This window comes from Gordionus sp. m RMFG-2023, chromosome 4 (assembly GCF_954871325.1).
Source record: "Gordionus sp. m RMFG-2023 chromosome 4, tfGorSpeb1-WG-v2, whole genome shotgun sequence".
Classification (NCBI taxonomy): domain Eukaryota; kingdom Metazoa; phylum Nematomorpha; class Gordioida; order Chordodea; family Parachordodidae; genus Gordionus; species Gordionus sp. m RMFG-2023.
Window position 1 is genome coordinate 8716285 of NC_088778.1, and position 144179 is coordinate 8860463.

The 144179-nt window shown below is 25.7% G+C and overlaps 6 protein-coding genes and 1 long non-coding RNA gene across 11 annotated transcripts; 5 read left to right on the plus strand and 2 right to left on the minus strand.

The window, feature by feature from the left end:
* Positions 1–331: 331 nt before the first annotated feature.
* Positions 332–13897, plus strand: LOC135928135 (trypsin 3A1-like). Its single transcript, XM_065464498.1, has 5 exons — positions 332–402; positions 4830–5049; positions 5479–5762; positions 12933–13078; positions 13549–13897. Exons 1-5 carry the CDS (start codon positions 360–362, stop codon positions 13708–13710), a joined length of 855 nt encoding a protein of 284 aa, XP_065320570.1. The 5' UTR covers positions 332–359; the 3' UTR covers positions 13711–13897.
* A 3585-nt stretch (positions 13898–17482) lies between these two features.
* LOC135927810 (trafficking protein particle complex subunit 12-like) lies at positions 17483–24620 on the plus strand. The gene is made up of 7 exons (XM_065464003.1): positions 17483–17662; positions 17705–17849; positions 17890–18018; positions 20257–20435; positions 20599–20841; positions 21387–21572; positions 24189–24620. Exons 1-7 carry the CDS (start codon positions 17558–17560, stop codon positions 24429–24431), a joined length of 1230 nt encoding a protein of 409 aa, XP_065320075.1. The 5' UTR covers positions 17483–17557; the 3' UTR covers positions 24432–24620.
* A 3404-nt stretch (positions 24621–28024) lies between these two features.
* LOC135928098 (protein trachealess-like) lies at positions 28025–78709 on the minus strand. 3 transcript variants are annotated; one of them, XM_065464447.1, is made up of 11 exons: positions 78587–78709; positions 35025–35416; positions 34805–34890; positions 34380–34469; positions 34051–34315; positions 32658–32761; positions 30546–30769; positions 30187–30293; positions 29768–29924; positions 29210–29295; positions 28025–28936 (listed from the first exon to the last, which is right to left on the minus strand). In XM_065464447.1, exons 1-11 carry the CDS (start codon positions 78589–78591, stop codon positions 28134–28136), a joined length of 2319 nt encoding a protein of 772 aa, XP_065320519.1. In that variant the 5' UTR covers positions 78592–78709; the 3' UTR covers positions 28025–28133. The 3 variants fall into 3 exon arrangements, with proteins under 3 accessions (XP_065320519.1, XP_065320517.1, XP_065320518.1); XM_065464445.1 differs by lacking the exon at positions 78587–78709 and adding an exon at positions 41516–41638; XM_065464446.1 differs by lacking the exon at positions 78587–78709 and adding an exon at positions 37344–37411.
* LOC135928099 (uncharacterized) lies at positions 38801–49964 on the plus strand. The gene is made up of 4 exons (XR_010572240.1): positions 38801–38908; positions 42728–42835; positions 43019–43093; positions 49842–49964. It is a non-coding gene; the product is annotated as an uncharacterized LOC135928099 (long non-coding RNA).
* Positions 78710–78836: 127 nt separating the features above from the next.
* Positions 78837–111531, plus strand: LOC135928191 (uncharacterized). Of its 3 annotated transcripts, none has more exons than XM_065464575.1 (11): positions 78837–78960; positions 99026–99761; positions 100364–100471; positions 101452–101582; positions 102313–102379; positions 102470–102552; positions 102907–102970; positions 103032–103117; positions 107452–107533; positions 110596–110694; positions 111201–111530. In XM_065464575.1, the coding sequence occupies exons 2-11, from the start codon at positions 99089–99091 to the stop codon at positions 111383–111385; spliced, it is 1578 nt and encodes a 525-aa protein (XP_065320647.1). In that variant the 5' UTR covers positions 78837–78960; positions 99026–99088; the 3' UTR covers positions 111386–111530. The 3 variants fall into 3 exon arrangements, with proteins under 3 accessions (XP_065320647.1, XP_065320645.1, XP_065320646.1); XM_065464573.1 differs by lacking the exon at positions 78837–78960 and adding an exon at positions 95701–95828 and having other exon boundaries at positions 111201–111531; XM_065464574.1 differs by lacking the exon at positions 78837–78960 and adding an exon at positions 95701–95828 and having other exon boundaries at positions 102313–102373.
* Positions 111532–122977: 11446 nt separating this feature from the next.
* Positions 122978–125846, plus strand: LOC135928595 (carbohydrate sulfotransferase 11-like). The gene is made up of 2 exons (XM_065465051.1): positions 122978–123570; positions 125395–125846. Exons 1-2 carry the CDS (start codon positions 122978–122980, stop codon positions 125789–125791), a joined length of 990 nt encoding a protein of 329 aa, XP_065321123.1. The 3' UTR covers positions 125792–125846.
* A 1449-nt stretch (positions 125847–127295) lies between these two features.
* Positions 127296–138156, minus strand: LOC135928031 (putative phosphatidate phosphatase). Its single transcript, XM_065464353.1, has 7 exons — positions 138036–138156; positions 133947–134021; positions 132921–133072; positions 131632–131788; positions 131166–131310; positions 128435–128669; positions 127296–128004 (listed from the first exon to the last, which is right to left on the minus strand). The coding sequence occupies exons 1-7, from the start codon at positions 138061–138063 to the stop codon at positions 127897–127899; spliced, it is 900 nt and encodes a 299-aa protein (XP_065320425.1). The 5' UTR covers positions 138064–138156; the 3' UTR covers positions 127296–127896.
* Between the last annotated feature and the right edge of the window lie 6023 nt (positions 138157–144179).

Consider the following 144179-nt stretch of genomic DNA (forward strand, 5'->3'; position numbering starts at 1 on the left):
AATTTAAAATTTTTAAAAAAAATTACTTTCTTTATATGTAAAAAATCTTATCTTCCATATTTTATATTTTATGTTTTGCGCTTTCTAAACCTTTGCAAATATTATAATTAATAATAAAATTTGTCTCAAATTTGTTTAACATCCGCCTTTACCCAATATAAAGATTTTATGAAGAAGATCTAAGAATTAATTGTAGAATTTTTAAAAGAAAATTAGGATAACAATGCATTTTTATTCTATATTTTTGAAGGCTAAATTATTAAAATTAAAAAACTATTTATATATTATTATGCATTATAATATTTCATTAAAATATGAATAATAATGAAAAAGTAATTCTTGTGCCAAAATTTATTAGAATGTATTATCAATTTCAAAATTCTGGATTGCTACTATGTTTAAGTAAGTTTAATTTATTTGTTAATATTATTTTCAATCATAAATCTAGATAATTATAAAAAAAATATTGCTAATCATTACAAAGAAATATCAGATCCGGAGAGAATAATATTTTTTTTTTTAAAGTTGAGAAAGGACGTTTAAATAAGCTTTCAGGCAATTTATGCTGAAAACAAATAATTCGTGATTTTCTATTTTATTGTTAGGAAATATTATATAAAACTCTTAAAGACAATTACAAATATATGACAAAATGAATAAAGATACCCTACATTTTTAATTGATAGATATTAAATTATTCCATCTATATTTAAAAAGTTTTAACTGCTGATTTTTAAATAGCATCATATTTATAAGTAAATCATGTTTAAAGTTTTTTTTCATATATAAGCATAATAATGGAAAATCGCTCCAATTGAGCCGATCTATTAAAAAGTTCGAAATTTTGTTGATGAATTTCCAAACCTTTGTGCCATCTATGAACAAAATATCCTGATTTCGTAATATTTATCTGGATAAAATATTGAGTTGGCTGTTTTTAAAAATCTGCCCAAAGAGCCGTTTAACAATATACAGGCAAATTATATTATAATATTAATGTTTATTTTATTTTTGAATGGCAGCAAGTTACATAAAAATGTAATTTTTCTTAATGTTTATTTAAGAAGTTTTAGTATATATCCAATAATCATTACATAAATTAAAATGAAAAGTAAAAAAAATCAAACAAACATATTTAAATAAAGGAGTTAACAATTTTACAATTAAAATAAAGAATTTTTATATCATAAATATTATATAAATCATGACATTTTTTAAGCAAAAATATATGATTTATTAATTCAAAACCTAGCAAATAATTAATTTCTTTGAAAAAAAAGAATATCAAAATGATTATTTAACATAACCACTTATTTTAATATATTTGAGTGGAAATGCTCGAATTAGAACAAATTAAAATATAATCTTAACCAACAACATAGGAAAATAACGACGCTATTTAATGATATCTCGTCTTCTGGTAAAAAAAAACTACCCATAATCTATGGTAAACATAATACTTTAGTTAAACTTTACCAAATATTTTCCGAGACAAAAATATGCTGCATTATACCAGATACGAATAATGAATTATTAGATTCGTACTAATATCAATATCACTTCGAATCAAATACGAAAGGATTTTTTGATTCGTTTTTTTTGTAGACTTATGTCAGAGTTAGGAACCAGCTTTAAAACTTTCTATAAATGATTTCTAAGCATACATCCATTAAATTCCTATTATTTGCAAAATTTATTAAAAATTTTGACCTAATTTCTAATATTTGCAAAAAAATATTATAATTTGCAATGTTTATATTCATACTCTGAGAAAATAATCCTGAACAAAGATCTCCAGACATAATTGTTCCAGTCAAAAATTTCCCAAATTATTTAAAATAAACAAAACAAAATTCTTCAAAATCTTAATAGCCATTTTTTTTAAATAAGTTTATGTATAAATTAAATTATCATATTACAAGAAGTGACAAAATAGTGCTACAGCAGACTCCAATGTATGGGCACTTTTAAACACATTTAATAAATGAATCGCCTAGTAGTATATATTCATCATTGGGTGTATGAAGCTATTCCCACCCGAGTTCAATTTCTTCAACTTATTTTTCATAAAACCATTTTCTTGGACGATTTAAGGCTAAAAAAGTGAGAAAGATATATGAGGTCAGGTCAATGTATGTATTTAAAAAATGGTTTATATCGTTGCTTTTATATACCCTTTTATTCAATTAGGACAAATTATGAGGATTTTTTTCCAGTTTTTTTATTTCTTGGGAATAAAAGGATTGTTTTTCTTATTTTCTCTTCAATTTTATAACCATTTATATTTATTTTATTTTTTTATAGTTAAATTATAAAATCTTGCCAACTTTTTCCAAATAATGTTAAAAAAAATAAAATTAAATTTTATCTTTTCAATATTATTAAGTAGTTTTAATTTTATTGACATTTGAAGAATAAATAAGGGTATAAAATTAAATATTATCTATTCAATATTATTAAGTAGTTTTAATTGATATTTGCGTTTTAGGGATCCATGCTCCCCGGTCTTCCCTTCTTAGAAGAATATATCAGAGTAAGAAGCGTTTTGAGACTTTCATATATTTTCTGAGTGATTCATTTTAATCTGAGCGTTTTAGTATTATATCTCAACAATTGGTATTTTTTGGGCGATTAAGTTTTTTATTTGAGCATTGAGAAATAATTCGAAGCATTAAGTATTTATTCTGAGCGTTTAAGAATTTATTTTTCTAAATATTTCAGTTTTAATTTTGTAGGCGAGGAGCCATTATCAAATTACATTTGTCTTATTTTATATTTTGGCTATTTTTTTATTAGAAAAATTTATATCTAATATATATAATCTCCTTAATCAAAACATGATCGTTTTCGTGTCTTTATGTATTTAAAATTTAAGGAGACTATATAGTGTAATGTTATTTTTTTGGTTCTATACGAGAGTCGAACCACAAACCTCCCGTTAAAGGCGTATGTTTTAAGCATGCGCCAACTTGAATATAATTAAATTTAAAATATTAATTATATATATATAAATTAATAACTGATATTTTTAAAATTTTGCCGTTTTGGGAAAAAATAACAAAATTATTATGGGTTGGCCAGGTTAAGAAAAAAAAATTCCAGGCCAATGTCTGGCCCATATTTAAAATTAAAAATTTTCAAGCATATCTATTTTAAATTTTACCCAATATGATTTCTATCACAAATTTAAATTTTAAATATAAAATTAAATTTAAGATATTATTATTAAATTACAATAGAAATAAATGGCAAAATTTTATGAAAGTTGCATGGGACTTGGTTTTTTGATCAGGCCTGGTTATGTCTGCAAAAAATTTTCAGGCTAATGTCTACACAATATTTAAAATTAAAAAATTTCCAAGCATCTCTATTTTAAATTTTATTCAATATATTTTCTATCACAAATTTAAATTTTATTCTAAATATAAAATTAAATTTAAGACATTATTATTAAATTACAATAGAAACAAATGGAAACATTTGGGGAAAGTTGCATGGGACGTGGTTTTTTGATAAGGCCTGTCTGTGTCTGCAAAACAAAATTTTGAGACCAATTTCAAGCCCATATTTAAAATTCAAAAATTTTGAAGCATCTCTATTTTTAATTTTACCCAATATGATTCTTATCACAAATTTAAATTTTGATATTTCTAATACCCTTAATTCTCACAGGTTACATTGCAACATTTCATCTCTTTTTCTCCTAAATTATAATATAAAGCATATTTAGTTCCATATACACAAACTAATACCCCTCAACCTTGTCATTCTTGACGGGTCATTTACTAGTAATGATATATTCATACATAATCTAATTATAATTTATCGAAATCGTAAAAATATTATTTATTAATAAATAATTTACCAAAATAAGTATTAAGGAACCTTAAGAAAAACATTGTACCTAAAAAAATTGCCCTAAATTATTTTAGTATTGAATTGAAACTAATTTTTAACTTTTCTTTATATAAATGAACACTTTTGTCATTCATAATATTGAAATGCAAATAAATTTTAAAAATAAGTGTGAATATATTATTATATACTTCCTAGGCATTATAAATTCAATGAGCTCTTACATGTTTTTAGGGTAAATAATAGACAATATTAAAAAAATTTTTACTTCATAAAATGTCTGGTAAAAAAAATTATAGATCCCTTTGTAAATATTGTTATTATAATTAATGATCTGCATCAGGCCTTGCCCAAAATTTTTACAAAAAAATAATTTCGCTCAACCCGATTCTGAACAAATTTTTTTTTATTTGTGAAGAAAGCCCGACCTAAAATGTAGATAAAAATTAATTGTCCTTGGCCCGGCCCTAATTGGTTTAAATAGAGTTAAATATAACCATATAAAAATATTGGTGCCTTATTTCTTGCAGGAATTTTAAAAGATATCAATTTATTTCCCAAAATTAAATGATATCATATTTAAAAATTTAGTCCTAAACCAGGCATGAATTTTTTTAAAAAATATTAAGCCCGAACCTAAATTATTTTTTTAAATAGTCTAGATCGGAGAGAGTAAGGGAGGACCGGGATTTGTAGTATAATTTTTATTATATTCCCCAAATTTAAAGCATAAACATTTTGCTTCTGAGGGTACGATATTTGGCTATTCAAAAAAATAATGCTTTACTTTAAAAAATTATGAAGGAAGTTACTTTTCCCCACAAAAAAGATTCTCTTATATTAATAATGTTAGTAACGGCCTCATATTTCAGCACTATTTAAAGAATAATTAATCCCATAAAAACTTTTTCTACAATTAAAATAATATTTCACTCTACGATTTATAGAATATTTTCTTTTCTATCTATTTACAGTTTACTTAAATGCCCATCTTTATGACACAGTATCAAATAAAGACTATGGTAAAGGTACTACGCAAAATGAGATAAAGTTAATGATTGTAGGAGGCATTCCCACTCAAATCACCGAATACCCTTTTATGGTTTCTTTGAGAGTGAATAGCAGGTATGTCTGCGCCGGCATCATCCTTGATTCTAACAAAATCTTAACCGTGGCCCATTGTTTTAGACCGAGGCATTTAAAATTTTATAATATATATTTGTAATTCACAAAAATATTTTATTTACATATTATCATATCTAAAATTTCTTATATCATGCAAAGTTGTTAAAGTATCTAGATACAAATATCTAATATATAGATATAAAAATGTTGTATCTATATCCAGATCCATTTGAAAAGTATCTTTTAACAATTCTGACACCATTTTTTCACATAAACTACTGATTTATGCTATAGTTTCTTTTTAGAAGCACTTTAAGAGAAAAATTTAGAATTTTAAGAATCTTTCTAAGCAAAGATTATTATTAGAAAATAACTAAAGTTCCACTTTAAAAATCTGTCATTCTGATATAGTCATAAGCAATGATCTACCATTTTTTAAAGATATGCATAAATTAATAAATATCAATCTATGTATATATAATATATATATTATTTAAGTATACCTCACTCCTTATATTCGATTCATTGTGGTAAATCTAAGAAATATGGGAACGAACCCAACGAAAAACTTCTGTCCATAAAATCGGTTATCATTCATGAAGGATTTGTTAGGGAAGATGGCCTGAGGGATGCATTTAAATATGATAATGATATTGCTATAGTTAAGCTAAATGAATCATTAAAGTTTACCGAAAATATTACTAATGCTGTACTTCCCAAATACAACGAAAATTTAACCCCTGGCACCTATTGCTGTGTGGCAGGATGGGGTGACACAAATGGTTATAAAAAAATATAATTTTATAAGGATATATTATAATTCCCTTCCCTTCTCTTTATTTATTTAGATGGCTCTAATAATTAAATCTTTAGTACACAGTCCAAATAATTGCCAATTTAGATAACTTAATAAAATAATTTTATAAATATATATTTTTAATCTCCTACAATTTATTTATCTTTTACAAAAATTGACATCTAAGTAGATTGATATAAGAAATTATTTTCATTTTTTAATTTTATATAATTATGTTAAACATCCTCAATGTCATAGTTGGCCAAAAAAATCTTCAAGTAAATATTTCAAAATATAAATATGTATGCTAAAATTTCATTTAATATTTTTGTCATACTTAGTATAAAAATGATAATAACAAATCTTTTTAAAATATTAATAATAAATATGAAATATAGATAGTAGAAGAATAATTTATACTTATTAGCACATTTGTTAAAGTATCCTGATACTGTAATCTAGATACACTTTATAAAATGTATCTATGCCAAGATACTATATAGAGGTATCTATATCTATCTTTAGATACTTTCGATATATTTTCATATATTATAATAGTAATATTTGAATTAAATTCATTCAATAATATGTCCGAGTTTATTTCATTACAAAAGCAAACCTGATAAATTTTATTTTAAGAAGTGATTGACGACAACTTAATAAATTTTATATTATAATTTATTTTATTTATATTAATTTAAAAAATATATATCACAATATTTAGATCAATATTTCCAGACAATCTCTTTAAAAAAATCAAATAATTTAATATTTGATTTTTTGGGCACCTTTCAGACGATATAAGTATTAATAAGTTTTGAAATTCATCAAATTGTGTATAATTTTTTTTAAATGAGACGTCGGGATTTTAATATATATAATGATTAAACCATTGTAATGTTCCTATTCATTAGGTATAAAAACCACTCCACAGTCAAGTATTCCGAAAGTAAGAGCATTGTATGGATAAAATTGTCTTTAGAGATAAACGAGGGTACTTAGAATGAATCATCCATAAGATCCAACAAATTGGTTTAATTTCTGATAAATATATTTTTCATTTAAAATTTTATTCGATGAAAAACAATCACGGAACAAATTCCAAGATTTTCACGATTATTATTATGAATAAAATTTATATATTTTAAATAAGAAAGCATTACAGGACTTTTAACATGTTAAGTGCCCTTATTTTCAAATAAAAATCACAAAATAATTCAAGTGTGAGTTTCGCATATGATATAATATTTAAAAAATTAATTAATAGGTTTATTCTGGGCATTGATTGTCAGCATGATTGTTTCTTAATTGCTTGTTAAACATCTTAGTAAGCAATGTTGTACACGTTAATTTAGACCAATTATTTCTTAAAAGCCTACACATATATAAGTATTATTTGAGTTTGACATTATCGCCCATATAGGCAATGGCTTGATTTAACGTCATCGTTCCTAAATATAAACATTTGCCCATACGTTGGTTTATTTATTAAGTCTGGATACGATTTTCCCGATTTTATTATTATTGTTCTTTCTAAAGGACAGTCAGATTTAGTGTTTGGAAAGGTCCGTTCCTGTCCGGTCTGGTCCTTTTTTTCTAAAATGAGACAGGGCCGATGGACCGTTAAGTCACCTGTTAGTCTGGTCTAGTCTAATAAATGTTTTTTGCTAAGTAAAAGTTTTATTCTGCATGAAATTTATTAAAAATAAAATGTGTTAATTTACCAATATTTTATATATATCATCAAAAAATTTTTATTATATTATTTATACAAAAAGATTAAACCAATACAAATTTATTGAATTTAATTTAAATAAATTTGATTAGCATATTTAATTAGTTTCTGTTTTTGAATGTGATAGATAATTGGTTATAAAATAAAACTGATTTATAATTAATATTCTAATTATCTTCTAAAAAATCAAAAATTATTCCATTTTTCTATCCAATGCCATTACATACAATATTTTGTTAATCTTGGGTTTTTATTGTTTCCATCCCTAATTATAACTATAGGTAGGTTTATTTGATGAAGTTTTTATTCATTCATTTAAAATTTTGAGCTATCAATTTGATATATATGGATAATTTACTTGTATTTGAAGAATTAGAAATATCTGAAGACATATTTTACATATTTTCCCAGAATTATCCTTTCAAAAAATTTATATAATTCTTTAACATATTTTCAAATTATTTGTTTTATTTTCTACTAATACCAGAGACCTGTAGAGGTACCATTTGTACGGCCCGGTCCAGATTAAAATTTTTTTTAGGCCCCACTCGGAATTTTTTAAAATTATATTCGACCTGGTATATTCAAAAAATTGAATATTTCATATTTTAACATATTTTTCGGCGAGTATTATCATTTAATAAGCAAGTATATTAGCTAATGTTGCTGGCTCATTTTAAGCTGATTTTTAAAAAAGCCACGAAATTTCGATACTATATGTCTAGACCTTTGCTCCTTCTATGAGCAAAATTTTAATTGCATAATATTTTTCTGGATAAAAACTGAGTTAGCTGTTTTTAAAAATCGGCTCAAAACGAGCCGTTTAACAACACTATTTTTTTTTAATCTAAACAAATATTTAGTATATTACAAATTGATACTATAAAAAATTTGTGTAAATAATATTTTGAGAATATACTATGTATTTATAAAAAAAATAAAAATGATATTTTAATTAATAAAAAATATAACATATATTAATTATATATTATATAATAATGTATTTATTCTTGTGCGTATTTATTCCATGGCAGGAAAACTATAATTTTATTATTTAATAGATACTATGAGTGTTAGCTAGTGTTAACTTTCACCAAACATTATACTAATCATAACTATATATAATCATTATAACCATAATTGACGAATACGATAATTCATGTTGTATGAATTTTTTAAAAAAATACGGCCCGGCGCTGCTTGGGTATTTTTAAAAAAAAATTTTTAGGCCCGGCCCGGCCCAGGTATATTTAAAAATTAAAAATAAAACCCCTCCCTGATACCCGGGATTAGGGCCGGGTCTGCAGGTCTCTGACTAATACTATATTCTAAATCAATAGTTATTCTTTGGCTGAGGGTGGTCAATAATATAATCATCTTCTATGATTTTAATTTCAATTTTTAATAAATTAAATTACTTGACGAATGAATGAAACGGAAGAATAAAAAAAGTAAACAATGAATTAGACATTATAAAGTGTTAGACATTAAATAATCATGTTTTATGTGTTCATGAACAAGTACATTAACTAAAATGTAATTCATAGTAAACTTTATCTTATTAATCGGTCTTCGGTGGAGCAGGACCGAACCACGTTTTGTCGGACCGGACCGTCCCGTCGGACCCAACAGTCAGATGAGACCAAATTAGACCTGACCACTGTAAACACTAGCCAGATTTATACTTTCTATGTTTTCAATTTTTTTTTCTGAATTCTTATTTGTGTCACCAGATATAAAATATATTGAAATTTATATACCACATGATTATGATAATTTTCACTCTTCCATGGTTCATCTTCACTGAAATTTCATTAACATGTTTATAATATCTATTTTATCTATTTGCTCTAAAAAAATTTAAGAAAATTTAAAAATAACTATTAATTCAATTGTATCTTTATATGGTTCACTTTAATGAGACCTTAATTCAACATGTTTACAATTTATATTTTTACCCATTTGCGTCAGATAAATTTAAAACAAAAAAACGAATATGATAATTGACATTTAGGGTACATCTTCATTGAAATTTTATTCTGAATTTAGGGCTGGAAGAATATAAAGTTGTATTGTTTGTTAGATTCATCAACTCGTTTCTTTATTTTATCATCATTTTATTATAATGTATAATCAAATTCTATTTTTAGAATCAATTAACGAACCAGATTAATTTATTTATGCATGTTTTATTCCATATCAAATCAACTGAAGATTCAACCCGATCCCCTTCGATTTTTTTTAAAATTTGTATGATGGTAATATATTCATTAACAAAAATATAAAATTTTAACACCTCAGCTTACTTCCTGAGATACGGCTATCTTTAGAAGCGAGAAAATTCCAAAATTTTTTATATTAAATTTTAAATATCTTAAAATCTAATTATGCTAAAGCCATAATTTAAATTTTATTAAATAGATTTGTTCAAAATCCTCTAGAAAAAACTCTGGTCCAAGAGTTTTTGCACATATATTGGTCTTGTATGGCTATAATCTTATTTTAGATATCTAAAATAATAGATTGGTGGACATTTAGGATCACAGATGGGATTAGTATTTATTTAAAAAAATCAAATAGGACTGTGGGCCTTAAATTTTGAAATGAAATAAATATATTTTAAAATTTTTGCAAGAAACAAATAGCCAATATTTTAAATTGTAGAAAGATCATGAACTCAATTTGTTGAGTGTATTGCAAAACTCTATTAGAAAAAAAATAATTTCTTATATCTAGATAAATTAGGGCTTATGATAAATAATTTTTATGCTTTTCGGAATAAATAAAATCTGGGATAGAGCTATATTCTCAAAACATTTCTCATGTTGAAGAGGTTTATAAAGTTTTTTTTGCTTTTATACTGGGTAGCAACAACATCATCACAAAAATATGAATTATTGAATTTTTCCCGACAAAAACTACAAGTTTTTAAATTAATTGATATGCTTAAATAATTTATATCATCCATGGAATATCTAAGTCATAATATATTAAGTGATATTAATCGAAAAGGGATACATCACATTACTGGAATTGGAATTACATTTTTTCTCTTTGTAGATCAAATAATTATTTTGCTGATATAATAAAAAATGCTTATTATAAAATTATGACACGTTGTTAAAATTAATAAATAAATTGGATAATTAATCTAAAATTTCACATAAAAATGGTGTAAAATTTATCAATAAAAATAACGATTGTTTCTATTAAAATTAATTTTTAAAATCATTTTATGTCAAATATAATTATTTAAAAATTTTAAGAAGATTAAATTTTGACAGTGGCCCCTACACTTTCTGAGCGAATGAAGCAGAATACCCCCCCTGAAAAGTACCCCCCCCCCTCGAAAAAATGATAATTATTTTATGACACCCATTAATTTTAAAATAATTTTTATTGCATCAATTTTTAATATATTATATAAATAAAATGCAAAAAATATATACTTTATAAATATTATTTTTAAATTAATAATTTAGATAAATTAGGGGAAGAGAAAGCCAAAGAATTTATAATTTCATCAATATTTAATTGTTTAAATAAATTTTTCCCCATTGATAATATGGTTAAATTATTGAGAAATGAATCTTTCATGGTATTACGAAGTCTTGTTTTAATTAATTTAATTTTACTCCTAACTCTTTCGGCAGTCCATGAGGTTGTAGGAATAGTTAATAAATATTTATATAAAGTTCTTAAATTAGGGAAAGTAGAAAAATTTTAAAGTAGACAATAAGGTAAAATAAATGAATAGTTTTTCCAATCTTAATCGTAAGTCCCTGAATTATCATCATCATCAGAAGAAGCTAAATAATGTATTGGTAAAAAAATTTTAATTAAATAAATTTACAATTCTCAGAATCTGATAAATCTTTAGATTCTTGAACCTCTAGGTCATGAGTAATAATTATATTCCCCATTTTGGCCATCTTATAAATATTTCTAAACTTCAGCATTTCTTCGAAAATTTGACTTGAATTTAAATTGTAAAATTAACAGTTTAATTGATTTTTCTGCCATTCCCTTTGGCGTAAAAAATGATGTTTGATGTAAAAATTTCATCGAATCAATCATTAAATCTTTCGTTAAACTGCATATGTTGTATTCATTAAAATTTTATAAAGCTAAATTAATATTTATTAAAAGTAGAGAGATAATAGGAATTTCTTGTTCTACTTTATCAAATCTCTGCTCTGTGTCTGCCTATAAAAAAATATAGCAGGATAAAAAAAATAAGAGTATTTAAATGACCTCAGGTTCACTAATTTCATGATTATCAGAATCATCAGATACTATATTTTCTTCTAACACATTCTTTATTAATAGGACACTTTTATAATTATATTAATTAAAAATATTTATTATACCAACAGCATTGAATTCCCAATTCTTACTTCTTTTTTCTTAAATTGCGATTTAATACCCTTTATAATAAGATAAGTATAAATAATAATTAAATATTTAATAAAAAAATTACTTTGCTATTTGTCCAATTTTAAGTAACATTCTTAAAAGCTACTATTTCAAAGTTTTTCTTTATATCGTTAAAATTAAGCCCACCATGTCTTTTTCTAAATATTATGCGATTCGCAATTTTTAATTAGGCATTTGTATTTTTTTTGGTTAATATTTTTAGGCATATTTTAAAATTGGAAAAATAATTTATGACAAGAAATCTCGGATAACAACCTAATTTACTAAACATCGACCAAAAAATATTAAGTTGGGGGGGGGGATTGTTTTATTATTATATTCAACCAGAAATCACTTGATCATGATGGATGTGACAAAACAGTAAAAGAATTAAATAATAAAGAAAATTTTTAAAAAAAAATTTTAAAAAAAGAAAGAAGTACCACTCAAATTTACTGCAGCAGTTGCTTCGGACCCCCCACCCCCCGTTGTAGGGACCACTGAATTTTGAGCGATTTGTTTTGACAAATTTGGAATTTATTAAACGAAACGAAAAAATTTTTAAATAATATTTCCAATATATATTTATATCTGAACGATCATTACGATTTTATTATCAGGCAATGAGAAATAAACTATATCGTAGATCCATTAGAAGCGTTTTTAATAACTCTGCTTATTAGAAAACAATGTAATTCTTATTTTTTTATTAAATGGCGATTTGAGAATCAACAAATTAATGTTTGTATTGAATAATAAATATTCAAATGTTTGTTATATATATTTACATTTGTTAAAAGCTTATTATATATTCCTAAAATTGAATAAACTTTCTAATTAACTTATTCTTCATTTTGTAAAATTTGATGCGGCAAAGTTTTTTTTGGCCAACTATTATGATATTAGAGGTTAGCATACACATGGAAAATACATTTTAAATACATTAAGAATATGTAACAGAAAATTCATATATTATGATTTCACGATAATAATAATTATATAAAGATGGTGGTGATCAAAACAACCTAAATGAGATTTGTATACCTACTTGGAATAGGATAAAATGCAATATGAAGCAATTTCACAATAGTAAAATTTCACCAAATATGATCTGCGCGGGAGAAGAAGCTGGAGGGGTAGATGCCTGTCAAGTAAATAAATTTTATTGAAAGAAAGAAAGAAATAGGGAAAGAATATCACTTTAAAAACATTAAATTTAAGCTTAGGCTAGAGTACATTTATGGAACCATTTAAATGTTAAAATTTATAAATTATTGATTATCAATTTATATTATACACAAATTATATCTAATTAATATTTGAAACAAGATATTAATTTTATATAGCTTGCATAATTTTTATAAAAAAAGATAAATTCTTATGATTCAACTATAAAATTGGTTAAAATAACCATAATAAAATAGTGGTATAATCAATGCAACATTGCTCTTTATATTTTTAAAAAAAATTACTGTTTCCTGGAATGGACGGGAGAAGTGATATACATGTGATATCAAAAATTTTTTGGAATATATTCGAATTTCTTAATTATTATTTTAAAACAAAAATTTTATTATTATTTCTACAAAATAATAATCCTATATTAACTATCATATCAAAGGGTGACTCTGGTGGAGCCTTGTTCTGCACAACTACATCTGGGAAAAAAGTTTCGGGTTTAGTGTCTTGGGGAAAAGGCTGTGCCGAATCCGACAAACCTGGAGTTTATGTTGATCTATCTAAATATATAAAATGGATTGAGAGAAATTCGAAGAAATTATAAACTGGATAAATATGAAATTATTTTTTAAAAGTTTGATGATAACGATACCTGTATATTATTCATTTCATATATTATTTATAAGACTTTTCACCAGCTTTTTATTAGATATATTTATGTACCTTCTATTTTGTTATCCTTGCAATTCAATTTAATACCTATTTACGAAAATGTGACAAAAACAAAAATATAGTTGTCAAAATATATCTAAAATAAATTGATGAAAAGTTTTCATTTTCCATAACATACGAACTAGCATATAAGTTTAAAAATTAAAATATAATATCAAATAATAAATGTAAATAAAGTGTATGTATTTTACTACAAATATTAATATCAAAACCCATTTTAATTAGATAGCGCTAACAATATATTGAAAATATAAGTGAATTAATCAATAAATAGTCTCTAACCTACCATTACAAAAATGAGAATAAATGATTCGATTTAAAAGCAGAATGTGTATTCTTTTTTTTAGTGGTTAGGGATTTCATATTATAAGAGAACTAATGAGTCCGATAATATAAATTTAATTTGATCAGTTAAATACTATTTAAGAAGGCAAAAATGCCTAAGCTAAAAATGATAGTTATAGCCTAACCTATACTCATTGTGAAATACTCTAAGTTCTTGAAAAAATAACATATTGCTAATATGAGAATTGGAGTTTCATAAAATCATCTGAGTAAAAAGGGAAGCAAGATTGGAGGTAGAAAATAGGCCCTTGCTTTTAGACAAACAAAATCTTTACTTTTAATGTAATATTTTTGATGAAAATTTTAAAAAATAGATTTTTCATAATACTAAATCAGTTAAAAGTAAATATATTCTCTATATAAAAATATATACGTGTATTAAAAAAAATTAATTTTTATATAAGAAATAACATTTGTACTTCTAGAATTATACAACTAAAATGATTTCTGCTTATTTTATCACTTTTTTATTCATGTTTAAATAGTAATATAATAAATTTTAAATATTATTTTTATTAATTCAAACTATATGAAAGATTGGAATATTTTTTTATTTACATAACAATGTTTTTTAAATTTCATGCAAATATTAATATTTTTAAAATATTTTGAGATATTTTTAAAAAATGTAAAAATAAGATCTTTTTTCGAGTTCAAATGAAACTTATATAGTTGTCCTGAAAAAAATTATTTGTGGCTGATTGTATAAATATAATAGAGTCAATAAAAAGATTTAAACTTAAAATCTTAAAAAATGGTAGCCTTGTTGACTGCTTCGCAATTATATCCTTATTAAAACCCTTGTGGATATAGTCAAATGCCTATTCCTACGGCTTTATTATTACTTAAAATCGAAATCAAATATATGGGTGAAATATGTCAAATAGCGAAATAAAGACATTGGCTTAGCTAAAAATTTTCCTTAGAGGAGGTCCATACATATATAAGCCTGGGGGCTTCGCCCCCAGACCCACCTTTAACGGGCCTTCGGCCGGCTTTTTTTTATAATATAAATGTCCTAGAATTATATATAATAAATATTTTTTTTAAATGCATATATGTTATCTTAATTTAGTAGATTATTCTCAATGACTTTTAAATAATACTATCCAGAATAATTTCAATAGTAATATAATATCCTTCCACAAATATCAAAACCAGAAAAATATAAATATTCATGGTATTTATTTGATATAAAGTCACTTTTGAGTCTTTTAAACGTATAATCTAAAAAAAATTTCTCTGGGGTGGGGGGGGGGGGAAGGGCGTATCTACCCCACAGGATAAAGACAATAATTATAGGTAATCGGTAATATGTAAATATTTATATGAATAAATATTAAAGGGGGATCTTTAAGTAGAAATAACTGAAAATCTGGCCAATTGTTTTAATCTGATCAGGGTTAGATTAGACAGGAAACCAATGAGAAAGATCAATTATTATCAGGTTATGTAATTAAGCTATATAACTAGTTTATCCTTAAAAATATAATAGTTACTATTTTAAACAGTTACTCCACTAGGGGGCTTGAACCCCCTGAATAACTTGATTTGAATTTTTTTTTATATATCAAATGTAATTTTGAGGATAATGCAGCATCTACATGACAGGATTTTCACTGGAAACCGTTTCTCTTTATTATTATTTTCACCTTTATAATTATATTGATACTCTTTTAAGAGAATTTATAAGGATAACTTAAATTAATCTATCTCTACTACCAACTATCGTTATTTTGTGATTATAAAGAATTTATTTTGTAGATAATAAATTCAATTAAAACCTCCATTAGTTACAATGAATTAATTATTATGGCATTATGAGCTTGCTGATATATCTAAACCTTTTAAATTACATTTAAAAGGATAGGAGAAAGTTTTATTTGGAAAACAATGTGTATGATTGTTTGCAATATATAGATTTGGTCGATAATTGTATTATAATAATTCTATAATAAAATTATTAATTTTTTCAGCAATAAATTTTGTTCTATTCCATCTCAAAATTTAATAGATAACCCCTCCAAAAATTTATCCTACCCCCATTTAAGCAGCTTACCCTCTACCCCCTCAAAAAAATAGGATGCAAACTGTTCCTACCCCTCCCTCTCATGACGCTTGGATAATGTTAGCCTAAGTAAAAGAAAAGTTTTGAGCCACCTGAGATTGTAAAGTTTAGTGACGTCCCAGCTATTAGATTATTTAATAAAGTTTAGTGACGTCCCAGCTATTAGATTATTTAATAAAGTTTTTGACACCTATATATCCTTTTTTTTCTCCATATTTGATGACAACAATTTTTCTAAAATTTATATAATAAATTAAATATCGTTAAAATAATTAACCGTAGAATCTGATTAACCAGGTTAAAACTTAGAGCTTTTCGTTTAAAGTTAGCTTCTTCACCGACTAATAAATTGATCAAGGATAATTATCTTCTTCCATTCTAAAAAAGATTATACAATAATTTTTGTTTATTTACTTTACTTTCTTTTGATTATATTTTGCCAAACATTTTAGGCTGGGCATATTGAAGCCTAAAAATACAATTCAATTGACTTTAAATGTAAATACCTTTAATACAAATTTTGGAAAACGCAGAATGTCCAAAATTAATTTCTGAGTCGTAGTCAATTTACCACACCAGTCATTCTACAGCTCTACACAAAAGGATTGCCAAATTCATTTAAATATTGCTTATTTTCATGAAATACAATGAACTAAATATTTGGATTTGGGCTTGGGAAATATTTTTGAAATTTATTATGAGTTTGCATTGGGCTTGGGATTTTTTTTAAATATTGTATATAGGCTGGACCGGGTTTGGGTCTAAGAATTTTTATGCAGATCTGGCCCGGACCTGATCAAATAATTGTGGTGGATCTGAAAATACAATTATATATTATATTATAATAATAAAAAAATGCTAAATACAACTAATGTTTTATATGCATGAATGTATAAAAATTACATGAATTGTTAAAATTCAACGAAGATAAGATCCAAGATTTTTTGGAGGAAAAATTAGTTGATTCTAAGGCGAATATCGATAAAAACAGGGGAAAACGGCAGTGAGGTTTGAATGCGAAATTAACTTGTGGATATGGATTAGATATCCAATAGATTTTTATATAATGTTCACAGGAGAAAATCTTGGTTGATAAATATATAATATTAAAATATTAAGCAGCTGTTCTCATAGCTTATTTTATATTTATGGTGGTTATTTGTAATAACGCTTTTAATTATTTAAACTGCATAAAAAAATGCCAGTCATTTTAAGCTGTTCGGATATTTTTACTCGTAGATTTTTCATATGGTTGCAATAGTTTCGTACCGAATTTCAACCACCAATCTTATGATGAGTTAGAGCTATGTCCTATAGAGAGAATCATGATAATCCGTACATTGACATTTGGCTTTCATCTAATATAATTAATAAATCATTTCCAGCTCTACAATTAGATTTAAAATCATCGGTTATATAGATATTACATAATGTTTATAAATATTTAAAATAGGGCGATATTCTCTTAAATTTAGTTCGTTATGAATTAGGGGAGACTGAAGCAAAGAATCGAGCTAATTTTATTAATGAAATTAATCAGCAAGATTTTGAATCACTTATCATTAATGGTCATTTTAACTTGGCTTTAAATAAAATTAGTTTATAATTTTAAATGTGTTTATTATTATTGTTTATAAGATGAAAAAATATCAACTTACCCCAACAAGCTTGCCTGCCTACCATTATGGATTTTGAGAATTATACTTTGTTTACGCCTGAAATCAATAAATGTTGTTGAAGAAGAAATAGAAAATTTTTCAAATTTTGGTATATTTATATTATTTTAAATTAATACCCTTGTTTAATTAAAAAAAAATTTTTTTAATTTATACAATATATGGTATTATTTACTTACTTTATTATCTAAATTTTATGCAAATATAATATATATTTATAAATCATAGGATATATTTTTTTTAATACCTAATGAAATTTAGCAAATTAAATTTTTTAGTTAATTTTATATAGCCCATTACCAATAATTTATGTTATTTCATTTCATTTAAATATTATTTCCAAAAAAATTAAAAACTATAATAAATCTTGACCCAGCCCAACCTATTTAAACTTAAAGATATTTTTATACTTTTAATATATAAATTTTCCTCATCAATATTACAACTAAAACTAAAAATATTTTGATTAACCAAGAGTAAACTCCACTTAAAAAGGCAATAACAAAATATAAAATCAAAGTGTAAGTTTCCCTGATTGCCAATTTTAACAAATTTAATTTGAGTTTAAAGTTTAACAAAAAAGTCTATATATAGTGGCACCTGCACAGACTATTACAATGTGGTTTGACTAAAACAGACATTCTCTTGAACTTGTGATTCCTGAATATTGGCTGCATCATCTATGAAATATTGTCCCAGCCTATGGTTAAAAAATATTCCTCATAAATTAAGAAGATTTAAGAAATCTCTCATTTTGAGAATTTTTTAAAGAATTAAATATAAGTAAAGATGGAATTTTTTAAAATTTATTGCTACAATACTAATATTATATTTTCACAATCATTTAAATAACATTATAAAATACAATAAATTTAATAATACAAATAATAGACAATCATTCATGAACATTCTTTCTTTAATATATAAATTTTAAGCAAAATTTACATTCTTCATAAATTCCAATTTTTTTTTCTCTGCCCATATAAAGTTGATTGTGGCATATTTTAATTTAAAGAGTAAAAAAAAAATTAAGAAATTTAATATTAAATAACTGATATATTATTTTTTAAAAAAATTAATAAAATTTTGGTTATAAAAATTACTAATTTTTAAAAATAATTTGAACATTCTCACCCAATTCTTCCTTACTTAAATATCTTATGATATTTTGCATTAATACAGGCCTGGCCCTAAGCCCAGGTACCCGGACTGGACCGTATTTTAATTTTTTAAATCTACCATGGTTGGGCCTGAAATATTTAAAAAATTATATCCAGACCGGGCTGTATATTTTAAAACCAAATATTTGAAATTGCCATTATTAGCTGTAAAAATCAAAAATAAATAAAATATCTTTTAAAAAATTTGGGCTGGGCCTGACTGGCCAGGCTGGAAAAAATTTTTGAAAAACAAATCCGGGCCAGGCCAGAAAAATTTTTAAAAAAAAATCCAGGCCAGGACATACAAATAGTACCTCTGCATTTGTAATATTTAAATAATAACTAGATATCAAATAATTTTCTATTGTTTCCTCAATGTTAATGGCATTGTTTATTCCTTTTTTTATATATTTTTTCTAATATTTTCTGTTGTTAAAATTTGTTTGTGGAAAAGGTATGTTTTTGTAAATTTTATATTTTTTCTATCCTACCATTTAAGTATTACCCTACCTTGCTTCTATAAATATTCTCAATTTTAATGATTTCAAACTTTTATCAGCATGCACCTCTAGAGGGAGCCAAATTTATTGATGAGAGTTCAAAAAAACGTTTATTTCATTATCTAGTTACCATTTTTGTGGATAAAAAATAGCCTCAATGTGCTATCTCATTTTGTTGAAATATGTATTGATCTTGGTAAACAACTCCAAGCTTGATGGATAATTGTTTATTTTATTTAAATGAATATTCAAATTCTTAATCTTATGGCAAATGGTTTTTGACATTTATCTTAAGAAGCAAATATCACTCACTGTGATGTCTATGATTTTCATTCTTTATTTTTCAAAAACACAATTTTTTTTTAGATTCTCCCTTAATTTAACTAAAAAATTGTGTTAAAATGATTGTATTCTTGTGGTGGTTGATTTTTGAATTTTTAGTTCTTTGGCTATTTTTTATTTGCAATATCCTGGATCACTTTAAAATAAAATAAATAAAGTACATTTAGCAAATATTTTAACTCTAATTACTAACAAAAAGATCTGCGGCCATGAAAATTAGCTCTATAATTTTTATCAACACAAATGAGTCTCTGTAGGTATATTCCAATAATTTTTCCTTATTAAATATTCTTGAATGTTTTTTTGACGTTTATTAAAATTGTGAAGAATATCCAGAATTTTATTCCGATACTCCCACGCAATTACCAGATATCCAACACAATAATCTAGTTGGTACCATAGTTCCATTTTCTTTCCGCATCCTATACGCTTTGTTTCCCGCATATAAACAAGACTACGAGAAAGCCATAAAGCGTTTGACGGGCCTATTACAAGAGATATTACAAGTTTATTACATTATATTTTAAAAATTAACAATTTATATAAAAAAAAATTGATTAAAATTGCATCGTGAATAGAATAGAAGAGTGATATATGATATCGGAATCTTCTAGAGCTTTATAAGTATTTTTTATTTTAATTTGACTATTAATCATATCCATTCTCAAGATTCTGAGCAAATTGAAAACAATCTGCGACGATAAAAACGATATCTACTACCTGAATGGAATTGAATTATGGGAGGAGAGGCAGAGAAGGGTTCAGTATTGCCTGGTAGCCTGCTTCGTTTCTAATAACGACTACTCGACGGCTTTCGAAGTATTGACGGATTTGATCGAAAAATCTGGATTCGCAAGAAACTTTGAGGCCAAAATGCAATTCTCTTTATATCTCATCCGAATATTGATTCAAGTTTTTAATTGTATTAAGATATTTTGTATATAAATAATTAAAAATTCTTTTAGAATGTTACAATAAATTACTCTAATTTATATAAATAAGTCTTGTTTTAAAAGTATTATTTTCTTTGACATAAATTGATATGGGAGTTGGTCTTGATATATTTTTAATGAAAGGGAAAAAATTGATAGTCGAGCTGGTATTTCATTGTTATCCCTGTTATTGTAGATTTGGAAAAATAGCAGTGTCTTTGCCAAAATTTCAGTTTCGATGACTTCTTTCTTACTATTGGAATATATTTATTGAAATTCTTTCAAAGTTTGTTTCTTTACAATTAAAATTAACAAGACAAATTTTATTTTACACAATATTTTTTTTGATTAAAAATAAAATATACATATCTAAAAATTATATATCATATCTATAAAATGTATGATCAAAAAAATCTCAGATAAAAAATATTTAAGATTTAATAATTAATTTCCATATACACCCCCTTAAAAGATTTGCACCTGGGAAGACTGAACAAATATATTTACTTTTACACATATATATAGTTAGGAAACTTAGCCTTAGCTCAGAAGTATTTGGAAACGTTGCAAGAATTATCCACGACTTTCCCCCAAAATGCGGGTTATATAGTCTTGCACCAGGGGTTATTGTATATGGCTCACAATGATTTTGATCGTGCTAACACATCTTTTTCCGAAGCTATATCTCTCTGTCCTCATCTGAAGCCTATTGTAAAAAACTTAACATGATTTATATCTGGATCTAGGGTAATTTATATGACTAATCCAAGATCGTTAAAGTCAAATATATGTCTAATAATATTTATTTATTTTTAAATTATGTTTTGTTATTAAAATATTGACAATTGGTATCTCATCTTTTTTTTCTATAAATTTACTTTGTGAATATTTTAACCAAACCATTCATAGACTTGATAAATAATATTTATAATTATATAATGTTTCAACTAGAGTCAGCCAAATTCGGGTCAGTTGAACCTGGAAGAATTAATTATTTTGTTTTTAAGAATAATGTCTATTTTTTTAAAATTTTACCCACATGCTTATTGTTTTTTTAAATTGATAGTTGTAAAAAATTTATATTAAAAATAACTAATAAACCAATACTAATAGGCTGCCTACAGCAATGCGCTTATAATTTTTTTTTTCTCTTTTGTTGAAATATCGTACATTTTCAAGTGAAATATAAAAAGCTGAACTTACTTTCTATTTCTAAAATAAAATTTATATCGAATCTATATAATAATAATCGGATTAGATCGGTCTGACAACTTTTTTTTAAAAAAATTTTTTTTGTAAAAATGTTATTTTTATTTATTAAATTATAAAATATATATTAAAAATTAGCATAATATATAAAACTTTATTAAAATAGTGGGAAAAAACATGTAAACAATTTAAAACATTCAAAAAATATTTGTCTATGCCCTACTATTTGTGATTTAAAATAACTTAAAAATAGGAGTGTACCGATACAACTTTTTGGAGGCCGATCCGATAGTATTTTAAATTTTTTAAATATACCCAGACCGGGCCTGAAAAATTTTTTTTAAAAATACCCAAGCAGCGCCGGGCCGTATTTTTTTAAAAAATTCATACAACATGAATTATCGTATTCGTCAATTATGGTTATAATGATTATATATAGTTATGATTAGTATAATGTTTGGTGAAAGTTAACACTAGCTTACACTCATAGTATCTATTACATAATAAAATTATAGTTTTCCAGCCTTGGAATAAATACGCAAAGGATTAAATACATTATTATATAATATATATGTTATATTTTTAATTAAAAATATCATTTTTATTTTTTTATAAATACATAGTATTTGTAATATACTAAATATCTGTTTAGAATAAAAAAATAAAATAAATATACTTGCTTATTAAATGATAATACTCGCCGAAAAATAGATAAAATACGAAATAATGAATTTTTTGAATATACCAGGTCGAATATAATTTTTTAAAATTCCGAGCCAGGCCTAAAAAAAAAATTTTTTTAATCTAGGCCGGGCCGGGCCCTAAAAATTTTTTTTTTAAATATTCGGGCCGGGCCTTAAATTTTTAAACCCGGGCCAGGCCGTAAAAAATTTAGGCCAGGCTGGGCCAAAATTTTTTTTATCTGGGCCAGGCCTGGCCGTACAAATGGTACCTCTGCAGGTCTCTGATTTAAATACAATAATATGTCATTCAAATTTATTATAATGATCAGTTATAGTTTATATTCAATTCAATTGCAATTCTAAAAGTATAAAAAATATTTTTATTGATAAGTAATAAACAAATATATAATAAAATTTGAAATAAATATTTCAAATTAATATATGGAAGATTTCTTTTTACCAATTTATCAGAGGTCAGTCTGCTGTGATGGGGGCTATATCACTAGCTTCACTAAAAACAGATTCTGAAGAGATTATTGCACAATTTTATAAACAGAATGCAAAAAAATTAACAATATGGCATAATGATTATTAACTAATTGTTACTATTAAAAAAATTAAACATAAAATTGGATTTCGATTTTATTTATAAAAATAAATGGTTTTTAGATATAACTTTTTTTTTAAATTTTATAATATTTTATTTTTGTTAAAAACGCCATTTTGCATCGGATCGGATCGTAAAATTTTATATTATTTACCGATAACCGATATTTTAAAATATATGAAATATCGGCCCGATCCGATATAAATCGTTACATCCTTACTTAAAAATTATGAATTACCTTATGAAGCGGTGTTAAACGGTTCGATTTAAGCGGAATAAAACGGCTAACTCAATATTTTAACCAGAAAAATATTATGCAAAGCTAAAGATTTTTTTTCATAGATTTTATAAAGGTTTGAATGAAATTTCGAGGCTTACTCAATATTTTAGTAGCCGTTTTTAAAAATAGACTCAAATCGAGTCGTTTAACAATAACCTATATATTACATCATATCAGAGACTTCAGAAGTACCATTTACACGGCCCGGCCCAGATTTTTTAAATATATTTTTTGGCCCGGCCTTGCTCGAGTTTTACATTTTTAGGCCCTAACTGGATTTTTTTTTAAAATTATTTTTTATATTTATCATTTTTATAGTTAATAATGACCATTTAAAATATACGGCCCCCGACTCGGGTATTTTAAATAAAGTTTAGGTCTGACCCAGGTATATTTAAAATACGGCCCAGCGCGGGCACTCAAGCCGAGGCAGGTCAGCATTATTTGTTTAAAAAAATGGAAGATTTAATGAATACAAAGATTGTAAGTGAAAATTATTACAGTTTTAAAGGTAGAATAAATTATTATATCTACAAATTATTTTTTAGGCAAAGAACAATATTTCCTTGTCCATGCTATACATCGGAAAGTTAAAGGAGGCCATATCATTGTTAGAAACAGAGCTTGAAGCGGATCCCCATGTTATGATGCACGAATGTATCATTTTCAACCTTTGCTCAATGTACGAATTGCAGTCCAGTAACAATATATATTACAAAAGACTCTTACTTCAAAAAGTTAGCAGGATCAAGGGAGATGGCTTTAGCCCTGAATGCTTTAAATTATCCTAAACTACTTATAAATTTATTATAATTTATATGTTTTATTATTGTAATTTAATATTATAGAATAGCTTATAATATAAAATACAGTATATTAATTCATTTCAGTTTAAATATGTAAATTTTCGCGGATAATTAAATAGTTTTTTTTTCCGGTCATGGGTTACTTTATTTGAATATTTACTGATATGATATGATGTCAAAATGTATTAGCAAATAATTAATTTTTTAAAAAGGTAAAATATAAAGGAAAATTGTAGAAATAGAATTTACGGGAAAGGATAGGGGATAAAAAAAAGGAAGCTTGGAAAATGGAAGGTTATTCAATGGAAGAAATGAAGCTTAGATAGTTAGAACGAATGATGGCGGTAGCAAGTCTTTGGCGTAAGAAAAGGGATTCCTTAGGCTGGTCGGTTTTTTCGCGGATCCGTTTGCCTAAATCTTTGAAAAAACTTTGAGCTTTGCTACCGAAGGTGGTGAGAATGGTGCAGGCGATGGGTATGAATAAGAAAGAAAGGTCTAAGGAACTGTACTTTATGGTTTTGCGGGATTCAGCGAGGGCGAGGGCATCGACGTTATGGTTAGAAGGTGCATTTAGGTTAATGCAGGTGAAGTCCCAAACCAGGAGCTGACCCCTTGACCAGGGGATCAAGGACATTCCGTCAGGACGTTTTCCGTCGGTTCTGAAAATTCCGGTTGGTTCTAGTCTAGAGGGCGCGTAAAATGATGTCATTGCATTTGGTGTGCCGTGAAAAGCGGCCACGACAAAAGCGACAATGGAGGCAGTGCCTACCCTTGCTGTCAACTCTGGTTTCGCAATGTTTGCATTGGTACGGAAGAACAATTTCGCAATTGAGCCGTAGTCCAATAGCAAATCTTAGCTCGTCAGCAGTGAGCAACAAATCGAGGTTGTTGGAGGGTATGGTTTCCAGAAACTCGTGACCAGATCCTTGGTTCAATTGGTGAAAAACTGTGAGATCGTCGTCGTGAAGGCTCGATTTTAGGTAAGCGACGGAGCCTTCGTTGAGTGGAATATCCCAGTCTCTCTTTCTTTAAAAAAACTTATTTTATTAAAAAATATGATCTTGATATTGAAAAAAATAATTTTTTCTTTAAGGATTATAGTAGTAATCAATTTTAGGTTTTAAAGGCAGCAAATAACAACATTTGTGAAAAAATATAATATACTCTAAATTTTATCTTATTGTCCTTATGTCTATTAGATTCCCATTTTCAACTATTTAAGCAATCTTAAAAATCAGGTAGATTTTAGCCCTCCCCTCCCCCTCATCACCTCTTTTTGAAAAATTTATATTTACATTCCGCATTTTTTTTTATCAGCCATAATAAACGAAATTTAGTTATTTGGTAAATTGAGATGCAATTTAATAAAATAAAATAGAAGTTAAACATATATAGTGTTTTTTTATTAAGATTTAATGAGGTCATACCATGCAGACCTATGATATCTAAAATTATAAAAACAAAAAACTACTTAGAATATTACGGTCAGAATACTGTAATTGATCACTCGAGTAAATAATTCTTTGTAATTAATTATATTTTTAAATTCATAAAATTAATGATTTCTTTAATAAGAAATCGCAACAGTTTGTTTTTTTTCATTCTTTAGATATTGACTAATAATGATACATCATAAATTAAATATAAAATAATACTTTATTGAGGGATTGCAAAAACTTTATTAAATAATTATGTGTTATGTGAGGTAGAAATTTTAAGAATAAACATTATTTAATTGTTTTTATAACGTCTGAAATATTGATATTCATGTTGATATATCAAGAAACTATTATTTTTAATAAATTGGAGTCTGTTCTGCTCATTTCGCCTGAAAAATATTAAAAATTCACTCGCCCACCCGTCCAATGTTGAAAATAATTTTTAAAAAATCGACCATGCTAATTCTAAGTGTGGGCGGGCGGAAAACGCCCAATGCAGATCTCTAACTTACATTAATGGTAGAAATAAATAAATTATTTAAATGCTAATTAAATTTTGTCACCTAAATGAAAAATATTTTTTCATTGGATGGGTTATTATAATATGATATGAGACATCTTTATATATAATTTATAAATATAATATGAGATTGTTACCAGGAATTTTTTTTTTTATTAGATGAGAGATTATAAAAGTTTTAAATATGCTTTGGGACATTTTGTAAGGTAATGATTAAAATCCAGAGATAGTTACATTTAAATAAGTTAAGGTTTTACAAGTTTATTATGACTATCGCATATTTGATTTGATTTGTTTTCGTTTCTAAATCGAATAATTAAAAAATAATACATTTACTGATAATAAATTTTAATTATAAGTTTCTGGGACAATATTGATTTTTTTTTATTTTGATAGACATTTTTTATTTTAAATTTTCTTAAAGCCAAATTAAAATAAATATTTATGAATTTAGAGCGAAAGAGGATATAGTAAGGATCTTCAGCAACTTGTGAGCATTATTTTATAGGCGCAAATACCAAAATCACATGTCTATAAAAGTAAAACAATTAAGAAAACTGTATGTCTTATTATAATTGTTTTTAGTATTAATTATTATTATAATTTTGCCTTACGCACGATTACCATTTATGCAATGAAATGTTTTTACTAAATTAAATATCTTAAAAAGTTTTTATTTGAAAAAAAAATCATAATTATTCGATTCTTAGAATTCGAATTTTTAATTATTTGATTCAATTTTCTGGATTCGCATTGTTTATCTTATTTTTATAAATGTATTTCGTCAGCAACTAGACAAGATATTTATATTAAAGTAAAATGTCCCTGTGTTTATTAGAAAACAATTTCTCTTATTTCTGCTTTAGCTTATTGTAAAGTCGTATATAATAAACTTGATTATTATTTTTTTGCAAAAATTAATGTAAATAATATATTTAAGTAACTATTATCAAGTCAGGTAACTATGCTATGCAATTAGTTCTGTCTTGGACAAAGTACCTTACTATCTAACTAGTTCATACAGCCAATATTTTACTAAAGGGGTGAATTATTAGGTGGAGCTTTTTAAAAAATTTTTAGCCATTTTAAAATATTTTTAGTTTGGCACCTTTTTTTAAAAAAATTAATATGCTCTTTTCTGGAAATTTTGAATTAGTCATTATTTTAAAAATTATTAACTTCAATATATTTTTATTTTAAATTATTGATAGTGATAATTTTGGTACAATTTTGGGAATAAGGAGTGATTTTGATTAACTTAAGATGATATTTACGATAATAGGCATGCGCCTTTTAACTAGTTATTTTTGAAAAGTAACTTATGAACAACACTTACTATTATTTATTTATTAATTATTGATATTTACAAAAAATATCTTTATCACATTCACATAACTATTACTAATTTAATGTAATGTTGATTTATTTACTAAATTTTTACTGGATACTAATATTGAAATCACTATAATATAGGAATTTATTTTAACAATATAGTAAATATTATGATGTAAAATTATTTATAAAATAGATTTTTTTCCCCATATATTATAAAAAATTATATAATAAAATTAATATTCGATTAATTGTTAATTTTCATTTACAAATTTGAAGTAATGACAATGCGACTATTCATTTGGCTGATTTTTGGAAGATATTATTTTTGGTTTGCATTTTGAGAATTAATAGTTTATAAAAAGAAATATAATAAACTTAATACATTAGGTATATTTAATACTGTATATTTTTATATAAAATGGACTGATCATCCGTCGTGAGAATTTTATCATCCTCCACCAAATAACCATCCAATGAATTACACATACCATATTCCCCCCTCTCCAAATACTGTTTGTTCTCTTGGTCTATATGAAGGTAATCCTTGTCGTTCTGAATATGCATGTAATCATTATCATGAGAGTTAGTGAGAACACGATTAGACCACTTTAGTTCAGCTATAAGACTCCTTGAGCTGTCTACATAGCTGTTACTCCCGAATTTAGCAGGGTTTTGTGCTAAAGCGAAATAGGCGTTACCGTTATAATTCGCCATATCACAGTCATTATTTGTAAACGGGGAATCGTTCATGATCGATTTAATAACGGATTCACGATTGAGAGTTTCAGAATGGCCAGTATAAGATAAAGATTGATAATTTGCTGAGGAGTAGTAATTATTTGAGGCGGAATAGGAAATAATATTTGAAATTTTATTATTGCCTTTGTTGATCAAATGTTTATGAGCACACAATATTTTGTTTTTATTGTCCTTTTTACTTTTGATGATGAGTCCTTTGTACTTATTGACCTTCTTCAGGCTTCTGTAGTTCGATTTGTGCGATTTCTTTATTTTAATATACTTATCAATCTTTTCGTTTAGCGACGAAGATTTCCGAATTTTTTTACCGCTTCTTTTTGCGTGCCTTTGATTATTAATTTTAGTTTGTTTAGAGGATTTAATTGCTGTCAATTTTTTTTCGGAGTAACATAAATCTGATATATTGGTGCTGGTTACTAACTGATCAATAGTATTTCCTAATTTTTTACATTTCATTTAGAATATTATATATTTTATAAATAATACTTGTTTTAGACATTATATAGAGTCGGTGTAATATTAATGGCATTCCATAATTTATTGTATAAGTTATTATACATTTTTAAAAATAAAAATTAGTTTCTTCTCGGCTTTAAAATCATATTGAATAGGGCATCTTTGTAAAAGACATTATGCGATTAAAATATAGCGAAATATTTTTTTATCAGAAACTGAACTTTTTATTAAGATAGAACTCTAAATTAAATTACCTTTATTAGGGCTGGACGAATAATTTGTAAATCGATTCGTAATGTTTTGCAATGTCGAATAATGATATTCAGGGTTTTCTTTGTTGCTGTATTATAAAATTAAATTTATAAATAATTATTATCATACTTTTATAAGAATATCGATGAAATATTTTTTAAAATAAATATTTTTTGGGTTAGAATTTTTAGCTTGATTTTATTTAACTATTTTAAAATAATTAAAATAATTTGAAATAATATTTAATTTTTTTCTAAATAATGTTATTTCTAATTTTTAAAATTTGAATTTATTTGTAGGAAGAACATTCTGATTTAGATAGTTATGGATTTATTTTCAAACAACAAACTATTAAATTTATTTTAATGTTTAATATAAAGAATAACTTAAGATTTTCGCCAAAGTAATTTTATGCAAGCCTCGAGATATTTTCAAAAGATGTCTAAACCTATATATCACCCGTGAGCCAAATCATCAGGGTTTCATAAATTGTATGACTTAAATATTGGGTTAGCCATTTTTAAAAATCTAGTAGTTTAACAACACTAAAGAATATAAACCTAATGATATAATTTATGAATATTATGTTTTCGTCGTCTTCGGCTGCATTTTTAGAGGTATTAAGAACAACAGTAGCGCACGTTTGCATCCATATATAACCCCCAGATTTTGACATGAAGCGATAATAATCTGTTATGATTTGACCCTTTTTGATGACTAAAAACAATAAGAAAAAAATTATATATAAAAGATTTGTAACAAGATTTAATGCCACCGATTTAATCTTTTAAATTTGAAAAGGTTTTAAAAGCAAAATTCATGTTGGGCTTAATCATTATCAATCAACATGTTTAATAGTTTAATCTTATGTCTAAGTTTATTACAAAAACTATATCCAAATTTAATAATTGGTGATATAATGCCTTGTCAGCTAATATTATAAAATATGTCTATAAAATCAAAGTCAGGAGTGATTTACGATCAATATGCTGTCTCCTTAATTTCGGAAGGTCGTAGACGTGGCAATAGTTGTAAAATGACTGTTTCATTAAATCTTCTATCTTAATCCCAGTGTATTGAGTTATCCTAAGAAAACAAGATTTAATCAATAAAATGGTAGCAATTATTTAAAATAGCACACTCAATCGTTTATATCAAAACTCGAACCTATAGAAAAAATTAGCCGGCCTAAGTTGCTCGGGTTTAGATTAATAACAAAATTATATTCGATTATGCTCATAGATTTTAAACCTGGGTTTGATTAAAGTTTAGAAGAAAGAAATAAATGTATATAATATTATATATTTTTTCTTTCTAAAAAAATCAAATTAAATAAACTTGGGTTCGCAGCTGGAAACGGTAAAATCGAGATTTAATCTCATGACAAACATCTCATTATCAATTTTGATTTCATGAAGGGCTGGTGGAGGGGGAGCTATAGCTATTCCAACAAGACCAATCAGTCTATCAGTGCTTCCCTCGAGATTCATATCTTTTTTACTTTTAGTATCCAATGAAGATTCAATTATTTGAGGCCGAAATCTGATCAGTATTTGCAAAACCTGAACATTTATTTTTCAAAAAAAGAAATTTACAATATCTAATTAATATGTTCAAAATGTCATGTAAATGTTAGCGGCAATGTGTTATTTTTTCAACTTTAAATCATTTTTTGAGTGTTTTAAAATTTAGGAATCTGATTTTACTAGTAATGTATTCCATCATGTTTAAAATTGAGATTCATTTTTTAATGATATGAACAAGTTATAAAAATTAAATTATTACATATATTCAATAATAAAAAATCTTATATAAATATATATTAAAAAAATTAAATGATCAATAATATACAATCCGCACATTGATGTTTATTGTTTTTTAAATACCTTTACCTTATCTAAATATATAAAATTATTATTATCAATTGTCATAATATTCAACAAAAAACCTTTTTAATTTAGTTAAAATAATCAAGAATAAATATTTTGAGCATGTTTGTAGCCGGTTATAGTGAAACAAAGATGTTATCATAATATTAATTCCCATTATTTTTAATTTGGGTTAATTATATTTTTGACAAACACTTAATCTTCTTTGTTGATATAGTATCATATAAGTTAAAATATTTAGATGTAATCTGCATGGAGTTCAGCTAGAAAGATACAACATCAATATCGGGGTAAAGCGATTGATAGAGTAACAATGTTAACGCAAATAATTTTAAACTTTTGAGCATAAAAACATTAAATTTAGTGTGTAAATGTATTTTTATATCTAACTTACCTATGTTCACCTTTTGGAAAAGCTAGTTTGACATATTTTGCTAAAATACCGTTTTTTTACTCAAAAATTATAAAAATTACCCTCTATTTTATTTTGTTTTTAGAAAAATATAGTAAGGCTAATAATTTAAGATTTTTTCTAGATGTTCCATAAAGTCATCGCTAGAGAATAAAATTTTTCAGAAGTATAAAGCTTTACTAGAAGTCACGCAATAACGATTTGTAAAATATAGTAAAGCTGTTATGGGAAACGGTTAAAATGTTCCGATCTGTTTAAAGTTGGAAAAAAATAATTTTTAAATATTAACATCTACTACACCATATAAAAATATATTTTTTAAGCAATAAATAGTTTATGTGTTATTTTTTTTTTCATATTTTTATATGAATTATAAATGACTCAAAGGTTAAGAGCAAAATTATCTACAATTCATAAAACTAAACATGCCGGAATACATTTCCGGTAAAAGAAAATTTTAAAATTTTAAAACGCTCAAAAAATGATTTAAAGTTCAAATAATAACACTTTAGAAACACATTGAAGCTAACATAATATGCATTAAGTATAAGTGTAATAATAAAGGATGCAAAAAAAGTTATAAAAACAAAAAAAAACAACGAAAGAAACAACATAAAAAATATGCTTCTAAAAAATGTATTTAATGATATTTAAAAAATTTATATTTATGTAAAGCAGATTTTTAAAAACGGCTAATTCAGTATTTTATCCAGATAAATATTACGCAAGTCTTACCAGCCTCGCTCTCAACCGCTGGTTTAATCACGCCCGCTGCTGCCTTTCTCATAGATGGCCCGAAGGTCTAAAATTATTAATCGAGAAATCTCGAGGCTTAGGCAATTTTTCTGGCTAAAATATTAAGTTAGCAGTTGTTAAAAATCTGATCAAAACGAGCCATTTAACAACACTAGTAACAAACTTAAATTAACAGAATGAGCCAATTATAATTATTTTGATAAAGAAAAAAAATTTGTAACATAATATAAGCTTTAGCTGTATACAATTTCCATAAGGATTGTATTAGTAGTGATAAAATAAAAATTGAGTTTTTGTGTTAGTTAAAAAGCAAGTAGCAACAATATTTAATGATAATATTAAAGGCGCAAATTAAAGATTCTCTAACTGGCAATTTATGTAAATAATATTCACCCGATATCCAGATTGTCTCACATGGTTGCCTCGTTTACTCAGAGTAGATTTCATTCGAACACAGAACACTTTGTTAAATTTTTCCTTGCATTTCATCGTTCCAACTGATTGAAAAAAAAAATTGATATAGATACCAACATCCATCTATTAATATAAAAATAAATAGAAGAATCGGAGATCAGGGCGAGTCTCTAAACGCAATATACTTGATAATTTTTAAAGAAAATAATATTTTATACTTCTTTATACTTTTACATTTATTATTTTAAAAAAGTTTTCCTCACAATATTTCAGAAAAAAAAATATGTCTTAAATGGTTTTTATTATTTTTTATTTAAAAAAGAAATTGCTGCATGAAAAGTTACTCTTAAAGGTAGAAATCCCAAGTCAAACCATTAATCTTTTCCCATTGTTTTAGTGTGAAATTATTATAGCAAAAATATTAAAGAAATCGGAAATGCATTTCCGCGAAGACATTATTGGAATGAAATCAAATGTATTATTAAGAAATTATCAGAAATACTTGATTTATTAAAGTACAATATTACTGCGAATGCATTCCAAAACTAAGGCCTTTACTAGGGTTAGCATATATATTCGATATTTGGTTGGATTATCGATTAAAGGCTTTGAATTTCCATGTTCAGGATTAAGGCCTGTAGTCTGGACCACTGTAAGATCATATTCTAGGTCTATCTCACTCAGCACTAGAATATCTGTTTTATTACTGATTGACACAAAGCTTTATATGGACGATTTATAAATATAAATGTTTTGCTTAATTTTACTAAAACTGCATCTTGAAAATGCATTGGCAATAATGTTTTTACTATAATAAATTCGCGAAAATAACTTCATGGTAAAATATTCACCGAAATCGGGCTCTTTGAAGAAGTTTTTTGATATTTAGAGGTTTTTGCGAGCCCTAGTTTTCAATCACAATTAATTTTTTATTATCCATTTTATATCTTCAAAAAATTTTTATTACTAAAGATTTTTTTTGAGAATGATCAAGCAGGATTTTTGATTAATATTATATCTAAAATTCAAAATCAAAAAAATCTTTTGTAAGTAAATCTTTTATGATTTTTATGCGTAAAAAATGTTCCATGATGAAATCACAATTTTTTTAAAAAAATATATATATATATTATATATTGATCTTGTGAAAAATATATTTTTGTGATCTTCAAAGATATTACTTTTGAGCGAAAGAAATCTTCAAAAAATCTTTGAATATTTTTTTTTTAAATACACTATTTTTTTTTTCGTCTCTCGTGTAAAAAGAAAGAAGAGGAGTTAGTTAGCTGGTTTAGCAGCAAGACTGACCACTATATAAGAGAAGCAATGTAAGTTTCGATAAATGAAAAAAAAATAAAAAATATTTTCAAACTCGTTTCACTGAAGGCTATCTCAGGGAATAAATTGTTTTGATCGTCGGAGAATTGAATAGGCGATGGTATTATTTTATTGTATTTGTAAGAGTTTTGAGAGGAGGTCGTATTAATTGAAAACTTTTGATCATTCTCATCGGATTTGTAAGAGCATTTCGGAGACGTAGAGCAAATCCATCTTAAATCTAATCCCATTTTTTTGGCCATCTCTCTCTGATCCTTTATGTGAACGTAATCAAATATGCTACTACCGGTCATTTCCACCTTTCGTTTTATATAAAAGAATAAATTATGATATTTTTAAAAAGTTTAAATCAATTTTTAAAACTTGGGATAATCCTAGGTATATGGAAACAGTCTCTGATATGTACAAGATACGTCCATCGTTGTAAAGGGCGAAAGCAAAGCCATCCAATGCCTTGAAATTTTTTTTTTCATTTAAATTTTCTAAATTTTTTTAAACTGTAATTTTAAATAATTATTAATAGGCTGTTGAAAAAGTAGGGTATTTTCAATGAAAAAGGAAAATTTAAAACATGTTGTAAAGAATATTTAGGAAAAATAATACACATTAGGGAAAACAAAATGATTTAAAATTTCGCCGATCAAATTAAACTTTTAAAATTAAAATTTGATCCGACCCAGTCAAAGATAATGTCTTTCCTAGTCTGATCGTATTAAATTCAAATAGGTTCATCTATCGGCTATATATTGATAAATAAGATTTATCTCACAATCATATTTATATTTTACCTGTAATATATTATTTCCATGGTTATTTTCAATATGGTGGATATCTTCTTTAACATAGAGAGGCATCGATTTCCATTTTTGATCACCTTACAAAGAAAAAAAAATCTTTATAATAGTTATTATTATTATTTTTGATAAAAGTATGTTTTATAAAATTTTAATCAATTTTCTTTCTTGGTCTTTAAAAGATTCATGATATGCCTTAAAAATATTTTTATACCTTCCCCACTTCTAGAAGCAATACATCCATTCGTATATTCTGAGGTGCCCATATTGTAATCGGCACTGCATCTTTGAATTCTTTGAATATCTTCCAATTTTTTACTATTATTATTAAAACTTTTTGGGCATTTAAAGTCGGATATTTTACAACCCAAAGTTCTGTTATTAACATTTGGATAATTTTTGGTCCACGATGGCTGTCCAAAATAGGAGAAAAACTTAATTTTTAAAAAGGCAGTAGTTAGCCTTATAATCGAAGCCTTATCCAATTGCATGGTTATTGCGTGTGGCAAAGGTAACATTTTAGCTAATTGATTGAACTCGTGATTTTCTTTACCTCTTCGACTACGGGCGGCATCTCTTGACCTTTCTTTCCTTAACTCTAACACACTTTTATAAAAGAAAATATATCTATTAATTAAGTATGGTGTTGTTAAACGGCTCGATTTAGCGGAAATAATATTGCGCAATCCTCGAAATTTCGTTAATAGATGCCGAAACTTCTCTGCCATCTATAAGCGATCTCCAGACTTGAATATTTTAAAAAATAATTTAAGTTCGGGCTGGGTCGGACCATATATTTGTTAAGAAAATTCGGGCTGGGCTGACTAGGGCTTTTTTTAAATATGATATTACATTTTGCCAAATAAATTGATACATTTTAAAATTCATGCAAGAAACAAGGCTAATATTTTTTTTACAATCAAAAATACAAATTAAAATTTTCTCATATTTAAATAAATTAAGGCCGAACCGGACAACAAATAATTTTATTTCTGGTCGGGCTGGGACAAATCATAAAAAAATTTGTTGGGATCGGGTCCAGGGCCGATTTGGAAAATTGGCCCGATGCAGATCACTAATTAGACTTGCCGTATTTAAAAATCTCGCGTTTAACAACACGAATTAAATAGTATTTTTTTTTCTAAGGGAATAAACTATTTTATTATTATTATGATAATAAACTAAATCAATTTTTGAATTTTATCTTGGGAAATGATATTTAGGAAACTCTACAAATGGGAGGGGATCCTCTCTTAGCTATAACCATACCCATACTTATGAGCTAAAATAAATATAGAAAAAAAATGTCAAATTTGTAATATTTACAATCTCCAAAATTGCTAAATTTTGTATATTATTGTCAATTTAATCATTTTAAATTTTCATAAATGTGTAAAATAAATAAAATTTTTGTAATGTTTAAAATTAAAACTTGTCCCAATTTCGAAGACTTAAACAAAACCGAAACTTTATTATGAACATATATGGGGAAATATTAATTAATAGAATAAACTTCAATGATGTAACGGAAAGCCTCAATTTTTTTTCTTATATGAAATACAGTGGCCCAGAGGCATCCCTTTGTTACATCTTTATATGTTATTACATTAGATATATTGATATTATGCAAATATCGATTTTAAGAATTATTTAAAAATATACGAAAGAATAGGATTAATTAAAAAATATATATTATTCATGTTTTTATTGACGATATAAAATAAATGTACATAAAAACTTCTTTAACATTTATGTTTACATAGCAAAATTTGCAATTAAAATTTTTTTAATATTCCATTCAAGTATTATACTTAACTTATATTAGATATAATTCATGCAAAATCAATTATAATATATAACCCTTCTGATTAATTTAATTTTTACTTCATTGATATCTTAGAATTATGCATAATTGTCTTAATATTTTGATGACATAAAATAATTCACACTTTTAGGGTGTTTTAATGTACTTCACAGTAAAATCTACATAATGAGAAAACAAGCGGATGTTCCTTCTAATTATCAATTTATTTAATGCTACAGATAGATTGCACAAGTCTTCTATTCTTTTTTTTAGGCGTATGCGAAGTTTTACTGAATCTCTGCCCTCCCCATATGTTGTTAAAAACAGATAATTAGTACGAATATGTAATTTGAAGAATAAGCAACGTATTTGGTTATTTTTAAATTTTGAATATAAATCAAAATAATGTATATACATTCTATAGCTTTTTTAGACGCATATTGTCTTTTTTCATTCATGTTTCTAATTAGATTTAAAGAAAAACACTAAGTTTCAAAGAGTTCTATGTTATTTAAAAAATATATAATATTTTGTTCTAGCGTTTCACCAAATTATTTACGACTTCTCTCATCGAATTAGAGGAATTCGTATTATCACTATATATTTACCCAAGATACCTTACTAAAATTAATAATAACCAGTTCTCATTATAAGAATTATATAAGCGCAATGTTTTTTATTTATGGTCTGAAAATTTTATTAATATACCCTATAGCATTATTAGCATACTTTAGCAAACGAATTCTTTTATAAAAATTCATAACTAAGTTGGCAAAGCTAGAACAGAAAACGAGATATCAAAAATAAAATCGAATATAGTTATCTGTCAATCAGGCGACTCTGCCTATCATTTTATGAAATATTAATTTTTTTTAAAAAACAGGTTAAAAATAATAATTTATCTGTAAAAATATTTTGTTGATAATTCAATTGGTATATATTTTCTTTCAAATTTTTTTAGGTAAGATATTTTTTTAAAAAATTTGCAAATTTCATTTATTAGAAATTAAGATAAGGCAATAATTTGATGTATGTTTTTATATTTTTAAATCATATAAGAGCATCTGATTTTGCCGGAGTGCGTCACTAGGGGAGGAGGGGGCGAGGGGCTCAAGCTCCTTGAAAAATATGAAGAGCCCCCTGAAAATTTTGAATTTTTCTTATATCAAATGTAATTTTGAAAAAGTTAGCTAAAAAATAAGTTTGAAAATAATTTTAAAAAATGTAAATTTGAAAATAATTTAAATATATTTTTTACTGCAAGATTGTAAAGGCTAGTGAAGCCCCTGTTTGCCGGGAATGTATTCCAATATGTGTAGAATACCTTCCCTATAAATTCGGACAGTTTCTTGATAAATATTTGAGGAAATTTTAATTTTTTAGAAATTTCGTATATATTGTACAAAATTGTTTGAAATTCCTATGTACATAGATATCGCCAAGAAGAGGGGCAAAGGGAAATATCCCTTTCCGAAAGCCTATTCTAGTAAATATCTTTATAGGTTAATAAAAATTTGACCCCTATACACCCCCTCCCCACCCTTTCCTCCTCTCCCCCCCCCCCAAAAAAAAATAAATAAATAAAAATGTATAAACATGTTTAAAAAAATTAGTATAAGTATATATCATTTTTTTAAATAACGATGAGATATTTGCTAATGACAAATTACTCAAGCCCTGTCCGGCCTGGTAAAAATCTTTTGCCCGATCCTGCCGGCCGGTTTCAATTTTTTGCTAAGGTTGCCCAGTTCGATTTTCTAAATACAAGGCCTACCTGGTGGATATTTTATTAATGAATTAAAATTATACACGCTTTAAATTCATATTCATTTTTAGATGTTTCAAAAGAGTTTTCCATAACTAGAAAACTTTTGCTAAACGGTACTTTGGAGGAGGAAGGAGGGTCGCAAATATATTTACATATTTCATCTGAATTTAATTTAAAAATATATAAAATAGCTGTATAAAAATTTAAATATATTGCGAGAAAAAGCATTACAATGATAATTGCATCATAATATGACGACTTTTAGAGTGGATAGAAGATTAATTTACTTTACATGTCAAGTATAAATTTTATTTCGTTATTTAAATATTTCAAAATTATAATTATAACAAAATGAAATTGGTTCTAGTTGGAGGTTAAAATTTTAAATTTTGTTTCTAAATATTTTAAATAAAATTTTAGATGTTAAAAATTAAAATCGAAGAACTACAAATACGGGCTCAAGAATAAAATAAATTTCCAAGAACCCCCGGCAAATCTGGGCCTAATAGTAAAAGAAATTACCCGAGTAATTCTGTAAAATAAATTCGAATTATATATCAAATTAAACAGTTGGAAAATAGTATAATGGATTAATTAATTCTCATTTGCTTTTGATATTTTTAATCCCCCCCCCCTCCTCCTCATTTGAAATAATTTATACTATATTGGATTTTTTAGGTTCTGATGAAGGCTGAGATTAGTCTACCAAATATTTTTCCATCAATTGAAAGCAAACTAATAAGGTGTCCTACTTAGTATATAAATAAAAAGGCAATCACAACTTATAATTTTAAAAAAATTTATTTTATACAATATTCTTTTATGGTAGTTAGACAGTAATTCTTTAAACTACAAATATATATACTTTATTCGTGTTTAAATTTAGTATATATTTGAAGTGCGTTTTAAAAATTATTTTTTTATAAAATATTAAGATGATATGGATTATTAATATACTATTGCTCTACATCTTCGTCAGTGTATTGTTTCGCCAATACTACGTGGAAGGCTTATTTCGTAAATTTTTTGGATGAAAAAAACTTGAATTTGATAAAATTGATTTTTTAAGTGATAATTAATAAAACTCGACAATCTCACGTGTTACTAATGAAGTTCCTTCTTTTGATACAAATCTAAACTTAAATTTAGGGATATCCTCCTACAACTCTAAAAGGTTTATTTCTAGTTACAAAGCGCTCAACCTTGGGAAAGTCTATTTCTAAATGCTCATAAACCTCCAACTATTTCTATATTGCCCAAGCAATAAATAAAAGTTTTAATAGATTTATAAATATTTAATTTTGTTCAACTATAAATTATATTATTAAATTTATAATTAAATATTTTTTAAATAAAAGATTTCGGGGGTTATGAAAAAGGTGGTTTCAACCTTAAATTCCCCTCCCCCCATTTATCTATACCACTGCTTGCGACATAGAACAATAAATACATTAATAGCTAGTTTTAAGGCTAGAGATATAATTCAGATTTAACTAACAGATCTCTATTTTTTAATAACCTACGTCCGAATGGTGTTACAATGACTCAGGTGTTCCTGTTTCCTTCGATTTTACCAATTTTATCGACACAACCGAGAACCTCAAGATTAATAAATATTCCGATCTTTTATAACATATTCACACCTCCCTTATAATTCGTTAAGTACTTTGGTCCAAGTTTTAATGCTACTTTTTAAAATCAGATCGACGATTAAAAAATTCTGTCAAATGACAACCATACTTTATACATAAAACAAATTTAATTAGAAATATTTCAAAGTAAGAATACACAACATTTATTCTACATAGTAAGATATATATTCATAACCCGAGTTAGTAAAAACAATCTATTTCCTCCTATTTTTTAAAAATGAAAGAGGTTTATACTGGAGAGAAGCTAAAGAAAGTTGGTATATTATAAAATAAAGAATTTCCCTTAATAAATTTGAAATATATTAAGTTTAAAATGTGAATATAAAAATATTTTGAACACATTCCCTTTTTAAAATATATATATTTTGATATTCATTTTATATTCACCTGTTCGAAATATGATATCAAATTGTCTTTTGATTTAAAGAATTTATTTATCATTTTATTCTTTGAAATTTCTAAAAACCTTTTTAGTTGATTTATTAAAGCATTTATGTTATTATGACTTAAAGAAGAAAAAAATTATTTTAAAATTAATTAAAAAGAAGAAAACCGGGGATGGTATGAGACCGGGGTGGTTAAAATTTTGCCTTATAATTTAAAAAATTACCATCATACGATTAATCAGTGATATTTGGATTTAGTCAATTTATGCAACTAAAATACTACTTAAACTTTTATCATAGGTATCTTACATGAACTGCTGGAAATACTATTTAAATTATTAATTTTAATAAACTATCTAAATAAATGATTTGAATTTGGTAAAATTGCATTTATTTGCTGAAAACGTTTTCTTATATTATAAAAATCTCCGAAAATAAATTCCAGCAGTTTTATTATTTGAGGGTTAAGGCATCATGTTGTAGGATCTCTATTTTTACATTCACAGAGCTCTCCTAAGTTTATACCCTAAATTTAAGATGCGATAAATTTTATCATTAGTTCGGGCTTTGAAACCAAGTTAACTTCAACAAATGCCTCATTTTATATGGGATATGGCTAAAATTTAAGCAGGCTTTTCTCTTTATTATAAATAAATTATTTCCAAAAAAATATATATATCTTCTTAAACTATTGCCTATAAGTCAGAATAATAAAATAAGATTATGACTTATATATAACTATCTTTTGAAGTTAAATGGACCTCTATAACCCAGTTTCACTCTGGATATACCCTTATGTATATATTTTGCAATAATAAATTTTAATAATATTTTACATGATTGTAAGAAGAAATCATTTATATGATTAATATAATAATTTCTGTTTATAATCATCTATGATGATAATTTTTTTAAATGTTAAGTGGAACATTATTATCTTCCCATAGATAGCAGAAAAATATATGGCTCGAACTTTTTTGTCTCATTACACCTTGACAGTTTATTTCATTTAAATAAAACATAAACAACCAAGGTATTATGCATATTTGAAGAATTTATTAAATATTATAACTTATTTAATTGAAAGAAATATACCATGAAAATTGGTGAGGATTTTCAGAATTTATAGGGGAAATGGAATTATTAAATTCGGAATGATTTAAAACTTCAGTGTTAATTGGTATTCCATCGGTGTTGGCCATATAATACTGGCATACATTTTGATAGTTCATTCTTTTAATATATATCTCACCAAAAATAATTTTCTTTAAAAAAATAATAATTTACTAAAATATATTAATGTAAATTAAATGATTTTTAACCTTAATTTTTTTTCTTCCCTATTAGATACAAATTTTTATATCTTTTACAAAAAATTATTTTATTAAATTATTATTATTGGATGAATAGGGCTTCAAAATTTAATTATTTTTTTTAAAAAAAATATAATAACTAATTAAAATTATCAGAATTCTTCCTACAATTATAAAATCAATTAATGTGTATATTAAAAATTTTAATTTTTAAGTTCCTATTTTTTACATATATAAAAGAAACCCGAAATAATAAGATTTTTGTTAATTTTATATATAATACCCTTTAAAGTTTAAAGTTATAAAAATTATAAAATATAATATTTATACAATAATATATAATGTATATGATATTGTAACATAAGGGGTCCCCACCGTTTTTTTTTTTGAAAAAAAACTTGAAATCTTTAAAAATATAAATTAAATATAATTTGTGTCTAGTTAGAAATTTCTCTGTTGATATTTTTTTTTGTAAATATTAATTTTATCATTACCGTACATTATATATTAGATTTAGTATAGTAAATATAATATAATATAAATTATCTTTTGATAAATTATATTTTAATAAAATAGATAATATAAAATTGAAAATCAAATTTGTTTTTATTAACAAAAGCACATAATAATAAGTATAATAAAATCTCTAATAAGTCGTATTAGGATATATACACATACAAAAATACATTATTTTATTATTTTTGGAAAAATATTTAATATCCTATTTCTTTTTTTTTCTCTTTCTTAATTCAATTAAAATCATATTTTATTTTAGATTTTTCAAATATTTTAATATAATAATAAATCGAAGTCTATTTTTTTTTAAATTTTTTTTTTAATAAGCAACACCCTCCTTCCTAACTCCTAAGCAAAATATATATTGATAAATTTAAAAAAATATACACAATTAATATCAGATCTCGTTTTATAAATTTTGAATATAAATAGTATGTAGAATTTTTATTTTAATTATTTTTCTACGATGCTTCATAAGAGCATAAACCGATAAAAGAAGCGTGAAAACATTTAAAGCCCGAAACTACGTCAAAACCCTCAAGAACGTGAAATCACATCAAAGGCGTTAAACATTTCAAACATGCAGGTTATAGTAATTTAAAAATTAACATTCATAATCATAAGATAAACTCATATTTTTTTTAAAGTTTCTTGTCATAATAAACATATATACTATTCCAAAAATCATAAGTATAAGTATTATGCTTTAGCTGAATCTAACTCAACAAATAGTACACCTATAATTCTGTTTTATCTTATATTGTTTTAGGAAGGTCATTATGCAAAAATAATACTCATATAAGGTGATTTCCAGACAGAACGTTTTTCCAAATCGGTTTCTTGGGTAATGTTACCAGCAATTTTTTTTATATTTATTTCCAAACAAATGATAATAACTTGTCTAATTAATTTTTTTTTATATAATTCTTATACCTGATGAAAAAAATGTTTGAAAAATAAGTGAACATATTTTAAAAAACATATAAGAGTGGGGACGGCTCTTACTGAGATCTGAGGAAACTAAGCTAGTTGCCTCGGAACATGGTGATTTGAGTTATAAATCTGAAAAGTCGTGGTACTTTCTAATTTTTGACCTTTCGGCTGTAATAATAGGTTCTATGTTTGGGTTAGAGGAAAATTGGCAGCCAAATAAGGTGTTTATCTTTAAACAGAAATGTTTGTGAGCCCATCAGGTCTTTCCTATCGGACAGGGATAAGTGAGGTTTCAATTTCTTTTATAAATTCAGGTCTAGTGATCAAATGTTTTAAATTAGCATTTAAAAATTTTTTATCCTTAAGATTTTTTATCAATAGTTTTTTGGTCAAGTTTAATTACAAGCTTTTTCCTTATCACCGTTTATAGTGTTAAAACGCCCAATTTTTGAAAATGACTAACCCAATATTTTAGCCAAAAAATTTTACGCAAACCTTAATATTTTGTTAATAGATATGAAAACCTTTCTATCACCTATGAACAAAATCTCAAGGTCTGCGTAATATTTTTATGGCTAAAATATTTAGTTCACTATTTTTTTAAATTAAGCCATTTATCAACACTAGTTCATAGTTCAACTTTTTTAAAAAGAAATATTGTTTCATATTTCTCCTCGTGCAACCGTCTAAAATCAAATCAAAAACATGATAATTATAAAAGGCGAAAGAATAAAGATTTATATAAAATATCTTATTATTTTTTAAAAAAGTTTCTTTTTAACAACAATAGTACAATTGATTATATTTATGTGTACATATATAAGGAATGAATAAAAGGGGATATAGGATAAATTTAAACAAAATACATAATTATGTTTTATTAAATACAAGATACTTATAAATCGAGGAAAAAATTTCCTTATTTAAAAAAAATAATTATTTGTATATTTATAATGAATGACCATCAATTATTACACTTTTTTTAAATGTAAACATTTAATAATTTACGCCCTTTGTCTGTATTTCATATATTAGCAAGATAATAAATTGGGAATAGGGAAAAAAATCACTATAAATCTTAAAATAATGCTTATATAAGAATTTACTAATTATAATAGATACCTAAAACCTTTACTCATAGCCAGGATTGTGGTAAGAAGAGTTTTTAGTTAGCTGCCCCTCTATGAATTAATTGGAGATATGGCTTTAGGCTTACTTTTCCAGGTCCCAGCTTATATGTTTTTTAAAATAATTGTTGTTTTACACCTTAATCGTTTATTAAGATGTTTAGGCCGTGTCCTGAATCGTTTTATTTTCAAACAAAAATCTGAGCCGTCAATTTAGCCTTCTCAAAAAAGGCTATTTAGATTTCACATAACACATTTAAAACAGAATAGGGTTTCCTAGTTCAAAATCTGATTAGAGTTGTTTAAACAGAAATAAACTTCAAAAATAAGAAGAGGACACGGGCTTATGTCTAAAAAATTTCAATTATAGAATATTTCAGATCTCCTTGACTATGCCTATCCTCCAACTTATAATATAGACTAACCAAAAAAAATAAAATAACTTATAAGCGATTTCAACAGTGAATTTTTGAACCTATTAAATATTCGGGTTGTGTCAAATTATTGACGGGATAAAGTCAAACGAAGTAATATATTTAGTATCCTAACTTCTTTATCTTCTTCAGAATTTCCTTCTAATTTTATTTTATTCTTCTCTTTTTTCGTCTGTTTCTATCTATAACTTATAAAGATAATCAAATTCTTCTTTACCAAATCCTTCCATATTAAAAGCCTCCCTCTTTTTCAATCATGCTTTCATCAACAGCTTTGTTTTTTTTAGATGTGCCTAATCTCTTCTTCTTTCCTCGTATCCCAAACTAACTTTCCCTCATATAATCTTTAATGCCTGAAACTTCTATACTTTTATGAAATTTGCTATTTCGGCATTACCATTTCTGTTATTCCCGATTCCATACCTTCATGTTTTTTCTTAATTGCTAAAAATTATGATGCATATCTCACAATCCATAATAATTGTATCCATTATACCAAGATCACCAGATTTATATCCCTTCCTTCCATCTTTCTAGTTTTATGAACCATTTCCTAAATATTTTCAAACCTTTACAGAATTATCTTTTCACTCAGTCACCTGTAAACTTTCATCTATTTTTTCTATTATATTCTAAAGTTAATATAAAATAATCGAAGGTCGAACACACTCGTGTTGAATACAGAATTTCTATTCGAATCGAATTATATGTATTATTTAAATGAAATTTAATGATTTATCATTTCAATTGATGACTATAAATCTGACAGTGAGCCTTTTCTTGCTGTCAAAAAAATGGGATATCATATAAAGAATAAATAATAATAAAAACTCCTTGCCATAAAAATTAGGTATATACTGACCATTCGTAGTGAAGAAAATTGTATTTAAAAAATTATAAAAATTAATTAGTATGATACACAGATAGTATTTTAAAGATTTCCCAAAAAAAGTTCAACTCCAATATAATATAAATTTTAGGCTAATATATTTTGTGGATCACCAAATTATTTGAGGAATAATTTTAAATATTAAAAAAAAAAAGTTATGTAAAATTGTATAATTGTAAATTTTTACTATACTAATATTAATAAAAAGTTATAAAATTAAAATGCTAATAAAACTTTAAATTAAATTTCAAATTTTGTTTTATTTTATTTTACGATTTGTAATATATCTTAATTTGTTTAAAATTTTATCTTTTAATTTTAATAATTATCTTTGGTTGAAACTTCTATCGTTATGTTTAAGTCAACATATAATCATAATCGTTAAATAGAATATTGGGACAAGCACTTTTTAATAAGATTACGGCTATGAAGAACCGAATGATGATAACCTTATGAAAGTTTTATTCATCTGTATGTTCTTAAAAAAATTATAAGGGATATTTTTTTTAATAAATTTTTATCTAATATTTTAGTATCATGATAATTTAATTAAAAAAAACTTTTATTTAATTGTTTTATTTTTCAAAGCAATAAAATATTTATATAAAATGTATCTTGATATATTTATCAAAAAAATAAAGTTAAAACAATATTTCTAATAAATAGTAATTTATATAATTTGAAAAATCAGTTTTAATTGAAAATCGATTATCGCGAAAAAAATATATTATTATAAAACGATCTATCCCAATAATTCAAATTCAATATAAATAAATATAATATTTTATTTATTACTTAAACATGACAAGATAAAATTTAAAATATAAGTATCCCTTAGTTTTAGTCATGGTTTGAAAAAATATTCCAAATATATTTGAAGATTTTTTTTTGAAGAAGAGAAATTTTTGATTAAATTTTACCCATAAATGCCAATAAAATTTTTAAAAAATCTTTTATAAGTAAATTTGTAATTTACATGCATATGAAATCAAAGGTTTATTATAAAAAATTGTTCAAAAACTTTTTGATGATTTTTTTCAAACTCTGTTAGCATGCAATTTAAAATCCCATTTCTTAAAAATAACAAAATGACCTTCTAACCTAAAAACAATATTTTTCAGAAATTAATAAATTCTTCAATATTAAAAATAAATTCCTCATTATTAAATTTAAAAATAAATTTTTTTTCAAAAATTTGGAGATTCAAATCATAAAATAACTGTCCCATTATCTTTATTTAGCTCCTAATTTTTATATACTTAGTTTTGAATTTTGATCCTATTCTTTATATATTTAGTTATTGTTTATTAACAAATTTGATACAATAGAAATAATCAATGTTTATTTATAATATTTATATTTTAAAAAATAGTTTTTTTCGAATTGAGTCTTTGACCTAGTCGATTGAGTGCGTTTATCTCAATTCCATAATTTTGGGTTTGAATAAAGCAAGTAGAGATCTGCAAAAATAGGCGGCCCGAACCCGGCCCCGAGCCTAATATTTTTAATAAAATTTGGATTGGGTCGGGTCAAGCCTTAGAAATTTTCTAAAATATATCTAAATTTATCAATTTTATGAATATATTATGTAAAATAAAAATATATGATTTTATTTATAGAAAGTAGATGCCAAATAACACATATCGTTTATTTTGAGTAATTATAAAAATAAATTTCTATATTTAAATAAATTCGGGCCTGACCGGAAAAAATTTTTTTCGGGTTCGGGCCTGGGCCGGGCTTGAAAAATTAGGCCCGATGCAGTTCACTAAAAGCAAGTACCATGTTTTTTTCTGAAGTCAACTAGGTCTCTTCCTTGGGGTAGGTTTAGTTATATGAAAATTGGGTATTATCACATTTTATTTAAATTGGTTGTTTAACAAATTTGCTTTGTTGTTTAGTAAATTGCTGTATGTTAACTATGCGATATTTAACATTAACCTATAAATTTCGCTTATATAGGTTTGAATTCTAAATTAATACCATACCAGTTTTTAAGCCTAAGTAAAAAACAATTTACCTCGAAATTGTTACTTTATACATTCTCACTTAACCCTGCATTCACAGTTATACAAAAATTAATGTAAAATTAATATATTTATATCTTATATTTTGTATACTTGGCCGCGAATTCACGCCGACCATGAATGCAAGGTAACTTGGATATTTTTCTAAAAATATAAAATATCCTAGTATACTCTGTCTACTTCATTCTGGATTCACACCCTTAAATCATTTTGCCTATAATCCTTTATCAGTTTGTATAAAAGAATGGATAAAACGTTAACCTCGAAAAACACTGCATTCTGCCATTTAATCCTAAAATCATCCATCAGGTTGAACTTTATTCACTCTCGTTCATTGAATTATTACAAGCTGCAAATATATTGACTCCATAACTGAGATATTTCAGGATGTATTACCTAAACACCCCTTGTCCCTTGAGTCACTTCTATTGTCAAGTTAATATTTTAAGGATTTTATAGCAGTTTATTCCTCTTCACGTTTCAGAATTGTAGGTTATGTAATCTAATAATATAGCAACTATTATTGCTAATATGGAGAGTGTTATGCTTTGAATATCGATTAGTTTTTTAGCCTTATTATTTTGATAATGTATCTCTTCTAAACATGAGGGAGGAGTATTTATAATCAAACTTTAGCATTGTGAGTAAATTTGGCGATATATAAATTGGCGCTCTTGTCTTATAGTTTAGGCTTCTAATGAATTTTTAATTATGTCACTTTTTTATTGTAGTATCTCTATAGTGTAATCATGATTACATGCCAAGGATAAATCAAAAGGTATAAATTATTGACAAAAATTTGTGAATTCTATTCAAAATAGTTTAAAATTTTGATTAAGCATGCCGGAGTGAAATTACTGATAATTTTGATTAGAGTTAAATAATATAATATAATCAAATTCCTTAAGATGCATTAATAAAATTTTAAATGGAAAAAACAATAAAATAGCAATATCAATAATAAGATAATTAACTCTTCCGTTCTGAAAGATCTTACTTCTCCATATAATCAATAACAACAAACAATTAAAAAAAACTTAAAAATAATCAAGATCTGAAATAATTTAAATGATTATATGCCTCTCATTACAAGAAAACTCACCATCTTTAGAGCAGAGTAATTCAGTTCTCTTTTCTTTCAATTTAATTTGACATTGGTTATTATTTCTCAACAAACTTTTGGAAATCTTGTTTAAACAGGAACAACTTTAAATTTAATAATTTTTAATGGTTATAAAATAGTGTATAAAAAAGTTTTTAAACGAAAAATAGATCAATTCTATATATTTTTTTCATTGACCATTTTTGCCGTTATTGGTGCTCATTGATTTGTTTTGGATATTTATAATGATTCATACAATCATTTATGCATATACAATATTTATAGCTTTATAGAGTCCACAAATTTATTTAAATATAGAAAATAATTAACTTTTTAATATAAGTTTTACATTTTAGCACTGAACATAATCCAGTTTTTGATCATTTTACAAAAAAAAAAATGGCGCCTTGTTTCTATGTTTTGGCAAAATTTTTTAAATATATCAATTTTAATTCAAAATTTATACATCATGACCTGGGTACAATATTTTTAAATAGATATTTGGCCCGGCCCGAGTTCCATTATGAAAAGGGAGGGTTCTGACAGGGTACGGGTGTGGCCTATCTTTGCAGATCTCTAGTATTCTTAAACATTTAATGATTTATTTTAAAAAAATAGTGTATTTTCTCATTCCTAATTAATATTGAAGAATGTATATATTTGAAGAAAGAAACTATATAACTTTTAAAAAGAGTTTGATTAAAGTTTTGGTCTTTCTTTATCAATCCCACTTAAGCAATCTAAATGTTGTAGATAATATCGAATATGTTATACATTATTATTTTCGTTCCTACTTTGCAATTGACTATCCCTGCCTTCATAGTTAGGGCGAATTCGCGGGGGAGTATACAAAATATGATTGCATTCATTTTTGTATACTTAGCCTAGAATTTCCTCTAACTGTTAATTCAGGATAAGGTGTAAAAAATGCTAAAAATAATAATCTGGCTACGGTATCTTTCTAAGGTGTTGTTGATGAGATAAATTAGTAATATATATAATAGTCACTCTTTGAGGGATCTTTTTAATCTGAGAACATATTAATTTAACAAATTTTTTTTTTTTATTAATAATGTATAGGGGAGACCAAGGCTAGTCGGCGCAAGGGACTTGACGGTTCAAAAGATTTTATTTTAAAACCAGTAACGATTAGAAATTGAAATTTAGTTCTAAAATAGAATTCTATAATATCCATATTTGGGGATGAAAATAATTTATTATATTTAGCTAATTAAATTATCTGTCATGTTTTTGACGTCAAAATTACAATATTATCACTTAAAATTATTAAGTTGTATTCAAATTAAAAGTTTAAATATGACAAAATGGACATTATACGAAAGTTAAACATTTATTTTAATTTTTGGGAAAGTTTCAGATTGATATATAATGCTTAAATATATGTTAAGATCAGATTAGTAGTAACCACCACTGAGGTTAATAGAATCGTGGCTATCAGTGTTGTCAAAATAGCGTGCTACTTTTTTCAGTAGCGGTAGCTATAGCGCGCTACTTTTTAAAAAAAATAGCGATAGCGGTAGCTCGCTACTTTTAATTTTACATAATAAATACATCTAAAAATTATTAAAATATATTTTTTATAAAACTAAAAATTATAATCCTTTTATTTAATTTAATTTTGAAATTTAAATTTATATTTAAAAATATACATTATTGATATATATAGATATAAACAGTTGTTAAATAGCAATCTGTATTTAATTTATATTTCGCGCATTCATTAAATTATATATTTTTGAAATTCCGTTATTGGTATGTCCTTGCTTTTATCTTATTTTATATTTCATTTTACATTTTATATTAAGCATTATAAATCTTGTTATGTGTGAGATTGTTGAAGATATTGAAATTTCTTTGGAAAATGAGCAAAATATAGATGATCCTTTCCCAAAATTCAAGAAATACTTTAACCTTGAAGAAAAAATTAATACTGGATATCGGTTTCGGTGCAAGATGTGCCGCAAAATTATCTCTTCAAATCATACGAGCCTCTTTAATTTGAGAAAACATTTAAAGGTAATATATTAAACAAATTTAATATCAATGTGTAGGCTAATCTTTAATTTTTTAAATAAATTAAAATCAAAAACTAATCATTTTTTTATATATTCATAAATTTTACATAAATTATTTAAAACATTTTAAATAGTTATTTCAATCATTTTTATGTACTTATCTCCTACATAATTTTTATTCTCAGTATTTTATAATTTTAGACTGTGCACACTTAAATTATAAAGAGATTGAAAAATATCTCAAAAGTTTTGGGGTAATGGAAGAAGATAAACCCACTTCCAAATCAAATTTAATACAAACACAATTAACCAATTTGGATTCATCAACACCTGATGTATCCCAAAAATTGGCTGACAAAGTCATTATGAACTTTATAATAGATACAGTTCAACCATTATCCTTGGTGGATAATGATTCTTTTATAAAGATGATAAACACTTTTTCTCCACGGACCAATATATTTTGCCGGCAAACAATTGATGGCAATTTTGGAGAGCTTTAAGGAAATGAAAGAATCTTCGATATTAAATCTATCAGATGTCTCTACGTCTGTACAACGGCAGATTGCTGGACTCACAATAGAAGGTAAAAATGTTTATTTTCTGATTTATGTCATATTTTTAGAGCTTATTTAGGAGTAACTGAACATTGGATTGATGCTAAAAATCTTAAACCAAAATCTGTAGCGTTAGCTCTAAAGAGAATAATTGGCTGTCAGACTTATGACATTCTAGCCAATATTATTGCAGAATTCCATAGGTCTTACAAAATTCAAAACAAGGTTTGTAAGATGATTACGGATAATGGGTCTAATTTCAATTTATTATAATTTTTTTATAATATGATATAAATAATATAGAATATTTGGGGAAGATAATAATAATAACAATACTAGTAATATTCCTGACAAAAATATTGAAGATGGAGAACAAGAAGAGGATGATGAAATGGAGTTTGAGATAATTGATGTTCATGACATCCTTGGTTTTAAATTATTTTATATTTAATTTTTCACCAATATAAAACAAAATTTATAATATTTAGGATCTTCAATAAAGTCTTCTATGTTACCTAGCCATCATCGTTGTTCCTGCCACAACCTAAATTTAGTTGCGACAGTGGATGCTGAAGAAGCATTATTAAATGAGGATTTTAAAAGAGTATCAAGATCTACATTTTCTAAATGCCAAGCTCTTTGGAATAAACAAAATAAGTCATCAAAGACGTCTGATATTTTCAAAATAAAATTAGGACGTTATTTATTGACACCAAACACTATAAGTTGGAATAGTGTTTGCAATGCTATGAAACTTTTAGCATTGTTTCTAGATGATAAAAAAATGGAAATGAATTATATTGGATCAAATGGGAATACAATATTTTAATGTGGAGGAGCATACTTTTACTAAAGAATATACTGAAGTATTTTTAATTAATAAATAATATTATATTATATTTAACCATTTTAATTTTTTAGGTTATGCAATATGTTGCTGCCTCACTTAAAATCTCAGAAGGGCAAGATAATATGAGCATGGGATATTATGTGCCCACACTGAGTATATTAATTACCAAGCTCAAAAGAATCAATAATCTAAAATTTTGCCAACCACTAGTAGAGTCTATGCTAAAAGGCATTGAGAAAAGGTCAAAACTTTATTTTTATTTACTATTACAATTATATAAAATGAATGATTTATTGCTTGATTAGCCATAATTTAAATTGGTTTAATTTACAACACAATCTATAATATTAATATAAAGTAATTATTAATTAATATTATATTCAAAATTAATATATTATTAATTACCTTGTGTATAATAATTATATTTTTAAAATTTTTATTTACCATAATTTATTGCTATTTTAATATATTTTTTATAAATGAATCTAAATCTCAGATAAATTTAAATTTTAAAAATTAAAATGGTATTATTCTTTTTTTATAATAAATACAATCGCTTTATATAAATTAGATTTCCAGATCTGTATGGTGATGATAATGTAATAGCTGCTATCGTTCATCCTAGTTTCAAGTTAAATTGGCCATACATTAATTTGACTGAATCTAAAGGGCAACTTGATAGGCTGATGGTAACGTTAAAAAATGGCATGCCTAACCACGATACTATAGCAAGATCGAAACCGCAGCCTTCCATAGACGATTTTTTTGAAATAAATAATAATAATAATATTATTGAACCTCTAGATGCTTTTTTTAAATCTAAAAATACTAATTTAAATATTTTTGATGATTTTTTTCATATAAAAAGTTTGTTTATTAAATTTAATACTGCGTTGCCCTCAAGTGCTGAACGATTATTTAGTATGGCAAAGCTTATACTTTCTGATCGTCGCTCTAGACTTGGGGATGACAGTACCGAAATGTTATTATTATTAAAGTGCAATAATAAATAAATTATATATATATATATGTAACAAATTATAGTCATGTTTTTATATCAATATTTTATTTGTGGAAATAAAGTTACGTAAAAAAAAATATTTCAAAAAAAAATCAAAGTAGCTAATAGCGATCTACTCATTTGAAAACGATAGCGGTAGCGATAGCGCGCTATTTTTAAAAGTAGCGTTTAACAACACTGGTGGCTAGTCGGCGCAACAATCAATTTATTATATTATATGGTCCAAATATATATGCAAAATTCAAAATAAGAAAATTTTACTAAAAAGGATTATGAAGAAACTAACTGTATATGAAAATGATATTTCATTAATAAACACCATTTATCACAGGAAAATATAATATTTTATAAATGTAATATATAAAATAATAATTATTATATAAATTTATTGCATTTTTCATAATAATTTTAATATAATACAGACCTAAATAAATATCTTGCAAACTAAAATCTTCATATATATAGTGATATATTTATATTTTGTGATACATTTTTATATTGTGATATATTTTTATATTGAGATATATATATATTGTGATAATATAATATATATTGTCTTCACAGATATTATATATATTGCATTATAAATTTTAGCCTGATAATAAGATCAATTATTTATAATGAATTATATCTAGAAAACAAATATTTATATATATGTATTTTTTTAATAAATAATATAATATGATTCAAATTAATACTTTATTAGATATGAACATTTTAGCATATAAATTTTAGCCTGATAATAATATCAATTATTTAAAATGAATTATATCTAGCAAACAAATATTTATATATATATATTATTTTAATAGACAATATAATATGATTTAAATTAATACATTTTATTGGATATGAACATTTTTATCAGATTATAATTTTGGCCTGATAATAAAATCAAATGATGTTATATATTTAAATATAGAATAAGATAAATTTTGAGTAAATTTATTATTAATAAAAAATAAAAATAAACCATTAATAAAAAAATTAAGAAAATAAATATGCATTATATATATGTAAACAGGATTTTTAAAATTTTCATAATTTTGAAGATTGGTTTCACTTTCAATGCAGTGTATGTAAAGGTTGGGCTCATGGGTTCTCTGCCAAAATAGATTGTTATTTTATTTGTTATAATTGTAAATAGAAAAAAATTTTTTAGAGAAAAAATTATTAAATATTTAAAAAATATAACATTATATATTGATAGGTAGATGTTTAAGATATCGATTGGTATTTTGTAAAATCTTATACGATCATTATTTTCGGAGCTATGATGGTCCCACCAATATTAGATTTTCTTCAAAAGCTGCTAAATGTGTCATAGCACAATAATCTGAAGAGGAAGGGTTCCAAGATATAAAAAAATTTAGAACATATGATGGCCGGTAAAATGTATTTTAATAAGATGCTTTCTTAAATAGTTCTAAAAATGTCTTGCAAAGAAATTTTAAATGCAGATTTAAATAACACCTAGAGCCGTAGTCATGGGAGGATTTTAAGAAAACGCCAAAGGACACAGAAATATCGACAATTGGTGAACGGATGAGTGTAATCTATATTATTTGAGTAATTTGATACAATTTCTTAACAAGAGCTTCTTATTGTGAGTTTGGTTCTACTACATCTACAATAACTGATACTAATACTGCAAATGAAAATATGATATATTTTGACTTTTTATTGCAATATTTTATACATATGCCAAAAAGATGATAATTTAATTCATTTCACCTCAAATTCAAAATGAATAGTGCTAGAATCTACCACAACAAACTACAACAAAAGCAAGATACCGTGTTCTTTATCTTAAGACTGCTAAGATAAAAGATGCAACAGTCTTCAAAAATTTAAGTTTAATTATGCAGTATATTTCTTGTAAAAAAATTCGAGAAAATTTAATATGAATAATTGATTTAATACTGAATTCTTTACAAATTATATTTAAAACGATTTAAGGATTTAACAATTAATTCATTCATACAATATAATAAGCCAGGCGTATGGAGCAAATAATGCCTAGTCAAAATGGAGAGCTATATTTGCTCCATAAAAAAAGAATTAATAAAAAGGTGCCCTTGTTTCAATCACAAATTGGATCTTGTTAAAAATTGGTTTTAAAATATTACAGCAATTTTTTATATTTGTACATAGCAAACACATTATACAATTTTAATAGGCATTTTAATTTATCCTGTAAATATACAGGCATGTATTTAAGACACCTTTAGACCAGATATGCAATAGTCATTTAGAAGCATATCGCATCGTAGAATTTTGAGGCTATTGGTAAGGTATTATTTTACTTTTCTATTAAAATTCTTAACTCGAAGGTTTCCATTAATGATTCAATCGAAGCTATTAGTGTTTTGTGTCAGGGTATATATTATATTATTTTGGCCATTGTACATTAATATATATTAGTCACAATTAGTCCATTAAATAGGTATTTTTAGTCAGTAGATAATAATATAGTGGATGCTAAAAATTATGTTTACTCTACCATTGATATATTAAAAAATAAAAGATGTGAAGATTTAGTCATCTATCTAAAAAATAAGGCTGGATATCTTATATAAATATTTAATCTGACCTCTGAGAAATCCTCAAGAAGTTCGTAAAACGCTTAAAAATTTTCATGATTTTTTGATTGATACCAATTTAAGATTTAATCTTAAAAAGGATTCTAATTGGAGTTCTTATGAACACAATTATTATAAAATAATTCATTATTACCAGAGACCTTGCCAGTTCAAAAATCTTCTATAAAAATTTTTTTAATAACTCGTGTCGAAAAAATTAATTTTTTGGAAACCCGAGCCGGGCCGAATATTTTCAATTTATTTAACCTTAATATCGAAACATTACTATCAAGAAATGAAAATCGCTGAGATTATTAGCGGCTAAAGCTGGAAGAAATATAAAAATATTATACATGAAAAATGGTGTCATCTATTGCCTTTATAAAATTATATAAACGCTATTCAGCAGCGTTTATCCTTGGGAGTGCCGAGATTCTGGTGGGTCATTATTCTCTACACTCAATATGGTTTTATTAAGAGCATCAGTGAATTAATGAAAGTTGAACAAAAACAAAATTTATTAGCTTATAACTATAAATGCACACATTAGTAATCAAATTTTGTTAAACTATAATCTTGAATCTTTTAAAAATTTACATAGTATATATTCAAATATATTTTATTTATATATAATCCTATTTTAGCTCAAAGCATAACAATTACATCTCATTACAAAATTATATACACTTATATAGCTCATTTTACTTTATTATTTGCATGGAGTATTCATGTTAGATAAAATAAATTATTTTCTTCACTTAGCCATAGAAATAAAGAGAAATATTTACTAATTTTATTTGGTAGTTAGGTCACATAAAAAAAATTTGGCAAAAATTGAAAGTCTTGGAAGCTCCCATTCTTCTTTTTCTATAAATGCACTTAGAATTAGAAAATGGGGGAAAGAATAATTAATAAATCTTCTTCTGATTCCAAATATTGTTTTGTTTAATCTGATAATTGAATAAAAATACTACCCAAAACAAAAATAATCCATGTTTTTACTTCATGCAATGCAATTTAAATGTTTTATTAAGATAGGGTGAATAAAATATGTATTATTGTCATAGTTACAATATTAAATTTGTGCATATAAACAAGAATTTGTTTTTAAAAAGGGTGAAATGTGAATGATATCATAAACAAAATTTAATCTTGATTTAAATATAACATATACTAATAGGGGAGCCTGAGGTTAGGTAAATCCCAGGGCTTGGCAAACCACTTAGTTTCATTTAAAATGAAAAACACCAGAGGTTAAAATTTATCCTAATATAGCTTTTATTAGTTTACATCTATTGACAATAATTAATTTTTTATTAAAATATATGATCATTTATATATAAATAAAATGTTATGGCAAAGTTTTAACACTATTTTATAATTTGAGAAAGTTTTATGAGTATATACTATTAGATATTATTTTAATCATGATTATTAAATATAGAGCTTGCGGGGCTTGCTTAACTATACACGTCAATCCAGTTGAATAATGTTTTTTTGGTAATTATATCTCTATTATATGGTGCAAAAATACAATTCCAATAAAATTACAAAAGTATATTAATGATTATCTGAAATATACCAAAATTTGATGAAATGTTATTATAATGTAATTAGGCTATTAAGGTATTTGAAGATTGCAAACCAACAAGGATCCAAGTCAACTAACAGGTAAATTTATCTACATTAAATGTCTTATTTTTAAGATATAATCACAATAATTTTATTTAATTTTTAAACAATATATTCGAATTATATCAATATTTAATATTAGAGATTATGTAAACAAAAATCTCTAGTAATGGTAAAATAATCTAAATATTATTTATATATTACTTTTTTTATTAATTTTTTTGTAATTTTAAACAATAAAATCAATTTTAGCAATATTTAATAATAGAGATTATGAAAATAAAAATCTAAATGGTTATGGTAAAGAGATTAAAATATTATTTATATATTATTTTTAAAGGTTATTTATAAATTTTATGTTCTAATATTTTAACATATGATGGATTAAAATTATGTTGAATTACAATATTATTGCATTAGTATTTAAGTTATAATTAATATAATCTAATATTTTATTTATCATGTTTATTTTAGGTATTCCTTGATTAAACTTTATTAGATATTACAAGAGACAAAAAGTGAAATACTTGCAAGAAAAAATAGTAAAAAAAAATTATTCAAATAACAGACTGAAATTTTCTAGGCATTGTCTCGAACAATGCCTATAAATATTTAGATGCTCAAACATATTATTTATCAGGATGGAATGCATTATTTGCCTTGCGTACCACATAATTACGAATACTCTCAAATTCCAAAACAAACTTACACCCGTGACCAAAAACAATTTTGACCATTCGGTGAAATCCAATCTTTATATTTCTTTACAAAATAATATCGTTTCTTGTTTTGGTTAGATTCTTGGCTTATCATTAAACTAAAAAGTAGAGTTACGATAAAAAAATCAAAATCACTATATAAAATTCATAACTCAAAAAATAAATCATTCGGCTGCAGGAATAGAAAAAGTTTTTTTGTCTTATCTCCTAATTCTTGAGTTAGATGAACAAAATTTGATTCACGATTTTTTCTGGTAATTAGCTGCAAACTGCGTTTATCTGAATATTGTCACTTTAAGATGCCCTTTTAAGTTATTCGAGTAGGTTTTTAATTTATTTATATTATCTCTTATTTTTTTTCTGTTTAGTTTAAGTTTTTTTTGGCTATGGTAGAATTATTTATTCCATCTTTTCTTTTGGACAATTCGAGCAATTAGAACTCTTCTGGCATTTGAAATTAAAATTCAAAAATAATTTAGAAAATATAGGGAAAAAATAACTTTGAATCTTGTTTTTGCAGATTTTTAAAGCAGATGATCTTACCCACTCTAACATTAGTCATTTAAAACTGGCTAAAATATGAAATTAAAAAACAGTAATATTTTTGAATTAAAATATTTTCTTATAAATTGCCATAACTCGAAATTATTATTCAAAATAAATTATTAAATTATCATTGTAATCTTGAAATTCTACCTTAAAGTTACCAAATTAGAAAAATATATAACCTTCGTTATTTTTGGTTTTGGATAGTATATGGATCAATCTTTTGTATAGTTGACTCATTTACTTGGAGAATTTAAATTAGGCAACAAGGTATAAATATTAATATAATTTATAATTATATTAAAGGAATTATATGTATTATGTTAATTCGTTTTATAATTATAAATAAAGTGAAAATATAATTTTCTTACACCCACCTCCTATGAGCGCAGATTAAAAGTGAGACTTAGCATGGCCAAACTGCAGGTGCGCACAGGTCTAGGTATATTAAAAAATTGCAATATTACAGCAAAGTATTAAAATTTGTTATAAGTGTGGAGAGAGCCTTTAAAGTCAAAGATAAATATTTAAAAACAATATCTATATATCGATATTTTTCGAAGAAGAAATAAATTTGTTTTTGAAAATACTATAGTCTCACATAAATGAAAAATATAGATAAAATTATTTTAGCTCAGTTGATTTAGAGGGTCACCAGTAAAAATAAATTTATAAAATTTAATAATAGCATTCATTTAACAACATATAATTTTGTATACTATAATACCGAAAACCTACAGTCCATTCGTGTATTCCGCGCACTTCCACCCTCGACAATAGATCTGGGAATTGTCGAAGCCCTGGCTCTGTGGGCTGATAATTGCACCAATGACCTTGGCCGAGCGGAGATCCGGCAATGGGTCAAAGAGGTGAGACGCCAAAAATTCTCACTCGCTGGAGCCACAGACAGTCAGGAAGGGATTAACAATGAGGAAGATGCGATATCTACGGCAATTGAGGACACCATCCATGATCTCCCCACTACGGAACAATTCGATCACAACGGGGAGCCGATCATCATGGGCAATATTTTCGCCGACCGGATCACCCCCTACGTAACTGGTCAGCGCCGACGGTGGCAACTCGATTTCCATAGATTACATAGATTGATGGGCGTGGACACCACGGACAGCGTTCAACTGAATCTAGGAGCAACCCTCGGATTAGCAGCGTCTATGTTAAAGCCCCATCCAGACCAGTCGCCATTTAGAGAGTGGCGGTGAGGGGTTTTTCCCCGAATTCGAAAACCAAGCTATCAGCGACAACGGCGGGTTTTTCCGCAATCGTTTCGTAGACAAGCAGCAAAATACCTCAGATTATTAATCAGCTGGTGGATGGTGGTGTTATCGAAGGAACGGATATGACCTTCTGTTCGCCGTTATTCTTAATTCCTAAACAGGACGGAACTCCTAGAGTCATTTCGGACTTCTCAAACGTTTCGCGAAATTTTATTCGATACCCTTTCAGATTAATAACCATTCCCATGATTGCCCCCCTCTTAGCTACTGCCATCAAAGCCACCAAGATAGACTTAAAATCAGCCTTCTATTTTATCCCATTGGGGTAAAGCTGCAGGAAGTTTTTTGGCTTCGCCACAGCTTCAGCTAAATTCAGATATAAAACGCTACCCATGGGAGCAGCATTCTCCCCCTATGCACTTCAAAACATAGTATTGGACCTGTGTGCGAAATCAGTCAAACGAGCAAATTACTCGGTTTACCTAGATGACATCATTATCTTCCACAATGCCAGTAACCTTGTATTTCAAGACACCATAGCCTTTCTGGACATGGCAAAGGCATGGGGCCTAGTGGTGAACGAGACGAAGTCAATAGTCATTCCCACCGACAAGCTCACCTATCTAGGAATTGATATGACTTTACGTCCAAGACCGCAGTGGTAAATAAAGAGAACAAGGCAAGACTAAGATTCTGCCAATTAATTCTATATAAACATACCCTGCAGTCAATGAGCATTGAGAGGAACATAGCACTAGAAGTTCTCGGTATATTGAATCACTACACATATTCCATTACAGGATTATCGAGAGTGTTCGCACCCTACTATGTAACTATGCTATGTGAAGAAGAAACTCCCCCAATTGATTACCTCAAAGCCTATCCTAAAGCAGTCGTAGCAATTGCCGCTCTTATGAAACCTTTCCCTTTCATTTTCCCAATTAACACGATCATTCACTTTGACGCTTCACTTACTCATATTGGAATAGCGGAAGCCAAGAAATATATTCGTTTACCTTCGATGAGATTAAACATGACCTAGGAATCCCAGAGCTAGCTACACCATATATAAATTAGAAGGAACTGCTAGCGATATGGGCAGGGTGCAAATTCGGACTCAACAAATATAAATCGATACCTTCAATAGTAACCGACAGCCAAGTAGCAGGATTAGGGCTTCAACCCCCATTCATCACATAGATGAAGTGGAGGGCATAATATCGGAAGGACTGGAACAAATGTAACAACAGTTCGACCCAACGATTTTCGAAAAGACGCTAGAATTATCCACTCAGGAAGAAGCAACGGAGAAAACACTTAGAGGACAAATGGATGAAGAACCCGAGGAACATATGGGACATAAAATTTCGGCCCTCTTTTTATATTATAATGTTATTGTACTCCCGGTTCTTTTTGCCCCGTCAACATTTATCAACAAAAATATTTTTCATTTTAATTATTTGAAGTAGAATAAGTTTAATAAAATACTATATCTTTTCAAGTGTCTTTCCGTTGTCTCCTAAGTCTGTCTCCGAATTTCGGAAGGTGGGGGAAAAATTTTCTGCGCACGGACTGTTCAGAAATAAAGTCCTTTGCCTATATAAAGGCATACACAATAGAAAACAATTATCTTTTCAAATTTATTTTACATTTTTCTATTGTGTATTAATACTCTATCAGCGCAGAAATTTTTCCCAGGATACCACCCCCGGATCCGCTCACGATAGTGATAAACCGATAGGTAGCGGAAACAAGGGGAGACAGACAATGCTAATAAAGTGCATAACAGGGTAATGATAACTCCAGTTACTCTAGCATTTCCAGCCATAACCGTCTTAATTCATATACTATATATATGCCTTATTGGAATATGCAATTCATGGGGATTGGAAGTCTCTCATAAATTATTTGCTGACGGCGCGAGTTTTTTAAATTTAAAAAATCCTATTTTACCGAAAATGTTTTTTGCTTGCATCAAGTACCCGCATTGTGAATTTTAGACAATGTATTAGGTATTTATTTAATTTCTATGACAAAATTTCAATAAAAATTAATATAAATAAGGAGTAGTTCAAGAGTTTATGGCAAGCCTATCTGAAATTTATAGTGTATATAACCCTTTAACTCCCCCCCCCATAGATACGCTGTAAAATAGATACTAAGTCGGTTACGATCCCAACCGGGAAAATCATAAATGTTACACAACCATAGTCAATTAAATAAAATATCAGGCAATTGCTTAGATATAACGCTATATGAAAATGGGGAAAACATTCTAGTTTAATCCCTTCGATTAATACTATCCAAAGATTATATTTTATCTATAATACAATGGGGTTTTTAATGTGATTATTAGACATGCTAATGGAGTGTAAGTCTTGATTGTTAAGTCGGCACCTAAGGCCATATTCATCATATTATAATATCATCCTTTAATTTAATAGTGATATAATTACGTCATTACGTATAAAGCATATATTTCAATAGTTTTTGTTGTTTTTCTCATCTGAAAATATGTCTTATCGCGTTTCTGTAGCCTTATAAGTCCTTGAGTCTATTATTAAAATAACTAGGATTCAATTTGGACACATTTTGTTTCAGAAAATTTTTCCCCCTGCATTTTGCAAAATTTTGGACAATCACCATATAAGATCAATATCCAACTTAATTAATTTAAAAAATTTAAATTTTACTGATCAAAATTATTGGTAAGTAAATTGAATTTAGTGGCATATATCTTAAATATTGCATATCAAAGGTCCTCTCCCTACAATAGATATACTCTAAAAATAATTTTGAATATATTAATTCATATTTTATATTTTTCTATTAACATTTAATATTTGAAACAAATTAAAGAAACAAATTTTAATTATAATATTTGCTCTTTTTTTCAGTTATCATTTTGTGTGGTTATTAAAATAAATTTGTCAAAGACAATGATAGCTATAGTGATAATTGAATATATTATTTTTGAAGCCACGATAATTCATACCATATTTTATTTTTCTCATCAATTATAACTTTATACTACTTTATTATATTATATTATATATGTTTATTGTATCTGTATATAATATACAATAAATTATTCCTTTTTTGAGAAAGATTAAATGTATAACTTTGGGTAATATTTTAAAAAATGCTTAGTGTTCGTGGTTTGGCTCCTTTTTTAAACAAGCTTATAAAATTTCTTATCTTGTATGATATTTTTTTAAAAAAATAGTTTATTGGCCTTTCGCCCTAATGCAAAATAAAATGTATTATATAGTTTTATACATGTGAAGATTTTTACAGATCTGCTTAGAGATTTGTAAAAAAGAGCAAACCACGAATTAAGTAAATTACAAACAGCTCTATTATATGAATATCAATGTGAAGAGTGATATATCCAAACAAGCTATTCCTATTAAAGATTTTTAATAGTAGATCTGACTACCGTTTGAGAGTAGGATGGATAACCTATCATGTAGTGCCAAAGCTTGGCTTCATAAATTATTTTGAGTTGGGTAGAAATCTTATTCATTTTAAATGTTTTATTACTTAATACTTTTTTGTATAATACATGAAATAAATCGGCAGACTGTTTCTAGGTATATCTTATTTTTTTCAAATGAAAAATATCTTCTAAAATATATTAGCCCTCTAGACACAATAAAACTCGCATAAGAACCATTGATTACTATTTAAATTATTTTTAAAAAAATTTAAATTAGACAAATTTTTATAAATCAACGAAATTTTTATAAGTATAAATATGAGATTTGGCGAATATTTAAATAAAACAATATATGCTCACTCTATAAAATAATCCATGCTTGAATTAGAAAATTAGTTTGAATATTATATTAATCCATTTTAATTCTTAAAAATTTTTGAAAAAAACTATTTATAATGCTGACCATGACCTTAGGTATCAAGAAACTCTTAAAAAAAATAATCTGGGACACATTATTAATTAATTTTAAATTTATAAAAAATATTCAAATCCTCTAAAAGATAACTTGTTATATCTATATTTTTACTCTTTTTGTAAAAAAAAATAAAATAAGTCAAGGTAATTATTTTTTAATCCATAATGACTGTATAATTTAAATTATAACTTTAAAAAGCTTATCGAAACTCAAGCCAAACTTCGTTGGCGATTTAAATATGCGTTGTTTGCTATGAAGGAATTTAAATTGTGATTAGTCAATCCCCAAATTTAGCTTTAGTATCAATAATTAAGTATTAACATATTGTTTAGTAAAAAAATAAATAAGGTTTTAACTATTATAAAACCACTTTATACTACGCCTAAAAAAAAGTAAAAATAACTATTAGAATCTATAATAAGTATACTTTATAGGCATGGCCAGGATTTTCTTAAGGGGGGGGGGGGATTTCCACTTGCCTCTCCCCTTTCTTTCATCTAGTCTGCAATATACAAATAATATTATGGCAGGGATAACTTATTCTTGCCTGCGAAGGGGGGGGGGGGGTAAAAATCTTTTATTTTTCTCATTCAATGGTAAAATTCAAATAGTAAGGCTTATAAAAATATATATAGATCTCTTAAATGATCAAATATTTATTTAAAAAATACAGGACAAAAATCAGGTTTTTAATAACTATCCTAATGAGAATTTTTTCCAATTGGACCTAATAAGGAATTTAGGTTGATAATAACCTCTCCCTCTTATTTTTATGGATACGGGAAATAGCCTGACCTAGAGGATTATATAAACATTTTAGCAAAACTCGGACTAAAATATCCAAATCGATGTAAGTGAGTCAGAAATTATGATTTAAAAATGCCAACCAAATTTTTTATTTCCAAAATTTAAATATTTTAAAATTAATATAAAAACAAAAGGTGGCAACAAATTTATTTATTCAAACTGTAAAACAATATATCCTCAAATAAATCTTGTAGCTATAACCTCAAAAAATACCTAAAGATAAATGTCATTTTTAAATTCCAATAGTATTTTTATTTTGTAAGAATGTTCATGCCAACAGTTTTAAAGATATAGAAGAATATCTTAATAATTTTGGTATAGGGAGACTACATCTAAAAAGACCAATTCAAATCAAGCTAAATCGATTAATAATATTGCACATAACAATATTTCTCAGAAACTGGCTGATGAAGTTACTGTCGAGTTTATAATTTATACAGTTCAACCTATATCATTGGTTAATAATACATCATTTTACATGATGATTAAAACTGTATCCCCTGGTACAACAATTTTTTGATGCCAGACACTAATGAAAATGATTGAGATAACAGACATAGATTCCCCAGTTAGAATCAACAAAATGACTTCCACTGATAATTTTTTTTGAAATAAAGGATACTAATATAATAGAAAATTCCCTAGACGCGTTTTTTAAATCTAAAAATACAAATGAGATTTTTGAAAAAATATGTATATAAAATTAAATATTGCCTTGCCCTCAAGTGCTAGTGTTGAGAGATTTAACAAGATGAAACTTATACTTTCTGATCGTCGCTCTATACTTGGGAATGATAGTATAGAAATGACTTTATTATTAAAGTGCAACATAATAAATAATAAATTAATATTACCATAAAATAGTTATTAATTACACACTTTTTACATAAATTTTTTTATAATCAAAACTAACTATATTTAAATATTTATAAATGTTGATTTTTATGTATTATAAACTATGCAATTACATTATAAGGAAAAAATTAAATATTTTTATAAAAAGTAGTCTAAAAAGTTGCCAAAGCTACTTTTAAAAAATAATTGCCTAAAAAATGGGTAATAGCGGTAGAGCGCTACTTTTTTTGGCAAATAGCAATAGCAATAGCGCGCTACTTTTAAAAGTAGGGTTTAACAACCTGGATAAGGGGGGAGGGGGTATTAGTGGTTTAAAAAATTCAAAATTTGATGCAAATAAATTCATCAATTTTTTTGTTATAATTATTTGAATTTCATAGTTGATATTTACTATACCGTAAATCGGCAAATAGTGTCACCAGTATCAAATTATGAGTTAGATTCTCTATAATTATGCTGATTTTTTGTAAATTTATTTTAATATAACATTCTATTTTTCAATTTTTATTTTTTTTAATATTATGCAAATGCAGTACTTATTTAAAAAAAATATATATAAATTATGAACAATAAATTATTTAGGTTTATTTTTATTTCTATTTTATTGTGGCTCTCTAGGATAAATCTTGTAGCAGAAGATTCTCCCAGCCTTTTTGGATAAATCTCTACGAGATTTTAAGTGGAAACAAAAAGAACCCTTGAGCTATTAGAAGGAATCTGCTGTTCTTGAGTTTTCGGAGATTCTGATTATTCAGACCGTAATACTTCCATTTGGAATCATTAATTTCCTATTATATTTTTTTTTCTACTTATTTTCAATCCACCATATGTCTTTACACTACCAACCTTTAACAGACTCGGACAAACTTGGAATCAACATAATACGATTATTTCATGGATGCCTATTTCTTATTTTGAGTGAATTGTAACTTTATAAAAAAAGTTGAATATTAAATAAATATGCTTAATATAACCTAATATCAAAGTGTTGAATTTAACCTCGAAAATTGAGCTAAAGCTATATTTAATATTTTTTTATTGGTTGTGAACCAAATAAACCCTTTTGAAAAAATGAGGATCTAACCGAACTTTTTTAAACCTTTAAGGTATTTTATAAATATTCACTAATGTAATTTTAAAAATTACATAGTTTTTTAATATTTTTATAATCTTATCTCTTGTCAGGGCTGTGAACCCGAATGAACCCTTGATATTTTATTTAACCCAACCGGAAGATACAGGGTTCAATAGCTTTTTTTTTAATATTAAACTTTTATTTATTTTAAAAAGTATATTAAAAATAATAAACATTTATAAAACTAAATTTAAATTAAACATAAAAAAACATTGAATTATTTAAAAACATATTTTTTAAAATTTATTTTCAATATAAAAATATTTCTTGTGAAAATCATTTTTCGTAGAATCTTATAAAAAATTTTACCAGCATATTTTGTAAAAAAAATTTTATAGTAGATAATGTATAATATAATAATAAATATTTTAGGAATATTTATTGTTGCTGGTTGGATTATTAAATTAAAAGTAAGACCAAAGAAGTGAACAATAGAAAAATAATGAACATCGATAATAAAGAATTTATAATCAGGTTGACAAAAGTTTCAAAAAAACACAGATTATATATGTTAACTAGCTAAAAGCAATTCCATTAATTATCTACTATCTAATTTGGATAGAACTTTCTAAAGAAGTTTAACATGGATTTTTGTATTTTCATTTGAATTCGATAAAAATTAAAAACTAATATATTGAAATATCATAAATAATTTACAAATTAAATCTATGCTTAATTTCTCTATAGAAATTCATATAATTGTAAACAAAATAAAACAATTCAACGGCACTATATATTTAGTGAATCGTTTATATCTTATTCATATCGAATAATCTCATAACTTTTTTATAGTGGTGTGTATGTATAATCTACAATTTATATATTAAAAGATTCTAACTTATTTTAAAAAATATATATAACTTTAGAAAAATCTAAAGAGCCAATATTTAAATTTTTCTATAGTTTAAAATATTATTTTACTAGGCAACTGGCCAACAACCCTAAATCAAACAATCGAACATTGAGAATATCTAACGAGATAAAAATTTAAACAAAAAATATTTATCAGTAAGTTAACACTTTAATTCTAATGGAGGATGGGGGGGGGGGGGTGTCAAGAGTAAAAATTAGTTTATATTTCTCATGAAAATACCCACTCCTCTCTATTAATAATATATTTGAAAAAACATGAATAAATTTCTTATTTGTCTTATCTCTCAGCTCCCTATTTCTAATTCACAATAACAATCTAGAATATTTCATCTCTAATTCACCAAAATTCAGCACTTCATTATGGGGTGGGGGTGTGTGGGGAAGGGGGGGGGGGGGGTTGATATGATATGAAAGGGAAATATTAGAATAAAAATATACTTGAAAGAAAACAATTTATTTTTACGTGGATCTAATGAGTGGAGATAAAAAGTGTAAATAATATAAACTAGAATTTTGGCTTGGGTTTGCAATTTGATGGTAAAACTATTAGTTAGACTATTTAAGAAGGATGCTGCTAATTTAAAAAAGTTATATATCTAAAAAATAAAATTTACTAAGAAAATTCAGCTAAGACAAAAAAAAATTATATGATATAATTTTAATAAATATTAACTTCATTAAATTATACTGCAGGGTAGTGAGTAAATTTTTAAAACAAATCATTTTGCAAGAGTTGCACTTTACCACCTGAAAAAAATATTATAAATATAAAAAAATTCACAAATCTCGATTTTTTAAAATAAATTTGGGATTATTAAAATGCATAGACAGGTTAGATTGGTTTCTTTTATATAACTAAATTTAAACTCTTTTTCAGGGCGTAAATTTTTATGTATAAATATTTCCCTCTTATAAACTTTTTATTATTTTTCTCATTTAACTTTGATATTTTTGGTATGCATAATAGAGAATGTATGAACAAAAAGTCATATTTAAAAAAAAACTCAAATTGTTATATATAACCAAAGTTAATTTACTAATTTAAATTTTATATTCTTTTGTAGAATGCATAGGATCTTGGTCTTTATTTAAGTCAATATGTTAAATTTAATTAAAACGAAAAATTGGAATTAAAATGTATACCAAAATTTTACCTGCATTATACCAATATGGAAAAATATACAAATGAAATTTGTTTTTAGAATGCCAAAAAATAAAAAAGAGCAATATAACACCACCATATCTCATCTCTTGTTTTTCATTCATATTTAGTTGAACAACAAATATAAAATCCGTGAAAACAGGTAAACTAGTATTATTAAAAGTATTCTAATAATTTTTTTATTTTTAAATTACCTTCTATCTATATATAAACAGGAAACAGTGTTGAAAAAGCTTGTAAAAATGATGAGTTTTTATTTATGAAACATATAAACGAAATGTGATAAAAAAAAACAATAAGGTACCAATTTAAAATTTATAAAATATTTAGAAATTTATCAATGCTGTAGTCAGTGGGGACCCCAAAAATGGCAACCTTGCCCCTCCCAAAAAAAATTTTCGACCTCTAAACCTGACTCCTCGGTAAAATCATTGACCCGCACAAATGGCCCCCAAAAAATTTTTAAATATTATAATTTCAATTAAATCTTAATGAAAAAAAATTTATTTAGCCAAATTAATTGAAACAAGAAAATATTTATAAAATTATTTGTTATAAAAATATCCATTCCTTATTAACCAATAAAGGGAAAAAAAATAATAAACAATATCCGCCTATTTTCATCGGCAAAAAGGCACTAATGTTGGAGAATTCATCGGTTCCCGTGATGATTCTTCTCAGCCACATTTTAATCATAGTAAGTCAATCAATTTTATTGATATTTTAATACAATTAAGATAAATTATAGACATCGCAAACTACTCCCTGTTTATCCCTCGATGATACCTAAACTTTAAGTAGACCAATATAAATATAATATTTAGAAGCTGATTTACAAATTAATTGTATTAAATTAAATATTTTTCATCAGACCAAGATTCACTGAAAAGTGAGATAAATTAATCAGATATAATAATCAAACCTAAATTAATATATTATCCACATATAATAGAAGCCTATAACACCCTTACTGTTTATATTTATAGAGTCATCAAGCATTTTTAAAGATATTTATTTGTACATGGGGTGCAAATTTATTTATGCTTGGGTCCGCAAATTTATTTAAATCTGTTGTGCGCTCATTAATTTGTTATTTGAGCATTTATGTGTACAGATTTATTTTCTAAAATTATTTGTGCATAAGATTTTACATAACATTTTGCACAGTTTCTCAAACTATATAATCGAGTCAGCCTATTTTTAAGCTTTTGATTTTGTGCATTGTTAGTTTTTGATTTTTATGCCTTTATACTTGGGTGCAGCTTTTTTTATTTTGTGCATTTAGGAAAAGTTTATACATTATTATATATCAATTATAGTCTATTTAATTTATATTTAAACATTTTTAAAAACCTTTGAAAAGCTTAGTTTATATCGGCCCCTAATATATTAAATTAATATATTATTCTTATATAAATTAATATTTATGCTCATGCGCCATCTATAGGTTACTTATATATTTAAAAACTATTTATTTTATTATTACTTTTTTCAATTTAAAATTAAAACAATATTCAACATGAAGAATGGGTAAAATATCTAAAGATTGTATGTTAAAAGCTACTAAATATTACAATTTATATAATATGATTGGTAATTTTAAAGATTTGAGCAGGTTTTTCAGGCACTAACTATTTTCTAAGATTTCAGCTGTTTTAACTGAATGTGGTATAATTTAATTCCATTTCATTGCAAATTAACAATTGAGTTCTTATAAAAATTATACATTGACACATAATATGCCAGCTCATCGCGAAGATTTGGCCTGTTAATAATATCGAATTGATATCTTGTCATATATTTTAACAACTAAATATATAACAGCTTTAATTTTAAATAACTATATTACTCTGATACCAACATGTGATAAATTTATTTCAGCTTGGAAACTGTTCTGGGTAAGCTGAAAACGTTATTAACCGACCTTTTTATAAATAGGGCGTCCCAACCTGAAATAGAAGCAAAAAATATTTTAAATACTTTTAAAGGAAAAATAATTGCAGAAAATAAGTTTAATTTTCTTTTATAAAAACATGCATAAAGAAATGAAAAATTAAGTGACATAACATAACCATATAAAATTTATACTAATTTTGTTAAAAAATATTGTATAATATACAATCACTAATAAATATAATTTCAAAAAACCGATGAACTGATTTAATTAGGTTCAAAAGTATTGTTCGGTTTTCTCATTTCAAAATTTTCTTATAACGGATACAGTCAGAAAATTATTCTATTATGAGGTGACAAAATAATTTATACGATCATTAATTTAAGAAATCCATAACTTATAACGAAACTGAGAATAACCAATATAGATGTGTAAACGAGAGTTAACCGATATAAATTCGTTCAAAAATGTAATTTAATTGAACCGTTTTTAAATTTCAAACTAAAAATGGGAATGGAAGTGAACTGTTATGCCTAATGATTCGACACCTTGTTTATTTTCCTCCCTTGATTTTAGCTCACCCTTTCATACACCTAGATTAGCAAACGTACACAACCACTACAATCATAAGTAAAAGCCAAATATCATGATATTTTTTTTTAATTTACTATTGAAAAAAAATTATATTATTTATAATTAATCTTCTAAAAATAAAAATTCACATTGTTTATAATAATTTTATATTTTCTTTTTTTTGGTAATTTTAATAAGGAATTCCATTTTTTGTGCTAATTTTGATTTTCCGTTTTTATTTAGATGTGTAGGGAGAGTTAATATGGTCATTCACTTAGGATGGTGTAGAAAATCTGTAAATAATAACCAAGAACAAATATTAAAAATATATAATAAATCACTTAATACATCCTAACCCGTTTACACATCCCAATCGGCCGCCTTGCCCGCCCTTTCTGGCCCCATTTTTAGGGGCCATATGTCATTGGCGTACGCAGCGGGGGGGGCAGCGGGACAAATCTCCCCCCAAGGCCAAAAAATGCAGATGCCGGATTATATTTTTCAAAAATATTATTGTTAATATTAATTTATATTTGTAAATATTTATTCCTATCTCATATATATATATTATTTAATTACATTTATTTATCACATTCATCTACTAAGTTATTTTATCAATTAATTTCGATTTCAAGTTTTCCTTGGCGTAATTTACCTATTATTTTCAAATTTTAGTGGCGTAATATTTATCTAAATTTCTAGTCAAATAATAATTATCTCTGAAACTCCTTGTACAACAGGGAGAAAAAAATTACAAGCTTGTCCAACGAGATTGAGTCTCCACCATCAAGCAGTAACAGCTATTATGGAGTTAGAAGAGCCGATTATTAATGCTATTACTGAAATATCACAATGGCTTGAAAGATATATTTCCTCAGAAGCAAGAAAATTATTGGATTCAATACTTATTCCAAATTTTTTTTCTCATTAGAATGTATTATTTAATTATACAACTATTTTATGTAATACTTTTCAAAAACATAACATTGACTTGATTAAGAAGATGAGAATAGCGGAGAGCATTTTATTAGAACTCAAGGAAATTAGAGCTAATGTTGATGAAGAATTTCATATTTTATATGTTATTGTTGAGTCAAAAGCAGAGCTATACGTGTTTAATATTTGTCCCCACCGACTTGCAGCAAGCAAGCTAATCGTCAAAACATTAATATAGGATCAGTAGAAGAGTATTATAAAACAAATGTCACCTCTCTCAACCTTTTTCATATGGTGATAGAAAAAAAATATAAACATTTGTTAGATTTTTATCATGAAGATGTTAAAATATCTTATGATGCCTTATTAGCTGAATAACTATGATTAAAAGATTAACTATGGTTGATACAGTCCCAAAAAATGCTATGGATGCTTTGCATTATTTCAAACACATTTTAGATTTTACTCGCAGTGTATTAAACTGGTTATATATATTAGCAGCTCTTTAGTAAACTAATGAGAGAACATTCTCTTTTTTAAGAAGAATAACAGAGCCTTGCAGAGGTAACATTTGCAGGACACGGCCCAGATTTTTTTTTTAAATTTTTTCCGGCCCGGATTTTTTTTTTAAAAAATTTTCAGGCCGGCCCAAATTTTTATTAAATAAATTATATTTATTTTTGATTTTTATAGCTAATAATGGCGATTTCAAATATTTGGTTTTAAAATATATTTTTTCTAAAAAAAATTTCAGGCCCCCCGGGTGTTTTTTTTAAAAAAAATTACGGGCCCGGCCTGGGTATATTTAAAAAAATTAAAATACGATCCGGCTCGGGGGCCGGGCCTGCAAGTCTGTGAAAAGCATACCTATGAAATACAACATCTGAAAGTAGATTGAATGATTTGGATCTTTTGAATATTCAAAGGCATTTAACGCCAAGCAAGGATAGATATTGAAAAATTCGCTCAAAACATACAAAATTCAATTATTCCTAAGAAACATTTTGTGTATTAATTTATATTTCCAACATATTTTTTATACTTTATATATTTTAAAAGCTCAAAAAATTCAAATTTCAATTTTGGGTCATTTAAGTGATTCATATCGTGGGTTATATTCACTTTATATTTTATAATTCACATTTATTTTATAGTTTTTCAATGCCGGTTTATATTTATAATTTTTTTAATTCACATTAGTTTAAAATTGTGTATTAGAAAAGTTATTAGTCCTAATAAATTTATGCTTAGTATTTTTAATTAGCAATAATATTTCTTAACAAATTTTATTATCCCCCCCCCCAGACTAAATTCCCTAGTAATAAATAATTTATTTTATTTTCATTTTAATAACTTTTCTTAAATTCTACTTTATATATATTTACAAAATCTTAGTGTTGTTAAAGCTCGATTATGGCCTATTTTTAAAAATGGCTAACTCAATATTTTATCCAAAAAAATATTACGCAAGTCTGAAGATTTTGCTGATAGATGGCACTAGGGAGGTGGACATCTATTAGAGATGTCTCAAGGCTTAGGCAATATTCTTCTGGCCAAAATATTGAATTCGCCGTTTTTAAGAATCGGCTCAAGTCGAGCCATTTGAACAATATTACAAAGTTCTATAAAATTATATTGAAATAATAAATTCTTGCCTGCATTTATAAAAAAATTATCGGTAGGTTTATAATTTGTATTATTATTTGAGAATGGTTTAAATTATCCCTTCGATTTTGTAATACTGTGGAAATAGGTAAACATCCATTATCTTTCGATTAAAATTGTCGAGTTTAGATAAATTTTTATATCTGTATATTAGATATATTAATATGAATAATTTTAAGTTTATGCATTTAATGAAATATTTTTTAAAAAAAATTAAAATAGGAATATATTATTACATTTTTATATTTTTTTTTATTATTACTTTATTTTTAAGATATTGTCCTAATCTATAAAAAAATAATATTATTAAAAATAAAAATTGTTTTTTAAATTTTAAATTGATAATCATTTTTTTTAAAAAAAGTTTTGTATCTAATGATTTTCAGAATAGATATATTTTTATTATACATATATTGAATACTAAAATATGAGCAGATGAAATCACTGGTTAACCACGTTATACTAAATTATTTTCAAATGAGTAGAAAAAAAAGGTTGAAGATATATGTATTCCTAGTCCTGCGTCAGACCTATTTTATCAAGTCTGGGTATTTCTTTTTTAAATAGTATTTTTATTCTTAAAAAAACCAGAGTTGTTAAAGTATCTAGATACGAAAATTAATAGTATAAATTTTCACTTCAAATTTTTAAATGATTTTTTATTAAAATGAGTGTCGAGATTATTTTATTTTTAAAGATTATCTCAATATAAAGTTGTTATTCCACTTTACCATTACGGGCCACATTAGAAAGACTTTTTGGTGGGTCTATTGATATATAAACATTATTTATAAAAATTTTGAGAATGTTTTATAATTGAAATCTAACAATTATGATTTATATATTTTATTTAAATATTATTAAAATCTAATGCTCATTATTTATCATCTAATAATATTTATCTTTTTTATGCAAGCCTTACATAATTATAATAAAAATGTATCATGATAATCTGCACCTATACATCTTAGAATATGTGTCTATATGCAGATACATTTAGAAAATATCTTATAACTATTCTAAAAAAAAATTATTTATAAAAAAATTAGGCACAGACAATATATTTTAAATATTTTTTCAGAGATCCGAGTTGGAGGTCTCCAATGAGCAAACCTTTTGCCCACCCATTCATTTTACACGAGCGAGCTAAAAAATTAAATACTGGAGGGATGCCTTGGTTATATCCCATAAATATCATCATTTAGTTTTTATTCATTTTTGTTAAACTCTCATTAGAATATCCTCTTAATTAAATATTTTTTAAAATATCTATTTAAGATAAACTGTCCAATTGTATTAACTATTGTATATTACCCAAGAAGCTATCCGATACATTTCGCAACTCCTCTGTAGTTTAAGAGGAATTTTTGGAATTTCATAGCTCACAAAGACTTTTTAGGGCTGACTTTTAGCGGCAAGAAAATATTTCAATTTTGAGCCCGGCTTATTTTTTAGATTTTGATTATTTTAAGATGGCAGGTATATCTGATTTATATATTAAACTAAAAATATATTACTCCTTTTTTAAAAAAAAATTTGTGGTTTTCTGTTTTTATCCTCATTTTTTTTCAATTTATCAAAATCTCAAAATATTACCAAAAAAAATTAATTTAATGAAAAAAAAAAATTTATAGAAATATTTTTATTTATGATTTTTTATTTTGGTATTTTACAAGAAGATGATGATTTAAGTTGAACAAAAAAGATAGAAAAAATTAATATTATGAAAAAAAAAATATACTATAAAAATAAAATAAATTTATAATGCCAAAAGAAAATTGAATTTATATTCCTAATATTTTTTATTAATTTTTTTTAAAAAAATAGAATATATTTCAAAAAAAAAATAGAAAAAGCCAAAAAAATATAAAAAAACTTAAAACGTCCATAAATTAAGACATGCAACCAAAACCACTTATTACACCAAAAAAAATTATCAGAGGAAAAAAATGAAAATAATTTTAGAAAATTAGCGTTTAGATGAGAATAAATAGTGTTGAAAATTAATATAAATATTGAATTATGTGTGTAATATAAAAGATAGGGAATATTTTTATATCTGATTTCCAAACCACATACTAAATATTATTACAATGTATTTAGTTTTGTTAAATGGCTCGATTTTTAAAAACGGCTAACAATATTCAATATTTTAGCCAAATATTGGGTTTGCTGTTTTTAAAAATTGTGCCGTTTATCAAATCTCTAAAGAATGAACCGTTCATTCTTATGTACAAATTTAATTTTAGAACCCCCTAAAATATTATTCTAGTGCATGCATGCTTAAAAGGTTAATACAAAATTCTGTGTATATATTATTTTTTTTCTTCCTGATTTTGCCCAATTTCAATGTTTAGTTTTCTATTTATTTATAATATTGTATCTACAAAAACAGCAATTGATTTTATTTCAAATATCAGGAAAATACTGGTATATTACCTTTTTGGAAGAAAATATTCAAGCCACTATTCCTAAATATATATTTTTTTTAATAGGGTTGGAGAAGGCCTAAAGCAAATAAAGCACGAAATATATTATAATTAAGTAAGTTATTGGTAAGTATTAAATGACCATATATCCCATTGAGTCAAGGTCATAGTTTACCATTCTATTTTTTTTGAGAAATTCCTTAACTCGAGCAGAAACCATGAAGAGAAATAAATATAGGCATGGCACCTTACAAAATCATAATTTTCCTCTAATATCAATCTGAGAGAAGTAGGAAATGTTGTCAAATTATACATTACGCTAAAAAAAAAATTAACATTCGGAGAATTATTTTATTTTAATTTTCAGGAGGGGACTATGAGAACAATATGTTAGCCTAACAAAATATAAAAATTTTAAAGTCAAATCATATAATTTAATTCGATTAATATTTTGTCAATATTGGCTATCATGGTATCATATTATACTGTGTATTCTAAACTTTTACAAATATTGATTATTTAATATTAACACTTTTCCCCATACCACATATTAAAATATATAAAAGTATTATAAGAATATATAAAAAATTGGTTTTCTTAAAAAAATATATATGGGTTTTTTTTAAAAAAAAAAATTTTTTTTATCTGATAAAGATTATGTGATAGATATGTATGAATAATTAGAAGTATTAGTTGAGATATTTGATGATATCTCTAAATTATAAAAACGTAAGTGTCAAATTTATTTTATTTTTTTTGTTTTGGAAATTGGTTATTTTATTGACATAATTATATTTAAGAAAATTAATTAAAATTTATTTTAAATTTATAACAAAATATATAAACTTCTAATTAAACCCTCTCATAGATGAGCGCTCCACTAAATATTAATTTCTATAAAAAAAAACTTATCATGTAGATGAAACCATCTAAAACAATCGGAAAACCCATCCCCAGGAAAACTAAATGTCGTGTATATAAATAATAATAGAGTTGCATTTTCCTGAGACAAAAGAGTTTTTTTTAATAAAAAGTCAATATAATTTTTTTTTTATCTATTCCATATTCATTATTTTACCTTGGGTTTTATTAGTGTTTTTAAAGATTTTACGAATTTCTCTTTGTTTTTTAAATTGACGGATAGCTATTTATCGAGAACATAATAATGTTTTTTTTTACTTATGACGGCTTGTGATAAAACTCAGCGGCCTTTAAAACCCCTAGTTTACCAATAAACCCTGGAAAAACGTAATCCAATTACAAAAAGGATATCAAAATTAACATGAAATAAATTAAAATCAATTCACAAGAACTAAAATTTGACAACCCATTTTCCCCTCTAGTTAGCGGGCTTGCTAATTATTGTCAAGAAAATAACTAATCAGAGCTTCTGTTTACATTTGCTAATATTGATAATTCCTAACATCAAAAGAAAAAAGTGATTTAAGAAAAAGGGGAGGGAAAGGAAAGGAGACATATATTTCTCAAAAAAAAATATTCAAATTTATCCTTTAAAAAATATCCTACCCCCACCCCAACCTCTCTCCCTTTTAAAACTATGAATTTAAGTTAATATAATTGAAGGTAAGCACCATCTTTATTTATATAATATAGTATAATTTAAATGTTATTTAAAAGCAAATTTCTAGTTACGACGTTAAGATTCGAATAAAATTCCTGATTTCTAATTTTTTTCACAAATCTATAGCTAGTTTTATTTTATGAATGATAAGTTCCCTTTGGAAAAATAACAGAAATAAGCCAAAGGGATATTATTAATTACTAATAGTGAACATATACTCCTTAGATTTATAAAATAACATGAATCATCATAATTGGTCTGATCCAAAAATGTCTGTCCAAGTCCTACCAATTTCAGTTTAACCAAATCGGATATGTTTCTGATAAAAACAAATATTATTATCAAAAATTATTTAATGGTCCCGCCTTTCATTTCCAAAAAGAAGAAAATATCAAGCCACAATTAATTACACATATTTAAAATGTGACACATATAGTAAATTAGTTCAAAAATTTTTTTTAAATAATAAACAAAATATTATAAATATGCCTCTAAAATTTTATGCGTAAATCATCAAAACCATAAACCAATGTAATAAAAATATTATTTGCAACAACAACAAAAAATTAAGAATTCTTGGCATCTTGCATAATTTATTGGATAGAATAGAAAGGCTATTTAAAGTGTCGGATGCAAATATTTCGCCAATTTATTATTCATTTTTAAATAATAAATTTTATGTATATCTCACTAAAAAAAAATTTTAGAGGAGTTTTATCTATTTTACTCATTTCAAAAGCCAATGGAATATATCTTATGCTTGTAAATATAATATAATCATTGTATATTTTTATGCAATTTATTATAAATAACCTTTACCTCATTTGAATTCAAGATGTGAAGTCAAATTTGGCTAAGAATGTGATGTAGCAAGAATATATGATTTTATATTATTTACATTTTTTAGGCTAATATATCATTCAGTCTCCGACACATCGAAAGATGATATTATTGAAAAATTAAATGATTTTTTTTTAAAGAAAAAATAAAATTATTTTTACAAAATTTAAAAAAATATATATATTTATTTATAAATTGACATAGAAAAATAGGGAAATGGACAAAATTATCCTGTTTTATTTTTTTTTTCAAGAAATTAACATTTTAAAATTATAAAATTGCAATTTCTAATATTATTTTATATCATGAAATATCATCTTATTCGAAAAAAAACCACACTGTAATATAATTGAGTAAGAATTTTTCAATAGTATTAATAATTATACTTTTTTTATGTAAAAATATTAAATATCTTCTATTTTTAAAACCTTAGGTAATGTAATAATTATTATAATCTTTAATTATTATAGTTTTATTTCATTTTTTTGAAAGTTTTTTGCTTAAAATACAAGATTTTATAACATATTATATAATACTTTTTACATATGCAAGGTCCAAAGAACAATCCTTTTAGCATAATATTTATCGTATGATGCAATAATAAATAGGTTATATTGATAAAGTTTCTTTCATATTTAGTATGCATGGATAAATGAATTGAAATTTGATTTTTAAGCTGCCTCTTTATTTAATTTCTCTAAATTATTTAAAATGACGATCTGAATTTTTCCCCCTAGATACTGGCACCAAATATTCATAACACCTAAATTAATGAAAGTTCTCCCCATTTTTGGTTTTATTTTTTTAGAACTCTCTGACAGGTATTATTTTAGCTTTAACTCTCCATTCAAATGCCTATAAAAACCCCGAAGAAATTCCTTCGGTAACACTATAGTTTTAACTACTTCTACTAATCAAAAGTGGCCCTGGGATCGAACGATCATGTTTCTTCATCTTCCTCAATTCATTTCATTTATGTCTTGAGTTAAGCAAATATTCAGTTTTCTGATAGCCATTTGCTATTATACATATTATTTCATTAATCAAAGAATTCTTACCTCATATCGTAGGCGCCGACTTCGAATAATATCATTTCTATATTGGATGCTCTTTCACCTTTCCTTTCTCGCGCTGAACCTAATTTATTATAATTCATTTAAAAAATGAAACAAAGAGGGAAAAAACATAATACTTTTATTATATAATTTCTATATTGATATGCTCATTCGTCTCTCCTTTAGAGGTGGGCGCGGGCGATGAAATTGGGATGGGTCACGGCATGGTGAAAATAAATTTTAAATTATTAGAGGTGATTGGGCATGACGGGTCTTCCCAAAAAAATTTCCTGGGCGTAATCGGGCGTGAACATAAATTTCTCGTAAATCACGGAAATTTTAATTTGTTTTAAATTGTTTTTTTATAAATGTAAATTTGCAATTTTATAATTATAATATATCATTTCTAATTTAATTTAGTTCTTTTTAAAAAAGAATAATATTTGAAAACCAAAAATCTTCCACATTTTATAAACAACATCCGGTATCATGCCCCTAGTTCTACTTTCTTTTTATCTTTAGGTGTTTTGTCGCGAAACTTTTTGCTTAAACTTTAAAATTTATATGTTCAAATAAAATTTCTTAAGTTTATTTACCTGAGGTATTTTGATTCTGAATATGATACAATAACAATCAAATCCTTAACAGGACTAGATTTCTTTTAAAAGAAAGATTTATTATGCAGCCACTACATAAGGTAGGTAGGCTTAATTCTAGATCCGAATTTCAAAAGCCTTAAATTTTTATTAAAAGAAGAGAAGGAAGATATATATAAAACAACCTTAAAAATGCTAAATAATATAAAATTAGCTGTCATGTCAATGCCAACTACCATTTATAACTTTCATAATACATCTTATACTCATAAAAAATCGTATATTCTAAATAAAACATTTAGAGATCTAGATGATTTTGAAGAAGCATCAAAATCTATTGATGAAAGCTGTGAGGATGAACTTAAAAGAGTCATAGCTCATAAAACAAATATCAATTATAATATTTTGAAGTTTTCGAAGCAAGAAAATTCATTTCCTTTTTTGAGAAAATTAGCGAGATTTCAGCCCCGGCGTTCGGTTTTTAGTGATTATTTTCTGTAGCCAATCGCTTATGAGAGGAAAGGAGTAAACAATTGAAATAAAATAACATGGACATTCTTCTTTTTCTAAATAAAAATTTTAAAGTTTTGAAAAATTTAAAAACACCAATTTTCGGGCGTGTGAAACAAAATATTGCCTTTCTTGAGCCGACGGTTGGGGTCGAAAATTTTTTAGATGTAAGCGTATGGGCATGAATTTTTTTATTGCCAACGTGAGATAGCGGGCTGTGAATATAAAGTTAGGCCCACGCCCACCTCTACTTTCCTTCCTCAATTAAAAAATATCAAATGAATCATTTTATCTCATCTTAAAATAAGAATAATACGCTAAAATCAATAGAAAGGAATTATGAAATAATTATTAAACTTATATTAGAAATGATAAATGAAATTCACAATGATGCTCTCACAATTTATTACATAAAATAAAGCTTTATAAAAACTTTTTATTTCTAAAATATTTGAGATTAGAATTTTTAAAGGCTGATATCCAAAATTCTCCATTACATTTTAAAAATATATAAAATAGAATTGATTAAAATTCTAGAGGCAATACGACAAGATAATACTTTTGATTTATTTTGGAGAGAATAATTTAGAGGCAAAGGAATTAAATTTTGAGGAGCCCATATTAAAGACGACAGAAATAAAAATGCGAAGAAGGATTGAATTTATCATATCATTTCGGGTTAATGTATAGACAAATTTATTAGATCATATCATACAAAACAATTATAAAAAATAAAGCAGTAATGGATTATTTAATTAATATGGAGTAATTTGCAAAAACTTGGAAATCATGTTTCAATATTCTATGGAGATTATTTTTAAATGGATCGTCTAATTCTTCGAGATATGCTTTTGGCTTACTCAAAGTTGGAAAATTATATATTAAACTCTTTAGAATATATTAAAAGAATAAAGTAAGGAAAAAATTATTTCGATTTTTCAGATTTATATAAAATTTACTGTTAACAATTCCCATAGGGGAGATAGGGAATAATGATCCCACGGCTGGTAATTTCTTCTCAAATAGTTTTAAAACTAATAAACTTTGATATTTGAAATTTAAGCCGTTAAGGTAATTTAACAAGATGCTTCAATGGTTCTTATAATGTTTCACGCAAATATGCTTATGAAAAGTTTCAAATGCTAATTTAAATTTTAAAGGTCAAAAGTAATTTTTTAATTTTTACTAATAAATTTTTCTTTATAAAAATTACTCAGACTTAATATCAATTCTAACTGCTATAGTAATATATCTTAATAAACATCTTGACAATATTTATGTAATTTAATATCTTAAATTAAATTTTTAATTAAAATGGAAACACCTGGTGCAAGTTATGGTGAGGTGCGTATTAGTCATTATTAAACAAAGCTTTATTTTGAATAAACCCCTATATTTATAAGAACACTAGAATCCAGTTAATTATTTTTTTTTAAATAAGGAAATAAAAATAATTCCCTTAAACGATGTACATTATTTTATTATATTTACAAAAAAAAAATTTCTATTATCATGCAATTCAACTTTTCCTAACTTCAATAGGGTTTTGAAAATTAACTATTTTTAGAAATCTTATTGTTAAAATAAGTAATATAAGGTCTCGGTATAAGTCAGGGGGGTTGCAATCTATGTGCCCTGGGTGGCAAGCACTTAATTTCAAAAATAAGCTCCCAATTTTAAAGAAATACATATTATTTTATTTAAATTGCCTTCTTACGAAGTTTTAAGGGCTTAATTTTAAACAAATATTCTCATACTTATTATTAGAATCGCCTTGAGCAAAACTAAATGGGAAAAAAACGAAATATATTATATATGATGAAAAAATAAGGTATGTAATCTGTGATTATTTATTAATACAAAATTGTGATATTTTATTTTATATAGTTTAATTGACATTGTTGTATTTTTAAACTAATAATATTTGCTAGGCTGAAATAAATATTAATGTTTCCTGGAGAATTTTTTTAGGTACCAGGTAGGGCTGCTCAGATTAAAAAGATTTTTGGCTAGGGAAAACTAAAACTTACTTTAGGGAGACAGTTAAATAAAGCTAGATGGAATTGATGAAAAAATTTAATAAAATTCAGAGACGCCATATTTTTTTTTAAATACCCAGGCCGAGCCTACATATAAAAATTGAATTATAAATATATTTAAAAATTTATATCACATTCATTGACTCATCTTATTCCCTATTTACATTTTTTCGATCCTTAGAAAATATTTATAGTAAAATATTATTTCAGTTATTTTAGATGATATTAAATCAAATTATGCATTTAAAATATAATACTCTTTTAAGGGAAAAAATTATTTTAGTTAAGTATCATTTCAGGAAGTTTGTTGCTAGGAAGAGACGCAAAACACATTTATGTAAAAGACTATATTAAATTACTAAGAACAGAAAATAAGGAAAGTACCCTCGACAAGTCGCATTGAAAGTGTGGTAATGCAAACTTCCTCCTTACAAATGGGGAGTTAAATTTTAAAAGTTGTTATATAAGGATTTCATATTCGCCAAAAAACGATACGTGTATATTTCAGTTTTTTTTAGTAACCGAGGCCTGTAGAAAAAATTTACATACCCAGAAAAATTTATTTGAAAAAATCCGGGCATAAAATTTTTTTAGAAAAAATACAGGCCTGGCCGGGCTAGAAAATATAAAACTAGAGCTGGATAAAAATTATAGTTTATCGTCAGGCTGGGCCATGAAAATGTTATCTCTGCAGGTCTCTGATAAAAATTATTTTTTATATAAAATACGTTAAAATTATTTAGATTCAATATACATTTATTTTTGAGCAACTTTTGAATTATACAAAATTTGCGTTTATTTTTCAATTTATTTAATGTTCATTTTTGAATTAGTCCCCTGTTAATTTTTGAAAACTTGGTAAAAATATTTTTCTAATTATTTTTGTATGAAAATCTAAGATAAAAACCTTAAAAATTGGAATTATTTAATAATTTTTAATTTTGTTAAGAAAGGGTAAAACATTTATGCTAAATATTATTTTATCAAATATATATATTATAATTAATTTTCGTAGAAGATATAAATTTATAAAAATAAACAAGACCGAAGACCGAGAAAAAGGCGAAGCCCCCATAAATTATATATAAATGAAGTTTAAAATATAGGCACTTTAAAAAAAATAAATTCTCCCATTTTAGTATCTCCTTTTGTAAAAAAAAAACTAGCGACCCCCCCCCTCCCCCCCATTATAATTATAATGAAAAGTTTTAAAGAGATCCTTGTTCCATTTGAGATTTAGCCTAGATTATAAAATTTAATTATTTAAGAATTTACTTTAGATTTTATGGGAAACTAATGGACGGAAATTCTTACTGCGACTTAAAGCTAAATGACAACTCATACCAAAAGTTAAAGATTGGGAAAGAAATTCTTCCAATGAAACAGTTAAAATTAATTCGGTGCACTCGTAAATTTTTTGTTTTATACAAATGGTTCATCAACATAAAAATGAGAGCTCCTCAATGAATCACTTGAAATCAAATTATTCATGCAACTTTTATGAAAACTATCATTTTCTTATTGAGCCTTCCAAAAATCTTTTACACCGTAAAATTATTGGGGTCAAATTCTCTCTCCTAATTTTTTTTCCCCGTATGTTTCACTTATAAATAATTGTCTCAAAATTTATTAAAATAGATTTAAATCTTGACATCTTTATTTTATTTTTTTGCGTAAAATTATGAAAAATTTAATGACGAAATATAAATTTGAAAACGAAATCATTCTAATATAAAACAATCTAGATTCCTGATTTTTGCTAGTGTTTTGTTTTAATGTGTAAATAATTTTCAAAAAAATCTCTAATATTTCTCATATTTAAATGGATCATAACGAAGAAGAAGTTTCCTATTGGCTGACCACCAAGTTTGGAATGATGAAAATTGATAGGAGCGAATTCTTAGAACAAGGGGGAGAGGATATTCCTAATTCGATTAATTCTAATCAGAAAAATATTTCTCACGACATTATTTTTGAGGAAGTGTTAGAGACTCTCCCTGAAATTTCAGCACGGGGTCAAGGTGAAATTATTGAGCAAGAAAATAACACAAATATCAAAAAACAGAAATCATTTAATAAATTTCTTGAAGATAGAGAGGGGACTATTCCTCATCTAGATTTTAAAGAGAGCGCGAAATTAGGTGATACTGTTAAAACTAAATCACTTCGAAAGAATTTTTCAGAAAATAGTTTAAAATCTGGATTTGTATCTGGTCATGGGAAAATGAAACAAAATTCTGTTATAGATATAAAGCCAAATAAATTGGCAAAAATTAATTAAAATGTACATTCATTCGGTTATTTATCAATGATCTAGAAATAGTAATAAATTTATATTTTGAATTAAATTTTACCAAAGTTTATTAGAATTTGAAAATAGGTATATATATGCAAATTTACCTTAAAAAGATGTATCCTAGTGATAAAGTAAGAAAGGGCAGCTAAAGAATCTACATTTCTTTTTTTTGCGATACTCATTAATTTTAAAAATTTGGAACAACTTAGATATAATAATTCTATATGTTTGAAATTGCCTTAGTTCTATGATTTCTATTATTTGTCTATAATGACAAGCCCTGATAGATTTGACAGGTTATCTAAAAAAAGTAATAAATTTTATTACCATTTTAGATATTATCATCGGCACTATTTAACGTGTCTTTAGCACAGCGAAAACTATAGTGAATTAAAATCTTGGCACGCAGTCATTGTTAAAATAAATTAAAAAATGATAATGTATTATTATATAATAATAAAAAAATTTATTTAAGCAAATTTTATACGTTTTATTTATAACTAAATTTTTTAACCATAATATTGTATTTTTATAGCCTTTTATAGATAATATCTGGGAAAAATAAAATTTAATCGAATATAGTTATATTTTATTTTAACAGGAAAGTAATTGGTTTTTTTTTCGGAAAGTTTAGGATATTTTTTCTCGGATCGGATAGTAACTTAAAAATATCAATGTTACATTCTTAAAACCGTTATATTTTAAAGTTATTTATACAGCACTAGGCAGTTAAGATACCTTTTTTTTGGTCTATAGAAATTAAAAGGAGATTTTTTTTGTTAAATTGAAGTCAGTTTTTATTAATAAAATTATTCTAGAATTTAAGCACACTCTCACTTCAGCTCGAACTCATAGGCTAATCGTTAAATTTCTATGGTTAACCTTGAGGTTTTCCGCCAGTGTTTTATTATTTATTTCAAAACTAAGGCCCACTTTCACTTGCTCAAACGCATAGTCTAAGATAACCTGAGTATTTAAATAGTCATTTTGAAAATGTTAGCTAAAAAAAAGGAAGTTCATTTAGAAAATAATTTTTTTAAAAAGTTACCTTGAACCACTGAGATAGTATAGTCTAGTGATACCCCTGGTAAATCAATAGTTATGGTTAACATGAAGTTTAAAACAGTGTTTTCAAGATATATTTTAAGCGCATGGAATCATGGGATTTTAAAAAATATTAAAAAAGGTTAAATATAAAGTTTAATGAACTTGACCACTTTTTGAAGAAGAGGTCATTACAAAGATGTGATCACTTGCAGAGGGGTCTTAAAAAGATTGGCGCAAAATAGTGATTAGTTGGAATACTAATAATAAAAAACTTTTAACTCAATACTGGAGTTTTTACAAAAATTAATTTTCTTTTTCCTTGTGGGGATAGAACTAATATCTTTATCATGAGGAACAAAATCCATTATTCAAATCAAATTTTATTATCAATTTGTTGGATATTTATTTACTAAATCCTCCATTAGCAAGACTCAGCTTTTTAGTAACACTACTTATGTCAAAGCGTCAATTTAAAATTAAGATAAAGAGTATATCTAAAGTTAGAAAATTCTCAAAACTTATTTGTGAATGAGATACAGCTATCCTCAATTGATAACCTTCAAATTCCTTGTCAAGTAAAAATTAGATTTTGAAAAATATTTATTTACACGAAATAGCTTAGGCTATGGATAGCATACCAGGCGTTTACGCATTTGAAAAACTGAGTATTTACTAGAAATTATAAAAAAAATTAAAACTATAAATATATAGTTAAAAATTGCACATGCTAGTTAGTTTAAAATATATTAATATATATGATTGTGGGATATTGAATTAAGGAAGATTAAGAAATCCCTCAATTTAAAATTTGAACTTTTGATTGGAATTGAATTCCAGCATATGAAAAATACACACTCTATAGATTTCAGATAATATTCCTCTAAACTTTTGTATAATTTTTTATTTATATAAAAAAAATCTATGGAAAATAAAAAGTTCATGATAAAAATGGTCCGAAATTTATAGTGTGGGTACTCTGCAGGTGCTGGAACACATTTACAGTCAAATCCGATATTTTATATTTAAAATTCGGTCTCAATAAATGATTATAAAATTGGGGAATTCGTTGTCTTTTGTTGCATTTATTCATTTATATTATAAAATTTTACCATCTTTTTAAAACTAAACGTTAAATAACAAAATTAATGGAAAAAACTGAAAAATTTAGGTAATTAAATTTCTAAATCATCACACTCGTAAAGATTTAAAATTTCTAAAGGAATTGTTCACAATATTCATAAATCCAAAGAAGATTTATCACACGTCATGCAAACATATTATACCAAATTTATTTTATTAAATTATTATTATATAACCATTTATAATAATTTCACACATTTTATTTTGTATAAGTTTATGTATACATATATAATTTTACTCATGATTTTTGTGAAAATTTATAAAAATAAAATATTATAATGGTTGGACATAATTTCACTTTGTGTTCTATATTTAAAGACTATCCTAATATTAAGGTGATATTAGTATAACCCTACCCTTCCAACATATCAGTTTGAAGATTTTTAAGTTGCTAAAAATGTGTTTGAACTTAGATGCCTCATTGATTAAAACCTTAGTCAAATCTGTCTAATTTTGACATCATTAAGACCATGAGTTTTGCCCAACTTAGATAGTTGTATAATTTATCAAGACTTTACTCTTTTTTAAAAAATATTTTACCATCTGTTATATTATTATCCTAGACTAATTTTTAGGAAAACAAAGTTTGATGCGTCTTTAAAATTTATACCATCCCTATTATTTTTTCGATTTTTTTCTACAATTAGTAAAATTTAAAAAATGAAAGCCTATACTATAATTATGTTAGTTCCTCCTTTTCTTCTCTTTTTATAGAATTTGAAATACATTTCAACTAAGTTTGAAATTGTGAGTTTTAATTTTAGCTTACCTTATTTTTTGTAAGATTTTAGCATTGGGGATGCTTAATCTTTTAATTTTCATACGATAAATAAAATATCTACTCAAAATAAAATCTTAGTCAACTCCCAGATCAACATAAAATCTGTGCACATCTCACTGATAATTTTAATGCAATAGGACAATATACTATTACTAATACTATTATGAAAATATATATCTGAATAAGATTGAATCAAAATTTGTGTATCTTAATACTTTAATAACTCTGAATTATATCATTTTTATTTACCTTTATATAATTTATAAGTATATTATTATTTAAGCAAAGCAAATCTAGATACAGACTAAGACCAAGTTTGTAACTAGGGTTTCGTTTAGATTAGGTTAAGTTTATTGTCTTATCTCTTCTTGGTCTTTATATTAGAAAATAAATTAAAATAATCAATTGTCAACTATTTTTTTAAAAATTAGCCATGGCCTTTCCAAAGCAGCAAAGACGATTATGGTCCAACTCAGGGAAATTAGTTTTAATCATATGAGTTGTCAGATTTGATAAGTTATTAATAAAAATGATTAAATTATATTAAAAACATTTTTAATATAAAACCCTAACTCATATCTCTCTAACCTTTAATTAGCCCTAATCCATATCTTTATAACCTTTAATCCTACTATTTAACTTTAAAATATATTTCACCCAATTAAAAAATTACCTTGAGTTGTAGATTCTTTGAGTTGGGTTATAATCAGTCATAGGCGTAGCTAGGGGGAGGGAAGGCAAGGGGAAATTCCCCCCGCCCTTCAGAAATTATCACTTTTTGTGAATATCATTTTAAGCTAATAAAAAATACTTCCCTTAGTCCTCCCACCACTTCCTGACCGCAAAAAATGTATGCATATATCTTAAACAATAATTTGAAAGAAAGAATGTAAAATTTGATATTTTTTTATAAATTTATTTAAATAAATAGATGGCGTTAAATAATTGAATGCAAATTGTTGCTATATTTATTATTAGAGCATTGATTAGTAAAATTTGTTAAAATATTAACAATAATATATTCTCTAACTGTCAAATATGTCTGTGAAAGTGGAATTTTATCTAGTATTTTTTAACTAATTTTATATAATAGAAGAATATCAAATCAACTATATGTCTACTTTTTATAAATAAATTTCTTATACTTGTTTGGAATAAATTATTACCATGCTTTTATATTAATGTATATACAAGTAATTTATTATATTTTATATAAACTAATAAAAATATATTTCATATTTGTTCCAGGCTTCATTTTTTTTATTAGAATTAACTGATTATATATAGAATAAGGTAACCGGGCCGAAGGCCGGGCAAAAGCGCCCCCCTTAAGAAAATCCTGGCTACGCCTATGTAATCAATAAACATAATACCTGACGTGGGCTACTATTAGTATAAGTACATAAGGGTATCGATTAACTTATGACCACCATTTAGCTAGACTATATATCCTACTTTGGTATATTACCAAGCAAGTGGACCAAATTAGTGGTAAGATTAAGGTGTAGAAAGATATAAGTTTTTGTTAGAAGTATTATATTTTTTTTGAGACTAAGTCTACATTAGGTAAAATGCAGTCTTAGGGATACAGAGACGCACGAAACTGAAAACAACATCAATATAAATGGCTAGACAGTAGAGGGGTGGGAAGCATTTTAATTCCAAATATTTTGAAGAGGGTAAGTAACTTATGTAGATAGGCAGGGGGTAAGATAAATTTGAGGGATTATTAATTAAATTTTTAAATGAAATAAGGCTAAAATATGTAAAAATTTATTTAATACATTTATTATAAAACATTCATAATATACATATATTTGACTAATCATAGATCAAGTCTATATATTGCATATTATCATAGTCATTATTTCTAAAATAAAAATTATTTATGGATAATTTTCTGCTATGAATTTAAAAGAGTTATATATTCTATAAGCAAACTCTTATTCACGCCATTCATTATAATATAATAATGTATTTATCCTAAATTAAGGGAAGATTTTTAATTTAATTCATACTTTAAAAATATTTTTCTACATTATAAGTTATTCTTTTTAAAATATATGAATGAATGCTATTCTAATTAAAAACTTGCAATTATTAACTTAGAAATATCGCCGCCGAAGGTGAGTATTTTTTGGGGAGGGTAAGGGTTTTTGATGGAGGTTTATCTTTAATAAATATTCTATGATATAGAAGCTGGTTGCTATAAGTATCCAATATATTTTATTGAGATATTCAGGGTAGGTCTGATATGGTCTAGTGTTAATGTAAATACCTGCTGTTTTGAAAGCTAATTGCTAATTGTATCGCAGAATAGGACTATTGAATATAAATATTTGACATGGGTTAGATAATCTGCTATATTTTTAAACAAGATCTTGAATCGTGTTAGTTGTTAGCTTAGGATATTCTTTTATATATATGTAATGTAAATATATTGATTTTGTTAATTTGTTAACAGTGGCGTCGCTAGGGGGAGAAAGCTTGCAATCAAATTCTGTGTTAAAAATATCAATATCACTCACTAAATATTAATTTAGCATTAACAGTTGAATCTTAATTGACTTTTATTATTTAAATTAATATATAAGCTTAATTAAATAAATATAATCATTTATTAATTGAAAATTAACAAATTTAATATTGTAATTAGCCGAGTTTAAAATCACTAATCAACTACCTTTTGATTTTTAAATTTAATTATCATGTCTCTTCCTAAAATAATTTTCAAGGTCCAAATCCAAATGAGTATAAGTATTTATTTATAAAAAGTAAGTAGATAAATAGTTTATAATCCTTTATAATATATAATATTTATAAAATATTAGGTAAAATGCCACTTTTACAGACATATTTGACAGTTATATAATATATTACAGTTAATTTAATATTTTAATAATAAATGCTTTTGATAATAAATATAAGTAATAATTTGCATTCAATTATTTAACGCCATCTATTTATTAAATATATTATTTAAATTCTTATTATTTATCCCACAATGGAAAATAGATATCTTTTCTTTTCTTTTTTGACGTGTTTTTAGGAAAGCTATTTTTTTCTTCTTTGAAAAACAGTTTTGAGTTAAATTTTTAATACGAATATATTTTTGATATTATTACAATCTACTATTATTTTAAGATATAATCTACCAACTAGAGTTGATGCGACAATAATATATAAAATCTTAATTATTAATCATATCACTCTGCTTCTTATTTTATAGTTACAAAATGTTTCATTTCTAATATGGCATCCTTGCCATGTAAATAACTAAAAACTTCAATATACTTGCATAATTTCTTCTAAATATTTTTAATGTTTTTGTTTTATCAATTTATCTAACTAACATAATAAATTCTGATATGGGTTACCATCGTGAGTGTCATGGCTATGACTTCACCAGCATCTATTATTTGTGTGGCTATGTAATTTAAAATTATTACTATAGCTGCTAAGAGCATATGATTGCATATTTAAGTAATAATGGTCAACTGTGTAGTCGTATATATATCATTAAAAATGGTAGATAATCTTTTAGAAATTTAATATCTCACAAAAACTTTCTCGATTATTTATCTAGCTTCCATCATGTCATCTAAGAATAAGCTCTAGCCACCATATAGTTTTATGATTTGGATTGGTCATTTATATTCTCTCTTCAAGAATTGTTAATTTGGTTAGGCCTATAAATTTTTCTTTATTAGTTCACTCTATAAAACATAATCTAAAATGGTAACGGATAGTTTATATTAGTTTCATGACCTTTTATCAATGTAACTTGCTAGAATTATATAGATCAATTGAGGCATATGTATGAATTAATTAACCTTTTTTATCACTTGTAATTCATTTAGAGACCTTCATGGGCCTAGATTTTAGGACCAAGCCCGGCCCAGGTCCATCGTAAAAAAAATTTTAAGCCCAGCCCGGCCCGGCCCGTTTTTAAGATTTAAAAAAATTCCCAAGCCCGCTATAATATTTAAAAAATTTCCCAAGCCCGGCCCAAGCCCATAAAATTATTTTATGTATACTTAACTTATGCTGAAGTAATACTAATAGAAATATAATATTTTATTTAGTAATAATATATATATATAATATTAATAGAAGATATAAACAAAATTTTAATTTATATTTTCAAATTATCATTTAAAAATAATATATTATCTACAATTTCGTTATTTAAATTTGTTCTTCTTTCTTCAATAACCCTTCCAATAGTACTGAAATTCCGTTAACTGGAAACATTAGATGCTGTAATTGCATGAATATTTTTGGCTAATCTTGCCAATTTTGGCAAGATTTTTTCATGCTTCTTCCACCAATCTAGGATGCAGTCATCATAGTTGATATCCTCTTCATTTGGCTGAATATCCATATATAAATTAATCTCATCAGCATCCGTCTCATTATGAAGTATTGTATCATCCTCCCATTAAGACATATCCAATAATGAGGATGAAGCTAAAAATATTATATAGCTAAAAGATTTATAAAGAATAAATTACTGGTAACTCTAGTAATCCTCGAAGTTTGGCCATCTTTGGGAACATTTTTGGGAAAATTCCCTGATTTTCGCTTTTTCTTTTTTCGCTGTTTCGTGCCCAGGCCGTTGTGCTAAGTTAAGTAAAATTATATCAATTTCCGATTTAAAAAAATATATACTCTCCCAAAGTGTATAAGAAATTTGATAAATAAAACTAATAAAATTAGAATGATTTGTAATATTTGTCCTATTAAATATCCTTAAAATAAGTTAAATTTAAATTTAAAAATTTAGGCAAGCCCTATTGCAAAAATTTCCAACGAACCCAAGCCCGGCCCAGGCACGCTAGAAAATTTATATGGGCTGTGGGTAGTGGGCCGGCCCGGCCCATGAAGGTCTCTAAATTCATTACACAAAATTTTTTATATATTTGCAATCGAAAATATTTTATACTGTAATAATAATAAATAGATTTTGTATTAAAAAATATTATTTTTAGAAATGTCTTTTATTGTTTTAATTATTTATATGCTAGTTTATTTTGTATGCAAAATATTATAAATGACAAAATATGAAATTCAGAATAATTGTCTAGAGTTAGCATATTTTAAAAATGTATAATTATTAATATAAAACCCGGCCGAAGGCCGGACAAAAGTCTGGGGGGTATGGGGGCTTTTTAGCTGAGTCCCCTGAGATTGTAAAGGCTAGCGACGCCCCTGGGGTTTAAGCTACAATTTATTATAATAGACAAAATAGAAAAACATATAAATATATTTTATTAATTAAATAAATCACTTTATATTATTATTTAGAATTCATCTCAATATGTATTTCTATATACATAAACAATTTAATTTTTACTAATTCTAACGCAAATTTTGATTTTAGGTCAACCTCCATGGTTGGGCAGTAACGCGAATACTTGTATATAAAATACTAAATAAGAATGCATTTTTGAATTTGTATTTAGTATCTGTTTGATATTTAGAAAGAATTTAGTATTTTTATTTTATATATTAAAAAATAAAAATATTTTGTATATTACTAATCTCACAATTTTCAAACGAATGTAAATGCAAATATTTTTTTTTAATTATAAATTGAATTATAAAATAAAAATCCATATTTATTAATTTAAATAGTAAATTTGTTACCAGAGTTAGCAAAAATATTAACATCTTTCATTTTAAGTACTATTTTATTTTTAAATATTACCGAAACAAATATTAAAGTTTTTTTGGAGATAATTAAGATATAGTAGTAGAAGAAAAGAAGTTTCTATATTAAGCTATTATAAATTTCACAATTTTGGATCTTTTTCGAATATCATCCGAAATTGACAATTAATTAAAAATTTAATATCTGCTAATCAATACAAAAATCATAAATGGAGCGATTTCATACTCTAGCAAGAATACTTATTTATATTTATATTGGGACTTTTTAAAAATTTGTCTAACCCTGCCAACCTCCCATTTGGTATAATTAAATTGATGACAACTCAGGACTATGTAAACTATTTATTAGACAGACCTGGTTTTCGTTTTTTTAATAATTGGGCCCCATTAGCATTTTTATTGCGCATACTAATATATTATTACTATATAAGAATTAAATATTTACAAGTCATTGATTAATAAGGAGCCTGTTTCACATATAACATAAATAAAATTTATAAGAATAGATAACTTTAATTCTTTCGATAGATATTAATTAGAAAGGTTTCGGTTTACCTGCGCAAATGGGCATAGTGAAGTTAAATAATATATATTAAATTTTGATCATTTAGGATGAATCGTATTCAATGGATATGACTATTTGTTGCATGTGCGCTATTATATATTTAAATACTTAAATAATTTATATTTAAAGTTCAGTGAAATTTATTTGTATATTTCAAGGCAACAAAATATATATATAAATTAATATATATTTTCATTTTGTGATCACTTGTTTTTCTTTCATGTAAATAACTTGTTGCTTTCTTATTTTTAAAATAAATTATAACATATTGGGAATTCCTCCGTAATTTATTTTAATACAATCACCTATTCTATTCGTATTCATTATAATATTCATTACTATTTAAATCTTATTAATATATCTGATATCTCTATATGGAACAAAACACATTTCAGCACTAATTTCACTTGAACTCACTTGTAAATCTATTAAATTTTAATTCATCACACTTTGGATAAGCGAAAACTTAGAATCTGCATATAATTTTTTCCCTAACTTTTAAAAATATTTAATTTATCAATATAATATTACTTTGATTTTGGTTAAATTAACTTAATTTTTGCATTACTAACATTAGGAAAACTATCTTATTACTTAATATTTCTTAACTTATTTTCTTTTAGCCTATTTGCATTTCTTCCGTTGAAGCCATTGCAGTTCTTTTTTCCCTTGTATTTTAAATATATCTTAAGCTATGTATCTTTAAAACATTAGTTTAAATCTGATGTGTAAATTTCTGCAACACATATGGAATACTATCCTATAAATTTGAAATAAGTTAAAATTAGTTATTTTATATGGTATTTTATCATAAATATTTCTCTTAGTTCATATAGGGAATGTTATGGCTAGGTTGTAATTAAAAAAAATTTTATTTTACTATTTCAAAATTTTATCTTTAATTATATCATTTAACATAAGGATGGACAAAGTTTAATAGCTGTATCACCCATATTCTACTTTAACAATAAATTATCCGTTGCACCAATATTTACTATATTTTCTGAAATTTTTAAGATAGGTTTAATATGTATATCTTTTTCACTTGATCCACTTCTATGAATTTTTTATATTATATTTTATTCATAAATGTAATTTTCCTTGAATATTATTACTGCTCTTTTATTTCAAATCAACTTTATCGTAAGCCTTATAACCCTTAATCAATTATATATATTAGATTACTAGATTGGCAATTCTAGCGCCATTTTTTGGTTTGCACTACGACTAATTATCTTTATAATTAAATGAATGAACATTAATCCTATATATAGATATTTTTAATGCTAGTGATAAGAGCGCCAAATCCTTTCTTAAACTATGTCCAAATTTTATCAAATTTAATAAAACTCTATTATTTTATAATATATTATCACGTGATCAAGTCCGATCTACTATATATATATATATTGTCCCTCAAGTATGGAACCACCAAGTTAACTTTAGAAAAAATATGACCCTTGCTCGATTCGAACTCAGATCCATCGGATTCGTAATCAAAGTCCTCCTCACTGACAAGGTCACAAACAGTATACAAAAACATCAATTTTTTTTATTATTTATATAAAAAATAAACATATGACGTTCCTGAGAGGTGGTAATTTATGAAATTGTAAAAAAACAGTGCACGCTTGGCCTGCATTATCATCCGATTCTTAAACGCATTTAATGAATTTATTGGTAGTATATATATACATCACTGCCATTAACTTGTTAATAAATTAATTATTTTTTATTAGCATTAGCTATTCTTGAGAATTATATTTTAACAAAAGCATTTTACCCTAAAGTAATTTGTGCAATTCTCATCATTGTTCTCAGCCTATAGACGTATTTGAACCACAGTATCCCCAAACGCCATTTTTATGGAAATCGTTAAGTTATATCCACTATTAGCTAGCAAAACGTTTTTATCGCAAATTTTCTTTCATAAGGTATCGATATTATCAAACTACCTGTAGCATGACTAGGGAAAGGCATGCAGGCGCTCGAGCCTCCTGAAAATTTGAAGAAACCCAAAAATTTTTAATTTTTTTATACCACACGCAATTTTGATATTAAAAAAAGGTAATTTTGGATAATTTTAACTAAAAAAAGAGGTCAAATTTTAGCATAATAATAGATGCTAAATTGGAAAATAATCAAAATTAAAATAAAATATTTCTAAAATTTTAGCACTCCTAATTTTTTTTACTAAAACTAGTATTTGAATTTTTTTTAATAAATATAGAAAAATACTATTTAATTTAGAGCAGGTCTCATCTTAAATATATCACATATCATCTGACAGATCAATCTTCTTATTTTAACAGGAATGTGGTGTATTTATTTGTAACCCGCAAAATTTTGAAATATCGAACAAAGATTCTAAGAAAATAATGTCAACCCAGGCTCTAGAAAATCTTAAATATCATGAGTTAAGAAAAATTGCTAAAGAAATTGGTATAACTTCTAGGATTAAGGTCTATATTCAATTTTATATGGTTTTTTACATATATTTATTAGAAAGAAGATCTGAAATTAAAATTAACTCAAACATATGAACTTAAATTAAAATCAAATTCTAAACGGACGAAAGTAACTTATTGGCACTTAATTAACAAAACCTATTTATATTTTGTGATTAACTCATTTAAATTTATTTCTTATGATGATTTTGAACAGTTGAGCTTTTCTGACAATAATTAATGATGCAGACTTGATTTAAAATATATTTGAAATTGAGTGCTTCATATTATTTTCGATATTTGTTGATATTTAGTCCAGGCTAAACTGCTTTTGAACTAGGACACCCTATTTTGGCAGGGCACTAAAATATGTGCCCCCGTAAACTACACGCCCTCTATCAAGGAAGCTTAATTTAAATTATATTAATTCAGAATCGTATTTAGCTTCATAAGATGAGTTAGAAAATGTTTTTTGATTTAAAAAAAATGGCAACATAGTAAAATTTAAAAAAAAAATTAGTCAAAAAAGAAAAATCAAGTGTTTTTTAAAATCTCAATAAGTTATGAATAATTTATAAACTTAATATTAACATTTTTTGATTTCTTTTAATAAGTTATATATGATTCTGCATTCATTTTTTATATATTAAGCTTCTTTGATAGGGGGCACGTAGTTTAGTCATGTAAAAAAATAATTTTTTAAAAATTTTACTATTTTTTTTAAATAAAAAAACATTTTCTAACTCATTTTATGAAGCTAAATACTATTCTGTAATACTATAATTTAAATTAAGCTTCTTTGATAGGGGGTACATAGTTTTTTGGGGTGCATGTTTTAGTCATGCCCATTTTGGTGTGCTTTAAATTGTATAAGATCATCTTTTTTTAAGGTAGACTTAATAGCCATCAAACTGTCAATTATTATTGAATAGGTCTTAATTTGTTCATAATTTTTTTTTAGATCTAGGTAAAAATTGAATAATGAATAATATATTTTAATAGAATAAAAATCTTATATTTAATAATAAGAAATAAAAACAGCATATGATATATATTTTTGTAATAAAGTTAATTTCATGCTTAAATATACATAAATATGTTTATTTTATTTTAATATAAAAGTGTCTACAATATCACATCCTATTATAATTTTAAAATAACTCACCTAGTCCACTACTATTGATGTCTGCCTATTAATCATAGGTCTCTGTTTCAAATCTTGTTATGCAAAAAAAAATATTAATGAATTTGGTATAAAATATTAAAATTCACAAATATACTTTACCGATGTGACACATGCATGTCCATCCTGATTGTTACTTTTCCCCAATTATTTTTTCTTGATAATGTACATAATTTTTATTTATATATTCTTTTCTTGATAATATACTTAATTTTGTTATTGTAAATTGAAAAAGATAAAAAATATTAAGCATAACATCAACTTAATGGCGATAATATTAAGCATAACATCAACTTAATGGCAACACCAAATATATAAAAAACAAAAATTGAGCATTGCTAAATATTATAAAAAGATTGTAAATTTATAGTTCATATTATAAATTTTATTGTCTGCTTACTATTTATAATTTATCATCTGCTTTATTAGTAAGTTAAAATTTTGTTTATAATAACTAATAAACTCAATTTCTTTAACATTAATCTCAATAACACATTTTTTAATAGCTTATAATAGAAGAAATAACTTTCACAGAACCATTACCAATATATATGTATGTTCTAGCAACTTTCTCAAATCTTATTTATACCGGACAGAATTTAATTAAGGACAATATTACAAACTTGATTTTAAGTTTATCTAAAGTTCTGGACAATGAAGTCTTGCTATTGTATAGGCTACCATTTTATGCATGGAACTTTCAGTTGATTATCTATTAACTCTCTTACCCTTTCTGAAAATCTAGTCCCTGCACATGAATTCCATATTTTGTACAGTTTTCCATCACTGATCTTTCTAATAAGTTTGATATTGTGGAAAATATACATTTTGTAGCAAAAAGAATAAAGTGAGGCAGGCACACCTGATTTGCCTAGGTTATCCATATTGTTTATTTATTTAAAGTTCAATAAAAAAATTGAAAAAAAATATTACTAACTACAATTAATTTTACTAAATTTATACTCTAACAAAAAATTTAAATTTTGGTCAAATGAACTTAGATCTATTTTTTTTAAATTGGCAAAATATATCCAATGCAAAGTTGTAAATATAGATTATTATTTTTTATTTAAAAATACATTCAAGAAACCAGCAAAAAATAATTTTAAAGCAAAGTCAAAAATTATTTATGGACAAGGTAAACATAATATGGTTGATACGAGACAACCCGGAAGGAAAAAATGGCGAAAGACTGATGACACTGAAGGGGGTTTAACGAACGATGGAAGTGATATATCTTTATCGCGGTTGTCTACTAAGTTAGATATTGATGACACATTGAATTCAACTTTCGAAATTTCACCAGGAGAATCCTCTATATTTGCACCCACGAACAGAACGAATCGATCTACTAGGGGGGAAATAAAAAATATATTTGGGCACTCAATATATTTTCAATCAACGTCAACACCTTCGCAGAAGTCAACCAAATACGGTAAACAAAAGGTTAAAAATGTGGATAGCCATCTTATTTGTGAAGACTTAAGCATGACAACATCGATGCGTATGACTAGGTCGAGGATAAATAATTTGAATAATAAAGAAAATATTCTTCCCTCGAATTGTGATAATAATTCACAGGTTTTTCATAAAACGGTTGGAGAAATGTCTGCAAAAGAAACAACGAATGATTTTCCATCCTATATAAAACCGCGCAAAAAGCCGGCAACTATGGCGGAAAAAATAGATTATGAAAGTAATGTTTCGATATCTGTTGATGAAAATACTAGTCGACTGATAAAATCAGCTGATACGCCAACAAAGGTTTGTTCATCTGGTAGGGTATTCAAAAAAGCGCTAGAAAATATGGCCGAACTTAAAAGTTAGCTTTTCTTTCGAAATGCACAAATGAATAAGATATACTTATATAAAAAATGTCGTAAGATATTGAGTAATTCGTAATATAAAGGAATCTTTAATAAATTATTCATAGGTAATAGTAGCTACCCCATGGATTTCTCGAAATTTTACGCTAAAATTATCTGAAATTCGTGGGAAAGTTTACTCTTACTATACAAAAGCTGAAATATAATTAACAGCCAAAATCAAGGCTTTAAAATTTTTTTAAAGGAACGAGTTATAAATGATAAAAAAAATTTTGAATTCCACACCCTAGGGCAATACCAGACTACATTGATCAAAGATCTGCATGGCATAAATCTTAGTCCCCAGGGTGGGCTAAAAATATAGGGCTTGGTTGGGCAACTTGTGTAAAATATTTAAATTTACATTTTAAAAAACACGACACGAACAATATTTTGCACAAGTTATCCAACCCAATCCGGGTTTTCCTTATCAGAAAATAATTCGGATTTAAAAATGTTAAGATTCAGGATGGGCTGATCCTTAACTCTTAATTTCTACATATATACCTACAACGTTCATCAATTTCAAAATTATATTTAATTGTTTTTTTTATTATAGAGGAAAAGATTTCAAACAAAATAGCTCTGAATCAACATTCAAAGAGTCTAAAGTCAAAAAGTAATCAGCAAACACTTAAAAATGGGGATAAAGCGTCTACAAAAATGTGTAAGAAAATCTTATTTACTATTTCAAATTTGTACCCCCCCCCCTTCTATTCTTGAAAATACTGAATTTATAACGAAGTGACATTTTTAGTGGGGAAAAAACTAGAAAGATTAAATTCGAGTTTTGGATTGAATTTTACGAAGACTTGAAGAGATCGTTTTAGGAAATTTATATCATTCTTATAAATGTACAGATTTGCCGGAATTTGAAAAAAGTTTAATGAATTAATAAATTTATTTGATTTTTTATAAAAAAAAGATAAGCGAAGGTCAATGATAACACAATGTTTAAAATTCACCCTTGAAAAAACCTTTCTTTTATAGTGCCATAAATATAATTTTAATCTGATTTTAAGAATCCTTTCAATTTCAAACATATAATCAGTATGGTAATCGAACGAAGATCCCCAAATTAGTAAAATAACAGCAATAATCCCCCTCCCCTGAATATATTTATTCCTGATAAAATCCGAAAATTTGTACTATCATTTTTTATATTAAGTTGTTGTTACACAAAAAAATCATAATTTTTCAAATATGAAGGTAAATTGTTATACAGATTATTTTGGATAATTTTATCTCTTTTTTCCTTATCTCTGGGAATTTTATACAGAGATTTTTGTCTGGAGATCAATTAATACAGAAGAAGAATAAAACTCACAAAATAAATTAAAGAAGTTTATTGTTCAATGAAAAGAATTAATACAATAAACCTTGAGGAAATTTTTTTTCTAAAAAAGAAACAGAATATAAAACAAAAATATGTAACTCTTTTAAACCAGTACGAATATTTTTATATTAGGTCAGTTCGTGTAAGAGAAATAACAAATCTTAGAAGCTTAATTAAGCTTTTTTTTAAATTCAAATGTAAGTCTTTAATATTTATATTGATCTAAAATATTAACGATTTTATTTTAGTTAAAAATCATTATATATTCGATAAAATGACAATAAAAATACAACAAAATTTATTAAAATTAGATACAGACAAAATTACCGAAATACACCAGAAAGTATTTGATAAAATGGAGAATATACAAGAATATCAGAATCGAAAAGATGCCAAAGTGAACAGATATATGACGATATGGGGAAAGGACAAAATGTTAAATGTAAATAATATAATAAAATTTCCAAATATTTCTATTTGTTAATTCCATTTCATTATTTCTATCGAACTTAATAGTATAGGGCCTAGTGCTGTTAAAAAGTTTGATTTGAGTCGATTTTTCAAAACGGTCCGATTACAATTTTAGCTAAAATAATATTATATATGCATTGAGATTTGGCAAATTAATGTCCAATCATTTCTGCCAGCTATGAGCAAAATTTTAACCTTATATAATGTTATTTTGATTATAATCTTAATCGGGCCGTTTTTTAAAATATACTCGAATCGGGTTCTTAAACAACACTAATAGAGTCCCACATTGAAACAATTCTCTTCTCTTTATATCTTAAAATGATTTATTAATTTTATTTATTATATTTCCCATTTTACTATATTTTAATGATATTGATTAACATAAATATGATGAGAAAGTGCTTTTAATTCAATACATTAGGCTAGCTGTAATTTAACAATGCTTATTATAAAAAAAAATTCACTTTAAAGGATAAAAATAAGATAAATCGCAAAACATTTTCCTACTAGGCTTATTTTTTTTTAGAGATAATTTTTAAAAAAAATTAAATTGTGTCTCCGAGATATTTAAGTCATTCTATCAAATTGTTAATGATTTATTATGATTTGTTATCCAAATATTAATGATTTGTTATCGTTCTCCTTATTTTTAATCATAGGATTAAAATTGTTAATTTTTCTTAATATTTTTATAACAGAGAAATACACCGAAGAAAGGCTTAGGGGCTAACTCACAAAATGCCAACTACTTATTTAAGGGTACAGGTTTATATGTTATTTCTCAAATAAAATTCGTAGAAAAATAATTGCATTTGACATTAATCCCTAAAATTATTTAATTTATTATATATTTAGATATTCCTAAGATGGATCCTAATTTCAAATTCATGCCTTTAAATAGTATCGAACAAGCCAAACCACCTTCTAATAAGAAAACGGTTAGACAATAAAATAAAATTATATTCCTTATTATATAATAACTGTCCCTTTATTAAATAGAAAAAAATATACTTCTCGAACGTTTATTATCTATAAGATATTTTTATAATTCAGCTGTGTAGTAGTGTCCTATATCTACATTTTGCAAAATATTTTTTTTTCCCTAGTAAATCTCAAAATTAACGATTGAGATATGATTTCCAATAATCCTTTATTTGCATTTCCTATCTAAAATGCAAGAATCATTTTATTTTTAAAAATGCTTCTGGTAAAATTTTGAAAAATGGATATAGAAACATATAATACTCAGTCAACAATATAACGTTCTTTAAATTTTTTTATTATATAATCAGAGAAATATATCCAAAAGAATCACACAATTAATCAGAAATCCAACGATAAACAATTTACCTAAAGGTGCTTAATTAATTTTAAATAAATTATGCTTTAAAATATAATATATATAAATCAAATTAAGATCCTCCCAGAATGAATCAAAATTGTAAGTTCGCACCTTTCGGCAAGATTATTTCATCCATTTCCAATTTGCAAACTTTTAAAAAAGTATAAATTTGAAAATCAAAATATATGTTATAATTTTTTTTTAAAAATAATTATCATTTGGTACAAATAATATTTATTAAAATACGCATTTTTATTTATTAGAACTAATTTTTTTTCGGTCATCTAATATGCTCAATCATCAAAACCAATTTGATATTCAAATACAATTCTAATTTTTTACGTATATTGTATTCTCTTCGTCTCACTTATTTCCATAGAAGGCAAAATTCCATTGAAGTGTTACTTTTTACTCACCCCTTCCTACATCTAACCCTATCCACAGAGACCTTCGTGAGTCGGGCCAGTCCACAGCCTCATATTTCTAGCAGGCCTTGATGACTGGACCTGGGTTTTCGAAAATAAAATTTAATGGGCCAGGCTTGGGCTTAAAATTTTGGTTCCCATACTCGTTAAAATTAAAATGGTCTGCCATAAATATTTCCAAATATTTCAGAAGCTTCAACAAATAAAATAAATATTGAAATAATATAATACTAATAGGGCTCTGCCGATCCACAAACACCGATCTGATATTTGTATTAATTTTTATTTACCATCTATTTTTGTATCAATGTCATAAAAATATGAATATTTTCTATTTTAAAAAAAACCCATAACCATCATTAACGATTAAGTGTATTTTATTTTTTCTCCAAAAGTTAATAATCTCATTTAAAATATTTGCAATGTGTATCGATGAATGTGGTGTTGCTAAACATCTCCAGTTATCCTATATTTAAAAAGGATTAAATCAAAATTTTAACCAATATATTATTGTCTAAGCCTCGAAATATCATCAATAGAAGTACAAACCTTTCTGCCGTTTATGGGAAAAATCAATAAGCTTGTAATTTACTCTTGGTCAAAATCTTGAGTTAACCATTTTTAAAATTGACTAAATAGAGCCGTTTTGAACACTAGTTGAATATGACTTGTTAGATATTTTAAAATCCATTCTTTGTTACAGATAGTATAACAAAAAATAGCATTAAGTATTAAACTATTTTTAAACATTACAAGTTCCTTTCATTATTTAATTTATTATTAAAAAATTGTTTAAAATAAAAGCAATAAAAATATCTAAAAATATTGGTCCGATTTGATATATTTTTGAAAACGCTATATTTAATATCGGCACAGCCCTAAATACTAATAAAATATAATTACAAAAAAATACAAATTTAAGCGAACTACATCAGTTGTAATGGTAGTCTATTAAAGAGCTATCCTAGACTCTTTCTACTTCTTTTTTTCTCACTTTATATCCCCCACTCTTTATTGTTGTTTTTTCAATTTTTGTAATATTTTTTTATATCACATTTTAATGTAGATTATAATTGTGCTCAAATATATTATAATATATAATTTAATCAAAACTTTGTTTAACTTGCTTCCTATATTTGCAATGATGTTACTGAATGCTTATAGTTCTTATAAATATCAGATTATCTAATATTTTATTTTTTAAGGTTTCTAATGATTAATTTGGATATGTTAATCGCTTATCTTACAATTATTTTTATTTTTACTCTTTTATTACTTGTATAAATATCTAAGTTCCTAATATTTTATTATTTTTGAAGGAATGATTAATAAGGATATATTAGTCCAGTTATCTTATTAGGAACTTATTAAATATATTTTTTATTGTAATTATTGCTTTGTAGAATGGATATTAGTAGTAGGGAATAAGAATTTTAATTAACAGGCTAACAACAGTTTTATTATTATATAAAATTAATTAAATTTTAAATATAATGTAAAAATAACTGTAACAAATGTAATTTTTTCAAGAGCTTTATATATAAAAAAAATTTTTTTTTTAAAGTTAATATAGTACATATAACACTTATTACTCCTATAAATATCTGAGTTCCTAATATTTTATTATTTTTATAGGTTTCTAATGATTATTAAGGATATGTTAATCACTCATTTTCCACCTGAATATTTTTATAAATAATTTTTACTTATTACTCTTATAAATATCTAATGCCTAATATTTTTCTTTTTTGTTTAAAATTATATTCTAATTTATTAGCCTTTGATATTATCTTAGTTTATTAGGAATATCATAGATTTATATAAAACTATATCACAATTTTAAAATAATACTTTGAAAGTTAAAAGTAAAACATATATACGTAATTTAAAAATATCATGTAAACTATTTGTAAATTAAAATCTATATAAAAACCATATAATAATATAGTAAATTGTATGTTGGGTGGGAGGAGGTCAAGAAAGAGAGCCGTATATTATTTTAATAAATCTTAACGTTTATTTTGTTTAACCTTTTCAGAATATTTTTAAATTTTATATTCTAATTACATTTTATTATCTAATTTAGAAAAATAAAAATAAAGTAATTTTATCAGAGACCTGCAGAGGTGTCATTTACACAGCCCTTTTTTCAAAAAAAGTTATAGCCTGGCACTGATTTTTTAAAAAATATATTATTTTTAATTTTTATAACTAAATATGGCGATTTAAAATATTCAAAATATACCACCTATTTCGGCTTGAGTATCTTTTTAAAAAAAATTTTTGGCCAGACCTAGGTATATTCAAAAAAATTAAAATATGGCTCGGCCCGTGTAGCCATGCTTCGTGCCAGGCCTGCAGGCCTTTGTATTTTATATTATCCGACTAAATAAATATAATAATATTTCACATAAGAAAAACAAATGTAATTATTTAATATTTATGTATATTGTTAAAATATAACGTAATTATGTTAAAATTTTTCAAAATTATAATTTAATCAGAATTGACAGAATATATATACCTAAATTAAATATTGAAAAATATTAGAATGATTTAATAAATTATTTCAAGTTTTATACCTTGTCCATATACTAGTTTCATCAAGCTACATAAAGTCCATATACTCCATAAAACGAAGTAGAGATGGATTGTCAGTTGCCATTGAATATCAAGATAAACGAACTTTGGCCATATGCTCCTCTTTGCAAAATGGTAAAGTTGTCATCCGCCTAACACAACTAAATGAACATTGGAATTGTTTAGATAGTCTCTCACTAAACTCAAGATTTGTCATTTTCCCCATATTGGGAATAATGAAAGAAACATTTAAATATTTTAAATTAAAATATACATAAATTATAATTTAACCTTATCACCATATTTAGAAATAAAAATCTAATCGCAGATATGGCTGCCATCTCAAATTTGTCCTATTGTAGGATTGAAATTTATATTCTAACTAATTTTGGGGCTGCAACCCTATACACGTCTTAATTTGTATTTTTAAATTTGTATGTCAAAGGTTGATTTATTTGCATTTTAATTTAAAATATTTAGGATGTTTCATATATTTCCAGGCTTTGGCGGAAATGTCCAGCCTTGGATTAGAGTGACTACTTAAACGATTCCAATGTTCATTTTGTTATTAAGTGGATGACTGCTTTACCATTTTTGCAAAGAGGAGCATATGGCCTCAGTTTGTTAGTTTGTTTTCAATGGAAAATGACAATCCATCTCTACTTCGTTTTATGGGTATATGGACTTCGGCTTGGTGCCACAGCTTTATTCCCTCATACTATGAACAAGGTATAAAAACTGAAATAATTATATTCAATCATTCAAATATTATCCAATATTTAATTTTGATATCGAATAGAAGGGTCCTGCACCAAACCATATATGCCTTTAAGTGAGAAACAACTAGTGCACATTCTAATATGTATATCCTAATTAAAATTTGGTTGAAATTCAAATGATGTAAATTATAAGGATTCATAATGGGTCTATTGTGGTACGAAAAAATAATTATGAAAGATTAAATAATAAAATAGATAATCTATAGATGTAATTATATTTTTAGATAGAGTCTCATTTTTTAATCTTCCAAAGTGTATTCTCTCAACTCTTCTGATTAAATTATAATAAGAATTTATATTATAATTACACTCTATTTTTACAATAATATTGAATTATACACAAATGCATAATTACTTTTGCTTTTTTTCGGGAACGTCAAGTCAACCAAAAAAAATGGACTTTCAACCCGACCCCCATTTTTTAAAAAATTTGCAATATTTACTATAACTAAGGAAAAACCATTTTAGCATGAATCAAAAATAAAATAAGATTAATTTATTATTAAGTTCATACAACATAGCTAATTTTATAAATACATATACTAGAGATCAGCAAGGCCCATTTCGTGTGGACCTGGCAACATGTGTAAAATATTTTTGGGCTATGCTAAAACATTACATGCTGGGTCGAAAACTTTTTAAAAGTCTTCACGGACCAGACTAAGTTGATATTTTTAAAACACACATTTGAAACTTTATTTTTTTTAAAAGTCTGTCAAACCTTCCTTTAATGAAAACGGAAAAGACACAATTGCATCTTCAAGCCAGATAGTACCTCAAAGATCCAATAATAGTATATTTAATTATTTTAATGTTTTTTCTATTAGCCTTTTATAAAATATGAAACTTCATAATACAATAAATGTAAAATGTCTAAAGTTTTAAGTAGTTATTTTAGAGGACTATATCAAACTCATATCTGCCAGTCATCTATTTTATCCTATATTTTAAAAAATGGATAAATCCTTTAATGGAATAAATAAATAAAATATTAATCAACATGATATCGTGGGACCAGAATTTAAGTAAGATATCTGCACTATGAGAAATGAGGGGATGGACTTTGTCTAAAAACTTCGGTACAAAAATTTGAAGAATATATGGCTTTAGTTTTTATAAATTCATAGTAATTTTTACAAATACAAATCAGGTAATATATTTTAAAAACTTGGTTACACTTTTTGACTTGAAATTTTATAATTTGTTCAGATTCAATCTATTCAAAGTGCACTATCTGCATGATTTAATAAATATATTAGTATTAATGTAATAATAAATATAACCTACCAATTCAGATAATAAAAAATGATTCAATTCTCTAATAAGAATAAATAAAAAATGTCTTTCTAGTTCACTAAATTTGAATTGAACATTAAATATAAGAATTTAGTCGTTAGTTTAAAATAATTATCGCATAACCTAAATAACACTTTGGTTATTAAGTGGGCCAATTTCGTTGAATTTTAAAGTTAATTGTAGGGATTAGCTTGTAAAACCAGACGATAGTGATTTTATTTAAAGGTAGTACTGAGAATATATTGATGTCGCAAATATGATGATACAATTTCAATTTTTAAAGTTAAATAACATTTCTTAAAAATAAAAAAGTCAAAATCTAAATATTATCAATATTATTGAAATTTATATAGTAATTTTATTTTTCTTGTTAATGTGAAAGTTAATTGTATGTAAATTAAAATAACCGTCTCCTGTTAAATAAAAATTAAATCATCCAATTAACAAAACAAATTAAATATAATATTATAAAATTACGAAGCATATTACAACATTAATTAATTAATTAAAATTTATTGCACCTTTATGGTACTGAATTGAGTACGAACCAGTGTTGTTAAAGTCCCGCTACATTTTTCAGTAGTGGTAGCTTTAGCATGTTACTTTGTAAAAAATAACGGTATCTTTGATACTAATTTAAAAAGTATCAAAGTAGCATGCTACATCCTTACTTTCAATTTTATATAATAAATACACATAAAAATAATTAAAATATATTTATAATTAATTCTAAGATAATAATATTTTTATTTAATTTTGAAATTTAAAATGTCGACCATGGGGATTGATATGGGAGATAATATTGGTATAGATCATACCGATAAGGTATTTCCCTGAGATGATAATATGGAATTTCCTGAATCTCGATAAAAAAAAATAACACAGCGTATAAATTTCTTTGTAAGATGTGCCGAAAGGTTTTTTTATCATACAAAACTAGTAGTTTCAATTAGGATAAAAGTGATATAAAACAAATTTACAATGTGCACAATCCTTAATCCTCAAAATAAAATTTAAAACTGTATCTATAATAGTCTTTGAACTAGAGGATTTATTTTAAAATTTTTTGACCCAGTTCAAACATGGTATGTTTAAACTGGCCATAAGATATTATTCAAGAATTTTATTAAAAATTATAATAAATAATTATTATTAACATTTTATTTTATCATATTCATCTATTTAATGATAGTATTTTATAAATTATTATCTGGATGTTAAACATGCTTATTTATAAATTTTATGAAAACATGCTAAAAAAATATTTATTCCGATAAAAAGATAAAGGGTGGTAGCCTGGCCATTTGTCAAATATGACCATCCACTTATCCCCTACATAATTTTTATTCTAACTATTACTATTGTAATTTTAGACTAACCCTAGCCAGATCAAAATGTCACCTTCTTATAGATGATATTTTTGAAATAATAATTATAAAACTATTGAAAATCGTTTAACGCATTTTTCTAAAGCTAAAAATACTCAAATATTTTTGATGATTTTTCTTATATAAAAAATATATATATTAAATTTAATACTGCACTGCCCTCAAGTGCTAGTGTTGAAATATTATTTAGTTATAGCTTATAATTTCTGATTTTCACTCTAGACTTGGGGATGAGAGTATGTAAATGATATTATTATTGAGATGCAATAAAAAATAAATTATATATATTTGAAATTTTAATCAGAATTTTTATTTGTGGAAATAGAGATACGTAAAAAATATTTTAAAAACAATTATAAAGTAGTCTAAAAAGTAGTAGCTACTTTTTTTTAAAGTAAGCTATTTTTTAAAAATATTTTTAAAGAATTTTATTTCGAATCGAATATTCGATGAATCGCACTAATAGGAATAGGTTTTTTCTAATTAATTTTCGAATATCCACACATTTCCTAAATCTTTTCTAAGAACATCCCATCAAATGGATCTTCTTGATTCTATTTCTCCTTGCTTTGTTTATATATCTGTAAAATCTTAAACTAAATATTAATGGCCATAAGGTTATGAATCTATTGGCAATTATCTCATCTCCCAACATGCAATTTAGTTAATTAAGGATGTCTTCTACTCATATTTAAAATAAAACAAGGAGTGATTTTATTTTCCAATCCCCGCTACCTGAAAGGGTAATACTGCTGCATTAGCTCGGTCTCATCTTGGTTGATAATTTTGAATAAAGCATTCTATTCGGAAAAGCTAAACATCACATTCTATTCCGGTAGTCTATTTGGAAATTTTAAAATAACTACAGACTAGGACACTTCGTCATCTAGAGCTGATCATTTTTAAATATAACTTCGTATTCCATAATTTTCCAAAGTTCCGTTCCCGTAACATGTCCTCATTATTCCGTCCTTGTTCGCTGTTGATTATTTAAAATTACATAAATATTGTCACTTGAATTTAGCATTTTTATATCAACCTAAAACACCCTTTAACGTTCAAATTCTTGACAACATTCATACGCTTAAAAAAATTTAAATTGATTAATTTTTCTCGATTGAATCTTTTTTTATTATAAACCTTTTTTAAACATTTATTCTTATTTTATTAGGCCTATTGTCTCGAATACCAGAGGGCTCGGTTCTTAAAAAAAGATTAGCCTACGATCCCAAATCCAGCCAATCAAAACCAACTTATAAAATTTACGAAGGTTAGTCTTAAATTATTTTTACGAATCTTAAACATTTACTCATTTTATTATCGAGTTTTTCGGCAAAATTAGATGTGTTAAAAACATTTTAAAAAACACCTTGTTCCGATTTCTCAGCTTACCAGTCAATAATTATGGGTTGTCTTGAAAAATTATTCCCTCTAAATAGGGCAATATGCTCAAAGATGAACCAATCGAAAGACTAGTGTAGATATTATTTTGATGAGGAAAATATTTCACAAAATAACCCTTATTAACTATTAAAGTAGTACACTTCTTCAATTTAATATATTGTAAGTTTCAAAATAATAAATTACAAGGTTATTTTAAGTATTTATTAAGAAACAAGCAAAAAAAATAAACGATTGTTTTTCCATTTTTCTCATCGCTATAATATAAATGGGATAATTCTCTATATCAAATGGCACATATTTCTTAGATTCGAATCAATGTGTAGTGGGATACCTGATTTATACACAATTCTTTGTATATTATTTTATTTGAAGGTCGAATAAAACCATTGACCAAATCTCCGCTCAAATCTTGTAAACATGCAAGCAATATCGCTATGAGAATTAAAACTTCCGCTAACGTATTTAAGAGTCGGAACAAGTCGAGACACCCTGCGAACGATAACGATAAACTTAAAAAAAATTATCTCAAAAATATAGGAACCATGTTTGGAATGTAATTGAAATTTGTATATATACAAAGTTGTAACTGGAGTCTCTTTCTTTTTTCTCTCTCTAAATTAATTTAATTTTATAAATACTGTTTATTTTTAAAAAAGAAAAAAAACCATGAATGCCTACTTTTTAAAGAAACTTATTTATTTATTTTTCATATATTATATTTATTATTAAATATGTGTCCAAAAAATTTTTTGGGAATTATTTTACAATGCGATATTATATGTATATAATCGTTATTTTTAATTCCTTAACAATACGTTTTTTTAATAAGCATTAATAATTAATAAACCTACGATGTGACTGATATATTATTAAATAAAATTATTTAAATGTTGTGTGCGCGATTCCTCCAATTTTTACTTATTTCATAAATTGTCTTGTATCCCTTTTTTTTATATTTAGCTTATAACTGTTTTTTGTAATTAGCTAAATTTATAACTGAATTTAGATATTTAATTTAAGCACTAAATATTGGCGAAAGAAAACCAAATGTTTATTGCTTGTTTTTGTTTTGGCGTCGCCATTAGTTGTTTATTTTTTAACAATCAACTTTTTATTCTTAATTACGGCTTTAAAAAGTGATTGAAGCACTAAGTTCTACTGATGAAGAACTAAAGAATTATATTTGTTTCATCGTTAGTTCATTCAATCAACTTTTAAGCGTGAAGTTGGCCAAAAATTTTATTTTTGCTTGTAACTTTTTTCTTTAATTTCGGCTACTCTATATCGATTGAAGTACTAAAAAAATGGCATACGATTCATCGTTAATGTTTTCAATCGTTTGGCCAGTCACTGAGCAGTAAATCGAACTCTATCACACTATTCCATTAATATATATCAGAGACTTGCAGAAAGGCCCAGCCTAGATTTTTTTCTGCTCAGCCCGGGTTTTATATTATTAGGCGCCAGGATTTTTTAAAAATATTTTATTATTAGGGCTAATAATGGAGATTTAAAATAATTGGTTATACCCCGACCCCGATATATTTTTTAAAAATATTCTCATGCCCGGCCTAGCTTGGGTATATTATTAAATATTTAACTGGCTGGGCCTGTAGGTCTCAAAACAAACAATTAGAGTTAAACATAAAAGTGAAATTTTTTTAGAAAAGAATCGGTGCAGCCAATAACCTCAAAGGAAGGTGGTATTGTTGTTAAAATTTTATTTAATTATGAATGTTTAGGACAAGTTTGATTGTTGATCAAATATTTTAAATAAGATGGATTAGTTTGCATTAATGCTTGGCATCTGTTAAATATAGGAATTAATAAAGTTATAAAAGTATCCAAGTCTAAGATACTATATCCGATATCTTTTATCTATCGAATGGTGTAAGCAATGCACTTGAAATCAATATAAATTTCAATATCCATTTTTAAAAACTGGAGTTTATTCTCTATTTTTAATACAAATTTAGAAAAATATTTAAATTGATTATTTAAATCGAATAATTCACTATTCGTTAATAATATTCATTTTTTGTCTTCATAATTAAATTCTTGTAATCCTTTTACTGCTGGCGCCCCAGACACGAATAATAAATTCAATCTCCTAATTAATTTTTATATAGATTTTTGTTTAATAAAAATTTATTAATATGAAATTTGATAACCTAAAATGTTTGTTATTCATGGGATAGTTACTCTACATATGCTGGAATGCATTTAAGATTAAATCACATTTTCCAACTTTAAAAATCGCCCTCAATAAATAAAAAATTGAGAGATTTCCGTACCCATATATTTCATTATCCCAATATGGCATATATACTTAGAGGTCTGCAAAGTAATTTTTTTCGCAACCTGAGCCCAAATTTAAAAAACATATTTATCCGAGCCTGAGCACACATTTTTTAGTCCGAACCGAGCCTGAATAAAATTTTACAACTTGAGTTTGAATATTATAATAATCAAAAAAAATATATGTATTTATTCATCGCCGCCTTAAATAAAAGTTTATATGATGGGGTCTGTGGGGGGGGGGGGATAATAAAAATTTTTAAGAAATATTATTGATTTTTTAAATATCAAGCATAAATTTATTGTAATAATTGCATTTTGTATGTTATATATTTAAAATGTAAAATTAAATCTTCGTTGTGATTGAGTTAATTTTTCAATTATCTCATCCTTGCTTGTCGTTAAATGCCTATGAATATTCAAAAGATCCAAACCTTTCAATCTACTTTCAGATGTTGTACTTCTTGGTATGTTTTTCAGAGACCTGCAGGCCCGGCTCCCGGACCGGACAGTATTTTAATTTTTTAAAATTAACCCGGGCTGGGCCCGAAATTTTTTTAAAAAAACACCCAATCCGGGCTGTATTTTTTAAAACAGCCTATTTTTGAAATCGTTATTATTAGCTATAAAAATCAAAAATAAATATAATTTATTTTTAAAAAATCCGGGGCGGGCCTGAAAATTTTATTTTAAAAAACCGGGCCGGGCCTGAAAATTTTTTTAAAAAAACATAGGCCGGGCCGTAAAAAATCTTTAAAAAAATCTGGGCCGTGCTCTGCAAATGGTACTTCTGCAGGCCTCTATTATTCTTCTCAAAAAAGAGAATGTTCTCTCATTAGTTTACTATATACTCTTCTACTGTACCTATATTAATGTTTTAACGATGAGCTTGCCTTGCTACAAGTTGAGGGAGACAAATATTAAACACGTATAGCTCTGCTTTTAACTCAACAATAAAATATGAAATTCTTCATCAACATTAGCCCTAATTTCTTAGAGTTATGATAAAATGCTATCCGCTATTCTCATCTTTTTAATGAAGGCAATGTCATGTTTTTGATTACTTAAAATAGTTGTATAATTAAATAATACATTCTAATGAGAAATAAAATTTGGAATAAGCATTGAATCCAATAATTTTATTGCTTCTGAGAAAATATTTCTTTCAGGCATTGTGATATTTCAGTAATAGCAAATAATTGGCTCTTCTAACTCCTTAAAAGCTGTCACTGCTTGATGGCAGAGACTCTATCTCGTTGGACAAGGTTGCAATTTCTCTTTCCCTGTTGGACAAGAAGTTTCAGAAATAATTAGTATTTGACTAGAAATTTGAAAATGGTAGATAAATATTACGCCACTAAAAATTTGAAAATAATAAGAAAATATTACGCCGAAAAACTTGAAATCTAAATTAATTGATAAAATAACTTAGTAGATAAATATGATAATAAATGTAATTAAATATATATTTAATATGAGATACGAATAAATATTAATAAATATAAATTAATATAAACAATAATATTTTTAAAAAATATATGCGGCATCTACATTTTTTGGCTTGACCCAACTGCGTACGCCAATGCCATAATCTAATCAAGATATATATATATTAAGTTGCAATTAATTTGTAAAAAATATAAAAAATTTAAAATACAATCGAATCTAAAAATTATAAATAATTTTCATATATTATCGACCCTTTTTCATTATGCGTTTAATTTCGGAAATAATTTATTGCGAATCAGCAGTATCTATTAAATTTCTAGAAATTGTCGTAGGATTTGGAATGATGTTTTTAACATCAATATTTCTATAAATTGAGCCGATTTTGGCAAAATATTGTCAACAAAGCCTTCCCCATGAATTGCATCAAATCCACAAAACATGGTGAGCACCTTTGTACACACTTTTTTTTAATTTGGCACAACTTATAAGTTTTTTGGGATCAATATCAAAAAGGCTATCAATTGTTAATTGAGTGTTTTTGCTCTCTATTGTAAATAGCATTATTCCTTTTTAGTTGATTTATGCCTAAAATAATTAAATATTATAAATTTTATGTATGTTGTTATAGAATTATAAGCATATATTTGCAAAAATTTCAACTTACTAATTAAGTTTTTCTTTGTTTTCATCACATATAAATGAAAACTTTTCTCAGACCTCAAATTTGCCATTGGCATTTTCCCATACTTCATATTCATTGCTCTTAATCTTTTCACCAATTTTTTTTCAATTTGGCATCCATTGAAATAATTTTTTTAATTATGAAGCTATTTAATTAAATAGATATTAGTAAAATATATTTTATTTAACTTGATAGAATATGATGAAAGTAAAGTATATAATAATATCGTTAACTATGCGATGCAATGTACTTCGGATAGGTAAACAAAATTGCCTAATTTATGCTAGGCTCACAAAAATTATTATATTTTGATTAAATTTTATTCGAATATTTCCTTTTTTTTAAATATTCTTCCGTTGATTTCACTTTGATGAATAGGTAATGCTAATGTAATAAATAATAATAAATTTATTTAAATTGATATCACTGTGTGACAAATTTTGACTTGATTTTTAGGGAGAAAATAAAATAAACATGTTTTAAGACAGTTTTTTAAGCATTTTCTAAATCAGCTGTCAGATTTTTTCTAGCACGTCAGGTTTTTTATTTATTATAGGTTAAAGTGGCCAAAAAGGTCATTTTAGCACTTTTGAAGGTTTATAACTTCGGTTCTAATGATCCCTACAACTAAAAAATTATCTTAATTTTTGCAGCAAACCTTCCTTATTATTATTATACATTTTTTTTTATAAAATCCTTACTCAATTTTTAAACAACCTATATTTTTTAAATTTACCTTTATAAAATCCTTTTTAATATAGCTTACATTTAATATATTTATTTATTGTGGCTTTCGTTCTCTTCGCTACACTGCACACGGTACGATTCCCAAACAATTTATTTTAAATGAAATAGTTATATTTCTCATATTTAAATAAATATATTATGCTAAGCTAACCTATCTCATTTTTACTTTCGTCAGGATTGCGATCATTTTGAGATCGCAGCATATCTTAAATTCGTAAATGGAATAATTTATTTTTGACAATAAAATTTCATATTTTCATATGATTCATTTAACTAATTGAAATAGGCGATGGGAATTGATGGCTTAGAATTTCCGTTATGAAGCAAAACTGTTTTCAAGCTGTTTTTGCTTGAATCGATGAACAAGCGCCATTCATCGGGCACTAATTCAATATTAAGTTGTAAAAAAAGTTGACCTAGATTTTTGGAATAGTATAAAAAATTTTCGTAAGAGAATAAATTTTTAAACGATGCTCCACGGAATCGGTATGAAGTTCGAACTCCATTTTTTTAAATTTTAAAATCATTAAGCCTTGAGGCTAAAAATTCGGACTTTCTTTTTGAAAGTTGTAAATTTCTGGTTATGTCATTTAGTTGCTCTTGTGACATAAATGGCGAATCCTCTTCGGGATGATACTCAAGATTAATATTGTCATTATCCTGGCAACGTAATTTTTCCAGCTGCAAACTATTAAAAAAAGGAACTGTTGTATGCATATTATATTTTACCGGATAAACAACCGACGAAATTTCAGGATAACGAATTTTATTCTTATTTTTTTTTGTTAAACCCAAAGGTACTAATCGAGCAAAAATAACAATCCCACGAATGATTTCTTGCTACGTGCCAAAATGTAGGTTTCGAATAAGGCAAATATGACCTTTTCCATTTATCCATGAATTAAAAGAATTATAACATGTTTTACATATGTAATTAGGGGCAAATGGTTTATCCAAATCGCAGAGTGGAATATTGTAATAAATTTCATAAATCCTTTGAATGATTGGAGAAATTGGGCATTTTTGTGCAGGCAATATATAGCCCGCACAGATGTAACAAAATTTAGAGACACACTTTAAACAAGGGGACCTCGGCATTAATTTTTTGTAGAATATTATATAAGGAGGGAATTTGAATAATATATAAAATCCAATTTAAAAAAAAATTAATGAAAGAAATTAAATGTTTATGAAAAATTAAGCGCGAAAAAAAATAATTCTTCTCCTTTCTTCCTACTCGTTATTTGGCATTATTATTTATTGCCCATACTACACGGGTTCAAGGTACTCCATTGGAAAATCATATATTTTGATATAAATTGATTAAAAAAACAAATATTCTTAAATACATCTAAAAAAGATAAATATTAATAAAAAATATGAAAAAATTACCAATTATTGCATTTTAAATGAATTTTGCTTCAAAAAGGCTCAATTCAAAAAGAGTACAAATTAAAAAGTCGGTACAGATATCTGATTTTGGTATAAATTGATCATAAATGCATAAAATATTACTAAATACTAATAAAAAAGATAAATATTACCTTAATTTTGCTTTAAAAATGCTTTATGCAGAGAAAATTCAATAAAAGTGTACAAATTAAAAAGTTCGAAAATATCTGTACCAACTTTTTTAATTTATAGATTTTGGTTGAATTTTCATGGCATAGAGTACTTTTGAAACATAATTAGAATTAATATATAATCCTGAGCATATTTGAAGCAAAATTATATAAAATTTATCTTCTAAAGTTAATAATTTTGATAGTAATTTAAATTGAAAACTTAAGACCCCCAAAACAAAATTCTTTACCATTTTTCTCAAAAACCAATCGATAAAAAATTATAAAAATTAGTAAATTTAAATATAAGTTTAACACAATCACCAATTTTTAGGGATTTTTAATAGATACTTTTAAAAATCCGTATAAAGACCTAAATATTACTATTTTGAGATTTTGAAAAGTTGTCTTTATACGGTAATATTTTTAAAACTTGACGTGTAGGGAAAATTTGAAAAACGGATTCGAACTCAGCGTCAAATTCTGCACCAAAACTTGTTTTTATTTTCTTCTCCCATTTTTCTTGTCACACTTATTTGAAAAATGTGCTTAGTTCTAAGGAAACAATTTTATAAGGGTTGTACAGAATTAATGGATAAATATTGTAAAATATATTTCCATATTATAAACTAGAGATTGACAAATCACGCTATTTTTTAAAAATAATTTCGGTTCGGGCATGGTCGGGCCTAATATTTTTTAAAAAATTTCGGGTCGGGCTTAAATTTTTAAATATGATATCATTAGATTTTGTCAAATTGATATATTTTAAAATTCTGGGAAACAAGGCGCTAATATTTTTTATTTGTAGAATATTTTTTTTAAAAATAAATAAAAAATAAAATTTTTCTATATTTAAGTAAATTCGTGCCCGGTGGGGTGAATAAATAATTTTTATATGGGGTCGGGCTTTTCGGGATAAAAAAATTTGTTCAGGATCGAGATGGGCCGGAGAATATATTTTAAAAAATTCTGGCCGGAAAAATTTTTTTAAAAAAAAATTCGGGGTTGGCTTAAAATTAGGCCCAATATAGATCACTATTATAAACTAGTTACGAATTTATCACATTTATCACATTTTGATATTAAATATTTTTTTATTACCGGAGCTTGTTTGAACTATAAATAATAATTACTGTATCAAATATATTAGAAATTTGGTAGATGTTAAATTTAAAAAAAAATGGCTTAAAATTTATTCACAAATCAATAAATAATTAAATTATGGTATTCTACTCTCCAACGTATTACTAGTATCTAATGCATACCAAGAAAGTATTATGTGATTTAATGATTTTTCAATATAGTTTTTAAAATATTTTATATATAGATTTATTTTTTCTTTTTATTAAAACAATGTTAAAAAAATTGTAAATAAAAATATAATATAAATTAATTACCTTTATACAATAAATAAAAATATAGTTCAATAAACGGGTAAATGCACCTTTATCTTATCTGATAAAAAAAAATTATGCAATACTTTCTGATTTGTGCTTGAAGCTTTATGGACGATATTTTTTGATCAAATAGAAAATAGTATATTTGCTTATAAAAAATATTGTTATTAATGATGTGACATTATATTAATGAAATTTATGGAAGAATTAGCATGAGTCTATGCAATGGGATATGGCTTTTTATAATTTTATAACTTTCTTCTTTTTTTTATTGATTTGAAATTATTGTTTATGAGTATGTTATCAAAAAAAAAATTAAATATTTTTAATAAATGTCATATTTTACACGCAGTGATAATTTGTTATTAAATAACATCGTTTCATTGAAAAATAACTTTAAATGTCCTGTAAAATTCATATCTTTCGTAAAAATGTTCGGTTTAAAGACTACAGAATTCGAATATTAAATCTCGCAAAGACTAAATTACCAAAAATCGTCCTCATATTAGTTTGTAATTACACTTTTCTATCGATTTATCACACCATCATAGAAATCAATAAAAGTAAGGTATCAAATATTTCTATAATTTTAATTATTCTTGGGGAAAAAAAATTATTTACAATATTATAATGAGAGTTTAAAACCAGTACCAAAATCTGAAGGAGCCCTCAAATTTATGGGGACCTAACCCTCGACAAAACCTATTTTAAAATGAACCCGAACCAAGAAGAACTTTTTTTTTACTCTAGTTTTCAAACTCAAAGAAATTTAATTATACATGTAAAATATAAGGATCATACTTAAATACCCTATTTTAGTTTAAGATTTTATTAATTTTACACTATAAAAGCAGTATTTGAAACAATATTTTGCCACAAAATTGGAAGAAAATTTGTGACTTTATCACGAATAGTGTTGTTAAACGGGTCGATTTGAGTCGATTTTTAAAAACGGTGAACTTAATATTTTAGCCGGGTGAATATTGCCTAAGCCTCGGGATTTTGCTAATAGATTTCTAAACCTTTATGCCATCAACGATCGAAATTTTCAGGCCTGCATAATAATTTTCTTGATAAAATTAAATAAGATCTTAATCATTTTGAAGAGTATTTAAAATTCTGAAAATTAATATTTTTCTACTCCATCCTATTCTGAAATGACATCGAGATTCACCGAATTTTTTTTTAAAAAAATAAGTTTATTTATGTATTTTACTTTATATCGAAATAGAAAAAATAATAAAGCCAGAGTTAAAAATGCTCTTTTTCTTGCTCAAATTTTTGGGCGAAAAGAAAATTAAACTTTGAATAAAATATTTACTTATTTTGACCTTACCAACTCCATTGGACAGATAAATGTTAAATTATGCAAACCATTAATTTTTTTTGAGTTTGGATGTAAGTGAGAAATGGGTTAGTGACCTGAATCGGGTCTAACTTTTCCCCGGCCAGGCCCAAATTTTTTTTTAAAAAAATTTAACCTGCATGCCCGATCTTGATTAGAAAAAAATATTTTTTATCCCGAAAAGCCCACCCGAAATAAAAATCACTTGTTCACCGGGCCCGGCCTGAAATTATTTAAATATAGAAAAATTTAACTTTTTTTTTTGTAAAAGAAATAATAGCGCCTTGTTTCTTGCAAGAATTTTAAAATATACCAATTTATTTGACAGCCCGACCCGGTCTGGCCCGAAACATTTTAAAAAATATTAGGTTTGACCTAGCTCGGGCCGAAATTATTTTTAAAAAATATACTCGACTAGACCCGAAACCAATTATGGCTGGGTCGTGATTCGCATTCTCTACCGGGGATCCTGGAGCAAGTAATTTCTTGCCAAATAATTTTAAAACTTGATATTTGTAATTTAAACCATAAATGTATTATAATAAGAGGCTTCAATGGTTCTAAAAAAATTTCGTTGAAATGTGCTCATGAAATGTTTTAAATACAAATTTATTTTAAACATGTCAGTAGTAACTTATCAATTTTTTACCTTAACTTAAATCTAAAAATAAAGAGGCGCTATGATAAGCAACGTGAAAGGATAATAGGTACCTAGGGTGTTTTTCATAATTCTTAAATATGCATCTAAACATTTTGGAAATTTGCAGCATCTTTTATTTATAGAACTTCATTTTTTTATGAGCAATATAACCTTGGTCTCCCCTAAGCCTTAAAAATCGATGGGAACATAGAATAGAGATATATATGTCGTTCGGGGTATTGATTTCATGGTGATTCGGTATCTTTCAATTTTAAATCATTTATTGAGAGCTATTTGATCGGCGAAAATTTATTCCTGCATCTATTAAGTACCCATATTGTGAATTTATAACAATGCCATGAACTTTAGAACTACTCTGTGCTTCTTCTAATATGAGGGCAACTAATATGCTTAACATTTGTGAACCTGAAGACCTCCAAAAAAAATTACGGAAAAAATCCACAATAGTGCCCCCCCCCCCCTCCTTAACAAAATCCTAGCTGCGCTTATGTCAAATCATAACATCCATTTAAATTAATTATAATTATCATTTATATAATTATTTTAATCATAGAAGGGCCTAGGGTAGATCTTCCCGAGAAATGAGCACAGTTATGAAAAACATGAGCAATGGATATGCATAAAGCAGAAATTTTAATAGGAATTAGGAAGTTTCAATCCCCCCTCCCCCCCAAATGAATACATCTTCTAAAGGAGATGTGAGGGAAGAATAATAAATTACACTCTTCTTCTAAACTAATTAATATACCTTGTTTCTTAAATTTTTTATGATGAAGGAATAAATTTTTAGTAGATAAATTCTTAATAAATTATGTATCTGTCACACCTGTGTTTTATACAATGCTACTTTATCACGTAATGCTATAGAAAGGTAGAGTGTGTTATTGTATACTGGTGATATTTTTCTTTTAGATATTCCATTTATATTAATCAATGCAAAAAATTTTCATCCATAATTATTATAAATAATGATTTTTCAAAAGAATAGAATATTTTTAATTCCGAAATAAAAATACTGAATGTTCTATCAAACCCGCCGATTAGATATTACCAACTTTTTTGTATTTTCATGGTCAAAAATGACCGACAAAGTGATGCGGGCACAAGTCCAGATATCGATACGAGAATAAAATAATTCAGATAGGGAATGGTATAAAATGAACAAAGAGAATATATTTCAATAGGAAATAAATTAAAGAAAACCTTCCTTACTATTAATATCTGATGTAATAAGAATTTTAAGGTATATTTCACAAAATAAAGGTGATGAAAAATTGGAAAAAGTATTAATTGTCCAGTAATTGTACCCATGAATAGATTCGTTATGAAAAATGTTTTGTATTGGCTAAAAAAACGGGATATTATAAGTTCGGGATCTATTTTTTTTTATATAGGAGGTTAGCTACGGAAGTTGAAAAAAAATGGCGAATGAGACTTAGACATGTGATATTAAAAATTAAGCTTACTGAAAAAGAAAATTTATCAGGGTAATAAATTGAAGGTATACTATTCATGATCACAAGATAATATTCTATATTAATCTATCCTATTCCCATCACGCTTTTCCACTCAGGAGGGTTGGACTTGGACTACCAATCTCTAGGACTCCGTTGAACCTTGATTTAAAAATTTTAATTCAGGGCAGAATCGGACCTCGGCAAAATTTTATTGTTTTCCAAACGTTTGTATTAATTTTTTGGAATAAATTTCTATTTTCCTTTAACGCTTATTATTAATCTGCCATTATTTGAAATATCGCACATTTTCTACATTCCTATAAAGTTTTACTTATTTATTCTTTAAAAAAAAAATTAATTTTTTTTATTCTTTCTTATATCCTTTCATTTTATATCTATAAATATAAATTAGGCAGAATTGACCTGAAGAACCCTTTATACAATATATTTGGACCGCCACAAGTACTAGTTCATATTCAATTATATTATATATTACAATTTATTTTTACCTATATTAATCAATTTAATTTTTTTTTTAGAATACAACTATGTCTACTACCGAAATAGCTCAAATTTCACAGGACGATCTAGAAGAGATTCATAAGCAAAGAGTTTTAAATCTCAAAAGAAATTGCGTAAAATTATACAATTACGATTATAACGCTATGCCTGTTGATGGAGCTCAGTTGGTAGAATTCGAAAAAGATCTATTGTACGAAAACACTAAAAATCAACTCTATTTTTCAGTGAATGATATGAACCCACGTGATTTTAAAAATTTTATTTATGACGACCTCAATAAACTCATATACTGTTACGTGCCAAAAGTGGCTTGCACAAATTGGAAAAGGGTCTTATTGGTGCTATCGGGAAAAGGTGGACCGACCCCATTGGATATAAGACCGGATCAAACTCATAGCAGAGAAAATTTCCAATTTTTAAACAGCCTTAATATGTCGGAGATCAAGTTCAGATTATCAAAATACTTAACATATGTCGTTGTTAGAGACCCCATTGAAAGGGTGATATCAGCGTTTAGGGATAAGTTTGAAATGAGCTACAGTGAATATTTTCAAAAGACGTTCGGTATAAAAATTATAAAAAAATATAGGAAATCCCCTTCAAAAAGATCTTTGGAAAGGTTAAAAAAAGTCAAATAATATCTATATTTAATTTAATCATGGCGATAGTAAATGATAATTTTTTGTTTTAATGACTAGCAGTTGTTAAAGTATCTCGTTACTTATTTTAGTAGCGTAATAGCGCGTTACTTTGAAAATTTTTAGAGGCTATACTTAGCTACTTTAAAATTTTATATAAATCTAATAAAAAATAAAATAAAATTTTATATAAATCTAATAAAAAATAAAATAAAATTTATTTATAATTTAATAATTAATTTTATATTATGAATCTTTGATTGGAATTTATTTTTCAAAAAATACTTTCTAGATTTAATTTATCGTGTCATTTAAAATATAAAATGCCGCCTAAAGAGATAGCATGGAAGATAATTTTTGAGACAATAATAACCATAAAATTTCGCTAAAGAAAATGATAATATGAAATTACATTTCTCTAAATTCGCAAAATATTTTGAGCTTAATAAAAAAAAAATTAATATAGGATTAAATATTAGATGCATAAACTAGAGAAAGACAACATTAAAAAAATCAAGTAACTTTAACTTAAAACAATATGAAGGCACTATTCATAATCTAAATAAAATTATCTTCTACTGTTTAAAATTTAGAATTTCTACACCTAAAATTTCAGAGAATGAAAGAAATCTCGAGATAATACAAATTTAATCCAAATTAAATTGATTAATCTTACACAGACCCGTATCCAACGTGAACCGTAGCATAGATTTTCGAAAAAAATATAAGGTTTATTTGTGTTCGAAATTGTAATTTTTAATGATTGGGGTTATAATAAATTTTTAATGTTCCAAAAGAAATTATTTCGAATAAATTTATCACCGTTCTATATTAAATTCCTGGCTACGCATCTGATCTTACAACAGAATTCAAAAATTAGCTTTATAATTGTTACAATTCAGCCAATTTCTTGGTGGATAATTCCTTATTTATTAATTTGATTACATTCATTTGGTACTACGTATTCTTCTCACAAGAATGGCATAAATTTTGATTTTTTTCAAAAAATGAAAGTCTTAAATTTTATTTTATCAGACTCCTCTTACATTTCCACAACAGCAGATTGTTGGGACACATGAAAGGTAAAATAAAGTAATGTTCTGATCTTATACTAACTTAATTGGGAAGAATTGGTGACGTTGATTAATTTAATACCCAACGAAGATACATTAGATAATAAATAGACTTGACCCATTTTTCGATATAAAATTCTCAAATGAGCATTTTTCTTAAATAAAAAGTTTAGAAAATTAAATATCGCATTATCCACAAGTGCTACAATTATTTAGTAAGGCAATACCTTCTCATCCCCACTCTAAACATGGAGATGATAATATAGCGATTTTTATTATGATAAAATAAATAGTGCACATATTTTACATTTTTCATATATTTATATCAATATTTTTACATGTTGGGAGAAATCTTAATTTTATGGATATAGATTAGATATATAAAAAATATATTTTTTTTTCATATATAAAATAGCGTAATTCTTATTAAAAAGGAGCTAATAGAATGTTACTTTACTTTTTTGCCAAATAGCGTTAGCGGTACCGTGCTACTTTTAAAAGTGGCGATTAACAACACTGATAACTTGAATATCAATAATATAATTTTAGCTATCAACGATTTCATATTAATAGATAAAAAGCCAAACATTTTATTTTTAAATTAATGCATCGGGAATTTTTACGAATTTGAAATATTATTTAATATAATTGCCTTTTAATTCATTTTTTTGGATACGTAAATTTTCTTCATATTTTAAAAAATTACGATATATTTTTTATTTTTTAAACAAGGGGTCATGACGTTACCTTCCAAGAATTCGTAAGTTACCTATCAGATTCATACGACGATTATGGGCAGAGAGGATTAAACGAGCACTGGAAATCGGCTTACGCCATGTGCCATCCGTGTGCTATAAACTACGATGTTGTGGGTAGATATGAAACCTTAGAAATAGATGCCAATCATATTCTAAAAAAGGCCAGGCTGATTCATAAAGTACAATTTCCCCCCATGCCTCAACATCACGTTGGAAATAGACGTACATCCCATATGATAAATCGTTATTTAAGGAGGCTGACCACGGAATCCGTTTCACGTTTCGAACTCATATATGGTTCCGACTTGTTTCTCTTCAATTACACTTTCAGCAGCGGGTCTATGGTTAATTTACCGTTGGATATGCGCTAAATCAAATTAGGAAAAGTCATATACCGGTGTGATATCTCTTGGATATTTTAATAAAATCGAGTGTTTATTTTAAAATTATTTTGAACAAATATAAATATCGTTAGATCTCCATTACAACAGCGTTCGAACACTAAAATTTGCCATATATAGAACTTACATTTAAAACTTTAAAAGAATATTAAAATATGTTATATTGGAATGGGAATCAAAGTTAAACTGTTAGTGCTGCAGGGCAAGCCCGTCGGCCCAAAATATTAATGCCATATTTTCTTCCTTTTTGTGCCTGATTGAATTCCCCAAATATATAATTTTTGAAGAAAAAATAATAAAATTCAAAAAAAAAAAATTAGATGATAATATTTCATACTGATTTTTTTATCAAGCCGCGGAATATTTAAAAAATTTAATGCATAAAGAATAAAACAAATATTTCAAATTATCTTTTCTCACCTATAAGTGATTTTTATAAAAAGTGGATCATGCCAGGTTTATATCTAAAAAAATTTTGCCACGCAGGCATCCAACTTTGGCTGAAAAAATGATTCTGAGGGTATCTATTACTAATATCATGTCCATAAAAAAATTCTTTAAAAAAAATAAACTTATACATAGTATTTTAAAATATTGCAAATTTAAATGTGAACATTTGTAATTTCTTTATACAGAGATCGTTAATTATGCACTAGAAGAGGAGAAGGCGTTAATCCTAATTTTGCAAGATTCATTAGTGCCTAGTATAGTTTTTTGTTAAAAGATTTAAGAATGGTTGGCGAAAAATATTATTCCAATTAATATAGTTTTTTTTACCAATTATATCTTTAAAAAATTTTTAAACTGGCATAACGTGAGTATCCTTTTTTAAATAAGTTGTTTCTAGCCACGTATAAATTATATTAATATATTGTCTGCTTAGTATTTTATTGTTCTACATTTAATTTTTAATAATTTTTCAGAGGAGCATTTAAAAAAAATATATTTCTCGCCTTTCAGATAGGAGATCACATTATTAAAATTCAAATAAAGAATTCTTAAATTATATTTTAACAGATTTATATTATGGAAGAATAAGAAGGATTTGATTTATCGAAAAAAATGTGTATTTTGTAAAAATAAAATGGATATTAAACATTAAAATACTCTAATGACGACATGACCGAATTTTATGATAATAATGGGTTATATTTATGATATCATAAGGTCGTTCTTGGGTAAATAAATTTATGGACATTTTTATAACGGATGTTCTTTTTAAGCTTAAAATTCTAATAAGACCTTTGGCAATCCAAATTTAGCATTATAGCAGCAAAGCAAAAATTATTCAAATATAATTCTTTCAAATTAATATTCGTATGACAGGATCAATTATGGATTATATTGATACGAATATTATTCGAAATGATTCGTAAAATCAGAGCTATAAAAAGATGTTGATTTTTGATATAATTATAAAAATATATAATAAAAATTCAAAAACAGATATTTTATATTAAAAATTACATCGATAATTTAAAAATTAATGCTTATATCGTATATTATTATTATTTTCTTACAAAATTTAATACATATGAATCATAATGTTACCTAATGATTGGTTGACTATGTATAAAAAAAAAGTTTTAAAAAAATTTAACCTAAAAAAATGTATTGGTCCACTTCTTATCAGGAAAAACGGTGCGAATTTTATCTTTATCTTTAAATATCGAAAGCCTTTTTAAACGCATTTAAAGAAGTGGACCAAAGCTTTACACAGATCTATAGAGCGATTAAAGTAATTATTATAAGCAAGATAAAGGTCACAATCATTGTTTAATTAAAATATTTACATAAGCATTAAGGTTAGGTCCTATTAAGAATTTTTTAATCAATATAAAAATAAATAAATTTAAAAAAAAAATATTCTAGATTAAGTCATAAGTTCTGATGTTAACACTTACTAAAATACTTATAAACATAATAATCGTTCTAGTATAATTTTATAATTAGGAGATGTTGATTGTATGATATCGTAAAAGCTTTATTTATGAGGGTGATACTTGTATTAAAATATAATTCTTCATAAGGAGTGAAAATATTGCAACATTTTTTTTCCTGGAATATAACTTAAATTAAACAGTGTCCATTTTGGTAAATTCCCTGTTATCCATATCACGTTGACATGCATCACTTAGCCGTCGACATCTCGTATTGTATTTATCTGTATAGATGTATCTCATCTATTTAAGGAAAATAAAGTAATGTAATTATATTACAATTATCTATATAAAAGTATTAAATAACATGTTTTATTGATAATTTGGATTCCAATTAAAACTATTTACCAACTAGAATCTAGGATGATCTTATATCAACCCACAATAATTTCTAAATATCTGATCTTATTAAGATCCAAGACACTGAATTCGTAGGTAGAGAATAAATTTTTTTAAAGGATCACCAAATTTGAGGTTCGAACCCGAATTTGAGTTCTAGTGGAAATTTTGTAACACTCATTAAAAACTGATTTTTTAAAAAGGAATCCGATCCCACGAATTCGATAAGTTATAGATAAATCAGTTCCCTGTTTGGTCTGTTTCAAAAATGTCCAACCAGACTATTGTAAATTTCTAAAAACGAATTCGGGATCGAACTCTTTGCATCATATACTATTAAAATGGCTGTAAGGGATCCAAAAAGGGCGCCAGCGAAAACGTCACTCCAGTGATGCTTGAAGTCCGATACCCTTGTATAAGAGGTATAAAGCGCTATCCAAAAATAGACAGCCTGCAAGATAGCTTTTGTTATGGTATACCTCCTGGTGGCCTCGTGAACTTGCAGGAAATAGGCTAAGAACACGAAGGAATAACAAGCTAGAGCGGCGTGACCCGACACAAACGAAAGTCTTTTAGCGAAAAGATTAAAGAATTTATTGAAAGAAGATAAAATATAACAATCATTCAGAAAAGGTTGCTACATCCGTTTCAAGTAAATTAAATATAGGATTGATGTGAGCTGTAAGTGTTATGGTCACTATAGATATTTTTGTTTAATGAAACTGGACAAAAATTCAACTTATTTTCTACATATATTTAGATTCTCTACTGATATATCGATTTTTTATTAATATTTTCGTTGGTGTAAAAATCATATCATTTTATTTGACAAAAAATCAATAATTTTTTTTAAAAAAAAACCAGCGCTATTATTTTCTGTGCAGAAATAAATTAAAGCATTAATCATTCATATTCAGGTCAATACAGCTCTCCTTTTCCTAACACTGCGTTGGGTTGGAGGTATTAAAAGTAATCTAAACCCTTCTTTACTCGCGTCCTTATTTACTTAATAAGAATTTTGTTAAAGGAGGAAATACTAGATATTTATCAGAGACAAGCCAGCCCGGCTCCAAGCCAGGCCCGTATCTTTTTTAAACATACCTGGGCCAGGCCGAATATTTTAAATCGCCATTATTATCCTTGTCCTTGGAAATTTTTGAAAAGGTTTTTTGGCCCGGTCAGTAAAATAATTTTTTATAAATTGTCATGAGCCTGTAATAAAAAAATAAAATTTAGATACAGGTTCTTCTTTATAAAAAAAAATGTATCCTTAATGCAAGTTTATAGCTCAAAAGGAACTGTCCCTAAATTTTTCAAATCGTCTAGAACTTTTTTTAAATTCTAAGATACAAACACATGATATTTGTCGACCATAATAAAAAATATAAATATAATTAAACAAAAATGATATCATTGTTATTTTATGTTTAAACAAATACAATCAATAAATAGAAATTATGTATATATTACTATATTTTATATCACTATATTTTATATCAAGTATACTGTGTCCAAGAGCATTCCAAATTGGACGGTGAAATATAAATATATTTTACCCTATAAAATAAGATGATTATTTTAATAATGATTAATATAAATAAATATGGACAAGAATTCATAAAATTGAATTGTCTAATTTGCATAAAACAAAATATAAAATAATAATGAAAAATAAATATATTAATTCAAAATATAAAGATGAGAAAGAAAGAAAAACAAAAAAATCGATGTAAGAATACGCGGGAACAAAATGTTAAAAGCGAATATTAAATTTTTTAAATAAAAATATAAAAAGATATCTGCATCTGTACTCTTTCTTTTTTTAAAAAATGGTAAAGTTATATAATCCTTTTAAATATAAAGTATCTTAGAATCAGATATAAGTATCTTATAAAAATATTAAAAAGATATAATATACAAGATACAAAAAAAATGTGAATTAGATACAATTATACTCAGCTCTGCTTATACCTTATATAAAACTTATAGATATTTTTACTTTTCCTTACATAAAAATACTTCATACAAGTTAAATAGCATAATTATAGAAAGTTCATTAACCATTCCGTTATTATCTATAATATAGTGATAGAGCGTTAAAAAGAATTACCTTGAAAAGGAATAAATAAATCAATTTCTCTAAACTATTTTGAAAAGTTATTTTTAGGAAAAATTTTAGAAATAAGAAAATTCATATAATTTAGAAATATATAAAAAAATAACTAACATTAAAATATTTATCTTTTTTTATGATTTCAGCAAGAAAAAAAAGTCGCTGTGTAAAAATAATAATTTATATATGGTATATTTTATATTTATTGCCAAATAAAAAATTCATAGAACAAAAAAATTAATTATTTAATTACGTTTTTAATAATTAACGAGATAATCAAATTAATATAGATAATATCTTATTTATATGCTATCGTGAAATTCCTCCAATGTGACCATCTCTTCACTCCATATCTTTATATGAATTATTCCAACTAGAGATCTGCAAAGTTAGACCCGGCCCAAACGGGCTTTGGGCCTAATTTTATTTAAAATAATTAGGTTCGGGCCGGGCGTAATATTTTAAAAGAAAATTTGGGCTGGGTCTGGTCGGACCTTGGAATTTTTTTTTAAATATTTATATTGAATTTTTTATGTAAAATAAAAATATTTGATTTTATTTATTGAAACTAAACGACATATAACATATGTCTTTTATTTTGAATAATTATAAAAATTAGTTTCTATATTTAAATAAATTCGGGCCGGGCCAGGTCGGTAAATTTTTTTAAAAATAATTTCGTGTTCGGGCCGGCAAAACTTTTTAAAAAAATTTCGGGCCGGTTCGGGCTTTAGGCCCGATGCAGATCACTAATACAGAGTAGTGGGGGGGGGGGAAGTGAAGAGGGTCAAAGCCTACTGAACTTTTTTGATTATGAAAAATATTTTCATGTTCTTTTTGCTAATTTTGTAGAAAAAAAAGGATAAAAAATAAGCCTTATCAGGTTGAAAAAGCTAGCAACGACTATCATTATAGAAATTTAATCAGTCAAAATAAGATTTGTTTTATATACTTGACTTCTCGTATACGAAACGAAGTCCCACTGGTACACGTGTAATTTCTGATAAAAATATGAGGATTGCACTTTTGATAAAAATTAGGCTTGCATAGATCGAAGAAATGAGGCCTAAGGCGACCGATCGAATATTTAGCAATATCTTATTTATTTTAAGATAAAAAAATTATAAAAATAATTTTATAAGGTTATATCGAGCTTTTGATTAATTGGTCCGCTATTGAGTAGAAGTCCGGTCAAAAACTAGCGGACCTAGGAACGGGGTTTAGTTTTTTTACTTTCATTAATTCTGAGCCCATTTTCTCATCCTTAATGGCACAACCGTGTATAATTAGGCTTCTAAAACCCAAATTAATCCAAATGGCAACTTACGATTTATATGACTATAATTTCTTTAGATTATTTACAAATAAAAAATTTGAAGATAAAAAGTGCGATTTGCAAGGCAATTAATTGTATGTACCAATGGTAGTCTGGGTGAGGGCGTAACCGAAAATAAATAGCCATATGTTGTGATAAACGTTGAACAAGAAATTCATCTTATATTTGTGCTTATTTTCCAATGTTTTAGTGTGAGTTACAATGTTGCGATGATAACCGAGAGCTTCGTATAAAGGGATCTAAAAAAAATAATTTTTAATTATAAAAAACTATAGTTTAAATAAACGTAAAAGGAAAACAAAATAAAACAAAGGATTTATTTAAATAAATTCTTTGATTATAAACTAAGACCGCCGGCCGTTAAAAAAAATGTGAACTGTTGTGCCGTTAATTTATAATAGCCTCCATCGACCCGAAAATATTTTTAATGATTAGTATTAGATTTAGGGAGGCTCAGTATTATAATAACAATAATCATTATTTTCACATGATGATTTCAAAATATAGATGGGGTACCATTTTATTAACCAACGCGCTATGATTGGGTTAATAAAGAATATATTAAACTATTTATAATACATTTTGTTAAACATTCTTTGTTATGAAAGGTGGAAATAGCAATAATAAGGTTAGCTAAAGATATTTCCTTTGAGGATTGAACAAAAATTACGAAACCAAGGAAAAAATCATGATAATGCATTTAGCGACAATAACAGAGTAGGCGCTTAAGTTTTGGAATTTTAATGGGCAACTTTTTTAAAAGTTAATTTTTTTTAAACTTTACAAAATTATTATTAATAGGAATATATTTTAATATTTCTATAAACAAAAAAAAAACACTTTTTTAAACGTTTACAACTGTTATTTTTGTTACAATGGATTTTTTTTGTCGTTTCATTCAATCCATTGATATTCAATCTGATTTTATAAACTATTTTCCTTATTAGGTAATATTTTTTTTGATTAGCAATTTAATATATATTATAAAAATGCAATCATTCTCATTTTCAGATAAAATGTGTTCCCATAGAAACAGTTTATAGCAAATTTATATTATATTTATTAACACTATTAAAACAATGTTACATGACATCGATTCCTTCAACGGGAACGAAATTATCGCGTAAAGCTATGTAATTTTTTTGATTATATTTTAAATTAGGGGCTTGCCGATAATCATCGACGCAAAGATTTCTATCTACTTAATAAATATTGTTAAATCAAAAGTTATATTATATTAAGAGAAACAAAAACTCTTATTTTTTAATATTAAAAATAAGTCAATATTTTGTGGTTTTTGAAAATTGATTTTGGTCGAGGGCCATGTGATACTTGAGCCCAACAAAAAAAAGAGACTATCAAATATTTAACCGAGATAATGGGAATTAATAAGGTGTAAATGACCATAACAGCGGTGCTTATAGTGGATTCTTGGTACGGGTAATCAAGGGTCTGGTCGTCGCAAAAAAATCCGCGGTTAGTGGGCTTACCAATCTTGAAAAGTGTGATGGGTACAGTGATCACTTAAATTAATTGTTTTTTTGTAAAAATATAAATAAAATTATAAATGATCCCGATATTTATGGTTCATAAATTTTGCGCTATATTTAGCGGAAAATTTTGCTAACGAGAACTTAATCGGTATTTTTTTCTGAAAGGAGTCTGAACCCGCCTAGGGTCCATATTACAAGTCTACAATGGCAAAATTTTCGAGCCGGCTTGGAATTTTCTTTTTTGCCCACTTTTTTGCAAGCAGAATCTTTTAATTTTTTTTGTCCAGCCCAAATCAAATAATTTTAGACGTTATCCTAATTATGAATCTTTTTTATGCATTTTTCACTCACTCATATGATGAGGCTTTATAAGGCCAAGCACGATTCTGCAGTATTATAAAGTGTGTAAGGTAATTATGATAACTTATTCCGTTTATATTTTACCAGCTAGCAAAATATGTTATTCTATGCCAACACAAATTGGACTTTACGTTTAAAGATGCTGGCTGCCCGCCAGAGTTAAATGTAAATCTATAATCTTAAATATCCGCTAATATTTTTAGTAGTATACCTCAAAATGATAATGATAACTTCTGATTATTTATTTTCAATTTTTTTTGTAGAGGAAGTGAGGGGGGGGGATAATAGTAACAATATAAAATTATAATTTGTAAGTATATATTATAATTAGATTATCTGATATTATCTGATAAGATCTGTGAGTTAGACCTTGAGTAATTTAATATTTTTCCAGTGAAATCTTAAATTTTTAGTAAAAAAAAAATATATAATTTGTGCTATTTCTCTCTCATTTTTTCCCCGTTCACCTCAATTATCATTTAAATAGGAATAGAAGAAATTATTCAATCTAAATATATATTTAAAAAATAGTTTAAAAGCTTACTGCACAAAAGAATTAGCAAGTCCAAGCTAAATTGTTTCATGGCTTTTCCAGTGCGAAACCCGGACCGAGGTCCCACTAGAATCATTTTATTGAGAGATGATATTTCATACAAATAAAAAAAAATATATATAGTTTTATATATATAAAATTACTTGCATTTTAAATTTAGATTTAATTTTAAAAATAATTTTTTTTAAAAAATTTAGCCAAAATTTTTTAACTTTACCTTTATGTAAAATATTTTAATTAACTAGTATGTTTTTGTTTGCTAAATAAATCACGTAATTTAATTACACAAGGAAAGATTCATATTTATATAAGAATTTGGTTGGTAAAATTAAAATTGATGAAAAAAAATCGTTTCACAACATTTAATTATTTTATATCAGAACAAGCATCTGTAAAAATATTTTAAAAAAACTTTAAAGATAATTTAAAATGAAATTATTTTTATAAGAATATACTTTTAGATGGTAGGTAAGATATGGTAATATTTAGGGAAGTAATAGGCCTATTTAATTATTCAAATAATTTGGATATTCGATAAATAAATAATTTGTTGTATTCGAATCGAATTATTTATTAACATGTTTTTTTAAGTTTAATCATTTGTCATTTCTATTGATAACCTATCAATATGACAGATTATGTTATTATCAAGGTACACATCAACTGCTTGTGAAAGACTTTTCTTAAATGAATCTAATTTGTTGTCAAAAAATCGCATGTCTTAAGAAAAAACCCTTTGCCATTAAAAATTGGCTTGGTAGATTAAATTAATCTGCATTATTAATTTAGTTAATAACTTTATCTCATGTTCTTTAACATCAGATTATTATTAACATTTTTCCTGTTTAAAATTAGATGTGCAATAAAAAAAATTTATCAATGCATTTTTCGCATGAATTATTTTATAATATGAATCGGATACAAATAGTAAATTATCGAATAATGCATTATTCGATTCGTATTCGTTTTTGAATAGGCCAATGGGGAATATTTATAACGGGCATAGTACAGCAATTTGATAAACAACAACCTAATTTTATTAAATAGAACAACACCCATTTTAATAAATATAAACCCGTATCACTATACCCTCCCCAATTCTCTAGCATATTCGTGGATATGGGTTTTTGGAGAAAAAACTTTCCCACTTGACTTCAAATCAGAATGGTGAGATTTTACCTAAATTCTGAGCTACCCGTGGAACAATGATTACTTTCTAATATTTTTATAATAACGCATAAAATTTAATAAAGTTGGACATCGGGTATCATAACCGATAATTAGGACTGGGAGAAAAAAGTTTAATAAAAAGGTTTGGTTTTAATGTTTAAAACAAATGGAAGAAGAAGATCTGTTGGTCATTCGGAATGTTGAAATAAATTGGATTGGTATAATTTAGGACATGAGCAATGAAAATAGAATGCTGATAACAATGTCTCCCATAAAGGTAGGGAGTTGCGAATAGAGAATTTAAGAAAAATTGATGGAAATGATAAAGTTGTACTTCCTATCACAAAAAATATTTTACTCCTATGCCTTGAAAGAGATATAAGGTAAATTGCTCCTACCCCCGATGAGTATATTATGTAAGAGGGGCTCTGCTCATCACGTTTCAAAATTATTTGAACATGTCTAAAAAGTTTATGTATGTAAATTGTATTTTAATATTTGCTTTAAATTATTATTTTTTACTTATACTTATTAATATATTATTATGTTGGCAAGAAAATCATAATATATAGGGGGGGGGGAGGGTGTAGACGTCTTAGTGATGGAAGGAAAGCGAATTTTATATTGGTAAAGGCAGAATTTGGTGAATGATAAGACGCTATTAAAGAGCTTAAGATGGTGCCAGAATGAATGGATTTTATAAAAAGGAATCTAAATAAAAGGAAATTCGATTGTTATTAATATGACAGCAGAATCAAAATCTAAAAAAGAATAAATCATTAAAATTTGCTATGGTAGGGTTTAAATTTTCAACTTCCCTAATAAGAAATTTTTTTAAATTAATGAATTAATATTTTATAAAATCTGTGATATACTATATATATCCAAAAAAGATATCATAGTCTAATATAATATTCAACTTCCGAAAAATATATGATGATTTTGCGGGTTGAAGCTATTTTATAAATGTGAAGGCTGTGTCCTTTATTTTTAGTGCATAGTCTAGTCACTCCATTGTAGCATCTGAGCAGAATAATCAAGAATACACAATTCCAATAAATAAATCAATTAGTAATTAATTACTTTTTAATAATAATCTCATCTCGGCAAACTCTAGAATTTTGCTTCAGGTAGTATGCAAACTCTAAGATATCATTTTAATTATGCCTCAGAGATAGAGTGAAATTCTCATAAATGGCAGAAAGGTTATACAATTTTGTTGTTGTATGATTTAACACATGGTATTGACGAGTTGCATTAATACTAACTCTGAGTCATGTGACCAAACCAAATATTATGCATTTTTTCTTAACTCCCAGAACATCTCCATTTAAAAATAATTGTTGACTAGAAGATAACAATATAATTTAAAACAACTACTAATAATAATAAATAATTTTTAAATTTCATTCTCTCTAAACAATGCATTCGTTTATTGATACAAATATTTCATAAAAATGGGATAAATTTTTCATAGGGAAATAATCTTTTTTTAAACTAAATTAAAAACTTTATTACTCAAATAATATTAGGCAGATTTTATTATATTAACATATTTATAATTTTATAAAAAGAAATTTATTATTATAATTTTCTGAAATTGTCTTGACATTTTTGATAAGGTCAAAGATATTTAAATAATTTTATTGTTTTGATATTGAATTTAAAAAAATTTAAAGTATTAAAAAATTTTTATCCAAACTCGACTTTATTCATAAAATTAAATTCATAATGTATATGCAATTATTTCATATATTGATATACAGAGTTCATTTGTCATTAACATTGGCAGTTATAGTGTATTTTAAATATAATTTATATTTAAATTTTCCAACCCCATGCTATAAATAAAATGATAACCCCACCTCCCTCCCAGAAAAAGGTGTCAATAAAATAAACCTATTTTATTTTTATTAATCTTCTCTAATAATTCAACTTAGTGTCTTCATTGTATGTTCAACATATTTAAGAGTAATAAGAGTGTTGCCTTTCTATTCATGTAAACTTATATATTTATAAATATACAATGTTCACCTCAATTATTGTCAAATTAAAATTTATAATAATTTTTTTACTCTGGCTTAATTAACTCAGCCTTCTATACTCCTATCCCCAAAGTCAATTCTCAATAAAACAAGCCCTTTAAACCACCCTCTTCCTAATTTCAATGACACATTACTTATTTTCAAATTTATACAATAGATAATTTCAGATTCAGCAATACTATACCATTCCCTTTTTAGATTGATTCATAGTTTATAACAAATTTTTCACTTAAAAAAGTTTTATATACAATTTATACAACTCCTACTTTCACATTGATAAATTAATTAATCAAAAAAAATAAATTCACTATGTAATAAATTTTTCAGACAAAAATATTAAAAGATACTAAAAACATTAAGTTCTCTTCAATACTTTCAACTCTTTATGATTTATTATATATCATAGCAAATTTTTATAATTAATAAGAAATTTCCGAGTATATAGCATATAGGCATATCCAAGATTTTCAGATAAGGGGGGGGGAAGGGAGTACTATTATACAGGTTTTTACCATAAATTTTTATTGAAGGTTTTAAGGTTTGTAATATTTTTATAAAACTAATTTTGGGATTTCACTCTCCTTATAAATAAGCTTTTTTATAATAATTTAGAATTAGAGTAGTTATTTTGAAAAATTATTAACTTTTTCTTATTTTTCTTACAAATTTATAGTGATATATTTTATACATCTTGAGGGAAATGGGGGGATTTTATTAGCTTAAAATGATAAGGTAATTGTCCAGTGGGGTTGGAAAATTCTCATTCTTTGGATTGGTAATGACTACAATATAGCATAATAATAAATCATCAAAATAAATATACATTATAATTGTATTTTATAGATTTTAAAAATGTTGAACTGACCTTGTGTAACGTGGGTTGAACCATCCATTATATGATCTGATTTTTATAAGGTTTCATTGTAATAACAGCTGTTTTGACAATATTCCCGAACCTTTTTCCCCGAATATTGATTACATAACGTTTCTCATGGGTAGTATGTAAATATTATATGTTGACCGTTTCTTCAAAATAACAATGGTTTAAAGTAATTGTATTCTAAAAAGAATATACTAATAGCTAACATATATTCTCAAATGAGTTTAATATAGTTTATTAAAATTATTTTTCATCTATGTAATTTGTTCCTTAAATAGCGATGTAAAGTCTTATTATAAAATACAACCTTATTCATATAAAATATTCACCCATATAGTCAAAACATAACCATAAAAACATTTAATTAATTAATAAGATTAATAATAACAAACATATCTCCCTAATAATAAACAATATTTCATTAATAATCTACAATACTATGTTAACACACACTAAAAGGGAAATCTCAATCAATAAAAAATAGCGAGAATTAATGACTTTCTATAATTGTGATTTAGTAATATTATATTTTTTTCACTATTATTATAACTTACCTTCTAATAACATATTATTATAATATATATATTTGATAGCATAATAAAAGTATTATATATATAAATATTAAAAAAAACAATAAACTTAAAAAAGTTAATATTTTTTTAAAATACTGACTATCCCAATTCAATTTTTTATAAAATTATTGCACTTATGGAGAGGAATTCGAATGACTGAGAGGATCCCGTTAACGTTTATCATCATTAAATGGAAAATATGTTTAACCATAAGACTTGCAAGCAATCTTTAATAAAGTCATTCATAATTTGAAAGTCATGCAAACAGAATAGTTGCAAAACAAAAAAGTATTTTGTTTTCGTACTTATCCGATTTTTTGCCATTATAGATTAAATATAATTTCTTAATATAAGCCAATTTACAATTTTGTGTTTATTTATAATATATTATTTTCATATATTATAAAGCAATCAAATTTTAGATATTATGTTTATTAAAAAAAATTCAAAATGATTAAAATATTTTTTCTCAATTTGTGTTTAATATGGATATTACCTTATGCTTTTTAAAAAATTTAATATAATTTTTGATAAGTATAAGATAAATTGCACAAATCAAATCTTATGAAGATTTTTTCTAAATTTTACACATTCTATAATTTTAGAGAAACACTTTATATATAAAAAAAAATGTTTGTGTTACCTCTTTCAATGTTATGTATATTTACATCTTTATAACACTTAATAAAAAGTCTTAAATTCATTCTTGTAAATAATTATAAAAAAATTTGATATAGAAAGCCAAGCAACTTAAAAGTTGTAATAAGAAATATAGCATTTTTTTTACACCTTACTTTAAAAAACTAAGCTAATTCAATTCATGAGTGTAGACCAATGACATTTATACTATAGACTGCCTATCGTAAGGTGTAGACCCTGATAAATAAATCAGAATCAATCAATGATGAATAAATCAATGAATAGTAGATAATCTAATTTTACACACTGAAAAATGCTTTTAATTCTTATTTAAAAAAACTTTTTAATATTTAATTTATGAATTGCAAAATTATAATTACACACATGATATTTTATTTTCCTTTTATGATAATTCTTTAATTTATGTAAGTAGAACCTGCTAAATAGATAAGATTCAATCAATTATGAATAAGTCAAATGAGTGATTATAGGTAATCCATTTTTACTCACTAAGAAATGTTTTTCATTTCTATTTGAAAACATTTTAATATTTATGAATTGCAAAATTAAAATTACACACATAATATTTCCTTTTTTATATTGAATATATAAACAGATAAATAATTTTTATAAAATTAATCAATTTAAAATAATTTGTAATGAATGTTTAAATAGACCTTCTTCAATGACTTCTAGCGATTTTTGGTCCTTCAAGTTATCGTATAAATACTGGATAAAGATGTCACATCCATAATGCTTTGCGTATTATAAATGACGACAAAGAGAGGTTATTATATTATTATATATTTTGTAACTTAATGAACAAAAGAATCTTTTATTTCATCTTTATCAAAATCCGAATAATATATTGACATATTCTAGACATTACATCGAAATTTATAACAAAATAACTTTAATTACAAGAGATATGTAAGTGATAAAGTTTGGATATATCTTTTATAATATCATTCAAGTAATCACTTTCTGCACTATCTGGCCTTTCTAGAAAATTAAATAAATTTTATTATTTATAAAAAAAAATAGACTTTCCAAGATCGGTGCTCCCTCTTTCTTTGCAGATTGCGTGAAATTAATATTTTGTCATTTTCTAAATCTCTGCAGTCACCTAGAATTGTAAAAATTGTAGATATTTATAAAATTTAGAACTACCTTATCAAATGCTTTGCGGTGCTCCGTATCTGTGCAATCCAAATTAATAGTTCTAACTCTTTTTTCAGAAAACTAATTTTCTTAGTTGCTGATGGTTTATTTGTAAGGCATCGTGATAGTTTCGAGTCTATTTTAGAAAATATTCTTTCAAATAACAATTTTATCATAAAATAATAATTATGTGATACCTAATAATTAAGCGCCTAGCCTCAAATAAAAAGAAAAACCCATCAGATTGCAAGAATTGGATTAATGTAAATTATAATTTTTTAATAGTTTAGTGCAAATCTCCAATTAAGTAATAACCATTTCGCAATTATCCAATATATATAGTATTATTTACATATAAATGGAACTTAAAATATTTCGCATTTAACCGATATTTCTCCTCAAATAACCGATTTGCATTAAATATTTTAACATTATGTCATTATAGAATTTAACAGAATGGCAGAATTTTTTTAATTTAAATATATTTGCCCCTAGGCGATATGCAATTAAGCAGTTTTGACTAATACAATTTTGAAACTCTTTCAATTCACGGGGCATTTATTAATTTGATTACTATTATCTATATATTCCTTCATCCCATTTATTTTGAGATCCCCATCGAGCTTCATTTGGAAACATATTCATTTAATTCATTTATCCTTAAAACCAATGAGAGGGTCTGCTAGCCAGTTATCTTTTTCGAAATATTATATGTCAGATAAGATAGCGAAGACTTTAAAATTTAATATTGTATCTTTAATTATTAAAATTATCGGTATAACCTATTTTACATATTGTCTATTATTAAGACAATTATGGTTTGATTTTCGTTGATACTAGAATGCCTTTTGTTTTCCTTTTTGTGTAAATAGAATAGTATAATTATAAAAAAGGATTTATGTAAAAGTCATTTTTGACAAAAAGTGGATATAATATCAGGCGGCGAAATAAAGATCCATTTGAAATTATGAAAGATAAAAACATGCATATCCTTAACTGATTTCATAACACGAAATGTATACTTTATAGATTTTACAGCATTAGATAAACTGATTGTTCTTCTCTGAGGTCTTAAAGATAGATTCGATAAATGAAATAGAACATCATACATCAAGGCGAGATCTGATGCGAAATTACCACTTTCTAACCGGGTGGACAGTCCGTTAAATTTGCACTATTACTAGAATTTGCTCAATTTTTGAAATGCGTACATACATGGTTTTTTAGTTATTTGAAATAATTGTATGAAGACTGTTAGAAACCCATAGTACGACAACTACTCTTTCAATATTCAGTAACTGAATTAATAATTCAGGAGATATTTGATGCAACGCCTTTTGATTTTTGTTAGACTGGCTATATAAACTTTAAATTGTGTCAAATAAGGCTTTAAATTGATTAAGACCTATAATACTTTTAGCATCGGATATCTATTCTAAACTTGATTTAAAAGGGTGATGGTTGGATGAAGTAGGCAAAGAACTTTACTATACCAGATTTTTTCCCAGTTATGGGTGCATCGCTAACAATAGAAATCCAATATTTTGCACAAGTTTTCCCGAAAACATAGTGGATTTAAGAAGAACCAGTAAGGTATGAACTATCCACTCTACATCTTTTTACCAATTCAATTAGGTCTAGAAATTTAAAAATAGGATCATCATGATGCTAATGCTGATAAACAACCAAAGCTGGTTTATTTAAAAACGTAATAGACTCATCTACCATGAGAGTAATTTTCAATTGCAAATTGTAACAAACCTGATGCAATTATATTTTCCTAATTCTATCGGTTATTCTTTTAAAACCAATTAAAATAGGTAAAGGTTCGTTTTTGAATCAAAAATATAAAATTACATTTATATACCGCCGTTTCGTTTATAAAATATTTTATAATGTTTATTTCATGATAAAAAATAATATATAATTTTAGATGGGACATGCATGCCCCCTAATTTATTATGAAAATTTTTAGCAAAGGCACGCTAAATTTTTTTAAATTAGTGGAGGCAGTGGATGCCCCCGGGTGTCCCCCGTGTCCCTTTGCTTTGACTACTTTCCTGAGTGGGAATATAAAAGGGGAGGAGGAAATCTCAAGGAAAATGGAGGAACTTGATGAATGAGGGTCAAGGTCAAGAGATAGCATTAAACAAAAATGAAGGGAGTTTAGCGTGATAAATTGTAATTGAAAAATGATTTTATAAATGAATGGATGCAGGATTATAAAAAATAATCGTAATTTTCATTTTTTTAATGGATATTGTTTTGGCGATAATTTTTCATATTAAGTCATTATGTTGGAACCGTGCTATCTTCATATAGATTTGAAGGATAACTGGTTGGATAGATAAATATGTAAATTCATATTTTTTTATTTAACAAAAGGTTCAATATTTGGAAAACTTTGTAGTTTGCTAAATGATAAAAACTAATGGCATGCTCAAAAAAAGAAGAGAGAAATTATTTTACTATATTGAAAGGGATATGTTAAAAAAAATTCTAAATTCTATTCTAATAAAAATTTGATTAATTACTTCATCGCTTTATTATTTTTAACCGGTTAAAAAAAACGACTAGGTCTACTTTTTAGCCCAAAATTATTGTTGTTAAAAATATAACTCAACAGTTGAATAGAACATATAATAAATTAACCATCACCTCAATGCTTAACTGATTATATTATCGGCACATGCAATTACCTTATTTTTTTGCTATTTAACTAACTGCAGTATTATGTTTTGGTTTTCACATAAATCCTTATGACATCGTGTTGTTTATACCTTAATTTAATTTTATATCTGACAAATTTACTATCCAATTGTTCATCAAATATATTATTTCCTTAATCTTTGAGCAATATGAATTTGACAAATAAAATAGCTTAAAATAAATTTATTTTTTTTGCAACCTGTTCGTTTCAAATTTAAAGATGCTCCAAAGTATTAAATTTCGAGAAAACGAGCTGATTCTTGTTAATTATTAAATTAATTAAATTACAATTAACATTGTTTAAATATTGTATTTTAATGATAATTCATATTTAATTTGCAATGAGGGGATTTTTATTATCGTAACCCGATTTTTCAAAAAGAATAAAAAAAGGTATATGTATATTTATATATATCAAATCAAATGAATGTTGTCAATTATCAGTCACGACAAAAGAATTATGAAACAATAAAATAAAAAAAAAATCTAAATAAGAAGTGCAGAAATATGAGATATCTTAAAAATAAAAATTGTCACATTTTTGTAAAACACATTGTATTTTTTTTTTAAAATTTATTTTAATACTACCTATCCTATCCTATTCTAATAATAAATAAAAATCAAATTCAAAGTTCAAAAAGTCGATTCGTACTCATAACCTAATAAACGTAAAAACACTATATACATTTATATATATATGCATATGCATACACAGATAAATATATATAAATTTTATAACATATTTCTTTATAAATTTTTTAAAAGATAAAATAAAATTGGGAATTGGAATAGGTAAAAAAATAATAATCACCTCTCTTTAAACCATTTTACCAGGAAATATTCAAATCCAAATATAAATTTATTCTTTTACGATTTATAATAAATTTGATAACTTTAACTAAACCTACCGCGCTACTTACCCTGAGCACTTTTGGAAGCTTTAAGTGCGTATTTATATACATATATACGAGAGATCAAATTTTTCCAGACTCAAAGTCTAATTAGAAAAAGAAAAATATAAAGTTGCATTTGTAAGTATATTTATTAT

Excerpts from the sequence above, each read along its gene's own strand:
- LOC135928135 (XM_065464498.1), top strand. The coding sequence starts at position 360 with ATGTATTATCAATTTCAAAATTCTGGATTGCTACTATGTTTAA. Across the intron at positions 403-4,829 it reads TGGATTGCTACTATGTTTAA|TTTACTTAAATGCCCATCTT; the intron begins GTAAGTTTAATT and ends ATCTATTTACAG. Across the intron at positions 5,050-5,478 it reads GCCCATTGTTTTAGACCGAG|TATACCTCACTCCTTATATT; the intron begins GCATTTAAAATT and ends ATATTATTTAAG.
- LOC135927810 (XM_065464003.1), top strand. The coding sequence starts at position 17,558 with ATGTCCTATAGAGAGAATCATGATAATCCGTACATTGACATTTGGCTT. Across the intron at positions 18,019-20,256 it reads AGAAAATTTTTCAAATTTTG|AATATCCAGAATTTTATTCC; the intron begins GTATATTTATAT and ends AAAATTGTGAAG. Across the intron at positions 20,842-21,386 it reads TCATCCGAATATTGATTCAA|TTAGGAAACTTAGCCTTAGC; the intron begins GTTTTTAATTGT and ends ACATATATATAG.
- LOC135928098 (XM_065464445.1), bottom strand. The coding sequence starts at position 41,622 with ATGGCCAACACCGATGGAATACCAATTAACACTGAAGTTTTAAATCAT. Across the intron at positions 34,891-35,024 it reads TGCTTCTAGAAGTGGGGAAG|GTGATCAAAAATGGAAATCG; the intron begins GTATAAAAATAT and ends TTTCTTTGTAAG. Across the intron at positions 29,925-30,186 it reads AAGGAGACAGCATATTGATC|TCATCAAAAAGGGTCAAATC; the intron begins GTAAATCACTCC and ends TATTGTTTTTAG.
- LOC135928191 (XM_065464573.1), top strand. The coding sequence starts at position 95,763 with ATGACCCTTGCTCGATTCGAACTCAGATCCATCGGATTCGTAATCAAA. Across the intron at positions 95,829-99,025 it reads AAGTCCTCCTCACTGACAAG|AAACCAGCAAAAAATAATTT; the intron begins GTCACAAACAGT and ends AATACATTCAAG. Across the intron at positions 99,762-100,363 it reads AAATATGGCCGAACTTAAAA|AGGAAAAGATTTCAAACAAA; the intron begins GTTAGCTTTTCT and ends TTTTTATTATAG.
- LOC135928595 (XM_065465051.1), top strand. The coding sequence starts at position 122,978 with ATGTCTACTACCGAAATAGCTCAAATTTCACAGGACGATCTAGAAGAG. Across the intron at positions 123,571-125,394 it reads TCAAAAAGATCTTTGGAAAG|GGGTCATGACGTTACCTTCC; the intron begins GTTAAAAAAAGT and ends TTTTTAAACAAG.
- LOC135928031 (XM_065464353.1), bottom strand. The coding sequence starts at position 138,063 with ATGGATGGTTCAACCCACGTTACACAAG. Across the intron at positions 131,789-132,920 it reads TATTAATTCCCATTATCTCG|ATCCCTTTATACGAAGCTCT; the intron begins GTTAAATATTTG and ends TATTTTTTTTAG. Across the intron at positions 131,311-131,631 it reads CCTCACCCAGACTACCATTG|ATATTGCTAAATATTCGATC; the intron begins GTACATACAATT and ends AAAATAAATAAG.